The sequence below is a fragment of the Leptosomus discolor genome, chromosome 5 (assembly GCF_034619465.1).
Source record: "Leptosomus discolor isolate bLepDis1 chromosome 5, bLepDis1.hap2, whole genome shotgun sequence".
In the NCBI taxonomy this organism is placed as follows: domain Eukaryota; kingdom Metazoa; phylum Chordata; class Aves; order Leptosomiformes; family Leptosomidae; genus Leptosomus; species Leptosomus discolor.
This window is the reverse complement of record NC_141395.1, coordinates 28,019,250-28,150,944: the sequence shown is the minus strand read 5'-3', so window position 1 is coordinate 28,150,944 and position 131,695 is coordinate 28,019,250. Positions and strand designations below refer to the sequence as shown.

General features: G+C 39.7%; 3 protein-coding genes across 5 annotated transcripts; 1 reads left to right on the top strand and 2 right to left on the bottom strand.

The window, feature by feature from the left end:
* Positions 1-13,866: 13,866 nt before the first annotated feature.
* CYP20A1 (cytochrome P450 family 20 subfamily A member 1) lies at positions 13,867-29,451 on the bottom strand. The gene is made up of 13 exons (XM_086465301.1): positions 29,343-29,451; positions 28,621-28,670; positions 28,367-28,533; positions 23,165-23,310; positions 22,331-22,498; positions 21,561-21,639; positions 19,887-20,002; positions 19,416-19,470; positions 17,909-18,029; positions 16,914-17,025; positions 16,355-16,419; positions 14,388-14,477; positions 13,867-14,221 (listed from the first exon to the last, which is right to left on the bottom strand). The coding sequence occupies exons 1-13, from the start codon at positions 29,412-29,414 to the stop codon at positions 14,071-14,073; spliced, it is 1,392 nt and encodes a 463-aa protein (XP_086321427.1). The 5' UTR covers positions 29,415-29,451; the 3' UTR covers positions 13,867-14,070.
* A 131-nt stretch (positions 29,452-29,582) lies between these two features.
* On the top strand, positions 29,583-36,024 carry LOC104353193 (alpha-aspartyl dipeptidase). Its single transcript, XM_009959708.2, has 8 exons — positions 29,583-29,683; positions 29,766-29,854; positions 31,078-31,152; positions 31,690-31,769; positions 32,396-32,569; positions 33,998-34,057; positions 34,885-34,967; positions 35,512-36,024. Exons 1-8 carry the CDS (start codon positions 29,583-29,585, stop codon positions 35,588-35,590), a joined length of 741 nt encoding a protein of 246 aa, XP_009958010.2. The 3' UTR covers positions 35,591-36,024.
* On the bottom strand, positions 36,013-125,265 carry NBEAL1 (neurobeachin like 1). Of its 3 annotated transcripts, XM_086465298.1 has the most exons (55): positions 125,203-125,265; positions 107,424-107,515; positions 101,888-102,049; positions 100,470-100,551; positions 100,151-100,278; positions 98,033-98,115; positions 95,647-95,732; positions 93,800-94,106; positions 92,709-92,815; positions 89,232-89,318; positions 87,664-87,747; positions 86,013-86,120; positions 85,337-85,935; positions 83,124-83,256; positions 82,386-82,505; positions 80,823-81,126; positions 79,820-79,905; positions 79,341-79,430; positions 76,186-76,354; positions 74,974-75,107; positions 74,403-74,562; positions 74,204-74,306; positions 73,325-73,481; positions 72,594-72,752; positions 72,071-72,230; positions 71,711-71,799; positions 70,172-70,753; positions 69,398-69,573; positions 68,887-69,040; positions 66,610-66,738; positions 65,639-65,944; positions 65,371-65,520; positions 64,284-64,441; positions 63,513-63,637; positions 62,512-62,638; positions 62,062-62,210; positions 61,060-61,193; positions 60,019-60,120; positions 58,703-58,798; positions 58,457-58,581; positions 57,079-57,219; positions 56,860-56,990; positions 55,530-55,639; positions 54,841-54,958; positions 54,060-54,157; positions 53,616-53,732; positions 53,026-53,115; positions 51,374-51,483; positions 50,572-50,744; positions 50,039-50,133; positions 47,972-48,088; positions 47,134-47,295; positions 45,844-45,992; positions 45,018-45,153; positions 36,013-42,456 (listed from the first exon to the last, which is right to left on the bottom strand). In XM_086465298.1, the coding sequence occupies exons 1-55, from the start codon at positions 125,251-125,253 to the stop codon at positions 42,355-42,357; spliced, it is 8,202 nt and encodes a 2,733-aa protein (XP_086321424.1). In that variant the 5' UTR covers positions 125,254-125,265; the 3' UTR covers positions 36,013-42,354. The 3 variants fall into 3 exon arrangements, with proteins under 3 accessions (XP_086321424.1, XP_086321426.1, XP_086321425.1); XM_086465300.1 differs by lacking the exons at positions 89,232-89,318; positions 92,709-92,815; positions 93,800-94,106; ... (5 more) ...; positions 107,424-107,515; positions 125,203-125,265 and having other exon boundaries at positions 85,337-85,917; positions 86,022-86,120; positions 87,664-87,702; XM_086465299.1 differs by lacking the exons at positions 36,013-42,456; positions 89,232-89,318; positions 92,709-92,815; ... (6 more) ...; positions 107,424-107,515; positions 125,203-125,265 and having other exon boundaries at positions 44,880-45,153; positions 85,337-85,917; positions 86,022-86,120; positions 87,664-87,702.
* Between the last annotated feature and the right edge of the window lie 6,430 nt (positions 125,266-131,695).

The window sequence follows — 131,695 nt, the reverse complement described above, 5'->3', positions numbered from 1 at the left end:
GAAATTTCCTCTTAGCTTGCTTAGTTCTCCCATGTGAAGGATGAGTCAGGCAGTGTTCATTACACTGCTTTAAAAACCCTCATGTGCAAAGCATTTTTCTCCCATTTTTAAATGTGGGCTAAAATTCAGACCTTCAGCTACTTGATTGTGTGTTTGAATTTTTCCACAGGCAGTTGAAGTGCCAAGGGTAATTCATATTTTACAGCTGCAGTAGTCTTAATCTGACAAAAAGGCTTAAGAATCACAAAACACCCTGCTAGAGACCCCCACCACAATCTTTGTGGGGAGAAGAGAGGTGGCTGCTCCAGAGCACCCGTACGCTGTTACCCAGCACCCACGCCCCAGCACAGGGCTGTGCTAGCATGGTGTTAGGCTGCCTGCAGCTCTCCACAATGGATACTGGCACTCCCTGCTCTAAAACAAGGACTGAAGAAATGAATCATAGAATCATTAGGTTGGAAAAGACCTCTAAGATCAAGTCCAACTGTCAACTCAAGACCACCATGCTCACTAAACCGAGTGTCATGTCATACAGCCTCGCTCTTGGTGCTCTCTGCCCCCAAAGTTTATAAACCCCGAGTTATACATCTAAAAACACTGATTTTGCTGCTATCCTGGTTGTCAGCCCCCATGCTGATTGTTAATGTGCCTTTCAAGAGAGCTGACCTGAGCCTTTGCTGCAAGAGCTCTGGAAGAAAAGCCAACCAAATCAGCTCACAAAGGGCTGCTGTACAGTGTGGCGCTCCAAGCCTTGCCCCAATACCTCCAAGAATCAGCCCTGGTCACAACTCCACCTCACCCTCGGGCCTGCAGCTGATGAATAACACCTTCACATTTTGGTAATGGGCCCCATGCTCCCTCCACTGTAGCTTCAGCTTGGGCTCTGCTCATGTCACATCTGCTGCTGCTGCGGCTCCAGGGGTTGCTCATGCCCACGCTCCCGGGATGCTTTGCATCTGTGCCAGGCTGGAGGCAGGCTGAGGCTTTCCTTCTTTCTTCCTTCATTTGCTTCTCAGGTGTGAAGTCAAGCTGTCATTTGGCAGCTCCCCAGTAAACCTGCATGATCTTTCTCTTGGCAAAAGGAGAAAGCTGTCAAGATGTAGAGGAAGGTTCTCCAAAGATGATGTTAAGAGTTTTAACTTTAACTTGGATTAGCAGCACCAGACTGCAAGGAGGGAGAACTGTTAATTGTGACATCTTCTCTCTGTGCTTTTGGTTGCCATCAGGGCCTGCTTTCAGTGGAAACCTGCGAGAGCCCATCTGGTCTCAGATCTGCACTCAGCATCTGCAAACCTTCTTACAGGGAGCTCCCACCTGCGGGTCAGGCACAGCTTGGCCTCTCAGTGGCCCTGCCAGCAATTTTTAGGGTGTAAGAAAAAGCATTATGTGAAATATGTGCATACAGCTGTTCACCAGAGTAGCTGGACTAACCTGTGTGCATAATTAGTGCTTGTTATCACAGCATGTTTACATTTTAATAGGGTACTCTTTTGTGGATTTAAATTTAAATATGAAGAGCCCTCCTGTCAAAATAATGGCCATCCTATAATCCCTTGTACACATACTAAAAATAATTAGAAATAGTGTTTAAATTAGACTAACTGAATCCAACTACCACTTCCCTAAATTTATTTACATAAATGACTTTCCATCTGTCAAGTGATGTGCTAAACTAATTTTAAGTTTTTATACTCCCTTAGCCCCAATTACAGCATTACACACTTTAACTTTTCCAACTTTTTTTTAATCCTTTTGTGTAAGATTTTGCCTTAGATCATTATCTTCAAGACTGGGAAGCAAACATGTTTTCCACCTAAACGTGCTGTTCAGTCACTAGAAAAAAGAAAGGCAAGCATCTAGCTGGAGACTCCAAATTAGAGGTTGAGATCCAGAAGCACAGCGAGACCACTATTCTTCCAAGTTCTCTCACATGCATTAGATTTTTACCTCTGCCAGTCACCCAAGGGAGGCCCCTGCTCACAAACACTTGCACAGACACGCTGATCCTTTGGTCATGTGCACTCTTGCAGCTGGATGCTTTGTATACGTGTCCCACATACCACAGTTTGAATTACCAATTCTTAACTGGAGAAAAGTAATAAGGGGGTAGCTCAAAGGCCACCTATTTTTGGCACCACAGTGAGAAATCACAATCAAAAGCCTCTTCCATTTTCTTTGCTATATGGAAAGCATAATTACCGTGTCGGGGTATGTGAGTAAACATCCCGTTTAGACAAATGACCAGGTCAGATCTCTGACAGATCCTGCTGCAGGTTTTCAGTTCACTTGTGTAAATAACTCTGCTCTAGTTTTATGAGGTTCCCATTTCTGAAGCATTTTTCACTTTTTTTTTTTTTCACATTTTGTAAATGGTAAAAACAAAAGCTGAAAATCCCTGTGCTTGCTGCATCACACAGACCTGAGCAGATTTGCAACTTGATAAAGGACAAAGGACTGACACCAAATTTATGGTCTTGTGTACTGACCATATGCATAGGCCCTTGCCCTTCAGCTGGCAGGTAACATTTACTGGAGGAGTGGTGGAAGGAGGGAAAATTGGATGATTGAAGAAAATCGTCTGTAACTGAAGTATGTACCTTCACTCCCTCAAAGAAAGACATAGTCATGCCATCCTGCTTGCTTCACATAGTCTGGATCTGCCCCTGGCTGGGTGGCAGGTCTTTGCCAGTCTCATAATCCAAAGCACCTGAAGCGAACAGCAGTTTATTTAACTCCCACGGCTATTCCAGAATGCCAGGGGTAGCCTCCCAGCACAGAATGCAGCTCATACACATCCAGTGCTACAACAAATGGTGTCAGGATCCCGAGGCGTCTTAAACACTCAACCTCCAGTCCTCACTGTAAACCAGAATGAAAAACCCACACACCCTGCAGCTGCACATTCTTCTCCTGCCTCCTTGGGCATTCAGCAATTTGCTGGGCAATCAAGATTGTAACCACAGATAACCTCTCTGCTCCTGAGAAGCTGCAGCTGGGTAAAGCGCTTGCTGCACAAAGGGTAGAAGTGACCCGTGGGGTAGTTTACATCTTGTGGAAGTGTTTGCCTTAACATTGCTATTTCAGAATTGCCTCAGACAGAGACAGTGCGTGATTGACATCTGATACCTCACAGCACCTCCAGAGAGAGACAGGACACGTTGTGGAGATTCAGACTGTCTGTTCTAGGATGTCTCATTCCAAATACCAAGCTTTTTTCCTAGGAATTCAAGTTTTCTCTTGAACTTTATTTCAACACAGTACTGTGTGAGAAGGACAGTACCAGTACAAGGGGATAAACTCTCCAAGGGAGGAAGAGGTCAAGCTAAATAGGAAAAATAATGATCTCTTTCTAATGTTGCAGACTTTATAAGAAAACATGCAACAAATGGTCTCAAAGAGAAGCCAGCACAAAGCATAGATGCTCATCAGTTTCCCTCCAAGGGTTCAAATGACAAAGCACTTGGGGAAGGGAGAAGAACCACTCTAATTTGTTTTTCTTCCCCACTAGTATTCCTTCTCAAAGATGCCAACCCAGACCAACTGCCAGTCCTATCCCACCCTGTCCTGACCCTTGTGGCATCCCCCAGGTAAGGATACAGCTGCTGAGGAGACAGACCCTAAAGGGTAGGTAGTGGAGTTAATGCTCCACTACAACACATGGGAAAATTCATCCTCTCTCAACTACTGATTTCTGCTCACTACAGACTGGAGCAGATGTTACTGTCCTACTTATGGTTTTTTCACGTTTGCAAGTTTGCTCTTCAGCTGCAACAGTTAGAACCGTTCTCTGAGGTGTTTGTTTCTTCCTATATGTAATTAAAGTTCAGACTTCTAGGTACTTGCATAACTCAGGAACTTGTCCCCTGGAGCTTTTTTAATCCTGTCCTGTTTGTAATCATGCTTTTACCACATAAACCACTTCAAAAAGTTTTTTACGGCCTTGCATATTCTTAGGAGCCACCAAACAAATGTGTGTTGTTCCTGGAATTAGCATAACTCCCATGCATGGGAAGGATAATAAATCACATCTGTGAAGTCATCTTTCCTCCTTCCATCACACATCTGGTCAAGTAATCTGCTTTCATAAGGCTGTGAAGGCAGCTCCTCCTTGCACAGCTTCTGTTCACTATCACAGTCTGCATCTCTCCTTCTCCTAACTGCTCTGTCCTCCTGCTTGGCTAACACACAGGAGCATTTCAGGCCTTTCTCTCACCCACAGCTATTTTTTGACAGTATGGTAACAGCACAAATCTCAACAATGCAGTACTGCCTAACAGGAGATGGAGACTGATGGCTCCCCATCAGTCGCAGCAGCTTCACCCACCTCAGCCTGAATCTGGTTTGACAGCACATTTATGCACAGAAGGCAGCCAGGCCTCCCCGCACTGCCTCCTCTGAGAGGGAGCTTAAAGGACTCATTTATTTCAAAGACAAAGACATCTCTGAATCATGAGTGCGCTTTTAGCAGGAAAGAGTACAGCCTAAGCTGTACCCATCCTGCTACACACTAGGCAAAGTCACAACCTCTGCACCTTGGAATATAAGACAGGACCCAAATGTCACGTGTTAGCACACAAGGTTTGATCTGTCTTATACAGGTACAAGGACTTTTCCCCCATCTTTGTCTCTTTAGGACTGGGCTTTCCAGGGAACGCAATGGAGTGAGGCGTTCACACCCCTGAATTCAAATGGGGCAGGGTAACCTATTTTGCAGGTGCCAGCCTTAGACAACAAACTTCTGGTGGATTGGGGCTGAGCTGGGTGTGCAACTAGGGTGTACAGCAGCTTGTGACATTGTTTTCAAGAGCCTTTATCAGACTACTGCCTCCCCAGCTAGGGAATGGGATTGCTGCAGGAGACATCCCTAGCGTGGGGCCAGAGGTGAGTGGCTGGCAGGTCACAGGTTGGTCACCCTTCACCTAATGGAGTCTGGGGTTGAGCCATTACTGAAGGATAAATGAAGCTGAGCTCTGCTGCTCAAAGTAATCATACAAGCCTGTGCAGGTCCCTGGCCTCACACAGAGATTTATTTGAATCAGGAACACCAAGGCAATTCATCCTCTCTAAACAGCCTCGTTCCCTGTTCTGTGTGCTCACTACCCATGGGGCCCAGCTACGCATTAGTTCCCATCCTTCCCTCTTTGTGCTTTTCTGAAGCATGTATTCGCTAAATATAATTTGACAGCTTACTTTCTCAGGTCCACAGCCTCAACACCCATGCGTTGCTTCTCTGTGTCAGAAGCTCTATTTTACAAGTCAAGCTGCAGCCTCCCTCCCAGCTCATCTTGCATGAAGAATGAGCACATCCTGGTGTCCTCTCCCTTTTCACACCCATCACTGTTGTTGGAAGGGGCTTGCACAGCCACTTGCGGTAGCACATTCCTCAAAAAACTAGCAGCCTCAGAGCTACATAGCCAAGAGTTAACAGTTCTGGTTGTTTTGCAAATGCCAGCTAGCCCTCAGCTCTAATCAGTTTGTCTACTTTGACTAGCTCCAGTTTTGGCTTAATTCTAAGTCCCTCTGAAGCCATCACACATGTATAATTTCATTGCGTAAGGGGGCTCTCACATCAAAGCAGTACCTTAGTACTCTTCAGTACCTTTCTGCCTCACCAACTTCAAAAAGTGCCATATTCCTCCCATGTGCACTCACTGAAATGTCATTGAAATCTGCCTTCTAGTTGTATTACCTGACCTGTTGCACACCAAATCTCAAGGGCCTATTACTCATTCCAGAAAAATTTGGACCTTGTCATTATGTGACAGCTCCAACCAAAGGGCTCATTTAGCCACTTGCTAGCTGTACTCCTTGATTCAGGAATCCAGAGCTCATTAGAGTATTGAGTGTTGTATACATTGCTAGCATAAAGAGGTTATTTCAGGGCACAGACTGGCTATCATCGCTAATATCTAGGAAGAGGAGCAAACGTATACAGCTGGTGTACTTTTGCTCCTCTACTGCCACTCTGATTTCTCAGACTGGTTTTATACAAAAGAAAAAGAAGAACAGAGAAATCCTTATCTTAAAAAAATGGCTGGGAGCTCAGTGAACTCAGCAGCTCTTAGGATAAAATCCCCGCAGTAGCCTTCCCCCTCCCCTGCCTCCTCAGGAACCAGCAGTATTTCTCACAGCTTTCCATTAACTACTTTTATTATCTGAACGTCTGCCCACATGAGTAATTGAGTGAGTCACATCAGCAAAAGACTTGGTGGAGTTTTATGGGGAGGCTGCACTGTAAAATTTTTTTAAATCACAGTTTCATTTACAGAATGAGGATTTTTAGCTGTGGTGACAATTTCAAGACCAGTACTGCAGTAGTGGGAGAAAGAAACACAGAAGTGATAAGGATTTCCAGTTCTTGAGGGTAATTGAGAAAATGTGACTGCTCAGCTCAGTTTACCACACTGGAACAGTACAGCTATAAAATACATAACTGCTAATCCAGGATGTATGTTTGCAGTGGTTTTGCCTTTACTATGTAAAAGTCACCAGCAAGCTTCCTCAAGCACAAAAGAGGTTCACCATGAACTATGGTGTATATACAGCAACAGACCCTACGCTAGTTATCATTGCTGGGATATGAAACCAGAGGCCTGATCCAGGAAACTCCCTACATAATTTCCTTTTCATTGCTTTATGGCAATACTAGACGTACAAAGACATCTAGGCATTTAAATAGTCAAGTAGGTGCTTAATGGAATATTCAAAATCCAAACACCTAAACAGCTCCAAAAATTTGGTTTCTAGTGACTGAAAGTCACAACTAAGATTTAAGTGCAACTGTGCTGGGCCAATATACGAATAGTCGGTGGTATTCAATGCAATTACAGAGCATAAATAATAGTCACAGTCATGCAAAGGTTTGCAGGCCCAGGCCCACGCTTGAGGTTAATTTAGAGCAGTCTGTTAGCAAGCAATCAATTTGTTCCTTCCTTTTAGAAGAACAGTATTGTCAAATCAAGGCACAGGCTCTGGCAAATTTAATATGAATTCTGCACAGCAGAAGGACTAAGTGCTTCAAACACCCTCTCTGTCCCCAAATATCTTGCTCACCAATGAATGTGGAGCAGCTGCAACCATTGGTCCAGTTGGTTTCACATCATATGGGATGGTGTATTCTTGCAGGCATCCCTGTCGGCTCCCATTAACTCATACAGCTCACTCCTCCCAAGGCACCTTTCCCCCATTCAGACTCCTGGAAGAGCTTGCAAAAGCAGGGCAGCCACCAAAAAAAGCTAGGGCATGTTCAGAAACAAGTCGGCCACCCTCTTCTCCCCAAGCAAGACAGCTGCAGGTGGTACCAAGTGCCAGAAGGCAGGGCTTTTTGTCCTGGAAACTGTGTTTGCAGAAGCTTAGAGCTACGTGAGAACACTCATACGTGTCGCAACAAGGCAGCATTCTTCTGCTTCCCTGCGCAGCAGCAATCCAGTTACTACTGCCTAATGCCCTGAACCCCATCATTGTACCAGGCTGACTTACAAGCACCTAAGGATGGAGTAAGAGTCAGCTTGTGATATACTGGGTACTGAAGGCTGCTGAGCAGGGATTGAAGTTGCTGCATTTCTGTTATTTAGGTATCGCAGAGTTCCTGCATCTCCCAGGGTGCAGCTGTAAGGCAAATGCATGGAGCTAGAGCATCAGTGTGCAGCACAAAATACCACAGTGTTCTTAAAGGAGGGGATGGAATAAACACGATACATATCATCAATAACTCACAGCTAACAAGCCTTGCACAAGCAGGTCAGCTGCTTTTCAGTCCAAGAAACTACAAAGCCACAGTACACATTTTCACATTAGTGCTGATGTCAGGGCACAAATATTATTCCCAGAATTAAAAAGAATATATCTGACAACAGTGAATTCCAATGGAGGATCCAACAGTGATACAAAAAGTGCAGGTTTTTTCCAGGCTGCCGGTAGGCTTTATCAATGAAGATGTAGGGAAGTTGACATGGGCAATAAAGTCACCTTAGCTAGATCTGAGGCTTGCTTATTCTGTATCAGGGTCTCAGCCAATATGAAACAATGCTACCAAGTGCCAATTTCCACACTTTCACAATATGAACTTTGCTTTTTCAGACACCCTTATTTGCTTCCCCTCCCTCACCCCGAAAGATAAATGGCCAAATATGATTACTGTTTTACTGTTCCAATAGATTTTTGTTCCTTTCCTGGACTTATGGCCTAGTAAAACTTGGTCAGGGCAAGAGCTTTAATGGGCAAATAGCACCTTCTCTTTTACATATATGACTATTCATTCCCTCCCAGCCTCCTCTCCCCTCCCCAAAGCTTCCAAACACAAAGTATTTGTAGGAATCATTTAGTCTATTGCTGAAACACAGCCCCTCAGCCAGCAGGTACACAGCACTGCTGGAGCATCTCGTTCCATCAGTTAAATCAAAGAACTGAATCCAGCTGATGGCTAGGTCCAGCAAGCTCTCTTTTAGAGAGCACATGCAGGCCCTTCTGCCGTAAAGCTCTGAAAGGGAAGATGATCGCTTTACCCTTGCTGCAGTGTCTGAGTCATTACTGATTTGGAAGCGACTGTTAAAAAAAAAAAAAAAAGCCTTTTTTTGGTGAGACTAGAAAGTTGGCAGCCAAGCAGGCACAGCATTGGATGTCTCACTGCCAGGCTTGTGACAGAGCTGACCTGCCTGGATGCCAGCAGGGAGGTGGGAGCAGAGTGTGCCAGTGCCCGTGAGCTGCTCAGCTCTGCAGAGACGAGAGCAGAGAAGCTTCAGAGGGCCCCAGCACTGATACCCCATATAAAGAACAACTATTTCCTGCCCAGTGGTGTCACTGGAGCATCACTTGCCACCTGCAGTGATGTTTCACTGTCATCGAGGTAACAGAGACACTCACCAGGGACACCTTTCACTTGGTTCCTCTGCCCTTTCAGTTCTGCATCCTCTCCTCTTTAGCCAAGGCAAAAGGCCTCAGCTACTTTATCACCACTACTATCACTTATGTCAATTATAATTAAGATTTTGCTCCAAGTTACACTGGTTTTTATGTGTAATCCTGCAAGATATGTCCTTTTGACTTTGTACTGGTCTAGCATTGATCTGTTGAAACTACTTTTCCCATTAAAGAGATGATCAATTGCTTGCGCCAGAGATGTTGGTGCAGATACAGAACTACGATGATGCTTTTTGCCTCCTGGAAGCAAGGCTTTTCTTTACAGGAGCATTAACATTACAGCAATCACATGTACTTCATTTATCTTGGGTTCAGGCTTCTCTGTAAAAGAAATAGGAATGACCTCAAAAGTAGGGGAAAAAATTCTTTCCACTCCAGCCCTCCCCCAAATCTTTTTTGTGGGAAACACAACTGTGTTTTGAATGCTAAAATTCACACAGATTTAAAAATACTTATCTTCAAGGAATGTTGCCATGGAAACCCTTATCACTCTCCTTCCCCACCCTCCATATGCGAGGAACGTTTTTGTCTTTTTTTTTTTTCCTGCATGTGGTAGTTCCTATTCCCCGTCTGCTACTGCCAAAACCCTGGCATTGAATCCTAAGAGATGTTAAACAGGCCCTTTGTTTAGTTGAAAAATGATTGCTAAAAACCAGTCCTGAGCTCAACTAGACAGAGATGCCAAGATAGGTACATACTCTCAGGCTCCAGAGAAAGATGCCTGGAATATTTTCCAACAATTCCTGCTTTGGACAAGTGGAAAGAAGCAGCAAGAGCTCCCATCATAATTCCAACAGTTCCACTTCCTGGTGGCATAACCCACAAGTGATGAAGATTTTCCTTCTCATTAGAAGCCTTTTTTCCCCTTCCTTGTCACTCTTGATAAAAGGGTAGGGAAGTGGGTGAAGTCCTGTATGCTAAGTGCTTTCATGAAGGTACTGCTCTACCCCATTCCTTTTGCCTCAATGCTACAAGAGGATCCGAGCACAGAAAGGAAGTCAATAAACTAGTCTTCACTCTGCTGATCAGGATATAGCTATAGCCAAGGGAGTCCCTTCTGTAGCTCTAACAGACACCTTGGGAAGGTCGTACATGGCCCTACTGAGAGGTGAGACTCTGCAGATATCTTCTGCTGCCAGTGAGAAACATGTGCACGATACCCAAAAGAGATGGCAACACTCCTTACCTGTGAGTTAAGCAGTACGAAAATGTTCATGAACAAACCATGCAGGTGAGCTATATTGTTTTCCCAGTTTGGGCTGTCAACAGCCCCAGGTTCACATAACTGCACAGCTAATGGGAGAGCTGGCATGAGAACTTCCCAAGGTATTTTAAATCAGCAAACATCCACTCTACCCAACGACCAACATTTACTTTTGCGGCAAGCAGGACAGAAGTTGCCAAGACCATCCTTTCCATTTAATGACGGAAAATAAAACTTACAGCTCTCAACTCTGTGCTGCATGCCACGGCCATTACCAGCAAATCCTTAAACTGCTGGGAACAGAAGGATATTACTAATTTGCAATAATGGCTCTATATGCAGCCCAGGTTGATTAAAATCTAGAGGTAACACCTTCCATGGATATTTTGGAGGTAGTGGGAGACTAGCTCTATAAGCTGTCTGCCCTGCTCAAAGTTAACAACTGTCTCACCAGTTGCCACCAGTACAAAGGGCAAAAGTACAAAGCTTTGTCAGTCAGAAATGGCCATGACAATCAATTAGCGATGTTCTGACTGCTCCTGGTACCTGTGCCGGCTGCCTGCTTCTCAGAGCAGCAGGTTGCATAGGCACAGGGACATATTTAGCCTCTTACCTTCCCTGAGTTTCTAACCCCCTGTAGAAGCTTGTTTTCCAACATGAGTCCAAGGAATGACATGACAGCTTTTCTGTATGCTTTTCAAAACCATCCTGCGGAATCTGTGAAGCAGCTTTCCGGTGTAGAGCAGGAATATGAAGCATAAAAAGCAGTAATTCGCTATACTATAGAAGCAACCTCACCCTCTTGGCTTTGTTCCTAGACTAAGGCATTTTCTTCCACATGTTGCAATGCTTGCCCGCATCCCTGTGTTACAGCCAGAAGGGATATCTGGGCCTCAGATGTGTCCTTTGTGCATGGGTCTGAGCAGCAGGACTGACAACACCCTGTTCTCTATTGACTGGACTCCTGAGACTGGCAATCTGCTACAGTGCAGGTGCTGACTCAGCCTTTTCCCTAGGCTGGCATCTAACAATGCTTTGGCTTTGGCTGCAATCTTGTGACATGTCTAGCATAGACTCCCTACGCCCAGTCATCTTCCCCCTCCCCCAGAACTGGTAGGAAGATAACAGTGCTGAGATTTCAAACCCCGATCAAAATAGATGGAAACTTCATAAGAAAGCTCTGATCCATGAACATTCCCATACAAAAAAAGGGGATTTGCTGCACAAGAAAAGGATCCACAGCTGGGCTGATGACTGTTCACTAAATCTTCATAGTTAGGCTGTTTGAAATGACCAGCATACATAGAGTGAGGAATGGAAACTTACAGACATGAGCAAACAATGTGGCTGTGACCTCAGCATCACCCTGAGCAGTGAATAACAAAGGCCTGAGAGCACCTTACCCCCCACCTTTCCCTCCATGCTCAACACATTTCCTTAACTGATGAGTCAGGGTGGTTTTTTGACAGCAGTTTTGAGCAAACACAAACTAATCATTGGCTTTCTCCAGCACTTTGGGCCACATTCTTCTCTCGTATCAGTCACGGATGCCTGCAGCATGCTTGGTTACTGGCCCGGACTGAGAGCACAGTCTTATGGGATGCAATACCTGTGCAAACTGATGGAAAATTTTTAACAAATTATACGGAATTACTCCCATCTTTTGATTCTAACTGAGGAGGGGCTGTTGCCTGTACAGCTCCAGCAAGGCAGAGAAATGCTGTAACAGAAGCCTGGACAATGACACTTGGGAAGCTTTCTGGTGTCTGAAAGCTTCACTCCTATGACACAGCTATAAGAAAGCAGATCTTCACCACTCAATTATATGACAGTCAGCTATTCCTTGTCCAGTTCCTAGCAGGGACAGTGCTATCCTACTATTTTTTCCAAAGAAAGCAGTAACTTAGCCTCCATTTTGCCGCCTCTGCACACCAGGGATGCTTTAAAGTAAAATCCTTTACCACACTGATTTCTCCAGAAGGTTTAGGAAACATCTGCAACCTTCAAGAAAAACAGGCCTTTCTGCATAAGCAGTGAAGCAAAGCCTAACATGAATTGCCATCTGGGGACATAACCAACCGTCAGTTAAATGGAGGTCAGATTAGGAAGAGCTTGCTTGCAGTTCATTACAAAAATCAATGCAAGAAAGGCAGTAAGCTAAACTGCACAACCCTCCTTTTTCTGCCCAGCAGACAAAAAACAGTAGAACAGCATCTCTGCCTCACCTCTCCCCCAACATAAACTGTACTGGGGGGGATCTAAATCTCTACAGCTCCACCAAAAGCAAAGCTGACACATTAAACCCAAGAGCAGAATTTTCTTTCTTTGGTGCCCACAGAGGCTGGCATCAGATGTTAACCCCATAGGAGCTGACAGGACTGCATTCAAGCTGGGACTCGGCAGCCATACAAGAGCCAAAACATTTTTATAAAAGCAGCAGATTTCATGACCTGGAAGGTGTCAGTGGAAGGAAAAAAGTCTGTAGAAATGGGAATCGCAGCTAGCAGGTATGTGTGCCCTGTTTGCAGAGGCAGCAGAAACTAGCTCTACTGGGAGCCACACATGCCTGGCCCGCTCTGGGTGCACTGGTACCCGTATACAAAAGCAGCTCGGGCATACACAGCTGCAGGCTGAGCAACACCTCACCTATCACCACACAGCTTTTGACTGGGAAAGGGGCTAGGAACTGGCGCTAACAGAGAAGCTAGGTTTATGGGGAAAAGACTTACAAAGACCAGGTAAAGGGTGATCCTATGTAAGAGGATTTAAAAAAAAAAAAAGGGAGAAACGCAACCTGAAAAGGAAGTCAGATGGCAATTACTCCAATGAGAAAACTGGGTAAAAGGTTCCTGCCTCGCAAGCTGTTCAGTGAAGCTCTGAAAAATCTTTCAGGAAATGGTCTACGATGTCCAAAAGAGAAAGAAAGAAGCAGGGAAAAGCATGTGAACATGTGTCATGTGATGCTGCTTTGTCTGGCCCCCATCATGGAGGCGGAAAAAGATTCTTTGAAAGGCTTTTAAGTTATTAAGTACAATATTAATGAAGAGCCCTATAAAATCAGCACTTTCCCTTTCCAGTATTTGCATGACCAGTCTCATGCTGACCCAGTGCTGAATGAATTGCAAGCATCTGTCAATTTCTGATGCTGATTAGGTTAGACACTGCCCTCAGAACTGTCAGGGCTTTCTCAGGGCTTTGTTCTGTGGTTTTATTTCATTTCATTATATTATTACTGATGCTTCTGTTTTCTCAGAGACCAAACCAATTTTATCCCTCTTGGTTTACTAGCATTTCCCAGTCATCCTTTCTCTTGCAACCCTACAGCATGGCAAGATTACACATCAAGAGAACCGGTGATGCAATTCCCACCCCACTTTATTTCTCTGTTTCTCTTTCTCACACACACTCACACTTGCTTCTCACAAGATATATCTGCTCTTCTTGACAGTTATAGCTATAGCTCAAGGGAAGGAAAGACACTTTGAATAAAAATACCTACACAGAGAGAAAGGCTTTGTCCTTGTGTCTCCAAGGTCTTACCTAGCTAGGACCCACAAAGGAGCATTCCATGGGAATGGCACTCTTATCCAGCTCTGGCTGCTGTTGGAAAGGGGCTGGATTAACCAGAGGTCTGGTCTTTGACTAGCTGACACCCAATAGTTCATACGTACACCACTGCAAGGTTTTGTTGCTTCCTTTGCAATGGTTTGGCCAGAGATCCAAAAGCAAATGTAAAAAATACATATAGATTAAATTGACTTTAATATGACTACTGGTTGAGTTAGAAAAAGTACCCAAGAGAGGTATGTGGTTAAGAACGTGGAAGGTAACAAAATCTGGATGTAAAATTCCTTGTCTTGAGTCATTGTGGTGCACACATGATTCTCCCTAAGACCCTTGCTCAGAACTTCACTGTTGGCACTTTTAGCCCCTTCTTTTGCTTGCTCTTAGCTTCTCTTGGACACCGTTATCCAGGCTTCCTCCTTTGGTGAAGTTACCAACTCATATTGGGTCTCCATGACTTGTCCTTTCACTGGGTGGAGATACAGTTTCCTTACCAGGACACTGAGCAGAATTGTAGCCACCATATAGGCAAACCTGAGGGAAAAGGCAGGAGAAAAGAATAAAAATCTTGCCATGACGTAAAACTGCCAAAAGACAACTGCCAGCTTGGACAGACTGTCTCAGCAGCAACAGGAAGAGGCTGAAAACACCTTCTCTCCCTGTCACAGAGACATACAAGGACCTCCTTCCCTATGCTCACCTCAACTCTGGGCACTCCTGGCTTCCTGAAAAACCCAACAAGGAGAGGTTTTTCATGGCCGATTCCTGACTGAATCTCTCTGGGTCAAACCTGTGAAAGACAAAACACACTGAAGTCTTCTGTGCGGGCACGAGATCCTTTCCCCAGACACGTGTACATGCATACACGAGTAAGAACCCGGCAACAAAATACAGAATCTCAGCAATTTGCTCTCTCTAAATCATGCTGGGTAATTTCACACAGATATATGAAGGCAATTGTGTGTCCACTCCATATATGCTCCCAGCTGGCCAGCTGTGTCCCAGTTTGGTCAAAATGCTGATAAACTGAGTTAGTGTGACATGGGGCTGGAACTAATATGCATTACCTCTCAGCAGTGGGTATTTAGCTTGAGTACACAGCTGAGCTGATGCTGCTACCTGCCCTCTATTCTCCTCCAGGGCACACACAATCTGATTTGTGTGTGTGTCTCTCTCCCCCTGTGTCCCTTCCTCTCTCACTTTCAAAAATATTTCCCTTTTTTCCTTGCCCCTCACTCTTCTCTTCAAGCAGCTGGTGTGCATATGTATATGTGCTGGGGGAGGGAAGCTGGTGACTCATTCAATTGAGAAAAGTGCTTTCCAGCATTAGGATGGTGGAGGCTGTGAGAAAACTATTATCCAGGGCTGGCATGAGTTAAAACAAGATTCCCATAATCAACTAACAACAGGGAGACTAATAAAATATCATTGAACTTAAATATATTTTAAAAAAATAAACAGGAAATTTGATGAATGGAAAGCAGTTCTCTCTCACTTCCTGCTAAAGCTTTGTGCTTATATTTCAATCCTTTGGCTCCCTGCCTAAATATCCAAGCTCTGCTTCTACCAAGGTGAAAGGGCATGTGGGTGCTGACCCTCAGTAAAAGCAGCATCAAACTTACACTCCCCCCTGAACTGAAGTGGCAAATTACAGATGTTGTAACAGGAAAGGAAATGCAGCTGCCTAGCAAAAAAACAGGGAGGGCAAACAGCCATGCACAGTGGCTTTGTACAGTAGTTAGGTGAACGGATCACAAAGAACTGATCTCCTATCTCCGTCACAGAAATAAACATCTACCTTAGACTAAAGCTGAACCTCCTTCTCCTTGAAATAAACACACTGTGTTCATAGCAGTCCTCACTGTCCCTCCCATGAGGCCTCAGCAAACCCTTCATAAACACACAATTCCTATCCTAATGGGCGATCCCTGCAGAGACGCTTGTAGATCAGTGCATCAATGCCTGACCCTTTTGTAAGAGCTACACTTGCAGGAGAGGACAAGTGCTATTCTAAAGGCTCTAGTCTTACTCCTAAATCTCAGTTGCCTGTTCTCTCTGTCTAGAACAACTGACCCACATTTTTTCCCCAGCCCAAGTGAAGTCAGATACACGTTAATAGTTGCCACCTGGAGGCCGCAGGGAGCTACAGCAATTTTTTTCTTTAACCTCTAAATACTGGCTTGGATTCAGTTTTGTTTTCACAATGAGAAGTAATGAGGTAGCATTTCCCTTCCCCTCTAAAAAACAAAACTTCAGACTGACATTTCCTCCCTTGCATCATTGTTTCATGACGACAAGCACTGATTCCAAAGCCATTCAAATTGCTGTTTCTCTCTCACAGAAAACCTTAAAAAGAAATTGCCAGCGTTTGCCAGGGAAGCTCTCTGTGTGCACACAAAAAAAGGTTTTATTAAACTCTAACACATACACACAGGCACATGCAGAGTGGAACATACGATGATCATGACTTGAATTGCCCCAAAATCCTGCCCATGGAGACAAACAAACCAAGATCTTCATAAACTGATTTTCTTACAGACTCCCTTTCATCTCCAAAATCTGCTTATGGCACGCCCTGCAGCCAAACAGGCTGTGGTGGAATATCTAAAGAATATTAATTAAAAAAGGAAGAAAATCCGTTGCAATAAAAGTCTTGATTCTACATACTTGTATGGTGATGACCAAGATGAACTATCCTGCAGCATCACACCAAGAGCATAAAGCACAAGTGTCTGCCAAGAGAATTAGAACATGTATGTCAGAGCAGAAAGAAATGCACGATTTTCAAATGCACAATGGTTAGAAAGGGTCTGATCCCATTCCCCTACTCTTGCTGGCACATATGTATGGACTACTTTATTCTTTGCAATGGAAGGTACCACTCTGTGTGATAAATATGGGTGATATGATCAAGCCTGAAATCATGCTTTTTTTATGCACAGGTGACCCCTTAAACCCCTTCAAAAGATGATTCATTCCCGGTGGACCCAGAACTGGAAATAAATCTGCTCAGAAAGAGAACATGAGTTCCCAGAGTCTCTCCCACAGAGGAACTGGAGGGCAAACTTTGAGCTAAACCGTACTTTCAGATGACAGAGCAGCTGCTCAGGTTCAACAGTGTCAGAAGAAATGGTCTTCCTGCCTCACCCCTCTGTGGGAAGAAGAGGAATCAGCAAATTCTCCTCCAAGAAAGGAGAGTGGCCTAGTGCTCCCGGTACTGCCCTACCTCTTTGGGGACAGTATGTTGGTCGACTCTGCCCTCCAGCTCCTGCAGCTGTGCAGCAATAGGGGTAAGCTTTGCTGTTCGCACCGTCTCACACAGGACTTGCCGACAGTATCTGCAACCAGTAAGACTTGGTTAGTTTAACCCTCCCAGAGCAAAGCTTACCCACATCCTTATCGCAGCAAGGAGAGCTGTGTCACCTGCTGCATTTAGAGTCGCAGTGTGCTCCTGGAGGTGTCTCAAGCCAAACTGAGGCACTACTCTTTTTTTTCTGGCAAGGAGTCCCAGAGTCTTTGCAAGAAGCACTAAATTTCGTTATCAGCTTTTAGGGAAGGTTATTGAAATCTCTCTTCACCACACTTTTTTCAGAGTTTAAACCAAACTAACTGTGCTAAAAAGCATAAACACATCAGCCCTTTTCCTGGACCTCTCACCTATACAAGAACCAGCAAGAAACCCACATACTCAATACTCCTTTACTGAAATACTTAATGCTAGCCAAAATACAAAATGCACCCAGTTGCACCAACAGACACATGAAAAATAAAGGCACACTGTTGACCAGTTATCATCCTAGTTCTGTGGCCCTTTGAAAATATTATTCCATGCTTTCTCTCTAAACACGACTAACTTGAATCCAACCATTAAAACGACTCATTACCTCTACTTCTGGAAAACTAGGACAGAAGCCAAACAAGACTGTAAGCAAACTAATTTTGGCCTGGCAGCCAGGGCACCGATTCTGTGTTCTCCTCTGCCAGTGAACCTAAAGGGTTTCCTATAGGCACCCTGAAGAGACCAGCTTGGTCCCCATATCTGGAGGCCTACTCTCTGTGCTACAAGTCATCCTGTAGTTTGATCAGTTCCAGAAAAAAGAAAGGAGTAGCTTTTGCATGCCTTCTGGCCCAGTGTAGCCTGGGCATCAGGCTCCAGCACACAAAGCCCTGTCCCCACCACATGAGATAACCTTCCTCTGCACTTCATTTCATGGGACCCACCTGAGCTGCTCGATTTTCTCATGTGTAATTGGTCCCTTCCCCAGAACGCGGTCCATCTCCTTGTAGAGATTCTGCTGAACATCTTCTGAGGTTGTCAGGAAATAAACTGCCCAGGTACACACTGGGGAAGAAATCAAGACAAGACTGGACCCAGAAAATTCAATCCTTTACAAACCGCATTCCATTTTCTTACTTCCAGTATTTACAACTTTACTTTTCGACCCATAAAAGGGTGATCTCTGTTCACAGCAGGCTATACTGATTCTGTACTCAGTGGCAGAAATAGAGGCTGAACTCCTGTGTAACAAGAGACCCTGCAAGCTAAAATTCTCTTTTCAATGCTATGAAGAGCTTAGGGAGCTGTGCAGGAGACTGAGCCAGTCAGCCTCACAGCTCTGGGGAAGGGACCACACAGCCTAGCAAACCCTGGGGAACCAGGGTTATTAGACCAACTGTGCAAATGAAAGGCTGGTTTGTCCAAAGCATCAGAAAATTTCCTTATTTGGGGGGCTTCCCCAGCACATCTCAGGTGAGAGCTCCAGACAGCCAACAGCTGGGGCTCCTGACAGGGAGCGACAAGAACGGCACAGCTCTCTGCAGCAGGATGGCCAGCACTTGCCTCCCCTACGTCTATTTTCTGAGGTAGTCAAGAGACATCTTCAATAGCGGAGTGAAAAAGAAACCTTGCATAAGAAATAAGTGTGTAGGATGCAGTTTCCCTAAAGCTACAAGGAAATGTTTCTACCACTCCAAACTGCCTATTCATAAGGACTATCTGGAATGCTTGAGGAGTCAAGTCCCTTAAAATGAGTCTTCCTGGAGTACTTGGAGAGGATATTCTCTGGGGAGAGTATTATCATAGTTGCCAAATTTACCTTCCACATTCTTTAACACCCAGCTGCACCTAGGAGGTTATCTCTGGAGTCCCAGCTCCATTGGCTGAGATACAGGGCCTGACAATCATCCTCCTATCATATGAGATTCTACACAGCTCCATTTTGTATTTTTATTTGGGGTCTGTTGGGTTTTTTTTCCATAATCCTTGCACAAACACCAAAGTAGCTCCTTTGAAAGTCTTCCATACATGGAACACACTTATCCTCCAGAAATTCAAAGCAGACAGTCACATTCCAGCACTGCTCATTTCCTTCCCATGTGCCAGAACCCATTCTACAACACGATCTTTGTGGCTTACATCTTTTGGTATTTTTTAATCAAATTTAGCATCAGTTGTCTGGGGTTAGATTGCAAACGAAAAGCAACGGGAAGAAATTCTAAGGTTCACCAAAAGACTGGGAAGGTTGTCAAACACAGCTTAGTTTCAACTCACTAGCTGTGAGGCTGTGCTGACAGTCTGATGTAAAAATTAGCTTCTTTTATACATCTGTAGCTCAGGAGAAAGTGATTAATACAATTTTTTATTAGCCTAGCATAAGTCTCATGTCATCACACAGAGTTTTAGACAGCTGATTGTAAAGATGGAAAGTTACCGACAATCTGTACTTACAGTTAGCAGTGACTATGCATCCTGCCAAGGAGAAAATCATGGTATCTTCCAGAATCTAGGAAATAAAATCTACTTCAGAGAACGAAGTTCGTAAGACTGTAAAGATAAAAAAAGAAGTGGCACATTCTCCACCCAAGCACATGAAATCCCCTTAGTGCAGAGAGCAGGAAATACATCTAGAAGACACAGCAGCACTGAACTCTCTATAGAACTTCCACTGGAGTGGCACGAGACATGCTTAATCCTAACATACTTTTGGTTTATAAAAATAGCAATGAAGCAGTGGCAAGGAAAGCTACCAAAGTCTAATACAATTAAACATTGTAGCAGTGGAAAAAAACAAGAAACCCTGCTTTAGTAAGGAATCTGACCTAAGATGCAAAAACTTAAATTAATCAAAGGCTAGAATGCAATGAGCTGCCCATCTAGCAAAACTCCATTACCGTATAATGACATAACAGCTGCACAGACCTGCTGGTCACTCAAGCTCCCCTGCAGCAAGGTGTCTATAAAGACATGCCTGTTGGATGATCTGCCTCGGCGCTCCTTTGTAACTTTCCTTAAGGTGGACTCCATCTCCATCAGAGCTTTGGAAGCAAAAAGAAATGTTTATTTTAAAACCTGGTCAACCTGAGTGCTGCAGAGTAAATTCATCTTCCCAAGCAGATTTTCACACCAGCTGTCCCTGCTGGGCTTACTTACAGAGGCAGCCTCTGTTACATGTTACTGTCAATTTGGAAGGCAGTATCTCCAATTTAGTTGAAAATGCAGAAACCAAATAAGATAGGTTGCTGATAAAAAGACGCTCTTACAGGTATAACTGAAACATGTATCTATGAGCTGAAATCACATAAGGGGAAGTCAAACAACAGTTAGCGCTGAACCATCAGAGAATGTATTCAATCAGTCCCCATAAAAAAAAAAACATTTGAGCCAGATAATACTAGTTGCATGGCCTGTAAAGTTATAATTACTAAAGTGTTACAGTACCTCCAGCTGCTGGTGTCCCTTTTGCTAGAGGTTCTACAAGCATGGTGTTAAAGAGTTTGCATAGTCAGAGAGAGGAAGGTGGGGTAAAGGTGGGAGGGTTTTGGCATAAAGAGTCCACACATCTGAAGATATTTGGGTGCCTAACTCCTGGTGGCTGTTGTGGGAACTGAGGGGAGTTAGGGACCTAGATGCCATTGGCTGTCTAATTTAAATGACCTAATCAAGAATATCTAGGAAACATGGAGCAGAAGTTGGATCTGAAACTTGATTTACCACGGCCAAATTCATCTCCTTCGTCTTAGAACTACCCTTCCTCCCTCCTCTCCGCATAGGAAAGCCAGCAACACCTAAATACCAAGCCTCACTATCTGGAGTTTGTGAAATTGTGTCCTAACGCATCATCCAACTACAGCTCAGGAACAGTCCTGACCAAGTGCCCATGGGAGAAGCTAATTTTCACAGGGCAGTAGTTGTCCTCAGGTTCTGAAACCCACAGAACCAGCACCATAAAAAAGGAAACACTAGGTTTGGAGGATTTACAAGGAAATACATAGCTCTAGATACAAGCTACTTTTGTTTAACATCCTATCTAGCAATACTAAAGTGTTTAACTATTAACAACAAAAAAAGACAGGACAAATGAAAAACAAAATAACTCAGTGTGAAATACACGAGAAATAAAAGCACTGCCATAACAGACCCGAAAATCACGTTACCTTGTAATAGCACATCAGAGGCTATCATGGGGAAGGTATCCACCAAAGCAGCACCTCTGTACTTGTGTCTTCTAGCCTCTAAGTGACTGTCTGGCAGTTCATTCACCAAATGGTGCATCATAAGGAACAGAACAAGAAGGGAGCAAGCACACCCTGATACTTCCCAGGATCCTCTATCAGTCTCCAGATTGGACAGACCCTAGAACTACACTTGGAACTAAAGTTGTAGTCCTACAATCTTCTTTCACAATGGCAGACTCGTCACTCAACTCCAAAACAATGATCTTACGCAAGAGTAAGGAGGACACATCTGGTAGCTTATGGCACCAACTCTGCAGAAAAGCCAAGACAGCTGGGCAAATAAAGTGCTTCCATACGCTACCTAACTCTAAGTATTAATCAGAGTGGGAGGAAGACTGTGATATTGGGAGGAACCTACCATCTTCGTAGAGCTTCTTCCTAGTCATGTTTTTGTCAAGGGACCCATCCAAGAAACCTTTCCCAATCTCCGACCAGATCTGAAAGAAGGACAGAGAGAAGAGCACCATCACTCACCACAGGCTGACTGCTGGGACTCCTCTATTCTTCTCTATTCAGGAAAATGAAAACACCAAATAAAGTGAAGACTTCCTGTGAATACAGAACTGGTCTCCTCTTTAGGACAGCATGTCCCATTCCAGATATTACATCTATGATAGCTGAAATTGAGTCGAAATGAAACAACTATAATTACAACTGTAGGGGAAAAGGCATGGGAATCTTGAATGGCAGATGGAACTCTTCCCTTCCCACCCTATCACCAGCAGATTTAACATCCCCAGATGTGGACACAGCTTGGGATCTCCTCGGATTTTCCTTTCTCCATAATGTCACAGAGCCTTCAGAAGATCTTTGAAAAGGAGAAGTTCCACCAGCATTCCCAGCAGAGTTTAAATGACAGGTACCAAACACCTCTCAGATGCCATTAGATCTGGGTTCCTGATCCCCACAGATCCTTTAGAAACACCTTAGACTAAGAGACAGCAGGATCAGCAGTAGGATTTTTCTGATAGTTTCAGCTTGGGACAGTTGGGGCAGAGCCCTCAAGCTCTTAAGCTTAATGTTAGCTTAAAGTCTCAGCAGTAGCTTGTACTAAACTGTACACAGACACAAGCTGTGTGCTGTTGGCATGGAAAAATATAATAGATTTCCTGTCTCTGTGACACTTACTGCATCATGGTGCCTGCGGAATCGGATGACTTCCCGGTCATCTTCAAAGCTGCTGCCCATAGCTGTCTGTGTGACAGTCTTCATGGCAAAGCCCAGCATGTGCTGGCAGAGTGGCACGTGTTGTGCCTCAGGGAGGGAGAGCCATTTGGCTAGCAACTCTTCTGACAGCTTGAGAGGGAAGGAACCATTAGTTGGCAGTAATATCAGCAGCTTATTTACCAAACATACCCTGGAGACATTCCCACTGAGCTCCTAAGGCAGACCACACTTTCATGCACACTCTTTCCACAGTTTCCTTCCATTGTTAACTTAAACAGTAACATTTTAGCCTCAAGTCTTCTACCTCTTCCCAAGGTTTTCCCCCAACAAGGCAGCCCTGTCCTCCTCTCTTGTTCCCTCTGTCACAAAAGAATCCTTAAACCCATCAATACTAGTAGCTGCAGACTCAGAAAACATCATATTCTGGCAGCTGGACTGAATCAACAGAATAGTTCTTCACCTGTTTGTCATCCCAATAGTTGGTTCCTGTTCCTTGCTTCTCCCTCCTGTCCTGGGAAATAAATCTAGACTCCAGATGCTCCAGTATCTTTAGCTCCACCCGATATCTTGGCATAAAATAACCACCAAGCTCAGCCCTTTCCCCTAACTCAATGGAGCTAAGAGAAGCCAAATATTCACACCATGCTTCAACGGGCAGAGGCCGTTCGCTGTCTCAGATGCCTGTAGTTTCAGCACTAATCTGAATGCAGCTCCTTCATCCCAGTGATCATTCTCACTAAACTTTCCCCTGTGAGCCACCCAGGGCTTCTCTGCTGTACAAAGGCAGTTACACACCTTCTGGATGAGAACAAAGTTACTTTGCAAAGACTTGGTCACACCATTTTCATACAGCTTTCTCCTCATGTGGCTCTCTCCTGTATCCCCATTCAGGCTGGACTGGTACCTCAAGAGGGACTTCAGCATTGTCTCAAAGGGATCCACTGAAAGCAAATAAAGGAAACACCATTCAAAAGTCAGTCAGTCACACCACACAGGGACGACAAAAACAGCAACCTCTTTAATCAGGTGCTCCTACTTCTGGGCAGTGAGCAAGGCATGGCTCCTTCCCCCAGGAACAGTCTCTTTGGGGTGTCAAGCTTCTCTTGCTCAGTGTGGGCTGGGACCTCATAAGGCCTCTTCTCTGTGGCAGGGTATCATCCCACGATCAACTTCCCCTGCAGAGGTTGCCTGCTGGCTCTGCCAAGTAACTCTTTAGTAATAATGCCCTGGAAGCTTGTTCCCAGCTTGCCAGTTCCCAGCTGGTTGTGCCATTGACTTGGTGACAACAGTGAGTGTGGCGTGCTCCTTCCCCTTCTCCTCCAGTCTGATCAGCAGCCCCTCTAGCACATCCCCCCAGACATCTGGTGCACCCTCCTGCCCTGACCATGGCTATGTACTCAAGACATATCAGCTCACATGAGAGACTTAGCCAGAGGTTGTCTCTGCACTCCTTACCTTGCTTCACAGCCCCAGCAAACCTCATTTGACACCCTACTGCTCCTGCATGATTTCACTTGCATGCACCGAGTTCCCTGCTGATAAGCTCTTCCCAAACCAACATCCGCCTCTCAGTCAGGGCTGCCTCCAGCAGAGAAGCTCTTACAGAAAACAGTACCCCACTAAGCTACAGAATGCTTTCGACTTCTAATCGCCTTACTTCCCATCTTCCTTCCGCACAGACACTTGCAAGAGCGTACAAACTAGACAAAAACACATACCCTCCATCTTCCATATCCATGGCTCACCTCAGTTAGATTTTTAACTCTGAATTTCACCACAAGGGGTGTCTACTTAATAAATTTGCTAAAGTATATTAGGTGTCAGTGCAAAACTGTGCAATAAAGCATGGCATATGCTTCTCCCTTCCTGTAAACTTTTCTGTGGGTCTTGCAGAACTGGCAGAATCTTTATGAACTATTTGGAAGCAGCAATCAGGGAGTTTTCAAGAGGAATATTTTCACTGTTTATCACAGCCTATTATTTCTCCCAGATGGAGAATGAAACCTCTGAGGCATCCGAAAACATCAAGGCTGGGCTAGACATACATGACTCTTCCAGCTATGGGTATATCTAGGATTCCCAGCAGAGATCAGGGCCTCATTATGCCACTGGACAAACATACAAGATACAATTCCCACCTGCAGAGGACTTACTACCTAATGACACAAAAGCAGCTAATAAGGTCAGAGGCATGAATATGGTAAACCTTCCTAAATGCTTTTCTCTCACATTATTTGCCTTCCAATGTTTTTAAATTCTGCATCTCACCCCGTTTCCCATTTTGAATGGCAAGGAGTATGTGCTTGTGTCTTTTGGCACAGCAGATGGTACCTGTGGCTCTCCACGTGGAGCAGGCTGTTATGTGACTCTAGCTGCTACTGACAATTCCTCCTCCAAGGTACTTTGCCACGGAGTGGCTGCTGCTATTCATGCCATGATTCCCTGCTTACTGGCCCTGGCAGAGCTAGGCACAGTACTGGGGTAGCCAGAAAGACACAAAGCTGGTGGTAAAGCCCACACAGCAAATCTGACAAGCAGAGGCATTTGGAGAGGCCAGAGGATGCTTAGCACCAACACCAGGGAAATTGCAAAGTTCTCCTGGTGCACATTAAAGAAAACTGCTTGATCAGCCACAGGCTCCATTTTTTTCCTACCCCGTCCCTAGTGCAAACTGGCAGTCCCATGCCACTGATATATTCACTGTTGTGAACTCAGGACTGCAGAGCCCACGCTGCCCTTTGCTGAGAGCTGGCCCTACCTCGCAGTATGTGGGAAACAGCTATTTCTCCACAGCTACAGAAGGCTAGTGACAAGGCACAAACCGCCTCTTGGAGACAGAGCTCTGTCCTGCCAGCACTTCCATGGACTTCTTCCTTTGTCTTGAAAACACCTCTAGGGTGACATTTTCAGTCCTCATCGTGAAGCATATAAAAATTTAGACTGTTCATGCCAGACTGCATTTGCAAGGTAATCTTCTCTCTCATCCCAAGAACCTCAGGGTGCTGTCCTGGACAACATTGTAAATAAATACGGAGAAAAGATCTAACTGGATAGTCAAGACAGATGGCAAGAGAACTGAACATCAGAGATGGAAAGGACCTCTGAAGCTGCACAGTACAAACACATACAGAACAGAAATGAAGCTGTCCTGCTTAAACAGGCCAGGACCCACAGCCCCATCTCCAGCATTCAAAATGCTTCAGGTTCATTGTCCAAAGCCAAAAGGTGACATCAGTTCATGGGAGTTTTCCAAGTGGGTCTCTGAATGCAGTGCTCCTGGCAACCCTGAACTAGTTCACCCTCTTCACAGGCCTGGACTGCTTCCCCAGTGCCTCTCACACAAATCACCAGGATCAGCAGCAAAGTTTTACTTCCTTTGAATTCTCCTTGCAAATTAATCTCAACCAAGCTTTAAAAGGCCAAAACCACAACAACTTCAAACACTGCTTTAAGCATGAGGAAAAACAGTCTCCTGGCATTGGGAACCTGTTAATAACTATGAATGCAATTAATCCAACTTCCAGGCTGTCATGAGAGATGCACTATCAGCACCTCTCTCTCTTTCTCTCTCCAAGAAGTTTGGCCATAGCTGAGACACACACATGAGACAAGAGAAACCTTTCTATGCTACTTGGAGCCAAATGCTACACCTCACACTTGGAAACCAACAAGTAAGTGTCTACAAAGAGCAGCCCTGGCCTCAGGTACCCCAGCAGACTGAGGAGTCATCACATGGCAAGGGTTTTCAGGTGGGGCTGGAGAGACAGTAGTTGGATATAACCCAGTCCACAGTGGACTGTCTCCTGCCCCGCAGCACTGTGTGCACAGAAGATATATAGGCAAGACTAGGTCTCCCACAGACCTGCAAGCTGCCCAAAGCCAGTTCGTGGCTGAGGGCTACCACAACACCTCTTCCACTCACCAGGAAACGGTACAGAAAGTGTTCTGCTACAGCCACTCAGCTACTATGTGTTGTTTATACCTCAAAGCTCCAGAAAAAACGATGAGTAAGATTCCTCACCTCTAATAAAGTTGGAGCACTTCTGACAACCATCAGTGCTAAAAGGAAAGCACTGACACAACCAACATCGCTGCTTTTTCAGGTCTGAGCTCAGTACAGATCTAAGAACCCTCCTTCTTAAGCCTGCTGGTGCTGCCTTTATGAGGATCTCCGCATAAGCTCTCCCTTCTGCTGGGCTGAACATACTCCCTGGCTCCTCCTGCATGACAGGCTTCCCACTCGTCTGAGAGTACTGGCAGCCTTTCTTTGCACTTCTTTTATTCAAAATCATGCCCAGTACAGAGGTCAGAGCCATACACAGGATTCCAGGCCTGGCTCATGTTCATCTTATGCAATAGCCTAGATGCTTTCCTCTCTCTACAGAAAATACATGACTCAATGTACCCTCTTCATTTTTCCCATAGCCATATCATCCTGCAGGCAATTAATGCAGCCTACTTTTGCTCCTCCCCTTCCAGCTTCTGCTACCCCAGCCCTCAGCAGTACCCACCTCACTCTGCTTCCCTGTCTTAACAAGCGGTCCCAGCATGATACCATCTGAGCAGGCTGCTAACAAAAGTGGGAGTATTTCACCTCCCCAACCCAGCATCTCATTCTCCCAACACAAGCCAGCCTTGCTCCCTCTTTCACTTCTCATATCCCATTACCTCCAGCTTCTGTGATGACCCAAGAGGTGGTGTCCGCGCAAATTCTGAACTGAAACACTGACAGAAACACAGTTCGCTCACTTCCCTTGTCTAGAAGCCTAATTATCAAAGAAGTATGGCATGCATTTCCTATTTATTCCCATCCTTAAAAAGATACATTTAGCCCTTGGCATAGAAGGACGCCAGAATAGTCTGTAGCTGCCTGGGTCACTTCATTTCCCACATTTAAGTGCGGGCACAGTATTTCTTTTTCTCAGTATTTGGGTACTCCCAAATTCAGTACATTTCTGAGAACTTGCCTGCCCAGGGACCTGTCACCACTTCTCTGAGCTTTGAGAAAGTAACTGTCTGCTCAATTTCCCCCAAACACACTTCAGTGCACTCAGATCTTTCAGGGTGGGTCTCCACCTTCTGGAGTGTCATTGCTATCCACTGTGTCTTGCTGATGTTTGTTAACCCCCATTCCTTCCCCAGATTGTCACCATTTTTTTTGAGGCTGTCATGCAACTGTGCAAGAAGCTTACCCATCACGACCCCAGCATAAAGTGATACTAAGATATCTGCCGGTGCCTAAAGACAGCCTACAGGATCAGGTCAGAGGTGTGTAACAAGCACCTCATTCAACCTTATAAGATGAAGAAAACTGGAAAAACAAGAGGTTAAACCCAAACATCAACTGAGTTAACTTTTTGTCTGTGATCACCTTAGGAAGCAAAATACCCACCTAATAGGCTTACACTATAAATTAAAATACCCTCCCAGGACTACGACAGTCAACTTGGCTACCAGCACCACTGATCACTTCCAAGACTGGATAAAGGTTTTCAGCGCAAAATTCTACACACCAAAGAAAAATGAAAGTTAAATAACTTCTTCAGATAATACTTTAAAAACCTCCACACTGAACCACACAAGGGAGCTATCACAAACTAGCACAGCTGTTTTCAGGTTTAATTTAGCAAAGTTCTCCCTCTCAAATTGTATTTTGAGCTGCTTTTAAAATGTATGCCAAGTGGCTATAAGATCTTCACCTTCATGTTTCAAGTGACTAATGAGCATGATGCTTTCCATAAACATTGGCCTGTAGGGAGATGGTAAAAGACACAAGCATACTAATTTCTTGATGGCCACTGGACACCAGCAACTCTTGGTCACCAATATTCAAGTCCAATAACCAGGACCAAAGACATACCTGAACCACCATGTCAGCTGCAAACTAAGTCTCATTTTCCTTCTACTTAGAATGAAAGCCCAGCCTCCTTTGAGATAGGATACCAAGCAAGGCCAGAGGGAACAAACAGATACAAAGACAAAGCAAAGGACACTTACACAACCGGTTGGGGTTAACATGTTGTTTCAGGAGATCAATGGAGCCGAGGCTGACAACAAGACGCCTTCCAAACCAGAAAGAGACCAGTGGGCCATATTTCTCATGAAGGTTCACCAGGAACTCATGCAAACTGCTGCTGGCAATGATATCTGGCAGGTTGCCGTCCCTGAGGAACACAAAGAGGATATCCGGTCATGAACAGCATCCTCTGCCAATACTGAACTTGATCAATGTGGAGATGGAAACCACTTACTTTTCGTCAGTTGGAGCCAGCCCAGGGATACCTGATGCTTGCCTAGATGCCTGGAGAGTAAAAGGAAATGCATCAGCCTCCCTGAACGTAAGATTTTATACAAGCTCCACAGCTTTCCAGCAGGAGAGCTAGATTTTCCACATCAATACTGCTACACTACTAAAAACCACAAAACAAAAGCTGGATAAGCCACGTCTTCAGGCCTCACACCTGCTAAGGCTTATGAAGCCGATCAACTACAAGTGTGTGCCTGCTCCCACTGGCTAAACCGGGATTATTCACCTGGTTAGACGGAAGATCCCTGCGTAAAGATTTAACGGGTCAGGTTTGTAATGTAGACCTTACACCCGGATTTCGGCCTGGGTATCTGCACAGGTGCAGAACCGCACGGTGAGCAGACAGCCTTTCTGTGAGGGATTCACCGCAGCACCTAACCCACGAGGAGGCGCCCGGGCCGGGCTGCCCCGCTGGCTCGGAGGCCCGCCCGGCCCCGCCAGCGCTCCGTGGGCGCCGGCCACGTCCCCAGCGGGCCCCGGGGCACCGCCACGGCGGGCCGAAACCCGGCCCGAGTCCAGCGGACGTAGGAAAGGGCCGGGGCCGCCCGGGGCGCGGCGGCTCGGCCCCACGGCCGCTCGCTCCCTGCCCGCCTGCACCGGAGCCGGACCGGACCGGACCGGGCCGGGCCAGGCCGGACGCCCCCCCCGCGCTGCCGGCAGCATTACCGGGTAGAGGTAGAGCACGGCGCCCACCAGGATGAGCAGGAAAGTGACGGCAAAGATGGCGAAGTCCAGCATGGCCGGACTGGGCCGGGACGCCGGGAGAAGCGGTGGCGGCGGCTCGGCCCCACCCTGCGGCCCGCCGGGGGGGCAGGAAGGGGCGGGCCGGGCCGGGCCGGGCCGGGCCAGGCCAGGGCGGGCGGGGCTGTGCGCACCGCCGGCGGGCAGGGCACGGCCCAGGGCGGCATGGGGGGCCCACGGCGCTTGCTGCTGGTCTCCAACTCCACCCTGCACGGAGGGGGTTACCTGGGCCACTGCCAGCAGCACATCAAGAGCTTCTTCGGGGAGTAAGCGCTGCGCAGGGGCTGCGGGAGCCTGCCCCGGGCCGTTCCCGCGGCTCCAAGCGCTCTCTCCCCTCTCTTCTCCCAGGAAGGTGAAGCGGGTGCTGTTCGTTCCCTACGCCCTGCACGACCGAGATGCCTACGCCCGGACCGCGAGGGAGAAGTTTGAAAGCTTGGGTAAGGCTGGCCCGCCCTGGGCGCCGAGCCCCTCTGGCAGCCCCCGCGGAAACGCCGCCGGTGCCGGCCTTGCTGGGCAGCGCCCGGGCGGGCACTCGCACACCGCTGCCGTAAGAGGGGCCGAGACAGTCAGCGCCTCTGGGCGAGCAGCTCCTCGCCAGTCTGCTTTACTGGGGTCCGAGCGGGGGCAGCGCCGCAGAGAGCGGAGGAGAGGGGTTTGGCTAGCTCTGCTGCACGCCGGCAAGGGACGGTCAGCACCGGCAGTGAGAGCGGCAGGAAGCTGTTCGCTAACTCCTGCCTAGAAGTGGATGTTTTAGAGGCCTCCAGAAGAAATGTTGTTGCAACACTTCTAACCACTTCAGAGAGGAAGTTTTTATTCCTGAAGTACTAAGTGGCATCTTTTCATCCTCCTTAATCACACAGGGGAACAGTTCTTCCCATACCTCTTAAACCTCTGCTTAAGCTGTGCAACTACTGGTGTTAAGTGAAGATCATTACTATAATGCACTTCAACCAGCCAGGTATTTCCAGGGTGAACAGCAACTGAGCTTTGTTTTGAGCAAAGACCTTTCCAGAGCAGCCACAGCAACAGCCCCATGTAATATCTATCACTGTTGAGAATAACTTTGGACCTGTTGCTGCAGTAATAATCAGTACTCACTTCTCTGGGCAGCACACTTTGCTCCTTGTTTTGCAGAAAGACTGCTGCTATCACCTGTCCATGTTCTTCTGACTCTCCTGTCATTTCCTGTACTCAGTGAACCCCAGCAAGGCAAATCTGTCAAAGCCAGACAGTTCAACCATTACCAAAAAAATACTCAGATCAGATATTTGTACTACTAATGCTAGACCAATGATGGCACATCCTGTTCAGAGTCACAGCCAAGCTGAAGACTGACAGCTTTTTCCCATCTTTTATTTTCTAATTAGCTGGAAATGCTCAGTAGGACTTCATGCCTCAGCCTGCACCTGCTAAGTGAAATGCTCTTAGACACTGAGCACATATATCCATAAAGCAAACATTTGCTTTGGTACAGCTGGATGCAGAAGCCCTGCACTAATGTAGGACATATACTCTGTTTTGTGTTGTAGAGTGCTCTGAAGTTTCCCTGGTTGTCTGGCGGGACATTTGTCTTGGGGTGGGGGGAGGGCAGAGTGTGATCGAACATACCACGTTCTTCCTCCAAAGTGAAGTGGCAAAGCTAAATACTTATTCATTTAAGGTTATAGGCTGGACAGCATTCATGAATCTTGTGATCCAGTGGAAGCTGTAAGGAAATCTGAAGCAATATTTATTGGTAAGTTTTACTTCTTGCTCCCTGATAAGGGTTTATACAGGGCACTGGATTAGTCTTGCTCAGATCCGGTGCTGTAGAGGCAACAATGAAAAAGTTGTGTCTAGCAATTATTAGAAACTACAGAAAACAGTACTTTAATTTGGAACAGTAAGACCCGAAATTTAGTGGTGGTGGGAAGCAGGAGAGATTTATTAATGGACCAGCAAGGTTCAAATTATTCATTTGAACAGTACTTCATGTTAACATGATCATCACAGCTGTATCATCACTTTATGAAGTCTAAGCAGCTTCAGGGCTACTGTGCTCAAACTGAACATAGTCCTAATACCATGCTCCTGGGTATTGGAACAGCCAGCATCCGTGTTACAAGAAGGACCCAGGGCATGAGCCTGTGGCCTGCTCAGTGACCATTCTTGTGAAGCTTCTGGTTTTACTGCTGCTCAAAGCAGGATACTACCCTGAATAGAGCATAGAAATCATGAGCCTGCCAAATTTGTAATTAAAACTGGTGGTGAAAACTGGACTCTCTTTCTGCAGGAGGTGGGAACACATTCCGTCTCCTGAAGGCTCTCTATGACAACAGTCTGATACAGGAGATCAGGAAAAGAGTTCTTGAGGTAAACACTACAGGACTCGGGCAGAGTCTGAATGGCAGGATCTCATGCATAAGCTTTTGTTTAGACAAATCCAAGTTGAGTCTACATCTTTGTTTCTAATATACTTCAAATATTGATCCATCTCATGCAACTTGGTGAACTGAAATCTGCCAAGTAAGGCTGTCATTAGTGACTGAAGTCTGAAAAGACTAAGGTCAGCAACCTGTATTTTTAGGGCAGTTTCCTAGATGTGGGACTGTAAGACCTTGGAATGTACAGTGCTGCATAGTACCTTGGAAGTAAGCCCCTCAAGATACCAATGAAGAGCAGCACAGGACTTAATCTTAATACCAAAGTCCAATACATGCACTGGCAACCTTAGAAGTTCTCTCTTGTGATGGGGTCACAGAGTTGTGAGTACAGGACATACAAGAGCTAGTTCGCTGACAACCATGACATAGACAAACTTGCCCACCTCAAAACCCGAATTCTTGTTCTTCTGCTTTTCATCTGTAAAGTTAGCAGTGAGATGAGCTAGAAGGACTACATCTGATCCGATTACCGAATCTCTAAGACTGATGGAAATTGCTATAAAATGCAGTTCCGAGTTGTGATACTGCATACTAATAATTGCTTTTGTCTTTCAGGATGGGATTCCTTACATGGGATCCAGCGCAGGAACTAATGTTGCCACCATCAGCATCAATACTACCAATGACATGCCAATTGTTTATCCACCTTCCCTGCAGGCCCTAGGTTTAGTTCCTTTTAATATTAACCCCCACTACCTGGACCCAGACGTTAAAAGTACTCACATGGGTGTAAGTAAAGCATGCCAAAGCTAACACAGTAACCAGCGTGCAGGTGTAACAACAGTGTGCATTCATGAGGCCTTACAGAGCTATAGAATGCCTAACAGCTGCTCCCTAGAGCAACTGGAAATGACAGCGAGGCAGTAATATTTTACTTTGAGTGGGAAGAGGAGTTGGCAACAGTATTACTGAGGTGGAACAAAGTGTTTTTCGCAAACAGAAGCTTTGCAGTATCTGAAATACTGAAATTGCTTCATACCTGGCATGGAATTGGGGGAGGGGGAGGGGAGAAGGAGGAAAAAAAAAAAATTTAAATGGTAAGATGTAATGCAGTGTGATTCTGGAAAGTCCTGCCATAGTCTGTCTTGCCTGCTGCTTGAGACAACTTACATTAAACATACATTAAGAGGTTTACATATCTAAAGGAACCATCGGAAGAGGGAGATCTTGAGATTGCAGGCAATCTTGTGTAAGAAAATACCTAGGCACTAGTGTCCTTGCAGAGAGCACACCCTGCAATCTCCAGTACTGAGCAAGCACATATACTAGTATAGGTGAAGGAAAACACTTTAACCGTCAAGCACATCTCTACTGTACTGAGGAGCTAATTTCTCAAGGAACAGTTTCTGCTGTGCATCTTTTAACAGCCCAATTACTTTCTTGCTTGTAATCAAAATTTCTTCATGGGTAGAGGAAGTATTAAGGCAATGAAGAGATGGAGGATCAGGGTGTGCTTCTAGAATTTAAATGAAGTTGTAGGTATTCATTTAGTCAGCTTGTCACTAGATAAGCAGGCAGTCTTTTCCCTATAAATAACTTTTGCTATTTCTCCAAGAGAAGACTAGAAGCTCTGTGGTGTACCAAGTCCCTGCTGTGTTCCTGTGTTTCCTTACCAACAAATCCTTCTGGTTTGATTTCTTTAACTACTGTTGCTCAGTTCAGCAGCAAACCCTCAGGAAACATGGCAGAGCTGTTCACAGAAGGAATTTCTTCAATGTAATACCTACTTGAGGACAAATAAGCAGATATTTAATCAGTAGAAATCCATGGTTCACTGCCCTTTTTCATGAAAGTGGCATCTCGGGCATTTGCTTCCACCTCCTGCCTCAGTGCTCTTGTTCTGAGGGTGAGCACATACAGATAGCATTTAAAAACAAAACAAAACCAAACCAAGAGCTGGATGAATTGCTGGAAGTGAGTTTTAAGGCTTTTCAGGGTTGGGATTGTGTGAGTTTTGTTTGATCAACCTGCAGCAATTGCTGCTAGAGATGGAGGGTAAAATATGTATCTATTAAAGTCAATCCTGCTACTCTATTCTGCTTGAGGGGAAGTGCCTGCTTTGTTTAGCGTTATGAAATTGCTCAGTGTTATGGTATTTGGATAGCTCTAAGTCCTACCTTACTGCCTGGGCAGCTAAATCTACACTCATTATTGCAGGAGACAAGAGAGGAAAGAATTCGCCAGTATCATGAAGAACCAAACACCCCTCCAGTTCTGGTGAGTAGTATTCCCAGTCAGGAAGCTTACAGCTGGAGCATGGTAAACATTTAAAATGCATTCGTGCTAGCTTTCTGTGTGGGTTTCCGTGCCTGACAAGCCTTACAGAACTGTGGCATGGAAGGCTAGTTATAGTCTTGTTAAGAGCTTCAACCTTGGATTTTGCTCACTTGCAGAAAATGGGTTAGAACAAATGAAATGCATTCTGCCCATTAGATGCTTGGAGTCCTGTTGCCAAACACTGTATTTTAGGCAGCTCTGATCTTTCCAGTCACTGGCCACAGTCATATGTTGTATGGTGGGAGGTGGTGTGCATGCAGAAGGTAAGATGCCTCCCTTTAATATTTTTGCACATATTCTTAACTTTGCATTTTGTTTTAATGTCCGTAGGTTTCTGAATTTGCTCATTCAGTAGTATGTTCGTAATTACAGTATGTCTGTCTTGGGAAGTGGGACCTCTGGGTTTCCTGTCCCTGTACTTGAGGTTGGAGTATAAATTTTGTGCTCTAACAGACCCAGCTGGCTGTTGCTTGGCCCAAACTGGATCTAGGAATGGTGGTAGCAGAAGCAATTGTGGAAAAAACACACTTTCCTTTTCTCCTTAATGGTTTCTCCTTTAAAAGTGAAAAATAAAATTAACAAGAAAACCAGCTTCTAAAACAAGGTAACTCACCTAATTTTGTCTTGGCATCTTTGTTAGAAATAGGTGAGAGAGAAAGTCTTGTCTGTAGTCATGGAAAGCTGCACTAAGACTGGCCTGCTTGTGACAAGCATTCTAGCCTTTCAAATAGCTTGAAAATAATGTTAAATGTTTCCAACTACATTAGGGCTTGCGGGAAGGTGCGATGCTGCTAGTGGAAGGAGACAAAGCCACCTTGCAAGGAGTGACAGGAGCACGTCTGTTTTTGAGGTAAATGCTTCATTTGAACTGATATCCTCCTTCAGACAGAAATGAAGAGAGACTCTATTAGACTCTGGGCACATGCTGCCTGTCCCCCACATCAGAAGTTACTTAATCCCTTGCTTCCATTTCTCTTTGGGGAAAACATGAGTATTGCTTTATGCTCCAGAGGAGGAAGCAGTAGGACAGCACTGTAAAGGATGTCTGTCTTACCCAGTAAGTGCTATGGCATTATATCCATTGATGCTTATGTTTCTGAACTATAGTTACTGTTCACAGGAGGAGCCCCAAGTAGTCAGCTCTATTACTGAAGGCCGGAGGAATGCCAGTTTGGCCCTCATGCATTGAACTCTAGAGCAAGGGAACTCCTGTCTTTAGTCATATGAACATTACTAAGAAATGTAATATGTATGTTCCCTGATACAGGCAAGGAAGGGAGTCAAAACTCTGCTTGTTATGAGTAAGGATGCCTTGTTCTATCCCTAGTAACAGATGGAAGCACAGTAGTCCTAGCGCCTGTTAAAGCTCACAGCATCGTTTGTCTTGTTTACAGGGGTAAGAAACCAACTGAACATGAGCCTGGAACAGATTTCAGTTTTCTCCTGATTGACAGTAATCTCCAGAATCTGTAGCCTTGCATATTCTTCAGCAAAAATCACTATATGGGAAGAGAATGAGGAGGAAGGAAAGAGATGCTTCTAGTCTCAGGGTGGGTGAGAAGAGGAGAACCTTAGCTTTGTAACGGAAGATAAATACGCATTAGCAGGTTCTTTTCCCCCACCCTAATTCATGTGTCAAACATCTCTCCTTCCCAGGAAAAAGGCAATTTTTTATTGTAATACTTGAGTAAGCATAGCTATTCTTAGTCTGAAAGGGTCTGTACATTCATGTATCCACTTTGATCCCTTCCCCACCAAAAAAAAAGTTACTTTAACACAATTAAGAGAGGACACCGAGTCAGCTGTTCCTGCTGCCTACCTTTACCTGCTAAATGAAAGTTTAGTGTACTCCCACACTATTAGTTTCATTTCTGTGTTATTAATAAAGGGAGAAGTTATGCATTCAATTACTTTTATTTGCTTCAGACTCATGTTAAATATATACAATGCTCATTATGTACAAAAGTGTGCATGTTAAAAATTGTCAGGTTACAAACTTGCAAATCCTAGAAAAGTGCAAAATTTTAAAACATCTTCCACCATGCTGTACAGAAAAAAATTCCATCATTAGCCAATATACACACTCTTAAAACAAACTGATCAAACCAAAATAAGACATACAGTATACTCTTAAAGCACCCAAAAGGGAAAAAGATATTGCACAGAAGACTGACAGCAAGTTCATTAGAGTGCCTGAAGGCTTATTTTTGAAAGTAGGTATTTCCAACACTCCTCAGATCCAACATTTAACTTCTAAAAAAAGGCATTTTTGGCATTTAAAAATCCATTTGTAATCACATAATTGCACAATCTGTAAGAATTATCAGAAGATATGGTTAACTGTCACTGTAAGGCCTTTGCTTCCACTCCCTCATTAGCTTTAGTAAAAATTCATCACGCAAACTGAGTAGCATCACAGCTTCCATTAAAACTCTGACCAAAGGGAGGTAAGTCTTACAAACAGTGTTTCTCTAATCTTATATTAAGCTGCTCCTGCATAGTGAAGGGTTGAATCAGAACACATAAGTTTTCCTTGAATGTTTTTTCCCCTCGTGTCTTTAAGCAACCGCTCACAGCTACTCACTAAAGCAGTACTGTCAGGTGCAAGACTAAGATTATTTTCAAAAGTTACCTCAAGGCAAAAAATATGGCTCCCTCAAGAGGAAAATACTGACTAGACAGGAAGCTAAATAAACAAGTGGCCCCTAAGTTCAGTTATAACTATGATATATACGGCTGGATGTTTTATAGGTCAATCTCAAAACACCTTAGCAGCTTTAAACCATAATCTATACTGACAATCATGCTTCTGGGACAGAAGAAGTGTTACGAAATTGTGTCTGTGCTGAGTATAATCACAGACCTAAGCTCTGGAAATACTTGCCAAATTTCCGAAGTCCAGTAGACAAAAATAGAAAGAACACACAACTGGAGGAACTCTCTCCTGAAGAAAAGAAATTTTATCTGGGACATTTGGGTAAATGGTAACTAAAAGAAAAACACACCAGTTTTCTTCCACAGATGCACAGCAAAAAGGTGAATTAAAACCTACCAAAGGGTACCTTTGATTAAGCAGTACAAGAAGTTCCTCACATATGGGGTGTTCAAGACTGCAGTAAGATGAGTAACACTTAACTCAAACTGTGCAGAGCATGCTATGCTGCCACTCAGAGGCATTTCTGCATTCAGGCATCTGATTATTATAATATGACTATAATAGCAAAGAAGGGGACACCAGTATTTTCCTCCTTTTTTTTTTTTTTCAGCTGCAGTTCAGAAAACCCTTGTATGTGCTAACAAGGGCAATTAGGAATAATGAGGAGGATTTGGCTCCTTGGGATGGAAGGAAAGACATCTTCCAAACACTTCAGTCGAGTCTAACATTGGTATACCATGAACCCACATGTGTACAACTGCACATAAACTATTACTTTCCTCAAAAGGAGACTACTAACAAATGTCATGTTTACAGCTGAAACCGACATAGCTTTTAAACCAAAAAGCATGGAAAGCCCATTCTAGAAAGCAAGGAAGCACACACTTCAATTTCCACCCAGCTAAATATAACCCATGTAGTGCTTTCATCTAACAGTATTTATTAGATCAGACCTTAGGTTCACATTAGGATATGCATTTGTATGTGCTTTTTTTTTTTTTAGTCTTTGAAAGGGAAAAAAAAATATTGCAGAAGGAGGCTGACACCTCCTCTACTCCCCCTCCCTAGCTCTAAAGCTCCCTACCATACCATAATCTGTACAGAGATACACATTTTGAACTAACTACACATACACTGTAAAAGCTTTGTGAAGCATTTGGTTGCTGTGCACATATTTTCTAATGATTTTGTTAACTGAGATTGGGAAAGACTTGCAGAGGAAACAGGGAGCAGGGAGACATGGTCTAGGAAGTGAGGTATACAGCTCCCACTGACTAAGGCAAGAGTTAAAAGACCTACCCTAATTATTGTGCATTAAAAATAAAAATAAATTTATCATTCCTGCGGGACTATCTTAAAGCAGACTTATGTATAACTGTTACTAGTCCCACACAGGATTTTTACAGTGCAGAAAATCAGTTCTTTGCACTTCATTTAAAGGACACAAAAATACAACTTTAAAGAGGATCCTTATAAAACAGCCAATTGACTACACTATTTAAAGCCTGTAAAGACTTTGATAAACCTGTTTTCCAACAATATTTATGATCTAAGGTATAGCAAGGGAAAAAAGCTTGTTTATATCAATGTTGCAGATCAGCAAGACAATTGTAATGTGTGTAGGTGGGTGTTACTGGTTGGGTTTTTTTCTTTTTAAATCAAACAGGCTTCCTTAAACCTAATTTCCACAATGTATATTAACCATCAGAAGCGCAGTTAGTTTAAGATTGGGATTATTGTTTTGTCCTGGTGTTGGTAGGGTACATGGATGATAGAAGATGTGGTTTCTAGATACCCCATGAATAATTATTAGATAACAAGTATATTGACAAAGAATAATTCACGTAAGTCAGATGCTAACTTGAACAGCAAACATTTCACTTTCTGAATGCTCATACAGATACAGTACAAAAACTGCACAGACTGGATGAGATTCTTTACTACAGATAAAGACAACTAAAAATACTATCAGGAATTATAAGTAAATTGTTAAAGAGAAATTTAACAAACATTTTACTTGAAATAAAGGACATATGTCTTCTAGATATCTTCCTTTGGTATGCAAGTTCAAAACTGCTATGGAGAAGTTACTCAGTACTGCTAACTACTTGATCTCATTTATATACAGGTACGAAAAGAGTCAGTTTTTAGTTTCTTTTAGAGACGTATATATATATATTTACGCTCCTACTTACTCACTCAGCTTCAAAAGTAAGCATACCTTAAACTTTGATAAATATCATTAGGGTCGTTCTAACAATTAAAAGTAAGAAGATACCACCAAGATCTTGACAAATGTAGTGTTATGAAACAACTCACTTAAGAATTGTTTATTCTGAATTCCTACTCAGAATTCTCACATCTTACGGCTTTACTTTTTACACTTAAATAAATCTCAGTTCAAAAAACAAAGGAGATTCTTATTTCACCAATACTACATGAAAACCAAAATGTGATCCTAAGTTTTATTGACTTGAGGAAATCAAAGAATTACCAAAGTCAGCTCACTAATTCACAGTGCACTGCATAACAGACTGCAATTCAACCAACCTAAACAGCTAATCAGAAAAATTATTTTCTACTTTTAAAGACTTATTCGTGTAAGTTAAAACCAAAATAAACAATACACCAGCTAATGCTCGCACTTAGGATCTATATCTTTCATTTAAAGCTGGTTTAGATGAAGGCGAAGTGCAGACCTTCAAACCCATGGGGGTCTTTCCAGAGGGCCTCTAGCAAGAACGCTAAGCGTGTGCCAGTGTATACCTCCCATCCTCAAGGGCCAGATAAAAGATCAAAAGGCAACCGATGTTCCATTCTGTATAAAGCATGAAGCGGCTCAGAGCTGACCTGTTCCCCTCCTCATTCTGCTGCTGCTGCTTTGTGCTGAGCACAAACTAGCCTCGAGTTTGAAAGCCTGAGAACTGTCCACATTTAAACCCCTCCTACATATTTGTGAAGAACACCTAATGCTTGTGACGCACTGAAACGATGGTATTCAAATGTCAAAGCTCTTCACCATAAGCTCTTTTATCCCGTTATTGCAACTACATTGTATTTTACTTAAATTGACACAGTGTATCCAGTATTCTTTACCATTAAACTACTCAAATCATTAATTCAACTGTTGTATAAACAAACCTAACCCACAGTAGGATGTTTTCAAACCCTTATGCGAGAACCTCTCTCTGCAAGTGACAAAAGGAAAACTATGCTCTCACCAAACACCTCAAAAGACCTCTCTCCTCAATTTTACCACTTGATTCTGCTAGCCCAAAACATGACAATTTCCTGCCCCCTTCCATACTTATAAAAACCATCAACTTGATGCCCCAAAGAAGTTTTTTTCCACTTCCCGTAACATAGAAAAATCTCACATTCTGAGCTGAAATTCTTCTAAACTATTCTCAAAGAGCTCCCCTGAAATCCCTTCATGAAATCATAATGGACAAACATACTTCACATTCTCATATACACACTTAATACTTCCAGAGTATCCTTAGTATTCTTACTGGATAGGTAATTGATTAAAAATAGTATTTTTCACTTCTCTATAGCTTATTTGAAAATATGGGATGTGGCTTTTTTACATACGTGGAGTCTGAAACAAAACCACACCACTTTACTTTTGGAAATTCAATGCTTTCTTGGCAAGTAACTCAGAAATAATTCATATTTTCTCCTAACTTTCCAGACGATCCAGTCTGTCACAGTGATCAGTTAGAATATTGCAACTATGCATAGACCCACTTGTTCACTAGTCTGATTTATTATTTCATTTACAAAAGTTAAGAAAAAGCAATGCAACTTTCTTCACACAGCACACTAATCAGTCATTAAGAGGGTTTTTTTTTTCCAGTAAAGAAATTGAGGAGGAGAAAATAGTATTAAAGAGACTAACAGAACTTGTAAAGACTAACCTTTTGCAGGGTAAGGAGGTATTACCATTTCTACAAAGTTAATAAATACTGTGCTAAAAGTTATGAAATGAGATTATACATTATGGAGTTCCTCAGGTAGTTCAACAGCTCCCCAGCCACAGGAAATACCTGATAACATTTACAGGAGATACAACACACATTCATTTCCATAAATAAATAAAAATAACAAGAAAAGTGATGGTAGAAGGAAGAAAGGGGTAGCCAAAAGGGAACATATTAGCTAACAATCACTTATAGCTCTGCCTTACTCCCCTTACGCCATGGTATTTTCACCTTTTAATAGACATACATACATGTATATACATATATACATACAAACATACACACATACATACACATGCACACATACCTCTGTACGCTGATCCAAAAATTCATTTTTCCCTCAGCACCAGGCTTTTCTAACAGTATGGGGTTTATAATTTAAATCATTAACATTATAAAAGTGTCAGAACAATAGAAAAAAACACACACCCTTCTATTATCACGTATCACTAAACCAAAAGAAAAATTCAGTAATGGCTTCTCCAAAATACAGCATACAATCCATAACTATTTTGTTAGATACAGCGCACATAAGGATCTGATATTTTCTTTTCCCAGGTCTTAAACACATCTTGGAAATGGATACATTATTTCTTTCCCTGCTTGTTTTCACAGGGAAAAAAAAAAGATATAGGTAACAACTGCTTTGGTGAACACCAAGCCGAGAAACAAACATGTTCTATTTAATTAATTGTGCTGCAATGTTGTTTAAATAGTGTTGCAGTGGAATTTATCTTTTAGGAGTTGCCTTACTAATGAAGCAGATTGATCTTTGACCAATATAGATACTGATTCTTCCTCTGTATTTTTTCAAGATTATTACATATATTATGGGATTTCTTGGTGTGTGTCTTATTCTACTTAACAATATAAATAATTTTCAGCAGCAAGTATTTCCTACCTCCTTCAGCTCCTTCACCACCTTCAACTCCTTTGAAGTTATTCATTTTTGTACTTTAAACAATTTCTGATAATCAAGTAGTGCAACACAGATGTTCCTTGCAGAACAGCCTAAAACTAGAACTACACAAAAGACAGCAATAGCCATATACAGGAACAAATCACAATAAATTGTTCATTGGGCTAAAAAAAAAAATTGAAAACGTCCTAACTTCTGGCTATCCCAATTTTTAATCTGACCACTGCAACTGCCAGAATTTTAATTTACTGTTGGGGAATTACAATGCTGTCAAAGCAAAGCCAAGTATCATCTTTGTGATCAAGGAGCATCTGGCCCTATTCAGCTTTAAATCAAATGCTATTTATCTTAAATTCAATTAGCAAGCTTGGGTTTGGAGGTTTCAGGTTTGTTGTTTGGTTGGGGTTTTTTGTTTTGTTTTGTTTTTCTTTCCTTTTCTTCTGAAACACAGTTTTAGCAGCCATTTAGAGGGATTCTGCTGTGACCAAGTTAACACAGTTAAGGGAAAATATGCAAGAAGCTAACTTGCATGAGTACATATGCTTATTACTGTACCTCTACCATAGGTTCATCTTCAACAGACTTAAGAATCAAGCCCCTGAAAGTTAAGATATACAGTTAAAGTGACCAAAAGATTTAACATGTTTCTGGAATCCGTGAGTGAAGGTAGAAGCAGCAATCACTTGGAATCTTGAGTGTTATATTCAGTCTCTCCTGATGAAATCTGGCTGAGCCGTTTGCTTGATCCCCATAGCTTTCGGGAAAGCTGACCTGAGCGCATCTGTTTAAAAGTAATTCAGAGAAACAAAAGGAGGGGGAAGGGATAAGGTGGATAAATTAAAAAGGAATTCAGACACGGATTCTGGTGAAATGCAGACACTACAATGTACTGCATAAACAAAATTACACCAACAAAAATTATTTGAAAACAAACCAAAAGTTACACTTGGGGATGATTCTTAGGACTGACAAAAAACAACAGACAAAACACTAATCACACTCTTCTCTGATTTTGAACAGTTAAAGGGATATTGCCAAGTAATGCATACTTAACCTACTTCAAACAGCTTAGAAACAGTGTTTAGATTGCTATTTTGATAGGAAGAAAAAAAAAAAAAAAAAAAAGAGGTGGGTGTCAAGCAAAATCGAACCAAATTAGAAGAAAGGATATTTTATTTTAGAGAGTTGAAGCAGAAATTGCTAGAAGTGAAAAGGAAAAGATAACCAAAATACAAGGCAGTGATGGCAGAATGAAGGAAAGAGAGAAAGGTTATCTCCTGGTGTCAAACTTATACAGTCTTCCAAAGATCCTGGGTGAAAAGCTCAACGTAAAATTTAAACCAGAAATAATTCATACTGAATACTCCATAAGTAAAGACAGATAACAAGCAACCAGAGGCCATATTAAATCCAGCACCTGGTAGGTCTGCAATCTGACAACAATTTGTGAGTACAAGGCTTATGACTGGCCAGTAGTGATCAGCCTGGCAGCTGAATAGGTTATGAAATCCCTTGCAGTTTAATAAACAAGACACATGCCTTAATAGCACAAGTTAGAGAACAGTTCCCAGCAGTTAGTACTACAAATGAAGCACACTTAAGAACTGTATCATCACAGCAGCAGTGTTCTAGAAAAGGCACAGTGCTGACAGGGATTAACACTAACAGGTGATAGTCCCCCAGACTTTTGCAACATCCCGAATAGATAAGTAATTGTTAAAAATACAAAAACATTTATTATACTTCACTTCATAATGGATATTGTCAATGCAGAAACACTAAGGGCCAATCTTAATACCAAGCAGCATTTCACTTTACGCACAATAAAGAAGGGCAGTTTCTCCCTTTATCCTAAGGATCAGTACCACCACCGAAAGCCAGAACTACAACACTGTTTTCTGTATAAGGATAAAATTCTAGTAATTAATATATTCCTTCCAAACTACAAATAAATCAATCAACAAATAAATATTCCACATAGACACGCTTTTCAAATATATTGATTGATGCTATTGTAGAAAACTATAAAATCTGGGACATAATGTTATTCCTTATATGTTTGTGTGGGTTTTTTTTAAAAAAGTCTATTTACATGGATGTTAAGTTTGCAGATGATCTGAATTATAAACAGAAAATCCTGAAAAAAGTCACTGGAAAGCCTCTACATTCATAAAAGGAATACAGTCTTTCAAACAACACTTTCTCCATAGTTAAAAAACCAGATGTGATTAAGAACTGAAAAAAGAAAACAAAAAGCCTTCAGTCTAATGATACACAAATTTCACCCTACAAAAGATCTTTTCTATAGAAGAGGAAGCTTAGAAATGACAGTGACTCTAAAAGTGCTGTTACAAATACATGTTTAACCACATCAGAAGCAGCTCTTTGTCAATTCTATAGTAGGAAAAAGCTGTCCAACTGGAAGTCAGCGGAAACTTCCTATCCGCTGCAAGCAAAATCAGAATACCATTGTGTGAAGCCTGTTTCAAATGTTAAACTATGTATCCCCAAGCTAAAACATTTTAAAATACTGGCAAATAAAGTCACTCTGTGTTCACAATTAAAATATAAAATTAAATTAAGACACACTTTGGGCATGTACTAAAGGTCATGCAAAAGTGATAAACACATTTTCAAATACATACACTGCAGCACAACGGAGATCTGGTTATAAAAAGAAGCAGGTTTAAGCTAACTCAAGTACTTTGAAAGTCATGACAAGAAGTACTTAAAGCAAAACCTATGCTTTGCACAAGAAAAATTTGGCATAGGTACTTGACAGATGGATGCTCTGTATTTGATATTGCATATGCAGTACCAACAAGGTTATAATCACCATATGGAGCACAGAGCATACTGGGAACCTACACAAGCGATTCTTTGTGCATTGCTATTAGAGACTCTTAACAGAAAGAAGTAATATTTTTTTCCCCAATGTCAGTCAATGCATATTAAAAGACATCTGACAGAAACCATAAAAAATAAAGTAGCTTGCTCTCTTTCATTTCCAATTTTCTTCTGAAAATTATTTCATCAAGAAGTGGCTGACAACACTATCACATTCAGAAAAGGTTAGCTACTATGACTTTGCTTATTCAGATGTGAGCAATAAAGTCTGGAAGTTAGTCCAGCTGAGCTTCCCATCTGTGATCCCTATATACCTCTGATTCTTAATGAGAAATTTCAGTAGAGCAGTCTCAAAAGTTACTTCTTTCCCACTGAAAACTGAAACTTGCTCTTAAATTTACCCTGCCATAGAGGAGACCTCTTGCTCAACTGGAAAGCAGAAATAAGTGAACTTCCCACTGTTCGGTAGAAAAAGTTCTTGATGGTGGGTTTTACCTCTGCTGGCTTGCCAACACCAACGATAATCAACTTGCCATCCTCCAAGCCAACAAGGATGTGGCTATACTCTTTGGTGACAGAAATGCAATGAATTGGCAGTCGCATGGCTAAGGGAGAGATAGTCAGACTCAGGCTGAAACAAACAAAAACGACATAGAGAAAGCACATCATGTATTTGTTTGCACATACTGCAAAGAGTCACACTGAAGTTGAAATTGCTGTCCACAGGATGCACTATAAAACACAGTTTCTTGAGGATCCAGTTCGCAATTTCAATTATTGTAAACTCCTAAGGAACAATCTAATCCTACCCCACAACAGAGCTGTAATAACAAGAAAAGGCATGGATGGGTAAATCAGTAAATTAAGAAATTTTCACTGAAGAACAGTAACATTAGTCCCACAACTGCCTAAGTGACAAAGATCACTCCCATTCTGAGAAGCAATGGAGCTCTACAGAGCATAGCAGTAAGTGGAGTTTAAAACTCAGTGCAGAACTACATGAGGATTGATCCTCCAGTTGCTGAGCTCCCAGTAACTAATCAGACATGGGGGCAATCACAGCTTGCAGATGTCAGACACAGCTCTTCCTAAATTCTGTCAGTTTTAGGTATATAATTGGGATCGATACCTGGCAAGAAAGGGTTCTGGTACAACCTCTCATTTTTCTTTTCTCCATATCTTTGCTCCACCCAAAAGAGTTTTTTTCAGACAAAAAGCAATGGCTACCACCTACATCACCAAAGTCCACGTTACACAGCCATTTCTCAATAAGCCATTACATTTGCATCTCAGTAATAAATGACTGATGGCAGTACATTACCTGTAGAGATCCCGTATGGAAAGAAACCCTTGCAAGCTGCCCATCACAATATACTCGCCAGTCACACACATATCTGACACTTCCTCCTTCAAAGTCTCAGAACCCAGATATTTTCCATTGACAGAGTAGAGATGTAACGCATTCTTATCCTGAACAGATCAAAAATAAATCTGTCACAGAGGACTGACTGGATTAAGAGTGTATTATTTGTATCTTTAGCTCACTAACAGGAGCTAACTTGGGCAATAACCCACAGATAATATTGCTGACAAGAGTTTCCTTGTTGAACAACACAACAGTACCGAGCCTATATGTAATGTGTATGTATTCCAGGTCCTGTATGGAAATTTCTGAAGTTATTCCATGTTACCTCTTGATGTAACATGGTAATGTCTTACCTGTCCATCTAATCAATTCCAATTTTTCTGTAAACAGACACTAATTTAATGAACAGGTCTCTGGGTTTTTGTTAAAGAAGAAGAAAGGAAGAGAGCACTCTTATCTTCAGCCCTGCTGCCATCCTCCCTCTCCCCATCCCAAACTGAAAAGCATAAGGAAATAGGTATTATTTCCACAGAGCTAGATCCAGAAGCATTTTCTGGACAAGACAATGAATTCTTGACAGATTAAAGATGCAGCTAACATGACCATCTTAAGTTCTTCTAGCCTGACACCACCTTGGTCTCTTCTCTCCCCATCTTCCCAATGCCCCTAGCATGCCTACATCCAATAAATTTGTCTTCCATGAAGTTTCACATGCTCATAGAAATCATAGAAATTGTAACAGCTCTACTCTTATTAAAGCAACTACACAGCTACTCAATAGACAAAATAGACAAAATAGACTCAATAGACAAAATAAGCTACATTATGAACCTTATAGCTACCTCTCCAATCCAAAACTAAGAAACACTGGTGTAGTCACTGGGCATCTTGCACCCAGAAATTACTGCTCCCTTTATAAACCTCTTTCTGTGCATAATGGAACATGTTTCCCCTAGTTTTCCATTTCAAAGCAGCTCTCCCAGCAAGATTCGTTAGTGCATGCTTGGGCATCTTCCTTGCAGGTGTTTGGAGATTTTAATGAAACTTACAGGAGCATAGCATGTCTGTGATTTATCTTTTAATCAAATTTCACTCAAATTGGCTAGCAAAGCAAAAAAACCCAAAACAACCAGACAAAGAATGCTCAAAAAGCCTCTTTACTTTAGGAAATAAGGATAAAGTTAGGTACATTTATGATTAAAGTCTTTAGTGAAAGAAACAGAGGTATTCCATGAACCTAAGTACCTTAAGAGTAGTCTTTCCTTCTACGCTGGTGTGGACAACTATATGGCCTTCCCAGGACACAGCCAGATTGGGAACAGTCAGCAGAAGAGAACTCTCACAAGGTGGTCGCAAAGTCCTCACGTACTGACCTTTCCGAATAGTGCGGACAATAACAGTCCCATCCTGCAGCAATCAAATTTAGGTAAGTTGTCACTCAGCAGGTAAGTCACCGCAATACAGAGAGAGTATTTAAATACAGAGGGACCATTCTGAAAGCACTTAAATCCTTAACTGGAGATCAAGACTCTTGAACATTAAGAACTATAGACAAGGCAGCCTTCCCCTCAAGCCCATGTACTATAGGTATATGAAAAAACAAATGCAAATGGGGCACAAGAGGATGGACAGGCAACAAATCAGCCATTTCATAGGTCACATGCATGAGTATAGGCATTATGTGCAGTACAGAGTCAGAGTTCAGCAGCCTGCCAGTGTAGTACAGTAAGGTAGAGCATGAGTAAGCGCCACAGAACCTTCAAGGTTAAGGAAGCGGGGAAGAAACTATCACAGAACTGTTTCTATGAGAAGCTTAGGATCTCCAAATAAGTCCACAGGCATTAAAGCTCATCTGTGCAGAATAACACAACATCGTAGCTAAGGCCTATGCTGTGTAGAGCAGTTTCAGACAGCCTGATTTAAGCAGGCAGGAAAAAGATGATGCATATCTTCTTGATGCGCAAGGCTGCAGAAGAGAAATCATTAAATAATCGCATTTTTTGGTATTATTCTTAATCAACTTCATACTCTACGGTTTGAGTAGAGAAGAGGCAAAGAAGAGAAAAAGTATGAGGATGCTTACCCTGGATCCCGACACTGCCATGTCCAGTTCAGTGCTGATGCCAACACTGGAAACTTCATCAGTATGCCCATAAAGGATCTGTAATGGCTTAGGTGCCAGGCCTACAGGCACTCCTCCCTGAGAGTAACAAAAAGTGCAATAACACATTCTCTTGCAGCTGAAGGATAAACAAAAAATAAACTTCTGGTACCTTCAGTATCAGTTGTGTGAGATGTATATTTGACACAGGCCAAAACCAAAGGCATAACTCACCCATTCCAATTTCAATTTATTGCCTTTTATGTCAGCAGCCCTATTTACTGAAATCACTAGAACGAATGAACATACAGTTACTATGTGGATATGAAAGACAGAGTTATTTAGCTGACTTGTTCCTATCCCTTCAGATGTCCAGATGTGCAAGGCCCACAGTGAGCAGTGCTAACAGGAGTCGTTCACCCACCCATCTACCCACTCTTTCTTCACCTATGTATCTGGGCTTGTTCAGTTCTCACAGTTTACCCTGGAATTAAGCACTATCTTCACAGCCAAGTTTATAAAAGCTGAAAGCTACTTTGCTTAAAATTGCAGCAACTTCGTTCCATTTTCTAAGGAAACATAACAAAATAATGCTTCTCTGTGACTACCAGTAGTATGACAAGCAAAGGAAATCTAGCAATAATGCTCATTAAAAATAGTCATTTTCCCACATGTCTGCAGGGTGTCAAAATTCAGTACTTTTTTTCCAGCAAGTGTGCTGTTAGCATACACACACTTATTCTCAGACTGGTTCTAAGGTAAGACCTGTGCTCAGAGAGAAGGTACAGTAAATAGTTCTGCAGAGAACTCTTTATTCTCATTTCTGTGATAGAATTTTGACTGCCAACCAAGCCCTGAAAGCCTAAAGCATGCAGGAATGCAGAACAAGTGTCAAAATACAGAGCTGGGAAAGAAAATGACAATGCAGAGCAGACAAATAAAATAGAAGTGACAGTACACAGCCCATTGCTGCCACTTTGTAAAGACCAAGATAAAACTTTCATAAGAAGAATTTATAATACATGCATCATCATTTATATATCCATTAAATAAGAAATACATTAAAAATCTTAAAAAAAGGCAATACTAAATTACGATAAATCTCCAGAAGATGACTTATTTAACTCACACTGAAAAGATAAGCTAAAAAATTTCTGGCATTTATCCTCACTTGAGACAAAAAAATGCTGTAGTAAGCACTAAGATCTCATCTTTTTGACCACACACCATTGGTACAAAGTACTTATTGAAAGAATTATAAAAAGACTCTCACCCTAAAGTCAGTTTCCACAAAAACACACAGTTATGCACCACTGTACCGGTTTAATGTTCTGACTTTAGTACAATGATAAGAACAAGGTGACCTGACCAAATGTACTGTCCATAACATGACAGCTCCCTCCCCTGCAGTTAGTCCTGCTTGTATATCTGTAATGCAGGAATCAGAAATGAACATTTAAAATGCATAACAATGAAAATGGCCTCACATTTTGCATGTAAGTACACACATGCATCACACAACCACCTTCACTGTGTGAAAGCACAAGACCAACATTAAAGAATTCTAAAACGCCAGTGTAAACCCAGGTAACAGACTAGTGTTGTCTTTGCTAACTTCTAGTGTAGTCGTCAGTACCTCCCACAGAGGAGAAACAATTCTAAAATGCAACTACTGGAGGGAAGAGCAGCCTAGAAATGTAAAAAACCTCAACTATAAACATTGTTCTAGTTCTGGTAGTCTCAAGCACTGTCTCTCTTCTTCTGTTCTTCCATCTGTACAATGGGGGATAATATTTGCCTGTCCTGAAAATATTATATGAAAACTTTAAGAGATACTGTACTTCAGCTATATAGTAATTAACATGTATAGTGAATATTTCAAACACAGAAGACAATGAGTAACAAAATTACTAAGCTAATCAATTTTAGTGGACTGTCTTCCCTGCAAGCCTGAAAGAAAGGTAATCAATAAACCATCACAGCAGAACTGAGAAGCACAAAAAAAACCCATTCAGAAACTGCTTCTCAGAGTATGCTTAATTAACCTACCTGCTGAACTATTTGCCATATCATACAGGTAGTATCTCTGGAGCCTGAGATTAAATGAATTCCACAGTAGTCTATTGCCAAGCAGGTTACAATATCTAGATAAAGGAAAGAAAACATGAAGTTATCACATAGATATTTAAAACTAATTTCCCAGAGTGACAATGTGCATGCAGTATGTCAACAACATATCCAGATTTGCAGTCTGCATGAAATGTTCCACTGTGGTAAAGGCTGATGAGACTGTATTAAACAGCATGTGTACCGACCTGACTTAACCAGCTTTGCTAACTAAAAACAGCAGTCAAGACTTATTTTGAAACTATATTAAACCATCACTACAACGACTAAAAAGCCATGCTCAGGTACTTACATATAATCATGGTTCAAGTATTCTTCTGTTCTCACACTGCCATTCCTTTGTGGCTACTTTGCTTCTCCGCCCAAGTGCACTGGCTATAATTCTTTCTAAGACCACCAAACATCAAGGTACAATACGTAAAATCTTTCTTTTAACAATATAAAGAGTTACTAACCCATGTGCCTGATGTGCTGTCCAATCAGTTTGCCTTTTGTAAGAGATGTCACTCTGATGCTATTGTCCCAGTGTCCTCCACTGAAGAGCAGTTTTGCATCATGTGACACTGCAAACAACTTAGAGGTGATCTCCAGCCCTGGTGCAAATGGACCACTCATGTTGCGTTGTGCTCTGTAGGCAAATGATAAGCAGTTACGAGTAACCTTAGTTCAAATGTATGTATTTTGCACTTCCTATATCCTTAAAAATTAGTAAGAAATACCATCTATAGAAAAGGCTGTATCTAAAAAAAATAGGTGAAATTCTGGCCCCCTGATATCCACAGCAAAACTCTCACTGCCATCAGCACGTGCAAGCAAGATTTCACCTTGGATCTTTTCAGCCTTTTATGCAATTTGATTCTGTATGGACAACTCATGTCCCTACTAAGTATGGTAACATTAAAGAAAAAAAGGAATCTTCTAAAAACTAAACAAACAAAACCATCACATACACATGCACTACAGTGTAAGAAAGTATGAAGACTGCCCATCTCAGATTCCAAGGTGAGTTTTTATGATTGGTAATTGCCAAAAAAAAAAATTAGAAGTAGCTCTAAGAATGAAGAACCTTGAAATGACACATAACTCTTTACTATAACAGTATTACAGATTAGAGGGAATATTATTGCACATCAGAAGATGCATTCTTAGGTGAAAACTCAGTCAATGAGAACAGTACAATCCACTGACTCTTGAACAATTACTGTATTTTATTACTGTAGATGCATTCATCTGCACCTCTCATCATAATTTGCTTACTTGGGATTCGTCACTGTGGTATCTCTGATGAACGTAAAATAGTTGGAGATATTTTTATCATAAGGCAGCCAACCATGAGTTCCAATAACGCAGTTCAGACTTGCTGTAACCTAAAAATATTTGATAGAAAAAAAGAATAATCAGTGAAACCCAAAAGCAAATTTTCTGCTTGCCTTTCATGGTAATGGAGCTTGCACAAAATCCAGCATAGGCTTCTTGAGAATTTACCACAAAAAAAAAAAAAAGCACACCTCCCCCTTCCCCCTGCAAATAAAAAAAAAAAATCCAGCTCACATGACTTAATCCACACATGGTACGTATTACCGAGTTAGAATAGTGTATGTTCTAGATAGATGAGAATAGCTCAAGGCGGGGGGGGGGGGGGGGGTGGGCAGGGAGAAGACAAAAAAAAAGCCCAAAACCAAACACAAACAAAAACCCCAGCCAACCAATCCCTCTCAAACATTTCATTACAAATTCAGTCATTTAGCTTAAGCTGTTTCTTCTCTTCTTTGAAACAGTAATCATTAATAGTTAACATATTAACTCAGGAAGTTGGAAAAAAATTGTACTACATTTCTACTTCTGAGAAAGTAAGAAAGGAATCTAAATATTCAAGGTTATTTTCATCAGCTATTTAGAAAAAACACAATGAAAATTTTAGATGTGTCCAAATTCCAAATGACATATTCATTCACCACATTAAGCCAGGACAGTGAGTTTGACCTACAGGATGGGAATCACAGAATGTTAGGGGTTGGAAGGGACCTCAAAAGATCATCTAGTCCAACCCCCCCGCCAGAGCAGGACCACCTAGAGTAGGTCACACAGGAACATGTCCAGGCGGGTTTTGAACGTCTCCAGAGAAGGAGACTCCACCACCTCTCTGGGCAGCCTGTTCCAATGCTCTGACACCCTCACAGCGAAAAAGTTTTTCCTTATGTTGATGTGGAACCTCCTGTGCTCCAGTTTGCACCCGTTGCCCCTTGTCCTGTCACTGGCCATGACCAAGAAGAGCCTGGCTCCATCCTCCTGACACTCGCCCTTTGCATATTCATAAACATTAGCGAGGTCACCCCTCAGGAATATTGGAAAAGAATATTCTTTCATGCCAAACATAGGTATTATTGCATAGGGACCAGCATGCAGACGACACACAGAGACGTAAATACAAAACCACTCTCCTCCTTTCATCATTTAGCCATCTGCCGTAGTACCAACACCCGCGTTAGTGCAAAAGTTAATTTTAGGCCTTTGGAGTGTGTATATGCCACATACAGTATAGTCTAATATACAGGTTGGAAAGTAATGATAAACACAACGATGCCATTAATAACTCAATCCTGTCATTTTAAAGCCGGGCTGCATTGCATTAGGAAATTGATTGCTACCATGGAAGCGGATCGAGTGGGCAACTTACAATGTATCTACAGCTTACACTCATGTCTCATCAGCTCTTAAGTGCCATTCAACAAGTCAGCCTGGCTTCTCTACAGAAGACAAACATTGAACTTATAGTTGACACTAATTATAGGTTAAAGGAAGACATTTGTACAGGAACAGTTAAATGTTTCTCTACAAGCTGTGTGAAAAACAAATGCACCTATTTGACTGTCTGCAGTCTAAGAATAGTATTGACACATGCAACTCACCAAGATCTCTGGGCTTCCCTGAGAAATAAAGGAACGTGACTGATTCCTGGGGACGACGGCTTTGATGATGGGCACACCATCACTGATTCCCTGAGAGAAAGGACATGGTTTTGGTCTGATTATATCCAAGAGCTAAAGGACAAACCTAGAACCTATAAAGAGTAAGACACAAAGCCTCTGGAATCAATGTCAGACCTGTACAGCACTCTAAAGCAGCGGCACACACATATTCAGTTCAGGCAGGTATGCTTTGTTGCAAACACCAGAAATGAAACCCTGGCTCTGTCTTGAATCAGTGAGTTCAGCTACCAAGTTCAGTGAGTCCTCAGACACCACCAGTGATGTTCTTAGCTTCCTCGGTGTGGTAGCTAACTTAACACTCAAACAAGCCCAACACAAGCAGATACAAATTTATGGGATTCAACCTCTATGAAGCTAACTATAAAGACACCTCATTTTATAGACATTGATTTTTAAAATATTTTCTTTAAATAGGAAGCAAGTTTATTTTCTTCCAGGTTGTGACCTTTTGTTTCAAGTACATCAGAAGTTTAGATTAGACTTTAAATAATTTCAAGTAACACATCTACCTCTATGAAGAATGACTTCAGTTCAGTGAGGTGTTGGAAGAGATTCAGAGTAGAGGTATCGCTTTTAGTTAGTCTTTGCACTACCTCTTCTGCTGACAGCCTTTGTGGATGGGGCTCCTAAGAGACAGTATTCGAAGGAATACAAAAAATTAGACAAATTCATCAATTTGATCAAGTCATGTAATATACTCAGAATCTTATTGGCAATCAATGGGAAAACAGACTCTTAATTCCCTCTTAAAGTAAATAAATTCTTTTGAAAATGGTACACTAAATTTCCATCAGCGTGACCCTTACAAATGCTAATGAGGCAAAGAGTTAACATTCCTAAAATTACAAACAGTTATCTTACAAACCATTACCTTTTCATTTTTTCAGAAGTCCTTTGTAACTAACCTGGATTTAACCACAAAGGTCTGATTGAGAGGGAACAAAGAGCATTACCTTTAACAGCTGACAGGGAGTTTGCCCAAAATTGTTTATCATCCCTTCCAAAGCTTTCCTTTCTTTCTCATCCGTTAAAGCGTCCAAATCCACAGCCCCTGGATCATAACCAGAACAATGAAGGGCAGGAAAAAGAACATAATCCAAATTGAGAACTGGTACGGTCAACAAATGTTGCAAAACTTTAATTGTAGCATTATCACCCTTTACCCTAGAAAACCCTCCAAACAACATCTCCATATAAAATACAACCTGAAAATTCCACTCTGGACGTGGAATTTTAAGGGTATCTGCCAAGTGCAAGAACCGCAGGCTTTTGTCTTATCAAATGAATTTAGTATACTTCATGCGTGCAGTAAGTTGCACACAGAAGTCACCCAAAATTCACCTTTGCAATTAACAGACTAACATTTGTCATTTTTTAAGTAACTTGTCTTGACTCCTAAACCACAGGAAACATCTTCTCACAAATGCTTTCAAGCAAGCAAATGAGAAACTAACAAAAACCCCCAAGCACCTTTAGAAACAAAATAAAGCAACTGGAACAGCTCCCCTTTAAAAAAACAACATTATTAACATTTCAGGTTCAACTTCTGATCAAAGCATCAAATATTCTGGTTATTTGATGACAAATTACAAGTTGTGCTGCCATATTTAATCTATAATTCTGTAGCCTTACCATATACTAGTGTATGGCTTGCTCACAAATCAAGCGTTTTCTGTCTAATACTGAAAACCCACAATTCTGATGACAATGTCAAGACAGCATACTGCTTTGTACCTTCGTAAGTACAATAATAGAAAACATTGAGTGCCTCCACCGCAGCTGGTCCCCTCTGCTTGTAGCCAAAAATCAGATCTATCCATTCATGAAGATGAGCAGAAACATACTCAGATTCCTAGAAAGAAAACACACTCTAAGAATAAGAAAAGTACTGCTCCTTTCTTGACCGACTTATTTTCTGTGAAAGAGATTTAATTCCTAAACGAAGAGTATCCACAAACTAGGTATATACCAACATACAGGTCAGAAGCTTAAGAATATCCATGTGTGTTAAGGGTAGTATCTGCCAGGCAAGAAGGAAAAATCAATACAGCGAAGCAGCACATCTACATTATTGAAATGCAACTGTGCGAGGGAAGGTAAGCTGCTAGTTCCCTAGTACCATACAGAATAATCTATAAAAAGAAAAAGACACCTTATCACCTAAACCCACCTATATTTCTGCATTTTGTCTCCTAGCGCAGCAAACTTCCAAATAATTAGTATCTTCAGGCTCTTTCCCTTTTTCTTTCAAGCATTTTATCGACACACGCAGTGCTTCTAACTGAAAGTTCTAATCGTACTTGTAATGTCAAATGCAACCACAACTCTAGCTCGAATGTAGTCCCAGTATTTTACACTTAAGCCACACTGTCAATGTGTGGGTGTACTTTATCATTACTTTACACAGACAAATATCACCTTACCAGAGCCTTCCTGTGTTTATAAATGAAGTCTTCTGGGGAGTGGGCCCATTTCGGGAGAACAACATCATTTACCATCTCTTTGGATATTTGAAGCTGACCTAAATTAAAACCTAGTGAATAATTTGGAGAATTTTAAAAGTTACTACAAAAAAACCCCCAAATATCTGGATTTCTCAGTAAAGATTAAAAAGTGTGCTTTTCTCAGTGCAAGGGAAGGTTACTGAAAAATTCTTAATGTAAATCTCCAATAACCGTACCACTGACACAGGAGGGCAAGTTCTGTTCTGAATGTTTAAAATGTTAAATGATACAGGCTAACAATTGTCCAAAGCACTTAAACGACTTTGAATCTGAAATCCCAACCTTAAAAGTAGCATTAATTATTTGCACACCTACCTGTAAACTTAACCGCATTTGCTTTGTTTTACCAGGATTAAGAGTCTAAAACATTTAAACGAGGTTATTCATAAGAAGCAAGTTACTTGTAGGTTTAAATGACTGTAGAATCAAGGCTTTCAAGAAGTCTTAAATCCCACCAGCTTTCATTAGAACAACTCTAAACACTTAAATGACTTTTGAAAGAGTGACTTGGCTGTTTCCAATTTTTGTAACTTGGAACTCTAGTAGAGTATAAACTAGCAACAGCACAAACACACAAATCCATTTTTAAATTGTCTAATAGGTAGAGAAATAATTCCGTATGCAATAAACGTGAATTAAAAAATGGCTAGGAATCTCAAATCGGAATTCAGGACGGTGTATTTTGAATCAGTATTATATAGGAGTGAAACAGCTTTCCCCTGCCCCTTCTTCTGATGGGTACTGAAACCTTACATAGCTCTAAAATCAGGTGATTTAACACTGCATTGGAAGGTAACAATAACAAGCAAAAAATATGCTGGTTGCCTACTACAAATAAAAGACTTCATGTTTGAAGATGTCCAAACTATATCCAATGAACCCAGTAAAAAGAGTATTAATTAATTGGTATTAACTTTTGCTAACTATTTAATCAGTATTAACTATTGCTAACTTTTTCAAATATCAAAATTAAAATCTCTGATATTTTGTATTAGGTAAACAACACTATTTAATAGCCATCCTTAAGCCCCCAGTGTGAATCTGAAACAACGATCAGGCTGCCGCTTAACACAACTGGTGTCTTCGTTAAACAGTTTGAAGGCAGCATGATGACTACAGTAATTTCTAGAAGCACACTATAAAGCTTAAATAAGAAGTGTTCCACAGCATTCACAAATGGTTGTAAAAATTCTTTTCTGAAGAATACAAGAACAGTTTTCTATGAGAATATTCTGAGTAGTCAGTTTACCATTTTGATTCTCCAGGAACTCTGGGAAGTAGAAGAACTCTGGGATAAGCTCCTTGACATCATTGGGGTTGTCCATAAGCGCCTGCCAGGTAGCAGGAATAGAGTGGAACTGCCTGTCAGCACAGTCAAATCTGTGGATCAGAAAACTCAGGTCAGACTGATGATTTCCTCAGTAAAATAACAAGGAAGAAAAAAGGGGTTTATTTGCTCACAGCATACCTGCCACTCTGAAGCTGGATGTGAAGTGTTGTGAAAGGTTCTACCCGAATGAGGTAGTGCATGACACCAGCAGCATTTGAGTAATGTGTCCCATAGTGAAATTTGTCAATTATCCCAAGGGGATCTTCGAAATTCTCATATCTAAAAAAATAAAATCTTTACAAATACTGAGCACTACAGCTGGTTTACATGTGGATTATACTTATTGGAGGAAAGGATTCAAAAGAAATCATCACAGCAACGTGTAAGAGAAAAATACATTCAGCTCTATTAAACATAAGGATTCCAATTCTGACTTGGAAAGTCCCTAAGCAAAAGACTGCTGAAAGACAGACAGGTACCCAGATGAAGCTTGTGCATACCTGTTCTTATACTTTTCCCTAGGCATTTGCTATCAGCTGTCAGAAACTGGATAAAGGACAAGACAGGCCTGATTTAACATGACTTTATACAACAGAAAAAAAAAAAACCACATCACTAAGCTGAATATTTATTATTGAGTGACAGTTTCCTGCAACATTTTTTAAAAAAAATTTAAAAGAGTGTGCATATGCAACTGTGTCAGGATGCAGAAGAGAGATTCAACACTCATGCCCATTTCCTTTTCTACAGGCAAACTGTCTACAGTACTATGCCAACATCCAGCCAACATCTTCCTCAGCGTCACAAGGCTAGTAAGAGAAGTCATAGTTGAACACACTGCTAGAGAACCAATTTGATTATAGTCAGGATAGAGCCTAATCATTCAAAGAAAATTCTCCATGTTCCAAGTTTTCAGAAAAAAAGTTGGTTTTGGAAGCTGCCCGACAAGTGCAATCTGGTAGGGTAGTGCACACTCACTCTCCGTGCTAGCGAAAAAGGAAGGATTGCTACACTGATGTGTGGGTGTAAGTGCTTGTCATTCCTACCTAAAGAGAAGTTGCTAGAAGTCACTGAGTGGTATTTTTTTTCCAAAGATAATAATCTATGCTTGAAAAGAGAGCAGGAAGCACAGATTTAGGACCAATGCTACCTCTCAGCACAGGCAGCTCAACTCATCAGTATGATTTCACGTTCCTTGTCTTCAAGCAGACATGGGACACAGTATGTCTCTTCAAGCTGCTGGGCCATTAAATTGTTTCTATAGCCTTTCAGTTTTTTATCTTTACATCTGAGAAACAACTGAAAATTTACAACAGTAAGTTTTGTCCTTTCAGTCCTAGCAGTATAAGCTAACTAATCTGAATGTAGCAGGAATAACAACCTTTGCAAATGCATCTGTGATGTTATAAAACTAGCTTTTAAAAATTTCACTGCCACAACTTTAGTTTTAAAATACGTCATTTGCCTGGAGCCTCAGAAAAGATAGAGAAATATAACTGAGTGTTCAAATACATACTTCTCTTTCACAGCCTTAGCATTCTTTTCATTTACCACCCCTATGGGTTTAGACAGATCCCTAAAGACTGCAGGATTATTCAGGTCCAGTTCTTCTGAAGTATAATCTCGTAAAATCCAAGGGAACTAAAAAAAAAAAAAAGAAAAAGAAAGAGTCAAAGATCAAATTGAAATTAAGAATCCATCTTTCAAAATGGAAAACGCACATATCTTTGGCAAAAATTAAAAAATTCATTTTTTTAATTACCACAGGATATTGAGCAAGGTCATTGTAAGTTCGTCCTGCCATTGTGTTCAGCTGAATAAGGTAGTCAAAGTTGGATATTTCTCTATTCACCCATTTCTGAAGGACAAAAAAAAGTTACAATAGTAACCATAACTGACAAAAGTCACTATATCAAAGATACCACTATTGTAAATTAGATGTCTTGTCAGTACTTACCTGCCAGAGGATAGTATTGGCAAGTGAAAGCCACGTGACTGTAAGAATGGCATGAAAGTCCGAATTTAATTTTTCCTAATAAAGTTTATTTTCCCTTTGATTCAGTGACTGTGCTACCTATGTTTCATTGAAATCATGTCCCTGGTTGATGCCAGTACTGTTTTAAATACAGAGCAGCAGACAACTAGCAGCCTCAGAATAAAAAAAAGGAGAGATGAAAGAAACAAAAAGATGGGTAAATGGGTACTGAGAAAAAGGGGAACAGAACTTTGAAATCCATTAAAGTTCTAAAGCCCAAATTTATTTATAAATTATTCTCCCATTGGTTAATGGTACAGAAACAAGTGAACTAATATTGTCCTTGCGCCTTTGCTCCACTATATTTTAAATCAAAGAACAGACAGAGTTGTGTTCAGAAGGGTTCAATATCTGTCTGTAGTGTGATGGAAACATTTCACTACAGACAGTATTTTCCCTTCATAAATATACATGATAGTTTTTGTCATTAAGGAAACAAAGAAAAAACAAAGTATTTCCAATATTTTAAAAGTCCTTTGTAAAGCTTCCTCTCACAGCGAAAATAATAATTGTGGCATAAAGAGATGGAAGATAAAAATACATTTACTATATTAAAAAAAAATTATCCCTGTTTAGGGTTATACAGACATTTTGACATTATCCTTTTACACCACTATTACTAATTCTTTTAAGACCATATTTCCTGCTTAATCTTCACATGGCTTTGTTGAAAGCCCCATCATGAAAAGTAGCAGGGAAAATTATTTGCACATGTACTGAAAGAAGCTCAAAAATGTGCACTCAAGATCACGGACTAAAACCAGAAGCAAGTCTGCTACATTTTCCATTCTTGTTGGAACACTGGTCATAATCACATCAACAGAGCCTGGTTCTATCCATACATCACTGACTGTAAACACAAAACATGGTAATTCTAAAAATACCCATGTGAAAGCACAGGGGTCAGAGTGAGGGTACAGAAGTTGGCAGTTGCCATCTAAACACTAGGGAAAACAAAAGTAAAATCAGTAGTCCAGGATCTTCCAGGACTCTTTCAAGAAGCATAGGAATGCTCTAGACTATTAAATGCTTAAGTCTCATACCTGCATCAAACCTGAAGCTTTAAAAAGTTCCTGCGGAGATCTGGTCCCAGAAATATTTGGAGAACGCAGTGACAATATTCGACTATATACTTTGTTTCGTACCTGTTAGAAAACAACATTAACAAAAAAATTATTCTGGAGATTGAAGCTGAGAAGTAAACAACATCCCCAACATTTTTAAATGCTTCTATCTCTTGCTGCATAGAACGTTTGGATACAGACGAACATGACGTCCTTCAGTCACAGGATATAAAGACAACATGCTATGAAGTTTGTTTGGTTTTGTGGGGGGTTTTTTTGTGTGTAGATGTTACACAGAAAATCATTATTGCCACAGAAGTCTTCTAGGAAATACTGCTGCTGTTCAAATAAAGTTACATCAATGTTTTCCCTACAAAACTATTGCAAAGATTTATTTACTTAAAAAAAATACAAAACAAACAAAAAACCCCCCCGACACAACATTTTATAGGAACTATTCATAAACGGACCTACTAGTATGTAACTCACCCCAAGTTCTGATATTTATTTTAGTCCCACATAGAAAGGATCACTGACATTATCCGGGGCAGGGGGTGGGGAAGTTCACTAATCCTAAACCATGGAATATAGAAATAGCAGTGATTTCCAGTCCTGTGGTAAAATATAAAGTCTCCTTTGCTTTGTAATTAATTTGCTCAGAATACTTAAAAAGACGTGTGGACTTCAAGATATTTAGATTACTACTGATACAATTTTAGTTGAATAAAATTATTTATTTTATTCAATTTTTTTTGAATTGCCCCCTGTGGGGCAGGGGGAGAGAGGAAAAAGAAGAATCTTTGTTCATCGATCTTTTCACAATTATTCAGTTTCTAGATGCCAGGCTGAGGTTTTACAGACTGCAGTCTAGTTTCCCATAACAGCTATACCTAGCAAACCTTTTGCTATTAGTGTTACAGTATTATGAAAGACACCAGACTCAAATTTTACATGACAAGTGAACTTAAACTTGACAGTTGTGCTAATTATACAAATCAAGGAAATTTGGGAAACCCGTACCTCCTTATTGAAGTTAAGGAAATAGTTGGTTTGATCTGTAAGGAAGATCTCCAAAGCTGACCTCCTCAGGTTGTACCGACGCAAATGTATCTCTCGAATTTGAGAAAGCTGCCATTTGAAATCAAAACCTACCCCTAGGAAAAGTACTTTGATTAGTGACTTGGAATATATCAAAAACTTTTCATATCAACATAATGCAGCATCATTTCCAATCACTTAGAGTTATTCTTAGAAAAGGCAAATTTTATATGGGGCACGATGAACCATTTTGCTAGGAAAATATTATTAACCTCAGCTATTGTTTTGCTGAAAGAGGCAGCAGGAAATATCTGATGGAGTGTAGAATTTGGTTTTGTTTTCTGATCAAGGAGACATTACAAATGTATTCTGTTGACAAAAAATATGAACCAAACCCTTTTGCTTTCTTAAATAGGCTCAAATAGAAGCTTTTGTTTGTTTAGAATTCCCAAAAGGCCAACTTCTTGATATACTGGTTTTGAAAATTTTACCACTATTGGTCAAACATTTCTGTTCTCTGTTTTCATACTTAACTGTGCATATTCTACAAAAGTTCACTAAATTAATATACCTGGTTAACATTTACATACTCCTATTTATTAATCATTACTTGCTACTACATTTTAATCAATGTATGAGTGAAACATTATTTGTCAGGGAGAACAGGGAGGTGCCATTTAAGCAGCAAATTAGGGGTAACAACATTTTTTTAGTCAGAAAACTTCTTTTTTTTATATATAGTTAATTTTAAGAAATAGTAAGAATAGTGAATCCATTTAACAGCTCAGCAAGTACAGTTCCAGATTCTTGATTCTGAAGGGATCAGCCAGCCACTGACCACCAAGTACAATATTAAATTTAAGTACAGATCTGCAGCTTGTCTATTCACAATTAGGTACTTACTCTCAAATAAAATCAAACTTGGCTTACTAAAAACAGAATGCTGAACTGCACTGAAAAGAAAGAGATACTGATCATGCTCACCTTCCTCTTTTTCAATGCTACCATCAAAGAAATAGATGTGCTGGGTAGTGATTTCCAGCCTGCCAGGTATCACATCAATTACTGTAATGAGTTCACAGTCTTCAGACAATATTAGCTTTTCTTTCTGACTTTGCTCGTCCTTCTCATCCCTACAAAAATACCACTAAGTGTTACAGGGTTGGGTAGATTATACTGTTGCTTAGGTACTCAGTAAAGCGTACAGGTTAGGAAAGAATCAAATTTGAATCGCATTAAAAGTACAACATAAATGATAATATGAAGCTACTTCCATCAGCAGTCTTGGATATTTCAGACTAGACTACCAAACACCATTTCATAGCATTGCTCTTCAGGCTTAAAATTTCAGTCTCGGACACAATGGACTTGACCTCCCTTGAAGTATAAAAACAAGAGGCTGCAACAAATTTCAACTGTTCTTGCTGTACTTACAAATTAGAACCGGCTGCTGTGTCTTCTTCCGGTAGTTCAAGAACATCATCTTCCAAGTCACTCACTTTCACCTGCTTCACCACCTCCAGAAGCAGAGACTCACTAGAGGGTTGTGTCTGGTGCACACCTATCATAAACACACTTTTCAGTTCAGAAATTTTTTTGCTACAACACTTTTGGAAAGCTAAACTACTGAGTGTATCTTCTACTGTTGAACGTGGGGTTTAACTGAGTAAGAAGCAACCAGACTTCTTAAATACTTTAGGGGCAAGCAGAACACTAAAAATACTCCCTAAACTACATGGAAATACGTCAGATCATAACAGTATAAATGGAAGACATAAACACGTTAGAAAATTTTAAACTGAATTCTGATGTGGACATTTCCAATAGAATATTTTGCAGTGGTCTGCCAGACGCTGTTAAAGCGTGCCAATTTCGTGGAAATACACTGCATTTGTTTTTTGTTGACTTGGGTTTCTAAAGCATTATTTTTTGGTTTGAGTCTTGATATCCAATGCACCTACTTAAAGAACAGTTTACACCACCAACTCAGCTGTTTGGCACACTTCTGAAACAGAGCACTTGGTTATCTACACATCTTAATCATAAGCTCTAAAAGGTTTTAAAAAGATACTGCCTGCTTACTCTGACCTCATTGTTTCCTTTTCTTGAAAAAAAAAAACAATCTTATTCAAGAAAGCTATGTGACTGCTTATTTTAAGACAAAGGAGTTCTTTAACTGGTTTGGGTTTTTTTTTTTTTGGCAACAAAATTACACATTTGAATGAACCAGGGGTAATGAATTCTATTTAGTAGGTAGATGCTATTTCAGGTTGAAACACCACTATTGTGTTACATATCTTACCATACAGAAAATAAAGAAAAATCAAGATTTAAGTGTCTACCATACATTGAATCATAAATACAAAGAGTAAAGTGTGTATCTTTCTTCAGTAAAGACTGAAGAATCCCAAGTGAAATGGCAAATACAACTTTACCTAAATTATCTCTCAGGTCACTAGCATCCTGATGAGAGTTGAAGTTGTAATTTTGCACTAGTTTAAGTCTCATACGTGAAAAGTTTTCCACATTTGAAAGCTTCCAGTGAATAGGATGTTGTTTCCTAGTAAAACAAAGAGTATTCACAAAAACAGTTAAAAGAAGGTAAAGAATGGATTACAAAAGAGTATTTAGGAAAATACTGGTCAGCCAGTTGTACGCTGCAAAACGTAAAAGCAATAAACTGCATCTTAGTTTTATATTTCACACTGCAGCTCTGATCGTCCTAAAGCACTTTCTACACAGTATTTATTTTCTACTGAAACACATCAAATTGTTTACACCCTTTCAGTTAATGAAAACTTAAAAAATATCTTTAGCCAGAACCTCCCCAGAAGAGGCAAAATGTAGTCTCAAAATGTAGTCTTTTAAATTGACATCAGCTTCATACCTAAAAATTCAAAGTCTTTACTAACAAGACTATTCTCTCTTGTCCAACAGAACCACTGATCCATAGGATCTCTCAAAAAGCTTTTGCAATCACTTCATTGAGAACCAATTTTTATTTGTTACTTGCAAGAAAATCCAGGTAACCAGCTCAGCATTACACTTCAAACTTTGCATTTTGATAATTAAGTGCAGAAAACATTATAAAAGATGCACTCAACATTAACTTCACATCTCAAGAATGGCTATCAGAGTCAATTTGACAAGGTTCTAACCATGTGAAACTAAGTCACGTACAGTTCAATTTAAGACTTCACTCTTACATTTCAGACCAAGGACCACGTTCAGAGAACAAGTAAAGCTGGGCGGCTCTCCACTGTCTCAGAGTAGCTGTGTGTTGACTATTAAGTTGCTTCAGCACACTGTTGTACCGCAGATTTTCCTGTCGAGCCTTTCTGCTGAACGGTTCCACAAAATGCTCCTGAAAGAACATTAAAAAAAAAATGTAGCACTGAAATAACTCTGACCTTTGAAAATACAGTTTTGTGGCTTGCAAGAATTCTCATAAATTAAGAAGGAAAAAGATAATAAAAAAAAGAGTTTAGTACTAAAAACTTCTGAAAGTTTAAGGTAATGCTTACAAGAGAAATTCTAGAAAGCTTAATACTGGAAGAAATGGTGACAAACTTTGACTTAAAGATGTGAAGAAAGCATTACCAATGCTGAATCCATATGAAAGTAATTTTTCATCATTAGTCAGTATAGGAAATCTTATCATAGGAAGGATTTTTCTTTAAATACTTGAATTCTAGAATGTGAATCAATATATTCTTCTTTTAGCTACCTAAACAAAAAAGACTTACTACAAGGATCCTTATTAAGATGACAAAGGGAAACAAGAGAAATGTAACTTAGCTATGATTGCTTTAATTACCAGTTTAACTCTAATGCTTAAACTGAGACTGGACCTTATACAGAAAGGTCAGTTCAGAAACAATTTTTCTGCATATTACATAGGAACTGTTCACTTTTTTAAATGTTTTTACTGTATTGAAGTAAGGCTAAAAAAAAAATACATCACACTGACTCACCTCATAATGGAGAAAAGGTTTTAATAATTCAAAACATAAATCAGAGTAAAAGAAGATGCAGCTTACAGCTGAGCATAATTCTAGGTTGCTGTACTGTGAGAAAGGCCTACTGTCCCGAAATAACACTGCTTACAGGTAAGAATCTTCAATAGAAATAACAGAATTAAAAAGTATACCCTACGAGTGTATAGAGTCACACTGCCCATAAAATCTTAAAACAACCTGCTTGCAATAACTTGAATTGTATCACTCTGGAATTCAGTCTTTTAGACAGCAACTCCTGAGACAGTTCTTCTAAGAGAAACTCGCACTCGCTCACCTGAAATTTAAGCTTACTTTCCCCTCTCTCTCGGTCTCGCTTGTGCATGTTCACCATAAATGCTTCATAACAGTCTTTCCAATAAAGTGCCATCTGCTCGTGATCATGTCTGAAGGAATTCTCTTCATATTGCTTCATATTTGGAATAATCTGGTTCCACCAAAACAAAACAAGAAGCACAATGTGATTTCTGAATGAGTTCCTCTGCTTTCATGGCTAAAGAGAGGAGGAAAAAAAAAAAAAATCACAAAAAGATTCTACTACTTACATATTTGTCAATATAAACTTGCCACTCATCAGAACTGCAGTATTCTTGAAAGTCCTCAAAGAAAGATGGGCTGCCATTGGTAGGAGGCAATGAAGGGAGATGCAGATTCATGAACAGAAGTTCATATATCTTGGATACCAATGTCCGAACAAGGGGAATCAAAAATGAGTAAGTTTCTGTCTTCTCTTCAATTGATCTACTCAAGATGCCTTCCAACTTCCCCAAGAGGTAGCATGCTTCAGGCTGACTCTCAATTACTTTGGTCTGAAGGAGGGTATTTAGTTTGGCTGCTGCCATAGCACAGACCTACACAGACAAACAACAAAAAATGAATGAAATTCTGAAACCAGTAATTCTGAGCACCTATCTTTTTAGCACAGTAGTATGTACATATTCTGGCTGCATCCCAGGCAGCCTGAAGGCACACATGCATCAAATATGGGCACTGATCACTTATTCAACCTGTGATGACCAAACCTGAGTCAACAGCAACCCCAAAGTCACAAAGCTGCATTAAGACAATCACAACCCAAAACTAAGAATCCTGGCTTTACTGAAGGGCTCATATTCCAGGCACAGCTCTGCTAACTTTGTTCCAAATGTCAGTTCGGCAGAACTGTCCAGGTTCACGTGCACTTAATGTATGTAAAACTGAAACACTAACAAATGTATTTTACAGTAGAAACAAAAAGTCAAGATCAGAATCACTACCTTACTGCCACTAGTGCCTACATAGTCCCATCTTCAAACAGCTTGCCCTCTACCTCTTTCTCATGCTCAGGAAGCGCACATTGACAGGACTGTAGAGTAAATTTGCAAATGGTGAGAGCCAATAAAACACCTTCCCTATAGAAGAATGAAGGACTACCATCGGTCTGCTCACTGGTGTGAGAAGCTCCCCCACAAACCACAACAGTTACATCAAACATGCACTTAAAACACAGTACCACTGGCAGGAATTTCCAACAAACCTGTAAGTTATCCTGTGCAATGAATCCAAGGAGCAACTGGACTTGCACCTGTGAAAGCCTGACTGCTTCCAGGCCAGTAGAGTACCAGACCGACAAGCTATCCATAAGAGTCACTAGTTCTTCCAAGAGCTATTGTACAAACAGAAGATTTGTATGAAATAAAATTAAGAACAGCTACTCCAGCTGGAGACACAATAATTTCATAGAGCTGAAGAAGAGGCTGTGTTCACACTTTTAACCTACCCAAACCCAGAAAATTATCCCAGAACACTGAAGTTAAACCAGTAATTTGAAACAATTCCTGACTACAAAAAAATCTACCTAGCCTGTACGTTAACTCAAGTATCTTCCCAGAATAAAGCCAAAACCACCATACAGTATACATGCTTATGTTTTTCCTATAATTTAGCTCCAATAAAAGCTACTTCCTTAGAAAAGTTAAAGACTTCACGAGCAGGATTACTACAATTGAAAAGACACTATTATTAATAGCACACATACGAAACTTGCAATTTCCGGGTTCAGTATATAGAGGATTTTATTTCTTTTGCTTTATATTTTATAAGATTTGAGTGCAATGCCAGTATAATTTACCAGCAATATGCACAGTGTCCTGAGATGGTAAACAAGGCTTCTTTCATGAATATCTGATTCAGTGAAGTGCTTGAAACTTCGTAATAACAATTAATGTCTTTTAAAAAATTCAGAAAAAAAAAAAATTCAGAGGCACTCCTTTCTGTCAGTATTTCAATACTAGAAGTGATACAAACCTTGTGAAAGGTAGGTATTCACAAAGCAAATGGCACATTTCACTATTCAGACATGTTTGCTTAAAACTAATATATCTTGATACATTCCCTAATAAATTACTCAAATGTAAAAATCATTCTGTTGTTAAGCCTCAGAATCACATGAATGCTTTTGTGGCAGACTGAAAGCTTAGAATATGACAGTGCTTTAAATTCTCCCCAGGCACAGTGAAAGACAGTTTATGAAAGTACTATTATTTTCAATTCACAGTTGGTAACAAGCACAACTGTCATTGCTCCGAAGTTCAGATCTCATTTTTAATTAAATTTCACAAAACTAGATCACAACAGAAGGCAAAGCTTTTACCAAGAAGAGACTTTTAAAAAATAAACAATTAAAAGCTTTAAGATTAAGCTTATAAGCAGGCATTTTAGAAAACAGCTTAGGAATTACTGTGTTGATGACTTAATGTTACACTTCTTTTTCCCCCTCAAAAAAGTAGCCTTAAAAAATCCTGACTTTTTTAAGGATTTATTGTGAAATAATGATGGTTTCCATATAACAACTCCTTTAGCCCTGAAAAACGGAAAAGCAATGACAATGCAGACAATGAAAGACGACCACAGCCAGAAATTACATAAACATTGAGGCAAATTATGGGCATCTACAACATGTATGTCAAGAAGGCAGGAGAAACAGCCAGATGACAGAAAGCTTCTTTACCTTACTACTTCCTGTGTTTGTTAGTCATTTTCTTCCTCAGATATATAAAATTGAGCTATTTGTATATATTTCTTTTTAGCGGGGCCTGTTGGCCATGGGACAAGGGGTAATGGTTTTAAACTAAAAAAAGGGTAGATTTAGACTAGATAAGGAAGAAATCTTTTACAAGAAGGGTGGTGAAACATGGAACAGGCTGCCCAGAGGTGGCAGAAGCCCCATCCCTGGAAACATTCAAGGTTAGGTTGGACAGGGCTCTGAGCAACTTGATTTAGTGGAAGGTGTCCCCGCTCACTGCAGGAGGGGCTGGATTAGATGGCCTTTAAAGGTCCCTTCCAACCCAAACTATTCTATGATATGCAAAAAATTACGTTGGAACTCCAGTATAGGTCAAAGCCCAGAAGTGACATTTCTCAGCTGTCAACTGAGAGCAGTGTTTTGGCTGGTCTTTTACTCAGGACACACACAATGAGTCATACATGCTAATAAACAGTGCAAAATCTGACATTTTTTCATTAGCTCTTACATTTTCTAAATATTTCTTCAGTCTGAAGAGACACGGATTTTCAATAAAGAGTACTATTACAGGCCTATTTATTTTGCAAAATTAACTATATTCCCTGTAGTAAGTATTTGCACGTTTTTATTCATTAAGGGGTAATCTAATCCATTCCACTGTGAACCGTTACTCTGTAATATCTATAGTTTAAAAACACATGTCTAGAAGGGATGACCATATCCAAGCTGACAACTTTTTCATTAGTATTTCAACCTATATACAATACTTCCATTATGCAGACACTGTACCTTTTCTGTCCATAAATTTGAATTAACTAGTCCTTCTGTCTGCAGGAAATCTTGTACAATTAGCAAGAGCTTGAAGGCATTTTCAGCATGTGTAGGGAGTGCTTTTGAATCTCTGTTATCAGTGACTGACCATTCTAACATCTTCTCCAGCAAGCTGCATGGAAAACAAAATCCCAAAGTAATTATTACATGTTCTAAGTGTAAGTGGCTTTAAAAAAAATCCAATTAAGTATTTAATTGAATCTCTTAGTCTGCAGTCTTCTCAATAGGCCAATAAGTTAAGAGATTTAGAGAAGCTCATGAAACCAGCGATACAGTTTCAAAACCTTATGGCCACATGACACTACAGACAGGTAGTAGAGTATACTTCTGACAGTATGTGAAGAGAGAGCAAAGGAAAGTACATCTTGTTGGGAAACACCCACCCCTTCCCAGCTTCACTAATGCCCCTTACTTTTTCTGGTTTTCCTCAAAAGGGATGAAAGAACCCATTCTTGAATGCTACACTCACTTGAGTTTTATTTCATCAGAAGGTCGCAGCAACTCATTAGATATCCCCAGTTTGGTCAGTGCAGAAAACACCTGTCCTCTCTCAATCCAAGCATCATCATCAGATTTTTCAATGCCTTTCCACATTATACACAGTAGGATGTCTGTAAGCAACTGTATGAGTTCATTATCACCCCCCTACAAAAAAGAAATATTTACAGCGCTTCTCATCTAGAATACCTTCAAAACGTTTCTTGTTCATCACAATCCCTATGCTTGCATGTTTCAACATTTTTGAAAACTCTGCAGTCTAAAGTGCAATTGCTAAATACACAAAAATGCAAATATAAGAGACTGCAGCTTGCTTGTATGTTGTAATACATACTGACTTGACTTCTGTATTGTTATTTCAACCTGACCTTTAGCCACCCTTGATTTTTTCAGAGCAAGTCTTCTTCACATCTCTTCTGTTATATAAAGGATGTAGAAATATAGAATCTGAGAAAGAGGAGGGGGAGTGTGTAGTTTTTTCTTTGTTTGTTCATGCTGGGGTTTTTTTTGTTTGTTCTGTTTTCCAACATCAAAGCTATTCCAACTAGACAACCAGAACAGACAACACATTACAACAGGAAGTACCCCTACTCACTCTAAAAGAGCTATGTTGTTTGCTCTTCTGTTGGAAGATGGGGGCAGGGGAAAAAGTACAATAATTATACGTCAGGGAGATGATTAAAAACATCAAAAAGGAATTGCAGACATTTGAAAAAACTAACCACACAGGGAGTGAATTACTTACTCCTTGGTTTTCAAATAAAGATAGATCAGCAGTGAAGCTCACATCATTTGTAACACCCAGCTCTTTGTCAGGCTGCCCAGAAAATGGTTTTGTGTTCTCTATAGGTGACGGTGTGCTGGGCTGGCTATCTGTCATCTGATTCACAATGTCAGTCAATTCATAAGAGTCAACACTGGACAGATCTAAACTCAAATGTGAAGGATTATTGTGCCACAATTCTTCTTGGTCCTCCGACCTAAAAGACATCTCTGCTGTGGATGCATCTTCCAGTGGCATAACAGAGAAATGATCAGAGACATCCAGGGGTTTGTTGTCTTCTAAACTCCATTGATCAAACAGACCATTAACAGATGTAAAGCTGCCAGGTTTGTCTCCTTCTGTCTTATCAGGTTGACGTTTCTGAAGCTCTTCAGCAGGAGGCTTTTTTCCCTCTTCCCTTGAGGAATCAGTCCTGTTCTCTTTAAAGCCAACCTGGACCTCTGAGTTTTCTTTCAGGAATAGTCTAACCAAAGTGTCCTGCCAGCCCAGCTGCTGAGAAATCTGTTGTGCTGCATCCAATTGAGAATGCAAAAGGTGCAAAACCTAAGGATAAAAGAAGATATCCCATATCTACATATTAATTTAAGCTTTGAACTGCATTCATGCTAGCTTTTCAACTAGACATTTTATGATCTTACAACTTTTTTTATCAGAACCTCATAGAAGAGCCACTATCATTTAATTACAAGTAAACAAGCCACAAATTTTTTCTCATTAGAAATATATATTTGAGAAAAAAAGAAAAGGTCTCGGGAGTAGGGGAGAAGCTATCAAAGCATATTGGTAAATCCTCATATTTCAGCCACTCTTCTGCAACAATTCCTGCAAAAGCCAGTTATCACAACAAGTAATTTTATTCAGCCACTAGACTACCAAAAAAGAAAAACTAGAATAGAAAATACGCTTGATTAGGAACTATTAAACAGACAAAATTAAGCAAGCTGCAGTAGTAGTAGCTTACTGAAAGTGTACATTATCGTTTCACTTTTTTCACTTTGAGAAACCTTAAAAGACAATACAGTGCCTCACTGCTACATTCAGTATTATTAAATCCAGTGATACAAGCCAGAGAGAAAGTTTAGGAAAAAGCCACTGCTTCTTCCTTATCTCTTCCCTGCATCCTCAACCAGTCTTTTGAACCACACTATGTTCTATCAAAATAACATATTAAGAACACAAACAAAACTTTGATCATGGTCTCAACCATCCTTTGAGAAAACTCAGTAATTCAAGGAGTCTATCTCTAACCTGTAGAAAATACAAGCTGTTTGAGAATCATGACAGAGGCTTTGCTTTTTTGTTTTGGTTTTTAAAAGGACTTGAATAGACAAAATTCAACATTAAGTAACAGATTGGCTTCATTTGTAACATAAGCCATTGCTAAACAATGCAGCTGCAACAAATACCACCACTGTGTCTCAAATGAATAATTAAGATATCACACTGTACAGCTTATGGGCTTTAAAATACAGCATTCCAGTTTTAAAGACGACAACTAACCTTTCTACAGATAACCACTCTCACATTTATATCTGATCTATGAGCCAGATGCACTACAGCTATGAGATCTTTATAATTCACAGCAGGATCTGTAGGGGAGAAAGAAAAAACAACACAAACGGTATCATGCAAGAGAATGTAACAGCTAAATATTAAAAATTGCCTTGGAGTTCACCTCTGCACCCAGGGGTAGTAAGGGAACAAACTTCAGGGAACTAAGAAAACGTTAGCTGTGACTAATGGGAACTTTGAACAGAACAGCTCTTAAGGTAACAACTCTGGTCTTCCTGAACAAAACAAGTGTGTTTACCTCTGAGCAGCAGGAGTTTACTAATGGTAGACACAACACTTGCCAATTACCTGCATACAGAACTTGGTTAAGAAGGTTTTTAATAAGAGAAACTGTAACTGGCGATTCATTCAGAAGGAGCCCCAGGCCAGAGTATCCCACTTCTCTGAGTCTCATACGGTGCTTACTACGTTCATAAACTTTAGTACATTTCAGCATCTCTTCCACAATCTGCAAGAAAAAGTATACACAAATGCAAAATAAACACAAGGTAGCATCCAGACCTCTTAAACTTAATTGTGTATGACATAACATGCTGGTCCACTGTTTTTGAAGTTTACGCTGTGAGGTAACCCAGACAACAGGACTTTTTTTTTTTTTTTTTTTAAGATCCCAATACTTCACAACAACGCTAATTCCATTGTGACTACGGCAGTAAACAATAACATCTAGCTAACAGAACAGAGCAAAAAAAAATTAAAACTTGGATGACTACTATCTTTGCAATTGCATTCATTTCTGCAGTGAGATCACTGAAAAATACAAATTTATGTTCAGTTGATTACTTTAAGAACATATAATACAATTGATTACCTTGAACACAAGTTCTCTAAGCCTGTCAGAGTATCTCTGATGCAATAAGAGAGCGTAAAGAATATCAGCATTCCCTGGTTCAAAAAGCAATAAAAAAAGCTGGTCTGGGGTTGGGCTGGAATGGAGCAGGCTGAAGAGAACATCCAGAATTCCACAAAGCTACAAAATTAAGACAACTAAATTAATCCACAGTTCATTCATACTTCATGCTCTGTTTAGGGAAGGTTTTCTTGGCTTCTAAATGGTACCCTTTGCTTGTTATAAAATAGACATTTTGCCTGCTCAGTATTACCACATTTAAAATTTTTTTGATACATTTTTTTTCTATATATAGAACATCTTATCAAACTAATTAGGGCTACAAAGCAAGTTCAAGTTCTGCTGATGTCTACGAACTAGAAACTGCATCATTTCATCTTCTCATCAGCTGAAGTCCAGTTCATTTGGTTTTGTAAACTAAGAGAACTTTTCTTGGGGCAGTATTACACATCATGTGCTTTCGGCCCTCTTTGGGAAAAAAAAAAAAACCAAAAAACATGGCAAAAACATGGCCACCTGCAGAGCACTTTGTCAAGTTTCCAGAACCATGCATCAAGTAACACTTTGCTTGTAGTCTTTTTCTTTTCTGTTCCCCCCTCTTTTAAGCACAGAAGACACAAGATTCCTAAGCAGCAAGAAGCAAACCCAAAATACGTACAGTTTAAACTATTAATTTATGCCATATTGGATACCTGCTCCTCTTCACTAGTGGCAGCTATGTATCCTACGATGCTCTGTATTTCTTCATGTGTTCCACCTTTGCTCAGGAAGTACTTGATCAGTCCATAGAGGGATGTCCGTATTGTTCTCAGGTCATCAGGAGCCAAATCACTGTCTTTACAGCCACTCCTATACACCAGCACACAGGAAAAGCAACCTAAGGAAGTTCTTCATGACTCATTAACAGCAATTTGACTGTGCTAGTTTTGTATTTTTTCATCTACCAAGATATCATTGCACACACTATCAATTTTTACTGAAGTAAGGCAACTGAATAGTAACAAGCAATAGTAGATCAGACTTGCCAAATCTATAAAAGCCCTGAAACATAGATGTGTACTGATTCGGATACAGGTCAGGATTTCAGGTTCCCTCCTCCCATCCTCTAAAGGACAGAGCAAGGTCACTAGCCAATCTTCCTCAATGACATAACTATATTCATAAGCAGACTTAAATCAACAAGACTAAAAGCTAAAATTTTTAATTTCTAAAAAAAGTCCCACTTTAAATTCTACAAGGATATAAAAGAACTTAAAATGATAAACACCCTGTCTTTTCATAATGGTAATTTGTATTGTTGGTAAGTTATCCTTCAATTTTGTAATTTTAATGACTTTTCCCAGCATTTCCAGTATCATTGACATAAATTTTATATAATCCTATCACAAAAATTAAAGTCAAAGTAGGAAGTCAAATGTAAAAAAAAAAATTAATGCAATTTTGAAAATTAAATCAGCCACCAAAAATCAACCTGCTGTTTTATTTATTAATTTTCTCACGAGCATGAGGGGGAAAAAAACAATAGCCATATACGTTAAATGAGAAGAAGTTTGAAGAGGTAAAACTCATACCCATAATAAATCCTGAGTGTGTCTAGAAGAAACTGCACACCATATTTCTTTCTGAAGAGTCTTCTGCTGTCTTTGATGATTGTAGAAAGATACTGTATATGCCCTACAATATAAAGTTTTCTATTAGAACCTAGATAAAGATTTATGTCAAGTGAAGAGTATCGTGTCTTTGCGCAGCTGCCCAAGTCCAAGAGCTCACCAATTCTGAAGGGGAAGTCTCCACTGTTCCAGATACTGAAGTCAAAAAGTAAGTGTTGATACATCTGTTGCAAAAGCTGCACGTTCTTTTCTACTGATACTTGTTCTATCAACAACTGTACAGCCATCAGTACATTGACATCCATAAAGATGCTTGGCACCTTTCAAAATAACAACAGGTGTTAGCACTCAAAATATTGAATAACCTAATAGACTTAATTTTTCTTAAAATGAAATTTTGAGATTCTTTTATCTTCTACAGCAATGTCTGCTTCCATTAAAGCAATGTAAGAAACACAAAACCAGTCTAGTTTGAATAATCATACACCACAGTACCTATAACAAAAAAGGCAGAACATGAAAAAAAAAAAAAGACAAAACACCACGTTTCACTTTGCAGACCAAGACTAACTCCTCACACCTTTTTGTCTTCAGAAACATGAGAAAGAAAAGCATATACTACAGAGACCTTTGATGACCCTTGCATCCTGGCCAAACTAAGAATGTTTCAAAGTAATCAGGACCTCATCCATAACATTCATTACTAAAGGTTGTTTCTCAAACTTGTTCACCTTTTGTAACAAGGCTCCAAGGGTGGCAACTCCATGGGAGTGAATGAGATTTTCTTGATTCACATGGTGTCTCTGAATGAAGTGTTTTATCATCAAGATGAAAGTGGCAACAACGTTCTTCTCCAGGCGTGCTTCTGCAAAACAGAACAACAGTAGCAAAAGCCTCATGCTTTAGCGTTGGACCACTGCATAAAAGTGGAGCGGAAAAAGTGAAATCAAGTGTTCATATTCCTCACTGTTTCCTGAGCTTCTCAACTCCTTTTCTGTTTGCTCCCTAGCTGTAGGCTGCCTTTAGATTTTTCCAGTGCAGAGTCATAGTCATTCCATGCCTCTCCAGAACAAAGTGACTTCAGTCCTGACTTCAGTTGCATCACCCATCTGGCTGTAGGTTACAAACTTCTCTTCCAGTTACAGTGGTTTACATATGCTGCATTTATTCTCCCTCTGTATTGGCAAACTGACACTTTCTAGCCATGATACACAAGAAATTAGAGACAAAGAAAAAAAGATATCTATATATCTATATATAGATATATATTTTTTATTTTACTCCACCATTTCATATTTGAAACAAAAAATGCTGTTTTCCCTTCTGATGCCTGATTTCCCAGCAGTTTCTGTTGAGATCAAAGCTCAGTCTCAGTATTAGCATGGGTTTTAAAAATCTATTCTTAAAGCTTCCTTTCCATTTTTTTTTCCCCTTATTTTAATACTAAAAATCTGTCCCTGTGTGGAAGGGGTAGGCGTCTGAACATTTTCCTAAGAAAATAAAAGTTCAGCTAAAGGCTAAACAGTACTGCTCGGATGCTGCAAAGTTTACATGTGTCTGTCTGACCCAGCACTTCAAGTTGTAGGAAAGCTCCTCCTATTGATATTAGTAAGCTTCGCATTGAACAATTTCTCAAAATAATCAGAAACAACTTTTCAGAACAGAAACTTAAAAACTGCATACTTTTACACTAATGCATTAGCAAATCACATAAAGAAGAATAATGCTATTAAACACTGCTATATTTGAAACATGTTATTAAGTTAATTTTACATAATGCTGAATCCCTGGTACCCAGTCTCCACATCAGACATCTAGCAATAGAAAAAGCCTCTCAGCTTTTCCAGGTACTCTGGAAAAGCCAGCACATCATAAAATGACTTCAAAGGAAGACTTTTAAAATCAAGCTTAAAAATTATTTCAGTTCAACTGTACTTTCCTACCTGATGCCTTTGTGGATGACAATACCACCCAGTCTCCCTCTACAGGAGTAACCAGTTCTGGAGGTAGAGCTTCCCCTTCAGACTTCTCAGACATCTGTCCACCAAGAAAACTGATCTGCTCCAGCAATGGAAACAACACATTTATTCCACCAATACAGTTGATCATATCCTAAATCAAGATAAAAAGGAGGAAAAACATCACCATAAATAAAATCCCCTAAACTATGTAATTTACTCCAAGAACAAGGAATGTTACGTACTCACAAATTAATCGGTGTTTCACATGGCACTTTGAAACTAGTTTAAAACACTGTGTTTAACAATGGAGCTGCCAGAGTTTTAGACACTGCAATTACATACATACGTTCCTGTCAGACCTTGTTTGGAAAGTGCATTTTTACATTTCCTTCCCCCTCTCCCCCCACATAAACACAGGATCGTGAAGGATGCAAATCTTAGAATCTTCTGCTAAATATACTTGAAAAACAGGAAAAACATATTTTTTTGATTTCTAAGTTACTTGCAGCAAGCATAAGGAAAGATTATACACATCTGTGCTCTAATCACATTCCTGAAAGATTTCAATTTCAGGCAGTTAAAAAGCAACAAAATTTGATATTTTTTCTTAGAGTAAATTTAGACATACTTCAATTTTAAGCCTATTTCTAAAAATTCAGGTCTCCTAAGGTCCCTTTTTTCCCCTCTCCTCACAAGCAGGGACAGCATGAGACTTCAAACAATGCTTCTTCCGGTAAGGTATAACATATATTCAAATCACAAGATTTCTAGGACGCGATTTACAATGCCACTTAGAAAATCAAGGTCTCCACAAGCTAGCCAGCAACATCTATCCATTGACCAGATTAGTCCAATGAAACCTATTGTGTAGTAAAATTTTAACAGCTAAAAGAACCCAGCAACCTGTAAGCCAGTCTATCAACATGGGATATCACTCTCCCTTTGCAGTCAGAAATGCTGGGAACGAGTGGAGAAAAATCACACTTTTCTTCTCCATCGTTTTCTACTTTTTCAGTTCTTACTCTGCTCCATGTGTCTTTATGATGCCCCCTTTCCAGACCACATTTATTAAGGTGAATTTAACAAAATTGAACATTTAAATCTGCAAAATTTATCTCGTGGATGAAGATTTCTATGTTTGTTGAGCAAAACAACAGGCACCACGAACCTGTAGCTTTTGGAAACAGAAGCCAACTTAAAGTTGAAAAGTAGAATTTGTCTGAACCACCAGACAGCAGTAACTGTCGTGGCTTCTAGGCTGTACTTGCCTCTTCATGAGCTTGGAATCAGCTCTTACGGTTTTTTCCTCACTCTAGTCCTCAAGAGGGTGCTAAACCCCATCATCTTTGTTAATGAATGAGTCTCTTAAAACTTGTACCCACAATATGCTTTCCCATTAAGCCAGAGACACAAACACTCCTCACCCACCCCTCTTCCCACTACTGGGTGAAGAGAACAAATCGCAGTGTTTTCAAACTATTCGTACCATAGCAAAATTAACTAGCAAGTGTCTGAATGTTCTTAACATTAACCTCCTCAAGTCCGCATATGCACAATGTAGCTTCAATTTAATATTTCCTCATTAATTAGTTTGCTAGTATAGTTCATTGTTCACTGTTCTTAAACCAAAGCAGCTCCTATTTCTTTGTTCATATATTTTTCCTCAAGACAAAAAAAAAAACCCAACGTTTTCTACACTCAGACTTTGGATTTTATTTTTTTGCAAAGCTAAGAGCCCTTAATCAAAGATTCTCCCTAGAAAATAGAATTGGATGTATTCCATCTAAATTTAAAACAAATAAACCCTTATTTATTCTGGACCAAACTCTGACACAGCAAATAACGATTTCCTCATGCACAGAGCTAAGCCTGACTTTGATTTTTTGATATTAATATGTGTTAGCAATCAGGGAACAAATAAGCAGACAGGTACACAAAGGTATTTATCAAGCCGGCGCGCATTTCATGGTTTCCTCTTCCTTTCCGCAAACTAGCAAGTAGAAGACCATTTGCTACTTTACACAGAAGAAATCTAATGGACATGTAAATTGCCTAAATGGTATAGTCTGTTTGTAAAGCACTGAGGAAGTCTAGATCACTAATACTAAATCTCATCAGCAGTGATGAGCTCACAAAATTGTGAGTTTTAAGTCTATCGTATCAAGTCAGATCTGAACTGTCAGTGGCATGAGAGTAAGAAATCAACTGATTAACCAGAAGGGCGTAAGGACCCTATGTGTTAGTTAAAAAACAAAACAAAACCCAAAAACCAACAAAAAATCCAAAATATAGTACAATTTCACTCTAAAGGAATGTTTGAGCAGGAGACTAGAAACAGGTTTAGCCAGAAAATGTAAATTTTAAGCTCCAATACTAATACAGCAGTAATGCTGTGATTACAACTGCTAGCAAAAGTTAAACAAAGATGATTTGCATAGCCTGTACAAATCAGATATCCCAATGTATCCAACAACAAGGAAAAAATATTGGACAATTAGTGTATAGCAGAGGCAGAGTAAGATATAACACTTAGTGAATATTTGGTGTTCTCTCTGAAGTGATGCTTTTGGACTATGAGATCATCTAGTCCTGTCAACTCCAAATCAAAAGTAAAGATAACTAGATTAACTTATCTCTTTTTAAAAAATGCTATAATCTTGTAATATTTTAACTTTACACCTTGTTTTCTGCTGGTTAGTCTGCAATATAATAATATTTTTTTATAGGACTGACACCGCAAAAGTCACAAGTGTTAACTTAACCCTACTAATCTTAATCTAATTCAGAGTTCAAGACTGCAAAAAAACCATGACAGAATCCCCTAGAGATGATAAAATGATAAAATGCTTTCAATACACCACAGGGATTGAACATGTTATGAAGAGCAGTCAGCTACCACAAAATATCTTAATGCATTACCTATGACATTAAGAGCAGTCACCTTCTAAATTCTCAATAAAAGTAATGTAATACTACTCCAGCTACAGCATTAACCCATTAATTCTCATTAGAAAAACATGTATCTGCTAAATCTCATTTGCATTATGGTAACAACTTTTGCCATTTCAATAGTTAGGTGAACGTATACAGTCACTGTCATATTTACATCAGGTTCTGCTTCTTCAGTATGCATTTACCTTAATGTCCCAGTTCACTACTTTGTTTCCAGTCAGTCTTCCATGTAGAAGATTTGCAGACAGATCAAGACAAATTTGGTTTCTGCAGGCCTGTTAAACAAATGAAGAGACTACAATATCATTTAGGAAACAAGTTATAGATCCTTGAACACGTAAGATTTCTGAATGATGCATATTATGTTTCAGGAAATTAGTACCATTGTGTTTAATTTAAAGTATTTAAACAATTTGGAACCCCTGGAACATCATATATGTTATCTTAGATTTGACATCCACAAATATACAATGTAATTCTGTCCTTTCGCCAAACAGGAACAAAACCAGCTATCTTTGCACAAGACTACAGTTTAAGAAAGCTCTCACTGCTCCTTATCTTCCCATAATAACCACAGTGTAAATATAGCTTGCTCATCTGTTCAATATATTCTGAAATTCCTGCACATCATGTAATCAAAGAGAAATTATATATTGTTTCATACCTTTGGTGTATAATGAAGCAGCACCTTACTGGGGAGATCTGCTACTTCAGCCTCTTGAGACTTCCACGGAGTTAAACAGTTTGGACCTATTAAAAAAAGTGGGTATATAAATATAAAATATATATATATAAAAAAATTATATAGTATATATACAGAGTCCACTGGCTATTAATGTTGACCTTCACAAATTTTATACGACTATTCTTTGCTGTAACGACAAATAGGACACTGATCAGTACCTATTTGAGACATGCTTTGAAGTAGCCTCTACGACCTAAATCATTCCTTCTATAGGGTCTGCTTAAAAAGAAACACAGTCTTGATAAAAGGCTGATACAAAGAAAGGGTTTTTTTAATAGTTAAACAGATCTGAAGTTTCTGTCTTTACAAGTACCTATCTCATATTTGTCATCAAGTGTAGAAGTCCAGAAAATTAGTAGTCTTCAAGATAGTTTTGTTCAGTAATACAGAATATTTCCTTTAAATGATGGAAGTGTTTTTATGCTAATCAACAACCTCAAATCATTATGGAACTTAACACCTGAACTGTAGACCTAGCTTATCAGAATTTTGTTTTTTAAATGACCCCTTAATTTTTAATTGATTCTTGTGGAAAAATACACAAGCATAAGTTACCTTCAAGTGGCTTATCAAAACAAAGGCAATACTTTAGCATCTCAACTGTAAACTCACATGTAGGCAAACAGTAGCAAAAATTATGAACTTAGAACTGACAATACTACCTAACATTTTCTTTTTGGCAGGTCTGTACGTATGATAAATAGATAAGCTCATGCAAACATAATTATTTTAAATAAAACTTCATTAAATATTTATTCCATTTTAAGCTTATTTGTTATAAGGCACTCTCACTTAGGCCAGCTCTGCACTTCTTCTGGATTGTAACATCTTCATTATGTGCCTGTGTAGAGCAAATCTCAATGGGGTCTTGTCCATAACTCATCCCTTTCATTCCACTAAAACCAGCACAATCACCACTTACCTGCTAAATATAATGCTTTCACCTGAGCAGGCTGCAGTGCTTCATGAAAGATGATAACTGATCCAAGTTGGCCCTCCAAAGACGTTGGACATCCCCATTCACTGTCCTGAGTCCCTGCTGAGATCATCTTGGTGATGAGCTCTGGTTTTCCAAGCACCCCACCCCAACTCCCTGTAGAGAGAATGCCCCCAAGTGATGTCCGATGGGGCATAATAGGGGAGGAAAAAGGTGGATCTGGTATCTGAGATGGAGGAGGAGTTGTTGTTCTTTGACCAGCTGAACCAATGCAGCAAGAAGTAAAAGACTGGAGAGTCACGCATGGAAGAAAGAAAAATAAAACACATACCATAAATTTAACCTCCTTTTTTCGCAGTTTACAAAGTAAATCTGAACACCATCTCTGACAAAACTGAACTAAATTAAGCCAAAACCAACACGTAGTGGCGTGCACCAGAAAAGAAGCAATCCAGTACCGGTGGCCAAAAAAGAGCATATATTTTCCACAGTGGCAGAGTGTGGCCTTTCTCCAATTAAGAGCAATTTGATCACCTCAGCTGTAGTATGACCTCTGGCAGGAGCAGAGCCAGGAAGGATGGTGCTCCAGATACCCTGGTAAACACTCCTCTTCTGGGTTATATTCCAAAATACTAGCCCATCATAACTGCTACTGTACATTCCTTGTATCAGTTACTCCACCCAAATAAATGCTCTCACAGGAAGCCTACTTGCCCTGCTTTTAGCTACCTCAATGTTTATAGTGCTTATTCTATAGACGGGCCAAAATTCAGAGTTTTATTTTGCAATAGAAATTACATTTACTCTATTTTTTTAAGTGTTACACTGATTTTACTATGACTATGTCCAATTTAAGTGTTTGCTCAACATGTTTAACAAATATCAAATTAGGACTTACAAGAGGGAATAATGTTCAGTGTTGTAGTCCAGTTTAAAATGGATTTGTTCCACAAAAAGAAAGGACAATGCTTATAAAGAAAACTAAATATGACATATACTCATTTTGATGGCTAGTGTGTTTTTGTTTTGTTTTGTTTTTAAAAAAATAAATGTATACACATTCAAAATGGTTAGATTAACTGCATGTGAACTGCTTACCCAGCTAACAAAGCAGGTATAACATTAGTATATTAAGGGAACTCACAGAAAATAAAAGTAAAAAAAGTTACTGCTGAAAACAACAGGGAGTATTCCTCATTGAGCACTGTTACACCAATCCTGCTGGCAGAGCTGTGATTTATTATGATTTACTGATAAATTAAGTCAGTATGCTCTGGTAATTATTTTGAGGAAAACCCCACAACCTAATCAAAGTAATCTGTTTTGCTTTGTTTTTAAACTGAGATGACTAAACAAGCACTAATTAATGCTTAGTTATACTCCAAATTGATACTCTGGACACTGTCCAAAGTTGGACAGAAGCTTACTAGCAATAAGCTAAGCTATCTTAAACTCTTACACTATTTCCAAATTAAAAAAGCCAACTGTGTTGTCATTTTTCTATAAGAGCTCAACACAACAGGAGTATGACTCAGAAGGTGAACTTACTTCGTTCATGGCAGGGAATCGAAGTGGGGCAGAGACCTTCTGCTGTCCATTGACATAGATGTACACAAGGCTCTGACCAAAGGGCCTCTTTCCAGGCATGTGAACAATAGTTACGTTGTGCTGGTTAACCAATATAAAATGATTAAGTCATTATTAAAAAGCAGTGAAGTGACTGTATGGAAACATTTAACTTCATCTCTAGTAATCTGGTGAGGAAACAATTTAAGAAAATAAATCTGAAAGCATCAACAAGAAGATAAAACCACCTATCAGCTGCTTTCACTTTAAAGTAGTTTACACATAAACAGGTTTTTGAAACAAAAAAGACACAGTTCTTTCATGATAATGCACATCAGTCCTTAAGTATAGGAATAGAAAAGAGCAAGCCAGAAGCACAGTAGCACATTTTGTTCATTCATATAGCACCACAGCCACCTATGCTTGTTATAATACAAAAAAATCTGCATGTTAAAAAAAAATAAATCTCTAAGCACAACGCTGTAACCAGCTTATCAATAACAAATGTCTAATAACATAGGCATAATCTAGCTCAGTCAACCATTAATCTACATGGAAAATGATTGCATTATTTGAGATTAGGTCCGTTCTTATGCAATGAATTATTTAAACATGATAAAACAGACCATTTGTACAACCACCAAAAAAAACCCTTTAACTTCTGAGTTAAGTACTATCAGTACTATCCTAAACAAAGTGGGTTTTAGTATCAAATCTTACCCAGAGAGAGTCAAAAAAACAATGGTCAGGCAGCATCACTGTTGCATATTCCCTCTTCGTGCAAACCGCAACCACCAGCACCCCAGAATATGTTATAAATGCTTCAAAACCCATACCACTTCCTGTAAAAAAGCTACAGAAAAAGACAACAAAACACAAAATCAAGGACTTCATCAAAACTATTGGAAATCACCTAACAGTACATTCATTAAGGAGAGAACCAACTTAAGACGTTTGTTGCTGGTCTAATATTTACTATTTGACTGGTTGCTACTGTTGTTCCAAAAAAATCAAGCCTTAAGGAAGGGACCCCAAGACACAGGACATGCAGGCCAAAGGTGATCTGCAAAGCTCTCAAAGCAGCTTGTAGCCATCCATCTTTTACAGGAAAACAACCTTGGTCCCAACAATTAATGCTTCAGTTTGACCTACACAGTACAAGCTGGTTCTGTTACAAAGTCTTGCGTGTTGCAGTCTCTGGAAGCTACAATATTCTAACAAAGAGGAGACTGGTCTGCAACCTGTGCTGTTTTCTATCAATTAAATTGTGTCCGTCAGCCCCTGGTAAAGCTGCCAATATTGCATGCAGATTAGTGAATTACTGTTACAGTTAGTAGATAAGTTTTCTCCATTTCCCTTGTCTCACAATGCAGCGTTGTATACACAGATTTTATTTATTTTCAAGGCCAAAACAGGACATAGAATAACTCTTCTAGAAAATGCAGAAAGTAGAATCTTTAATATTATAGACAAATCTGCATTAAAACTGTTTGATGAGTCAATAAATGTCATCCATGATTTTTTTTATCCATGATTATCTATCCAGCAAGAACCTTATCTTAATGCAAAATGTAAATGTAGTCATTCTTATATATCTTATTGCATTCATGTAATGAAGAAAATTAGCTATAAGCAGCTATCTATAAGCAAGCCCTGCAAGCAGAGGTTTGCCTTGGAAACTCTCCATTTTTTTAAGCACTTGAATAGAAAAACTTATATATGAATTGTGAACTGCTATCAAAACCTGCTACACACCCTTAGGCACCATTATTTCAAGTGGATGTATTAAAATACTGTACTGTCAAATATCTACATCTATCAATATAAAACAAATACAGAGAGCACAAATATTATAGGCAACATCAATAAATGTAAGCTGTCTTACAATTAAACACTATAAAATGGCAGCTAGATAATTTTATGATTTTAATTCAGTTGTGCACTTAACATTTCAAGCCGAAACTGGAATTCTAAACATTTCCTTTTTTGTGTTAATTTCAATACACTACTGTTTTAGCTTCCTAGAACTACTGTCTTCAAAATTGTACGTGAGATGATAGAAAACCAGTCAGTTCTCAGTATAATATCATCACATTGAAATCCAATTGCAGCTTTTTCACTTTGTAGTGCAATTCCACACCACTGTTCTAGAACTACAGTTCACTTAAGACCTTTAGCGGGACACACCAACAAACTCTGGAAACAGTGTTGTGGCAGTTCATCAGGTGGCACCCCTCATCAGGGCTGTGCTATCCAAATACACAGGGCAGTCAGAGAAATCCAAGGGGTCTCCACTTGCCACCATGGTTATTAACAAGCAGAAGTAACACTCTAAGACACAAGAGTTTGGAAAATACTAATTCTGTCATGACTACAACTGTATTCTTCAACATTTCCCATGAAACTGCAGTGCAGCCAAATGGACGGAAGGGAGTAAGAGATTCTTCAACTAACACTCCCCCATTCTCCATCTTGTTTGCTGCTGAATGTTAGTACCCAGAAAGTTAAATTATACCAAGAACTATCCATGTCAACGTCTACTATTTAAGCAAATAAGGTGTCCTTTTCATTGTACTCTCATATAGAACACAGATTTCATTCCCTTTACAGGAAACAGTGAGAAGGTTGTTCTGTTTTGGGGTGGGGTTTTCGGGAGCGTGGGGTTTTTTAATGTTGTTTTGTTTGTTCAAGCTATAAACCTTAACGCAATTTGGAGTTATGGATATTGAAAATGTAGACAAGAAAGCATTATCATGCTCGTTTCTGTAACACAGCCTGGCTCTGATAGATGAAACTGCTCCCTTTCACAAACTAGGCACTATATATAGCATTCTATGAAGACAAGCAGAAGCAGCGCATGTCACAGGGTACCATAGGCCACAGGGAACAGATGACCTAGATTGGTGCTGTTGAAGTAGTTATAGTAACTATACCTATAGAGTTGCTTCCTCTTGCCACTTTTGCTAGTTGTGCTAGGGTCCACCTGGTCCTGGTCAAGGCAGAGCCAAGCGTTGAAAGAAAATGCAGAGCCCGGCCACTTATGAATTGAAGGAACAGCAATTCCGGCCATGCTGTGGTACAGGTTGAAATATTGCAAGGCACTAGCCATGCCCTGCTTCCGGGCCATTGCTAGAATGGCTCGCATCACTGGAACAACGTAAGGGTGAGCTCGTTTTGGTTCCTCAGTCCTCAGGAGCCGTATTAGTTGAAGCAGTTCTTCTGAGCCCACTGACTGGCTCCCCAAAGAGCCCAGAAGGGCAACCAGATTCTCTGCACAAGTACAATGGAGCACGGAGTGGGAATTTAGCGTCTCAATGATACGGATGACCATGTTCGCATTGACACACGTGGCACGACTCTGTCTGTTAATACAGCAGATTCGCCTCAACCAATTTGAGATGAAAATCTGCAGGTCATGTGATTCTAGTTCTGGAAGCCACTGGATAAGCAGCAATAAGGGCTGGACATTACTAATGCCTAGTATCCCAACAGCCATGTGGTCACCTTCAACAGCCTGAAAAACAGCAGAGAACTCAGACATGAAATACCATAAAATAGGGCTAAAAGTACTTTTGAAAAGATGCAAGCATTGTAGCATTCAAAGCAAGCACATCTCACCATGTTCATGAGTTCTTCCAGCAATTCCCGTGAGGGTTGACCCAGCGATTTTAGTACCTCATATATGTGTGCATAACCAATCCTCTCCTTGAACACCTCCTGAGGATAAAAATCCCAGTCTCACTAACAAATAAAATGGACAAAAATTGCTCATCTGCTGCAACAGGTTCTAATTTAACACAGTATTAGATATAAAATAATTAGAATGCAAGAATAATGTTTTACAGGCTAGAAATCTCTTTTTGATAATATGTCCATTGTGCTATCTCTAGCATGTTGCAGATGAGAAGGCTTTCACTGCAACATGCGGATAGACAAATAAAAGATCAAAGTTATATTGCAATAATTGCCTACACAAGAATATAATTGCTTTTGTATAACCAAATGTTAATTGTATCACAAAATACTAACAGCTCCATTTTTTAATGCAAACTACAGCATGAAATGAAGCAATTACATTGAGAATTAGAAGCATTCAGATAATAATTTTTGTGTGAAATATTTTCCTAGACCAGCCTGATTAAAAATCACCCATCCTAAACACTTCAAAAATTAGAAAAGTATTCCAAGGAAGTCTTCCTGGAAACTAATTGGTTTTACATGCAGGAAAAAGAAAAAAAAATCATCAAGCAGCAAAATCCAAACTGTAGCACCCTTTTATGGCTTCGTTAGTAAACAGCCAAACATCACATGGAATGGATACTCTTCTCCCAGCTGTATTCTGCACTGAAATTAAGACTTCCCCCCACCCCCCACCCCCAAAGGATGAATCTGTCAGCAGAAGCAGGATGATTGCTTAGGTAAACATGGAAAGAAAAAATATGTATGCTGCAGTAGAAGTACAATTCAAAACTTTACTGACCCTTTGAGTATCACAGGCAGTCCCTACCTCCAACATACAACTCTTCCCAGGCTTTCCAGAGTTAGTGGAGAAATAAGCACTCTAGAGTAATGTCCTGGAGGAGCATAACTGCATAAATGACCCTGTCATTTCTCTCTCAGATTGTACTTGCAAGTAGCAGCCAAATCAGATGACTCCCACTCTTCCTTTAGCCTTCACTGTGCAGCCACATCCCTTTCCCCATGCCAAAACCAGGGAATCATTCAACCACAGGGTGAATCTAATGGACTCAGCAATCTAAGAATAAATACACTATTTTTCTGTGGGCTTAGCTTCCAGTCAGAGTTACAACCTATCCATTTATCAAACCTCAAGAATAACTATAAAGCAAGGGCAGGGGAACAGCAAGATCACCATTTGGACAACAATACCATCCTGCATTAGTTTAAAGCAATGATGAAACTACAACACAAACTCCTGCCTGAAATTCCTGCAAATACCCACTAATTCTAGCCCACATATTCATGGGACAAGTAATGACATACTTCCTTTACCAAGGTTCCAACTGCCATTAACACTCCGATCTTCCAGTTTTGATTGAAAGGTGGCTCAGTGTCCAGTCATTAAACACATATAAAGGGATAAGGGATGTTAATCAGCTATTCCTATCTGGCAGGAATGCATGACCTCAAACTGCTTGTCTTTATTAGCATGATTCATCAAGATATTGTGATAAAAACACTAACTGGAAACAAGCTTAAGCAACCTACTGCAAACAGACCTCTACACATATACAGTTACCTTAGCAGCTGGAGACTTGTGCATTACTGCTGTGAGGGCTTGAATGGTTGATACTGCCAAGCGGTCTAGGTGTCCCTGAAACACCTGAAAGTAGCAGGTACCAAAGTTATATACAAATGCACAATGACAGTTCAACTCCAAAAATCTATAATGTGCCCTCCTGCCAGGAAGGAAACCAAGAGTTTGCAAACATGCTTCAAAAATCATCTCCCCACCAGTCAAGATTCCATAATCCCACAGCCTACAAAGAATTATGTAACAGTAGACAACTAGTCACATACTTCAAGAGGAGGGAAGCATTCACAACACACATTGCACTTCAAATATTCTGATAGACAAACAGGTTTTCCTCATGCGGCTAATGGACAACCTCAAGAGGGAGGGAGGAAAACAAATTAGGAAACCTCTTGCAGTGTGTGTGTGTGTGTGTATGTGTATGTGTGTGTGAGTGTGTATGTGCGCGCATGTGTGTGTGTGTGTGCGTGCTGCTGGACAATCGGGCACCTGCAGTTCATAGACCCAAGTCCCTACATGCCAACGCAACACACACACACACACATTATAAGAGAAGTCACAATGGCACAGCAAGGTGGCTGCCTCACCCACAGCCTCATTGCATTGATCAACATCTCTTTTTCCCATTTCTGTCACCTTTTTGGCTTTTTTTTTCCTATAATTCTTGTTTATATTGATATTTCTATAGTGGTTTTAAGGACAAAAATGTTGGAGCGCTATTTCGCATCCATCAGTAAACCTAATTAGCGAAACTGTGCAAAGAAACATACTCTGTTTCGTCATCTTTGAAGTATTATATGCATATCAGACATATTTTGAAAATGAAACATCAAGAATCAGAAAGCTGTTAGATGTGAAGAAACACACGTGGTTAGTGTCTCCCTGAGTTTCTAAAAAAGCCAAAGCTATTAGTTAGAATCACAGTTTGTAGATTACCATACCTTGTATTTAGCATATCTTTAAATTTTTAATCAGAACAAATCATTCTGCTACAAAATTAATACAACAGCAATTTGCATTTGAAGCTTTCGACAATATTTTGGGAAAAGTAAAGCAACAGGCTATTCCTACCTCCCTGATTCAGCCTGTCCATTGTTTTGTGAACATCTGTTCTTGATGACAAGCAAAGAATCAGGACATCAAATACAATCATTGAGATTCACAAACAAGGCCCCAGAATCCAAAACACCACAGTGCTGAGACAAAGAAGCAAAAGAGGAAAGGGAGGGGGGAAAAAAAATCACCACCAAGTTGATCAGATTTATTTGGATTCCATTCATGTACTTCACCTTTTCCTTAAAAGAAGCATAACTGAGGCTCAATCTATTGCAAATATCTGCAATTTGAAGCAGATGAATAAAACTGAGGTTGAACTCAACCTGTTAGTCAGAAAAATTATTTTCCAGAGATAGGATATACTGATGTGTGCAGCAACACAAGTTCATCTTGCTGCAGAAGGCTTAAAGAGGATGGTTAAGGTGAAGCACAGGAATCAATTTTCCTGTGATTGTGTCTTGACTTCAACTGAAGCAAAATACAGGTTAAGTAGGTACCTGGTCCTTATTCATTTCTGTCAGTAATTTGTTGGCAAGGTCTTTCTCACTCTTGTCTGCCACTTTATTGTTAGCATTTAAAAACAGCTGTTAGAAACAGAGACAAGAATAATGGAAATAATTGCATTAAACAGTTACCTGCAGCCAAACCTCAGGAGGCTGCTTTGGATTTGGAGAAGGAAAAAAAAAAGTTCTCACAGCAGTGAGACATAATCCTCCATTAATATTGTTAATTCTTACAATATTGAAGATTACATTGTATTTTTGCTAATTAGTAACCGCTTTTTTTCCCCCCAGAATTATATGAAAATATGTAATTGCTGAGACAAGGAAACAGGTCTATCTGGAATTTATACTGGTCACTGGCTTAGCAACTGTAATTTCATTTACAATATGCAACATGACAGCAGGTTCTCAAAAATTAACTTGAAAGACAACAGTGGGGTATTAGGAAAGAAATGGATACAGATGTTTCACCATTTTCCACTTATGTTTCAACCTAGGCAGAGGCTGAAGATACCTAGACAGAATATTTTCATCTTCAAACAGCAGCAACAGCAGAATTTCTGGGGCACATAGTCTTTAGGACAGGAAGAAGGGTAAAATATCTCTGCCATCACCCTAAGAATCAGACAGATTATAAATAGCTTTAAATCAAGCATACACCTATACTGCATCTTCAGCCAAGAAACTGCTCTGTATATAGCAGCTAGATTCCTAGTCAGCTCCTGAATTTGTAAGTTTAAAGCTCCCCCAAATATCTTCATAATTGATTACAGTTGCTTTGTGTGCAAAGTTTAGCTGTAACCTAATCAGGACTAAAATTTGGTGTTAAAAAAATCCCTGATCAAAATTTTTTAAAAGTACCTTAAAAAAAACCCAAACAAACAAAAAAAACCCAACACTTTCCTTTAGAGGGTAAAAACTAAGCATTTGTCTTGTTTATTCCTCATACATGTTGTTTCATTTTCTGCTAGCTAGTCTCTCTGCAGAGAACACCTTGAGATCAACTTCCATACATTAGGGCAAACACAAGGACAACACTCAAGATCCTACTTTGACTTACGTAGGTGTGAAAGCACATAGTTAGAAACACAAGTCATTTAGAAAGGTACATCATGGTCAAGAGCACTTAACACTGCAGAATAACCATAATATGCCTTGGAGGGTTATAACATTAACAAGTGGAAATATGAACATTAAACGGAAGCAAATGCAGGCGTGCAAAAAAACCACCAAATTTTTCATATGGGTTACGTCAATTCTGATAATACAAGTAAAATGGAAAAATATATTTTTATTACAATGTCCACATGGTTTTACATCTTTTATTTAAAGCTGTTCAGAATTTTTTTTTTTTTTTTTTTTAAAGCAGGCATACTGGTAGAGGTCATTATGCTTTGCTCAGTCTGACCTCCAAGAGCCTTTAATAGCAGGACTGACAAAGCAGCTTGTTAAGACTCTCAGTATAGAATAAGCACCTCTTGATACCTCTAAAGTACAGTCCCTCTTCTCAGATGTCACAGGCAAAAAGCAACATTCAGATCATCAAAACTTAACTAAGCAGTTTTGAAAAGCTTTTGTGTAGATCTCTAACTCTAGAGCACAGTTAAGGGAAGACAGTTTGCCCATAACCCTTAAAACGAGCAAATACAAAAAAAAAAAATTAAATTTTAGAAGATTGTTGAACTGCAAATGACTCTGAAATATGACTAGAAGTCTGGCCTTGAATACTCCAAGTTCTTTGGGATCTCTACAGCAGAAATAGTGGTATGGATTTTCTTTACCCCTCCTTTCCATGGAAATTTCTTCAACTTCAAATTTGCTGAAGATTCAATAGCTTCCTGAGTTTCAGATGTGTGTATCGACTCTCCTGCTATCTGTGGAGCGGCAGGACACACTTTACACAGCTTGCTGGTGAACCCAATAGCAAGATTTTCATATGTAAAGAAAAAAGATCTAGAAATAGGGTCTCCACCCCCAGCTAGTAAGGAAAAATCCTAATTCCACAACCAAATTCACCTTTGATACTTGGCTTTGAAAAAGAATGGAGATACAGTATATTGGAAAATACAAATACACACCACCTTCCCAGCCTCCACCCTCTCCCCACTTCTCATCTTTGGGGGTATTTTGGCTGTGAAAGGTTAAAAAAATCCACTATGTAGCAAACTGGCAGCATTGATATCAAATCAATCACAGTAATATGTGAGACTATCACAGGGAAAAAACTCTAAAAGAGCGTATCTTATGCATATAGGCAAAACAAAAATAAAAGGAGCAAACTGCAAAAATAGAGTAGCTGTTCCTGCTTTCTTAAATTCCATTACTTGTTTATATGAAAGCAGGAACATAGCTAGAGTCTCCATGAACAGGTAAACATCGCACACTGCTTGATGATTTAAGAAGAAACTAAAAAAGAAATTTCTTATAGGGTACAAGGTTAGTACAAAAATAGGCACAGATTCCCAAACAGACGAGGAGAATGGAAAGGTCAAACAATGTATTTTCAGGACATAAAAAACTACAAACACTATTCAAAACACTTCAAGTCAGCTGGCATTCTGCCACCTATTATAACTGCAGTTAAGACATAATCCAAACATACTTATTTTTAATATATCACTGCACTGAAATATGTTCTAATCCAAAATCTAAACGGATTTGAATTAAACTGCATATTGTAGCTAGCATAAAATTATCTAGCATTAGAAGAGCTCAGAATAGCTATGCCACCAACATATCACAAAAAGCGAAATAAAATATTCCACAGTTACATCATATCTATGTTCTTCTGCACAGGGAAAAATGAAATCTACAAAGCAATCAGTGCAAGTTTTCCTCTCAATCCCAGATGGTCATAACACAGCATCTATGTAAACACTAAATCCTATGTAGAAGGAGAAGAACAATCAAAGAACATTTGTAACATCTTGAGCTCATGTTTTATGTCAGCTACACAAGACTCAAGTATTTTGAAACACTTAAAGGCACACCAGCAAGTTTTTTTTTAAAATGGAAAAATATGCCTCTGAAATTAGAAATCAGACCTCCATCTGGCAGCAGTTCTAAGCTACTTCCTAGCAATCCAGCGGCAAAATATTAAAAACAAACAAACAAAAAAACCAAAGAAACCCCAAAAAGGATTGATTCCAGTATCAACTTTAACAGATTTTTCAATGCTGAGCAGGTTCTGTACAGGTATTTTGCTCAGGACTCAAAATAAGCATTCATTGCTTTAACCACAAGACAAGAAACACTTCTACTTCATTAGGAATAAAAAAAAGATTTTAGAGCAACCTGCATTTTCAGATCTTTCATGGCATTAGCAGCTCTAACCAACCCAAAGTTTTACTTCCAGTGTGTAGACACCATAAAATTGCATCTAATTCAGAAAGCAGATATAAAGGTCATTAATATACCTGCAACATTACAAGACAGGTTTTGTTAAAAATATGCTGATAAGGGAAAATTTACCTTGCAGTTCTGCAACAGTCGAATGAGATGCTCAAAGCAGTTACTGTTAAGGAAAATTGCCTGCAGAACAGGCCTATCTGTGCAGTCTAACATGGCTGTGATGGTATCTATAAAATTAAAACAGAACTGGCATCAAAGACAAAACACTTTGCAAATCCATCAAGCATTTTTGCTGCACATTACATAATAAACATGGGGAAAAAAGCTTATACAACAAAGTATGTGCTGTGATTTCTTTGATCAACAATGATGTGCATTTTAAGCACAGAGCACTAGGCCTAAAGCTAAACATTTTGATGCTACAAAATTCATCACGTAACCTACTATAGCTGGACAAAAATTTAGCTACTGAATATCTTTGATTGCTTTGGGGCTCTGTTTATAATCATTGCCATTTGTGAGTACATAAGCAGCATGCCTTTTATTTAAAGCACACAAACACTTGCTTCCTCATCAAGCAATTACTCTGCATTCTACAGCAGCCTTAGACTGTAAACATTCTCCACTGCCTCACTACTATTGCTGTTTCTTGGAAGTTTGGGAGAAAAAACACTTTCATTTTTATTTCCCATTCTGAACACCACAGTAGAAAAAAACCCCTCCAAATCCTGAATTATTATCCAACAACTTAAACCCAACAGTTTCAGACCATCACATTTGGCTAGTGTTTACAACAATGCCATTTGAAAAGCGAACTATCACAAACCAGCCACCACACGGGTATTTTATTATAGACCCATCTTATTCTGCAATTAAGGTGTTGATTAGTATCAGCTATTACCTAGCAAAAGTTTGGGATTTTTTTCAATGGAGACTGGCAGTCCATGAACCTTGACACTCCGGTTAAACGGTAGCAACCCAATATGGCTTCTTCTGTGGTTTGTTTGTTCTGTTTTAAAGTGGATGATTAAAGAAGACTACTACATCTAAAGTAATGTCAATGAAGAAATGTTTGAAATTTTTAAATTGCTTAGCTAAGTGAACATTTTTTGGTAGAACATTCAGTTACATTACTATTGTGGTTCAATCATTACTTGCTTCTGAGTTATCATCAAGAGATATTTAAAGGAACTGCACAACTGGATACTCACTCAGCATTTGGATCTGCAGTGCTATGAACCTGCTCTCCCACTGCCTGCATCGCCTTGGATTAGGTAAAGCTGAATGGTCTGAATTAAGCAACTTGAAATAGTTCTCCAATATTGTACTTGTCTCCACTTGCCGCTGGTCAGAACTGCTGGTTAGAAGGATATGGACAACTTCTGTCAGGCACTTCAGAGTCAGCTCTGCCTTCCTGCTCACTTCCTCAGGGTTCCTGTCATCCCAGTTGTCACAGTCTGCTAAAACACGCATCAAGACTTCCATGGTGGCAGGAGATACTGCTTGTAGAGCATTCCTCTGGAATTCATGGGGGGGAAAAAGTGATTAAGGAAAAAATAATAATATCTAACTGACTAACTAAATAAAATCAAACCTTTTCAAACCAGCAGTTTCTATCTGAGTTATATGAATTATGCAACATGCATTATTATGTCTGTTAATGCCCTATAATTGTTAAATAAACATAAAACATTTTACTTGGATTCTATTGATGGCTACAGATGAAATCCATCCCATCTCATTCACCTAACTAGGCTTTCTTTTTCAAAGAGAACACTTACAGGGGAAAGGAAATGTGATTTAAATGCATGTTATAAAATTCTTACGTTAGCCTTAATAAACTGCTAATTCTAGGTAAAACTTTCCTTGAATTTTCATTTTAGATCATGAGATTCATGATACTTAAAAATTTTTGAAAATAACATAATAATTGGCAAACATTTGTCCATGCCCTGAGTGCACTTCCCTAACCTCTCTTCCTGCGGGCCTGACTGCACAGGCTCAGGGCTACCTTAGGCCTGGGACAGCAGCACGGCCTCATAGAGAGGTTTAAGAAGCCTCAACAGGGACTCCCTGTCTTCTCTAGGGAGCTGCATTCAAGCTGCAGCTCTCAACGTTTTACCTGCAGCCGTGCCCATGCCTGGCCATGTACTATCTTGAACGTGACGCACAGACGTGACTGCCCGGCTTGACCTTAGACCTGCCTCATCACTGTGGATGGGCCTGGCAACCACTGGAGTCTTGCCTTACCCTAGTTATCATCACTAGACTAAATCCCCAGCCTGATGTGCTGACCAGACTTCCTGGCTTGATCTCGGGCTTCATCACTACAGACTTGTCTAGTAATCTGGGCTGGCTGATGCTGGTTACTACCACCAGACCTGCTCTGATCACCTTGTTCAGGTATAGTGAGACTGCACCTTTTGCCAGTAGGTCAGCTGTCTCTGCCTGCTTGGTCATCATGCTCAGTCTCAGCTTGCCAGTGCCTTGCTTTGCTGCTCCCTGACAACATTTAGAAAAGCTCTCTCTTCTGGATCCTCAGAAGTAATGTTTTCTTGTGACCAGACTATGTAGCACATTACAGAAGTCAGCCAAGAGAACGGATGTTGGCTTTGCTGATGATGAACACCATCTTTTCTTCACATTCTTTCAAAAATTTTAACCAGCTTCCAAGCTATAAAGGCCTTCCTTTCAACATTGGGAAGTAAGCTAGATTAATTTCATGTGTTGATACAAAACTTACATGTTTGCGGGTGAAAACTCATTATCTAGTTACCTGCATTTTTTCCTTTATTATATTAAAATACTACAGTAAGCTCATATGAACACATAGTTATTGTAGTCAGCAAATTTCTACTGTTATTTGAAAGCAGGACCTAGCTTTTAGCATTTAGGTACTATCGCACAGAATGAACGCCAAACCTCGTAAGACAAACAAACAATTCATAGTCAATAATAAATTACTCTCATTTCTGGGTTATTGGGTATTTATAAGCCTTAAACAATGAACAGGCATTTGGAGGTTTCAGCAGCTGAAAAGAGTTTAAAACATCCTTACCTGACCACCAGCCACAATAGCTCCAAAGAGATGTAGCAGGCAACACTTTAGGCTTTCCTTGAGATGTTCACTTTCCTGAAAGCATTCTGATTGGAGTAAATAAAAAGGAGAAGGATTCCCTACTTCGGTCATATAAATTATGCAAAGTTTTTCCTCTCAAAAAAACCCCACAAAAAAACTCTCAACAAACAAAATAAAGAGAAAAAGCTCCTCTACTCCCTGTCATCACGCAGTTTAAAAAAATTTCAACGCTATAATCTCCACTTTCTTTTACATAAACCAGTCCTAAACACATCAATTCCAGCATTACCGAAGTAACACAACAAGGCTACATTTATTAGGAATTCACAGGGCCAGACCCTCAGCTTGCGTAAAACTTTTCATGCAAGCTGACAGAATACAGACATACAACTGTTGATCTGATCCATAAGGTAAAATGAGCCCATTTTGTCCATACTAATGAGAATAGAGACATGCGAACAAACAAGCAGTTAGCAAGTGTGACAAAGGCTAGGCTTTCTGTGCCAAAATTGCTCTAATGCCACATACAGCACAGGTAGCTCAGAAAAGCAGCCCTTTGCTCCCTTTAAGTCAAACTTCCCAGGGAAGCCTGTGCAGGTCTGTAACCTTTCTAGCAGCAGTCTCTGTAAAGACAATTATCCTGCAGCCCTTCTTATATCTGATATAAATTAGTTATAAACAGCCTCAGGAACATTTTTTAGCAATAGATAACACCTAGATATTGTTGCTATAGCAATAATACTAGACTCAAGGTAGCTGCAACGAACTACAAAGGATTATTTTATTTGGAATTAACCACCGTAAAACGTCCAATAAATTAATGAGATAGAACTGATATTGACTTGGGTTTGTAAAAACTGAGATTTTAAACAAACAATAGAAACTGAAAGTGCAAGAATTTTATGTTCATTAAAATATAATATAACCTTTAAGACAACTACCAATTATTGGCAAGTAAGATTTCTGACTATATACTGAATGTATAAGCCCGTTTTAAAGGAAAATTGCACAGCTGTTTTTTAAATCTAGTCTTCAAAGAAAACAAAGCTTAGCTGATAACACTGTTAGTCTGCTAGTCCCACGACTCCCTTGACTTATTGCCTCTGTATCTTTTGGAGATCCTCAGACAAATTCAAAAGAGCAATACCTAGCAGATTGTGAATAAATCATTAGGCTGGGTAGACCAAAAAAGGCTCACATTAGTGCTGCCATGGCAGAATGTTTAAATCGCATGCTCAGCCATTTCTTGTTCTGTCTTTCCTGCCAGCTGGCCAACCAGCAGATGAGTATCTGCCAGCTAATTAGTACACTTGTAGCTCAGTCACATAAAACATTTAAGGGATTTAGGAAGAACCCAAGTGCAAGGTGCTGAATGGGGAGGAGAGAACCTGCAGACGATATTCCTCAACAGTAGCCTTCAGAGTGGGTTTCCAGCGCTCTGGCACAAAGATATGGCATTCTACTGGCATCAGCTTTACAGTCCTTTTGGCAATTAGCCTATTTTACGTACACAGAGAGGGACTCAAAGGAACAGGAGGAGTATGTCATCTAAATCTAGAGAAACCAAAATCAAAAATGCTACCACTCTAGGAATGCAACCTTCCTTTTTATTTTCAATTAAAGCTGAGTTAACAGATAGCTGCAAAAATGGCTGATTTCACTCACATCCCCACCCCTCCAGCATATTCCTCGTGCTTCAATTCTGTTGGCACTAGCACTGTGATGTGCTATACTGGCAAACTAGCTGGACATCCCACCTTCCCAAGATTTAAGTACAGAACACGGCCACATAAGTTCTGCTTTTCCACACAGCCCATCTGTAGTGGTAAGCAAACACGAACTCCAAAGTAGCCATCATGATATTTAATGACTTAGCCAGAGACATAACAGAGCAGTTTTCCAAACTGCAGTCCAAAGAGCATTTGCTAGTTGGATGGCACAGTTTCCTTCTTTCTAGCTGTTAAATCATATTAAAAGACAAAAATGCATGAACACTTTACTAAGATTATTTTTCCATGTGAGTTACCATTACAGTTGCTAAAGGGATCTTAATGTGCAATCACTGTACGTACCCTAAGAAATGGGAAAGTTGGAAATTCACAGGACCAACCCTATTAAACCATATAAGGCACTGAAAGAAAGTCTGAAAGAACTCAGGCTTTCCAAGGTGAGTAAGAATGGCAGGATGGTGATGCTCAGAGCAAAAAACAAGTAAAGCAAACAATGCAACCCACTTCATTCAGCCTCAGGAAGCAAGCAAGGGGCTTTTACATTTATCGGCATTCTTAGGGGAAAGCAACTTGGAATTGCTATGTTCGCTCCTCGAAAGACAACTATTTTTAAACATGCTGTTGATAATACTTACGGTAAAAGAAAGGGACAAACTCAACAGTGAGAGAAGCTGGTTTATACTTCTGTCTGCTCTTTTCAACTGTACTAAGGAAACGTCTGCAATTACATTTAAAAAGATACACCAAAGAAATTAGATATGATACCTTTGTTTATAACTTATTAATTTATGACTTCATAATAGAAAGCACTGCCAAAAATCAGGAGTTATCTTTTGCCTACAGGATCCAAAAACCCCAGTTAAATAGTATTTCATCCTGAAAAAACAAATCACAGCTAATCCTGTATTTACTGTTCTGCTCCTAGAACACCTTAACTTTTTACAATATGGTTCAGTTTACAAAAACAAAGAAAAAAAGCCAGCAATCTGTCATTTAGTCCTCGCTTATTTTAACTAAGCCACCAGCTAGACTGCCAAATGTATTAACTATGCAATCTGAAATGGGCACAAAACATTATTATGTGTTCATTATGGGGTGACACCATCGAATTAAAGGGATATAATTCTACTGATACACTTCCAAACTTCTTTTCAAACATGCAACAGATCTATACCATGATCTTCAATAACTTCTTTTGCCCTAGTTCAACCAGGTCTGCCTACTCCATTCCTTTTGGCTTCCTTGTTCCAGCAGTTTAGAAAAACAGGCCAGTATTTTAAAGGAGAAAGCAATGGAAGGACCTTCACGTTGATCAGTTACAACCAAACATGTCTTAGTATAGCCTCAAATTAAATTTTAACTTCTAGACTGCCAGTAAATATACTATAATTTTAAAAAGGTATTTAAATCATATCCAGTTTTAGAAAGCGTAACACTTTTCTGTGATGTGATTATATTGATTCATTGCCAAATTCTGCACCTACATAAGCTGTAAATTCACTGATTTTGAGTACTTGTACTCCAGCTAAGATACCATGAGATGTGCTGGCGTTACGTACACTAAATGTGAAAACAGCTTAGCAGTACACTGGCAGGCCATATGGGAGAACCGGTGGCAATTCATGCCCCGTCCTAAAAAAGGGTAATTCTCATGTTGCACAAAAATACCCAAAGTTGTGATCTTCACATGCTCCTTAAAATTTTGTGCACAATGATTCAAACTTTTATGGAAACAAAAGGTTGTATTTGCAATAACAGCCTCATGAAACCTGCAGTGCATGCAGTATTACAGCACACTGCAAGTTTCAAGCTATAAAGAAACCCCAGCAACCAAGGGACACCACTCCCATGGTCCTCACTCTGTTTGCATGGAGTCAGACAAGTGACTTGCTGCACAAATGCAAGTCAGATCAAGCACAAATGCTACACAGAATGTATTCTGTGAGATTGGACCTGAGGTTTTACAAGACTAGGTAACATGAGATATGATGTCTCTGTGTCTTTAGTTATTTGCATGCACAGGTCTAATATTTGATGCATGTCAAAATGGTCCTCATGGAAATAAAATTGAGGATCTACAGGAAAAGCAGCTCTAAATGATAGCAGCAAAGAGCAAACAACAACTTCAGCCCTTGTACACACAGCAGAAAAACATGTTAACTATACAAAACTATGTACATTTAACATTACTGTAATTAATTTGGGGCTAATAAGAGAACTGTACATGAAAAAGACTTCACAGAAATTTATAAGAGGTCTCTGAAGAGCCAGTTACAGCAGATAAAGTGAATCACCAGCAGTTTCAATGAACAAGGCCTGCACCTAGAATGACAAAAATTAAGCATCTCAGAAAGCCTATTTCCTGACTTTCTACACTTCTCACCTTTCAAAAAGCCTCACAACTCAGCTTTCCACAACTTTGGCAGCAATGAAGTTCAGTTTCAAGCATGTCTGCTTCATGATATTAGTTTCAGTTAAAAAAAAACACAACAACAAACAAAACAAACCTTCTTTCATTAATGCTATTCTAAAGAGTGCATCCTCAGGGAAAAAACCCTGGAACACAGTATCAAGTGCTCAAGGCTACCAATTCTAACAATTGTAAAATGCAACAGCAGAAGAATATACATGTAGCTACTTTATATTTTAGTTTGACATCAGGCAGCAGTAGTTCTGTTAGAAATTTTACATATTGTTTATCTAAAGTTATCATAAACCACAGTATTTATAATCCTGTCCTAGTCCACACATACCCTGCAATTCGCTGCCTCCAGTTTCGATATGGATCGTAGAGACTTTCACAAAAAGCCAATGCATGTCTCACAAATTCTTCTATGGGCGTCTGATCTGCCACTTCTTTTTCTTTTGTTTTGCTTTTTAACTGAGGAAAAAAGCAAGGCTGTGGTCAGAAGATTTCTAGAAGTCGAAAATTAATCTTGATCTCCTCCAGAACAGTTCTGAGCCCACAAATTGTTCCCCACACAACACTATAATTGAAAAAGCAGATCACACAAGCAGGAGCAGGAAGTATCGGATGGCAAAAAAAACAGATGAGAATTGTTAACCACATACCTGTTGAATGTATAACGTAGTCATGGTGATAACATGGTTAATGTATGAACACATCCCAATCTCCTCCACATTAGCCAAATTTCTATGAAGACAACATAAAAACCACAGAAATGTACACAGTGTACCATTTGAGGCTAGTTCAAACAATGTTTGTTTTAGCATCGGGTCTATAATCATACAAAAGTATAACAGCATTTCAAAAACAGTCTCCAAAAGACTGCATGTACTCAAATGTTTATTTGTGTCTCGATTACAAAGATCACAAGTTTTCTTCTAACAGGAAGGAAAAGAAAGGCCCGAGTCACTCTGCTGTAGGCCAATTCTATCTGGAATTTGGGGTTTCAAAGGTTAAGCAGATTCCCAGGACACTCTAAATAGAAAGCTCAGAAATGGCATCTGATAAAGACAGTAACTTCTACTTCTCCCACATTACTAAAGCGATCTAAAACTTCAGTAAACATACTACCTAGAAGCATTTATTCACCTTAAATTCTCCTAAGGAAAACAAACACCTAATAAATTATTTTAGAAAACAAATCAACAGCAACAAAGAAATAGCATGCACGTGTTAGTTCTCAGTCTTGAGGACAAGACACAAAGATCAGATATTGAAGTGATGATGTAAGGAGAACTTTTCAGCAATTAAATAAGACTGACAACAGTTCATAATTCAGAAGCACATTACCACCATCTACTCAGCTTATATTTAATATTCCAAGACACTTAAACACTGCCTTTGTATTGTTTCAGGAGTAATGAGAGCCAAAGCACCCCCAGAAAGTGCTTCAAATACTCCTCAGAAAAGAAGATTTCCTATTATATTTTATTCCCTTCCTCTGTGGTTGCAGTTTACAATAGAAGACTGAAGAAATAGTGAGGAATAGATACCTAAAAACAGTTTATTCACCTGCTTCAACAGAATTACAAAACAAGGCATAAGTTTCAGAAGGAAGTCAGATGCATTAATAGTGTACTAAGTCAGTTTCCTAAGCCGTTTATGGAATTATAAGCATGTTAAGAATGCGAAACAGTTCTTCCTGTACAATTCTCTCTCGAGTTATTTTATATCCAACACTTGCTAGAGTGCAGCTTTTCTTTTAAAAGTATTTCTTACACCAGGTACACCATATCTTGAATTCCCATAGATACATCTTATGTAACTCAAGGAATTTAGTGTCTAATGCCCTTCTCCATTTCTCATGGCAAACATTATTGCTAAGATGACTGCATTGCTCCCCTCTCTCTCTTTTATTCCCTCTTCCTTTACCTTGAAGATTGTGCGAAGTGGCAATTCTCCACTTCTACTGGAGAGTGTTAAATGACATCGTATGTGCCATTAAAAATCTATATTTATAGGCTGCATCAAAATTTCTTAAACAAAACAATAGCCTTGCTGAGGAAACAATCAGAACAAATACCTGCAAAGGATGATAAAGAATTTCACAAGTAAAAGTGACAGAGCCTGCTGCTGCTCCTCTAGTCCATCGGACATTTTCTGGACACACTGTAGCAGCTGGAGCCTGAGGACCTGAAGAATGTTATCAGGAAGCAGTGATATTCCTGGAGGAACGTCATCCACCCTAAAGAGAAAAACCACACACAAAATTGTTAATCATGCAAATCACATGTTACCAATCAATTTCAATGTGCTCAGGTAGTGTTCCAATAAACCTCTATAAGAAAGGTTACTGAAATGATGGCTCAAACACTTTCTAATGACCTTCATTTTCCCAAGCAATGAACTGCATTGAAAGAAAAGCACTAAAAAAATTCATTAAGTGGATTCCTAAACGCTCCTCCATGTCTTCATTGCCACAGAGAAATTGCATGATCTTCACCAGGTAAACGGGTGGCCTGGGAAATCCCTAAATAAGAAAAGGAATGGTCACAATGGAATGAAACACGAAAACTAAACTCAAGGGGAACATTTTCAACTTTCTACAGAAGATTAAAACTGTCCAAATAAATGAGACGCCAATTATTAAACAGTTATTGAAGCCCAGTTGGTATTCATGCACAGTGCATCTCATATCTTTCTTACATTAATTACAAAAGGCCATACAAAATAAGATTAAATTAGAAAAAAGAAAGCTGTTCACAATAACATTAAAAGAAGGAAGACCTGAAAGTCAGGGTCTGAATGTGCAGGAGAGAGAACTCTCAAAAATCCATCTGACTCTTGGCATGCTTATTTTGCATGAAAAGCTGACCCATCCTTATTAGTTTCTGGATATTATTAACCCAGCAAATAGCTGGGGTTTTTTTGGCTATCTAATTATTTTTAGGAGACAAAAACACTGTTGTGTTGGTGTTAAATGTAACAACTCTACCAAGGCCACACATGGCGCTTAAGAACATTAGGTACTCTTGCCTACTGTTTTTGCTAAACTGAAACATTTTTACAAATACACCAGTGAGAAGCAAAAAGAAGAAAAAAGAAAATCACAAATAAAATCAGTAGCTAAGCCAATGCTTCAGGAACAGCCATACAAATACCCATTTCAACAACAGTATAGAAATAGAGATGTGTTAGAACATTCTCTGGGATGAAGACTGCTTATCCACTGTCGCAGATGCTAAATAGAGTTCGCTTTTGGCATCAGCTGTTTACCCTGACACATGCTCTATGAATTCTACACAGGAAAAGACAGACACATGCAAAAGCCCTACAGCTTACAAAAGCCTTCAACGCGGCCAAAGTCAGTGGGAAAAGTCACAACAAACGAAAAATTCAGCTAGCTCAAAAACTCGCTGGTATGACCCTTGCATACATACATCTGTGTAAGAATAAGCATAGATGTGTGGAGAAATGCAATGACTGACATTAAACACTGCAATACCGATTATTTGAGGGCAGTGGGGAACAATACATTGTTTAGCTTCTAAAGTTGAAAAGGTAGCCTATATAGAAGTGAAAAACTGAGATCCAATTTAGTAAAAAAACTAGACAGGTGTAAGTGACAGCACATCCCAGAAAACAAGTGTTACCTATACATACAAAGGGGACCAAATACTCTTCATTCCCTTGCCTGTTCACAGAGCTGTGCAATTTGCTTTTCAGATCCAGGGATTCAGAATCTCAAGGGATTCAGAAAGTTTTAACACAAATTTTATAGGGCCTAGGCTCTAAACTGATAAAGGCACTAATCACAAAACTGAGAGCAACTGCTTTTTTCCAACACAACTGCCAATAAAGAAATCTTAATTTCTGTGACAGCAGCTTCACCCCTCAAGATGCCAGCAGATCCACACCCTCTGGGGACTATAAGCATGGCTCCTCACAATCTGATAATTCACCATCTCTGTATTAGGAAGACCATAATTTTTGACACCTGAAATCATATACCGAAAAGTCATTTCCCTAAGACGTCCAACAAGGCATTTTCAGTAAGATCATAAAATGCTTTACAAGATTGCAAACAGCATACCCTTCACGCCTCATGTCCCAAAGAATGTTTTCTCTGCAGTAGCTGCCTGTCTGTGCTATTGCACAATCTATGAGGATTTACTGCCTTACGCAAGACTGGCACAAGAAATACTAACTGGGATTACTCAAACTGAACATACTATAAAGTATATAAACAAATATTTATAAATAATCAAGCTTCTTTTTAACCCAGAGCACATTATTACTGTGTCACCACAGAAATCTAAAAGTTAAATTTCTGGACATGTAGTACCAATTTTTCCCAACAAGGCTAGCTGTGTAAACTAAGTATTCCAAAAGGACAAAAAAAAAAAAAAAGGTCAAAAATCATATCTTAACTGATGTTCCTGTTTGACTGCTGGTACCTTACCTCAAAAATATGAGAAAGACCTTGACACGTTTGGGTTCTTTTTATTTATAATCTCCTTGCATTACACTAATACTGTTACGCAGCAATATAAACTGCCATCTCAGGTGTTTGAAAGGAAGTTAAATTAGTCTCTAAATTATATTCGTCTATTACAGCTCAAACTCACACGCTGGGACTTTCAACCTCTCCTCCAGCAGTGGTAAGCACTCCGGAACAAAGTGCTGTAGAAAGTCAGGCTTTACTTTTCAACAACCATGAAACCATGTAATCAGCATTCCTATCATGATTCCTGCATCATTTTTGAGTGGGTTTGAAGTCAGTAAGTTAAAAGAGTACGGTTTCTACGGTACTTTGCACGAGCTTTCTTTAAGCTCCTTTTGCTTGAGATCACATACCAAAAGCAGAGAGAGAGCATGGCAACACTCTGGAGGCCTTTGTTGTTTCTAAAAGTATTAAACCAAATGACAATTGCCATCCCTCAATAAGAGGGAAAAAACATCCCACCAGCCGGTAAAGGTTTTATCCTTTTCATGGTAAATACATATGAGATGAATAAATGTTTTTAGGGAAAGAACTGACAGGTGCACTAATCTTTTGTGCCAAGAGCCATCAGCATAGCTATTTTCACCTTTTCAATAAAATCACCTCACCTTTTCAGTAAAATCATTGAAACCATTAATGAACCATTTTACTTAAAAATATAGGGTAGATGCTCAAAGATGGAGGTAGAACTGAAGCTGTGTAAGCCTGTAAGCTGCATAACTGTATAAGCTCTACTTATACAGTCAAATCATACCACTGGAAACACTCATCCTCTATATTTAGAGACTTTCTAATTCTGTACTATGTAGCATCTTACAGATTTCCAAAGCAGATTTCAGGGAATTTTATATTTTAATTTATAGAAGAAATACTCTTATCAGTTAAATCAGCAAGTGACAGCACCAATTAAGAGTCCATCTTTCAGGAAAAAAAAAAGAAACATTAATAGTTTCATTACATTTTTAAGTGGCATTTTCTTGGATGCTAGAAAAAACACATGTTTTTACATTGACACAAAACTTCATGCCTTCCAAAAAGTTAGTTTTGTCCAGCAATCTGTACAAGCTTTTGTCTCCCTACACAGTTTCTCATTATCTCCTGGCATTTGCCATTCAGTACACAAGGTCTTTCAGGAACATAGCTGTAAATCACACCAGGATTTATATAAGGGGGAAAAAAAAAAAAACAAAACTATTAATCCACTCAGTTTCTCATTTTAGCTACCATCATATATTATTTCCAAGACCAAATTTAATAAGCAGCTCCGGTAAAAAAAATTTGAGTCCACAGGGTGCTATGGCCCCAAGAGAAGAGTCACTGGAAATCAGCATTTGGTGGTTCCACACTGACCTACTTGCTCTTTTTTGTGGGCTCAATAATAACAGTTTCACAATGTACACGCCTGCAACATAAATTGACAAACCCCAGAAAGATGCCACTTCTCACATGCCTCATTATCTCACAAATGCAAATAACAGCAGAAACTGCAATTCTTTGTTAATTCTAGTATCCGCTCTCAAACGATGTAATTTTTAATCCAGTCATCAAAGCACAGGAATGATCTGCCTTCATCCTGATGTCGTTTTGATACATTTTCTCTACATCTGTTACACAAATGAGTATAAATCCATATGGGCCTATTCTTCCAGGCTAAATCACTAATCCTGTCATTAACATCAGAAAAATACACTATTTTTATGCTCACTAAACCATCATTCAGCACAATGAAGATGCTGCTATTGTTCTGCACAACTAAGCTTCACGTTTGTTTATCTTTTGTTATGTTGCCATAAAGAAAAACAACCAAAAACTGAGAACTCATGAACACACATAAGCCAAAGCACACTTTAAAAACCCAAAGTACTCAGATACTCCTCTGTTCTACTGTTCGGATTTAATATTAAATAGCATGTTAAAGATAACCTGTGACAAAAGATAAACTTTTTCCTTAACTAAACACAGAAAGATGCATTTTTGACACTGCAAAGAAAACAGATCTTCTGAAAGAACACAGAACTAATTTGAAGGTCTTGGTTATTGGTAATTGCACTATATATTTTGCATTCATATAGGCATTATGAGGAAAATTTGAATACAAAGAGCCAAGAAGCCCAGTTTTTATCCACTGAGATCCAGTTGCAGCATTCTTCGTTTCCTTCTAACAGTAGAGGCTATCACTAACACTTCAAACAGGATCTGATCCAAAGCCCATTAAAGAATTTCCATTGATTTCAACAGGGCTTGGACTGCAGCCATCATGCAGGGAGAGCCATTCTTTGCATTCAAACACCAGTAATGGTATCAGCTGTAATACTGCTGCCAGTTCTTGATTTCGGAATCCTGTAACATTTGTTTTTTCTTAAAAACCTTAGTTCATACAAGCATCTCAAAAGCAAGAGAAAACATCCAGTGCCTAAGTTTCTATTTCTCATTTGCAAAGTTCATCTTCAAAATACAATCCTTAGAACATAGCAGACAAATTCAAAATACTAAATATGGAACTCCGAAATCAGACTTCAATATCACTTCATGATTATGTCTGAGAACTTGTGATCAGCAACACGAGTGAAGTCAGCAATACTCTTGCCTTGAACTGAAGTCTTCATGGATGCAAACAAAGAAATCAATTTAAGTCTATCATTTGCACATATGTGAATTTTCAAAGGTTTTCAGCTAAAATAACCAAATCTTTCATTAAGCATTTCACCTCATCCTAAAGCAAACCCTGAAATAAAATTACAAAACTGTTTAACTACATCTTGCTTCTCTTCAGTCACTGCTGACACAGATACCAAACAATAATACTGACTAATTGTATGTCATATGCAACATATAGTGAATACTCATTCAAAAAAATGCACAAGGAATAATGATTATATTTCTAGGAGCAAGAACAAGTGAATACTCATGCCATCTCCTGATATAATGTAAATTCCAGTATTTGCCTATTTTCATCATTCCCAATCCAACTTAACCTTCAAAAGAATAGGAGTGCCAACTAAAAACTAAAAAATTTTTCTTCTGTTTAAAGGCAGTATTGCTGTTGAACAAGACTGGGCTCTGAGACAGATCTGTTTGAGGTATCAAAGATGAACAGGTCTGTAATTCTACATACCTAGTTGGCAGCTTCTCGAAGTCCACATCCAGAAACTGTTCATAGCTAGAAACAAAATTATCCAACCAGAGCTTCAGGTAATCTGGATCTTTCTGCAAAAAGAAGAGAACATTAGGCAATATTGCACTCAAGGTCATCCGACAACAACTCTGTAGTACTAACTTGAACAGAAAGGTATTCTTTAATGCATCTCAGCCGGGATAAAGGAGGGAATATGCAGACTTTTAGAACTAAAAAAAAAACCAACCCAACCACCAAACAATCTGTGTCCTTTGAAATTCTCAGCCATGTTGTGCTGCTGTGACATTCTTGCTCTATCCATTAGTTCCTGTGTTTCCACTTCCTGATACCAATGCCAACCAAAGCACTTTAGCTTCTCCCACCACCAAGAATCTTTACTTATTATCCAGAGTAATACATACCAGCTTTACAAAATTACTAGTATATTCGAGTCTTGACAGCATAAACAGTACACAACACTCTTTATGGCTTATAAAATTAAATAAGTAATCCAACAACAAATGTAATCACAATTTGCTTTTTGCTTCATTCACTAATCAATTTGGCAGCTAGCAGCAGATTACTGCCAGATGAAGTGTTCCCAGAGACAATGCAGAGTCTGTGACTTATATACTAGATATCTATAAAACACACGGGAATTTAAATTTAACCTTCCTAGTTGTTCTTGGTAGAGCACACAGGCTCTGTTCATGACCAGCAGTTCCTCAGGGCTGGGTACTGTGCCAGCAGGAAGGACAGATACTAGACCGCCACAAACCACAACAGGAAATTTTTTTTTCAAAATATGCCATTTGAGATAGTCTCACTTTAGAAGTCAAGCTGCTTAGTTTTCAAAAGCAAGCTCCAGCCAACAGCTAACATATTCCTCCATGAGGACTGCACTGTCACATCCATTAATACATATCCATGCAGTCCTACATTCTATGTTACAAAGCTTTCAAAATAACTAAAATATTTGCATAAAGTATTAGATATTTAATTATTTCTAATTCTACTCCATAATTTATAAAATTTTGCAAAAATTTTAAACTTTTTTGTTCATCCCATTTTCCCTTTTGCTTGTTGCCTTTATACTACCATAGATGTTCTCAAATAACAGATTATTTCCCTGCAGTGTTAAGACCAAGGAATACTCTGTGAATAACTCTTAACACACACAATATTCTGAGGCAACATCAACGTAAAAGAGTCAGCAAGAAAGACTGACACACAAAGCCCTGTCAATGCAAAATACCTATCTACAAAAGTGTCTCCCCCAGGGGAGGAAAAAACCCACCAAACCAACCAACTAAAAAAAAAAAATCCCAAAAAACCCCACAACCACCCAACAAACAAAACCAACCAAAAAACCAAACCCTCAGAATAAAGTAAAAATGGAAATCCAGAAACTGAAGTGATGCAAAACTCTTCTCAGAGCAGCTTTTCACAGCAAGTACAGGACTTATAAAGCATGGGAATCCCCTTCTCATTCTAGACTTTACTCTCCCTCATACCCTCAAAGACTCCTCTAACTCAGGCAAGAAGCATCACCCAAACACAATTTACTTCACTATCACTATTAATTATATACTAAATGTGTTCAGATACTGTCACAACAGGTGCCAAATAGAACCCTCAGCTACATACTTACCTTGTCTGATTATTTGCTTCCACTGCCTTTACTGCATTTTCTTGTTCATTTTTCCAAATTGTCTTATTTCCCCTTCTTTCACTTCATTCTTAATCTCTCCCTCATAATAATTCTTTTCCTCATCTCTGCTTTTATTCCCCTTTCAATGGTTTTCTTTTTTAAGTAATCATTCCCTTTGCCAAAAAAGTATTATGTCCTGTAAGTGTAACATAGCCTTGTCCTCACGTTTAAAATGACCACTATGTTGTCTTCAACACACATCTACTAATTGTCCTCAAGGTGAAACTGCAACACACAAAATGAAGGAAACTGTTGAGATAAAGAATAAATGCAAGGTTTCCAAGCTACTGGTCTAAGATGCAGAGAATGACAGATTATTTCAACCAGGTGAGTACAGAACACACATCTGTCAAGTTCAGAGATCAAACACCTTAAAAATCGAACCAAAAGATGTGCAAGAAGTAAGACTTGCTAATATCGTAAAAAGAATGGGCTAGAAGTAGCAGGAGATGCTATCTTCAGACATTATGGCTTTTAAAAAATGTTTGCATATTTAAAGCTTTAACTTTCGTGTAATTCACAGCAAGTTATTTTAGCCACATGCAAGCTATTTCACAGGATCACAAAGACGAGGAAAAGCAGGGTACGATTTTAGCAACTACAATATCGCTCAGGCTACAAAGGACAAAGCAATAGCATCTGTGGTGAAGTAACCACAGAAACTTTGCAATATGCATGTGTCCATGCCTCTAATGATAATGTCCATGCATGTGTCAAAAGTGAACCTATTTGACTTTCTTCCTGTTTTTTCATAGCACGAGCAAGTTCTCCTTGAAATATAACATGAATTACTAAATTGATTCTATTTGTATTCCAAAATTTAAACTGTCTGTTGACACAGCTGAGCCTCATCACTAGTTGTTGACAGTAAACTTTTGTAAGAAAACTCGAGTTTTTCTCGGTCATGTACCATGAAGGAAGCTGTGCAAATAATGTCATTATCTGACTTAAAATTGCTTTGACAGAAAGTTATGGATGAGAGAAGGGGAGGACAAAAGACAAAATTAGATTAAATGCCTACTTGCTCCTTTTTAATGATGTAGCATAAATCAGCTTCAAGCTTAATCATAAATTAAACCTCTTTATCCTCAAATTATAATGCCTTTGCAAGGCTATCAGCGCAGACTAGCAGTAAGAGAGAACGTTGGCAGACAAAATACACATGAAAAGAGAATTACATAGATGACAAGAGTAGGCCATAGATGTTATAAAAGGCCAAAAGTTTTTGCTTACCTATAGTGCACATACTGCTCAATTCACTTTGCCACTAAAACTCCTCCCTATTCTGGTAAAAACCAAGAACTGCAGTACTGTTTGATCATTGCCTGCAGAACACTATTCAACTCAACCCCCTTTACCTCAGTCCCCTGCCAGCCAACTAATTGTATGTTATTCCAAGTTATTAAAATAATCAGTTTTGATATCAAAACACCAGGTAACACTACTGGTATGTGCCAGCAGAAAATAGCTTATACAACAGTTGGCTCATTCTGAGTCAAATCTAAATTTCCATCCAGGCAGTAGAACTAACTCAACACCACTTGGGGAAAAAATTTTTTAAAAAATCATCAAGGCAAAAAAGTAACAAGATCACTTAGCAACATAAGAAACACTAAGAAATACATCTCCATTATAAATCACCTATAGAAGCATCCCACCTTTCCAGAAATGAACAAAAATGAAGACTTACGAACTAGGAGAACATTATTCCAGGAAAAAGTGAACCAATATTTAACAGTTTTGCTACAATTGAAGACATGTAAGTTATTTCAAAGATGTTATAAGTTAAAAACAGCTTTCAAACTTTGAATCTGGCCCAGGTTTTCCTTTTTCTTTATTAGCTGCAATCAGCTCAGACCCCATGCACCAGCCACCTGTTGAAAGCTGCAAGAAATCTAAATTTTACTGAAGCAGTTTTAAGAAAGGAAACCTACAACGGTAAATGTTACCCACGACAAAGTACACCAAAATGTCCAATTCTAAAACATAGCTAAATACATTCCTTCTGAAGACCAGCCTATACATTTCAAATGCATCTTATATTTTCCCAAACCAGAAGCACGATGATTTAGGAGAAAAACTCTTTTCTCATGGGCTTAAAACTCTAATTTCATAACAGACAGTAGTAATGGGTGCCAGCTGCTTCCTGTGCACTATGTACACTGCAATTATCCTACCCAGCATCTTTATCTTGAACTGAACTTCTTTTTTTTGGGAGGTCAGCTGCTGCCATTTAGTCTGAAGTTCTAATTCAGTGGATTTTAAAATTTATTTCTGTCAAATTCTCTTCCCACTCAACTTTTCAACTATCCCCTATTTTCTCATGACAGTAGTGGTAAACCACATTAACAGCAGAACACAAATTGACCTAATTTTATCATGAATACATTTGTGTTCTTCAATGCCAGATCGACTTTCCAAGCCAGTACACACTGCAATCTGACAAACATCTGTGTTACCATGCGGGAGAAGACTGCATCCCATGGGTATGACAATACTTCAGATTGTGTTGCTACAGAGAGCAAATAATCATGAAACTGCAACCCTGACTCCAACCGATTCACTATAACTTGTTAGGTACTCCATTATATCTGTAGTCCTCCTAAGGAAGCAGTGTAACTTAGCAGCCAGACCATAATAAAGCATCTTAAATACTCAAAAGCCTTATTACCAGTAAAAGCAGTAAAACCTACGGAATATATTCTCTTATTCCCCACTTTCATAATCACCTTTTTGTTGTCATTCTGCAGACAGGTAGCTGGAGGCTGTATGTCAGACAACAGCTGCAAATTGTTTTCCATGGTGCTGGCTGAAGATGCACCATGCTCTTAAAGCACAGCTTACAAAGCAACGTATGTTTTGATAACACACCGCAAGAACAAACTGTGATAAACCAATTTTAGATTGGTATTCTTTCCCAGCCTCATCATACACACTCTGTAGACACTCCCTATGAGATTGGCAAGAAATGCAGAAGGAAATTTTTGATTTGTACAATAGCAGTAAAAGCTGAAAGAATCTGTATGTGGTAATAAACCACCTTTCACCAGCTACAACTTTCCAAGCAGCAGAAGATAAGAAAATGTTGATTTTTGAAACCTTGCAGCTTTGAGACACAGGACGACTAAGCATTTCATTTATTTACCTGAAACTTGCCTAGCTTTTGTACAAGACAAATTTCTGTATCTTATTTGAATATGAATTCATATATAGAAACTGCATGCCTTAAAACTTCTGGAAGATAATTACTCCACGACTTGAAATTCCAAGAAGCTAAAATCCAACTTAAGTTAGCCATTTCTCTTCATAGCGATAAACTGAAACAGAGTTTTAACAATGCTGTCTCAAGGGTGTCGTTGTAAGTATCTGAGCAAACCTTAAAAAAAAAAAAAAAGTAGTAAAAAGTCCTTTAGTTGAGAGCCACAAGTCTGCATAGCCTAAACTAGGGCTTCTGAGCTCAACGTACTGTAATGAAAGCCTGTGAAACTGCTATAGCAACAGTCATTCACCTGCAGTAATGAAAAAAACAAGTATTTTAAGCCTATTAAATAAGATGTAGCTCAGAGCACCCGAAAGTGAAAATAGTTCCTTATTCCTTCCCTTCCTTGGATACTTCTGGTTTTCTTTAAATAAATTTAAAAAAACCCACAAATCAAACCACCACCAAAACACACCCCACACCACAAAAAAAAAAAACCAAAAAAAAAAACCCAAAAAAACCCAAAACCAAACAAAAAACCCCAAAACACCAAAAAAAACCCAGGAAAACACCACCCTTTAGGCCTCCATTTTCATAAGATCTTCTTGGCACAACAACAGTTGTCACAGCTCTTTATGCTTTAAAAACAAAGACCGCCAGGCCTGAGCAATAACAGGTACCCGGAAAAAAAAAAACAACCAAAAAACACCCCCACACAAACCCAAACCAAAATCCACACCACATCAAAAAACCCCTACAAAATATCCAGAAGAAGGTTTTTTTTACCTTTACCAACACAGTTAGTACAATGCTAGAAGAAAAAAATGTTGCTAAATAAACCCAGTCTACTAGTCTACAGTATGCACAGGAATGCTGTCGCTAAACATTGCCAAACAATTAGCAAGTTTCCCGTGAAGTCTAATATTTTAACAGTTGCAATACATCTATACACACACAAACTCCAGCAAGGCCATCCTTAGAGTTTGCAGACGTGGGAACCAAGCTCTCAATGCTACCACCAACTTCAGGGTTTAACAACACTGAAGCAAAGCCAAAAGCAGAGATGAGGTCTAGGCTAATGCCCTTCTGGCAGATGTGATGTTCTACAAGGCAATGAAGTGAAACGAAACTATAACCAAAATCTACACTAACTTGGGACAGACTCTTGTCTTTAATACACTAAACTACCCAAAGATTACAGTATCTTTCTCTACTCTTTATGAAGACTGATGAAACGAATGACAAAGATATGCTCTAATCCAGTCTTTTCTTTTTTTCATTAAGTAGTTTGCCTATGCAAAAAGGTCAACAAGAATTTTTTGCACCAGTAATAACGTTTTTTAAATTCATAACAAGCCAGGTAGTACTGAACTCTTAGAGCTTACTCTAAATTAAATGAAAACATGTTACACAAAACTGGCATTGAAGTTGTCCCACTGGAAGTCTTTAGGCCAGCACCTGTGGAATACAGGCACATTTACCCAAGGTTTCAAATCGACACTACATATTTATATAAGTGTTGCTTTTAGATTTAACAGTACCTTCCACTTCTACCAAGACTTCAAGCAAACAGCCACAACTGGAAAGGCAAAGCTCAGTACAATTTTTATAGCTTCGTTCAGGAAGTATTAGTTGCTCAAAACAGAAGCTGGATCCACCCGAGGCTATTTGCAGTGCCACATTCCAGGCTCTAAAGGCAAAAATTCCCTGCACGGCAGTTCAGAGTCCGACTGTCAAACAAGCCCAACCTGTTTGACAAGACAGTTGTTTGAAGTTGGTAAATTTAACATGCAGTCATCAAATACCCAGCCTGGTCTGATCCCTGTGAGTGGCGGTCAGTCAACCTTCAAAGTGGATTTTGGCTTAGAAGCACTACCATAAAATCTCACTGGCCCACAAAAAGTAAGGCTGGGTGATTACACGTGAAATACTGCGTTTAGATCACTGGTGAGTTTAACAGTCTTAAAACTAACTGAAGTAGTCTGCATAATGCAGATTTGTAGAACATTTCTCAACATTGTTTGAAATAAACTATTCATTGGGGGATTAGAAGGTTTGTTTTAAGGGAGCTTTTTCCTCTTCATGTTTTCAGACATAAAGGCAACATTTTCAGCACAAGAACTCCTAGCAGCTTTTACTCCGAAATACGTCAACATGCTTATGCTTTTTGTGAACCTCCCAAGTCTGTAAAATCCCAAAATCTCAAAAGCTTCATTATAGCAGCAAAACTAGTTAGAATTAATAAAAGACTTCACGACAAACTGTTTTAAAATGGCTAAATTCCCTTGCTAAATTCAACTAATCAATTCTAATTATCAACGGAATCACCTCCGGGCGCTGCTTTTAATTTTAATCACAACACTAATTTTTGAGTCAGTTGTTGATCCAAAAGAATAAAGGTTCCTGGCAAGTAATTATAAATCTCCTTTTTCAAAATTCATACAACATTCTGTTCCATTTCTGGAACTAAAAGAAAAAGGGATGTGTGTGTTTTGTTTTATAAATGGGAGTTGCAGTGAATCATGATAGAAACAACTATTTTGGGACAAGTTAAAAAATTCTATTTAGCATAGAGACTTAACCAAAATAAACGATCAATCATGACAAAATTGAGTTCACAAACATTAAAAGTCAAAGTTAATATATTTCTTCCTTTTTCAAAAGAAGAAAGATAAATATATATTCTTCCACTAATGCCTTAAAGAAAAATACAATTATCCGAGAGCTGTTATTTGACCGTCTTTCTACTTCAGATCCCCAACAAAACTGGAAAACAAAATGAAAGAGTTTTCTTACTAAAATGGAAGCCTCTATTTGTGTTTCTCTTTCTCTTTTTTTTTTTTTTTTTTATGTTGACATTTTGGAACAACCATACAATCACAGCCTTGTAGTTTGGAACTGGCATGTGACTGATGCCATCCATGGGATGAATCTAGTAATCTGAATCAGATTTGAATGTCTCCACATTTGATAGAAAGTCCCACTAGGCAAGCTCCATGTACAAGCTGGCATACAGTATTTCAGCCTTCTGGAGTCCATTTACCAGGAATTTACTGTACTGTGACATATTACATTCTATTAACATTCACTTTTCCCATGAAAGTTAACATAATGAACCAACAGTAGTAAAAGCTGGAAGCTGTATTTTAAGCCTGAGAGAACAAAACTACTCCTAAATGCATCCTAAATAACTCAAAGGCAACCAAAAATAACATGATGTCAAGAGTCTACAGTGTCAAGATAAGCCTAAATGTAACGAAAATTCATTATGAATAAATTAAACTATAGCTTCGGAAAGGTTTAGAGTTTAAGGCTTGATTGCTTTGAAACTCGAAGTTATGCCGTCATTTTACATCAGAAAAAGGCTGAGTTTCAGGAACAACACACACAAAGCCAGCTTTTGTCCCATCGAGTTTCTAACTTTCAGTGTGATGCACGAGACAACAAAAGTTTAACGCAGATGGAAAGGAAGCAGGATGGTACTACAACAGTAAAAACATCAGCCTATTATTTCACCGTATCAACAGCTAAATCAAGTCTTTCAGCAGAAAAAGGCTGAGAACCTATGTACAGCTTATCAAAAAGTCTGTTTGAAAAAGGCTGAGAACTTATGCACAGCTTATCAAAAAGTCTATTTGTTTGTGTCATGTGAATACACCAGATTTAACTAAAGCAAATTTTTTATTTCTTAAGCTATGGACTTAACGCTTTGGTTTTGTCTTCTCAGCCTCACCAGGTCTTACATTAACATTGTACTGCAGCAACATTATACACTGAAGGTATAAAAAAACCCTCAAATCCACTTTTAAGAAGCACCCTTAAAAAAAAAAAAAAAAAAAAGACTCAAACTAGGGCATAGCAGAATTTGCGTTAGTTGTGCAACGGCTGTTTGGCGCCCATTGCACTTCTGCTGGTACAGTTTTTAAATGATTAGCACAGGGAAACAATAAGGTCAGATTTCTGCAAATAACACCCTTGTTCTCCATACCTTGCTTTATTCCCAAGTGCTTTACCCATCCGGTATAGTGAATGATGCAGGGTCCTGTGGACAAAAAACTGTATGCAGTCATACCCGAGCCACTGTACTCATCGCCATTTTTGAGACTTCTGGTATTTTAGGTTATTATACACAACAAGTATTAAAGGACCATTCTTCTCATCACAGTATTTTCTCTCCCAAATTTGCCCTTGAAATTGTATGAGCACTACAAATCTAACCAAAATTGTTATTTAAAAAAAAAAAAAAAATCAGGAACATCAAGAATAAAATATTTTCCCTCCTTGCTTCTCAGGACATGCTAAACCATTTAGCCTAGAGTTCCCACGAAGCTTCAGTCATTTATCAAGAAAATCATTCATTCCAGCTAGTCCTAAATTCAGCAAAAGCACAGGTAACTGAATACCAAGTTTTATATAATTGAATGCATTAGCCAAACATTTATTGACAGAGTTGGTAAGGCAACTTACAAGCAGCCTGCCTCTATTACAGCCACTTTCTACAAAACTTACGAGGATTACATCGCTGGAAACTCTGGGCTGATGCCCCACACATATCATCAGTTAACATTTCCAATCACCCTTCCACAGAAGCCAAGCATTTACTCTTTTTGCATGATGCTTTTAGAATAAGAACTTTCAATAAGTTTTAAAACTTTCTTCAGTTCCTAAATTCTCCTTCCACATTCCAAGTGAAAACTGTGAGTAAACCATATGAAGGTAAAATGTTTTCCTAAAATTACTAATATTAAAAGAATAACCTTACTATCTTATTAAAGGAGTCAAACTCAAAGTGCTTCATTTTCACTTGGCTTTTTATAGATGTTTCTGGCATTAACGCTAAATTCTTGCCAATCTAAGTGCTACCTTTTCAACCTCTGCCTTCACTTCCTCACCAGTTTTCAAATGTCTTATGGGATACTCCTAGACATTCTTAGGCAGATTCTGGAGAATTATAATTGACAATAAAAAGAGTACCAATTCTCCCTACGTTAATAATTAAAAGCAAACTAATTCACTCTTTTCACTCAGACTTCAGGAATATGTTTTCAAAGATTTGTCTTCATCCCTATCCCCCCCCCCTCTTCTGCCTGAAAGCCAGAATTACTAGGACTGGTTATTTAAATGAAAGTGTATTTTCTATGTCAAATTGCTATCTATCAGACAATTAAAGGTTTAGCATCTGCTTTGATTTTATGCTCTCTTTTTGCTATGTAAGAGTAGTATTTAACCACGAATTTATTTTGAGGTTTTGTTTGTGCCTCCCTCAAACGTCCTTTAGATAAAGCATTCAAAAGCCTTTAAAGCCTTTGGAATTTAACCTCTTAAATATCCTCACTGTTTTAAAATATGCTCTGCTTTTAGATATTAGTATAATTAGCCATTCTTACCGTTAAATTTAACTCCTACTTTTACACAGTCATAGTTAGTGGTATTACTCAATGGTCAAACAACTATTTAATGCCACCTATTCCTACTGCTTACTATAGGTACCTGCAATCCTCAATCATAAATCAGACGAACAGATTACCATAAATAGTTTAAATATCAGAGAAAGCATCACCACACACAAATATTTTATCAGCACAGAAATCTAACACCTAATGTTTACATTTGCAGATGCATGGAAGGGCCCTTAGTGAGATGTCAGACTTAAAACAGCATTTATGATGAGAATAATCAAGTATATTTTCCATTTCTTGGTGTTTCCTGTTGTGTCTCCCATCCTCCTCTACTGCAGCCTCCCATTTACTAGAAGATAAATTGGAAAAGTTATCTGAACAAATGATTTTAAAAAAAAAAATAAGATGCTTATCTGTACTGTTGAGACATGCATGTTTTGGTGGGGTTTTTCCTTCTTATATGTATTTCTTTCAGCAATTAAAGCAGCTCTTCTCTCTTCTGTGGCAGCTGTTTTACCTTTCTGAAGCCTGTAAATATTTTAACAGTATCTGCTGACAACATTTGGATTCAGGCACTAAGCTACAATGCTGTTCAATGAGTAGCTGGCAAGCCTTTCTCCCACTTCCGTATAACAGCACAAACATACTGCGTATTTGTGTTGATTCTGTAATATTCTTTTTATCAGGACATATGCTATCCCCGGATCTGAACGAGATGACCAAGTTAAAAGTGCCATAACTCAGATACCGCACAACAGCCCAGTGTGTTAAATTCACTCTTATATTAGTACTCAACACAGAGAACCAGAAACCTGTGTTTCTAGTTTTGTGATAAGTCATTCCATTTAAGAGACATCTGATTCTTTCATTTCAGTAAAAGCCTGATCTGAAATACATTTGTTGGCATGTTTAGAACCGGATGTTTCTCATTCATTCTGTAAAGCACTAATCCACAAACCTGTGGACATGTAGGAATTTTAACCTTGTGCTAGACACCAGTATCTTACAGTAAAAGCATGGACAAACCTCAGACACTTCTTTATCTAAAAGCAGCGGCGACATATATGGATTGTCACATATATTATACAATGATAACAAACAGGAATAATTTCCCCATAGCTTGCAAAATGTTACATTTTTCTTACATCTCTCTGTTTAGATTTACCTGCTGTCTCATTTCAACCTGAAGCCTGCGTTCTCGGTGGCAGAGTCCCTGTTCTGTGCCTGAACAACTATCAGCACAAGGTCACTCTGGTCCACAATTAAGGAACATAACAGCTACTATAAATTAAGAGACTAACATCTCATATATACACATCACTTATTTACATGAAAAATTCTATATTTGTAAATACCAGAATTATGTTAGCTCTTGGACTGAGACATCTCTTTAAATAGCAGAAAGCAAACTCAGAATTGAAGACCAACTGTTCTTGTTTATCTATATCCATTCTTAGTTCAGCACATCACAAATACAGACAGGACAAAGATATTTTCACCAACACATGGCCACAAGTGACTTGTGATGTGCTCTTTTACAAGTTATGCTCTCAGAATACAGAGATTTATTTAAAACAATCTGCAGAAGAGATATTTTACTCACTAGTTTTAGCAGAGGCATGAATTTACATGACAGTGACTTCTGAAAAACTACTTTTACTGAACATTTGGTTTCTTCAAACATTCACCTAGCTGTAAGATGAATACTTCTTTATCTAATACAACAAAGGCAATATATAATGATGTGATATGAATCACTGACAAATCAGTAACTGCACAAGAAGGAAGACAAATGCAAGCCAAGTCAGGATGAGATCACTTGGGATGCAAAGGTCAGTGTTTCACAATGGGTTTACAGTTTAATGTCAAAGATTATATTCTTGTTGAATCACATGTAACTCACCACAACGAAGCATAACTTTGCTAAAACCCTATTTTTTTGAGAAACACAACTACAACATCATTTAGGTGAATAAATTCAGTTTGACCATACTGCTTTATGCAGCCCTATGACAATCATGTCTAAAAGCTGAACTGATCATAAACTTTATTTACAAATACCCTCCAATTTCATACAGGGTCAGAGGTTAAAAACCTCTTACAATCAAAACCTCACATTATTTAATATAAACTGATGAACCATCCCCTGTTATTTCATAATACTCTTCCAGAAGTTACACATGTGCTATCATTTGCTCAACATCACATTAAATTCCCGTCTTTTGATGCAGGTACGTTCTTGCTCCAAGGCAACTTTTTTGACTACCAAGATCACCCTCTTTTTATGTTAGTTTTGGCCCAACACAAGGTGGCTGATGCTAACAGAATTCCCCCCAGGGAACGCATCCTTGGAAGGATCCAAAGGCACATAAATTTATTCTCACAATTCAAGAACAATTTTACTTCAATTCTATATAGTATGTAGGATTAAGATACAGGAAAAAGAATGAATGGAAATTATTTTCTTTCACAGACTCTTCTCACTTACAGCACAGAGTACATGTCAATTTAAATGACCTCTTTAGTCCTTGTAATGCAAATGAAAGTTTAACTCAAGTCAATTAAATGCACATGTTTATATGGTAAAGCTTCAACTTCTAAGTATTTGCATTGCAACGGTCTTCCTGATCATGGAAGCAGCCATGTAATTACCAGAAAGCTAGCACTCCTAGCACACCACAGTTTGTAGCACTTCACTCATCACAGCGGTCAGTAAGGACCCTAGATGAGGAAAAAAATAACTCAAAGTAACAGGACTTTAACCACTTTAGGACATTTTTAGGACAATGCATACAGTTAATGTTTTTTTCTGTCCAGCTTTTGATTTAGTACTAGAAAACGCTCACCTATAAAAAAGTACCAAATCTCTTCCTATGCTACAATATTAAACAAGAAGATATTTATAATATGTAGATATCCCTCACCATGCCAGAGAAAAAACTACAATATATTTATCTCAATACAATCGGATTCTGTAAAAATAAGAAATGCAGCACAAAATAAGAAAGCACATTTAAGACGACAACAGCTTATATGTAAGTCTGCTGCTCTTAACACAGCAAGGGATGCGATTGTCTCAGCTATCTGCATTAGAAAAGACCAGAATTTTACGATTAGCTTTACAACTGCTAACACAGAGTCCCTACTGTATCAATCACACTGATTGAACATTCCCTCTTTGAAATGTGAGGCACAGGCTAGAAGCTGGCTGAAGAAGAGACTCATAGCTTTCCCTTCAAACTATTATATCACCTGCAAGGTAAAGCAGTGTTTAAATGAAATTGGGGCTTCAGTGAAGATGAGAGCATAAGAAAAAGCTCAGAACCAATGTAATACAATGAAAACTGAGGATTTTCTGAGGTGTGTATGGCAGCTAAAGGCCTGCATTTATGCCTTTGAAACCCCTCCTAGGCAACTTGGGATTTTTTTTTTTTTTTTTGATAGAGGAGAAAAATCTCTTTCCATATAACAGGGTATCCAGTCACTTTCTAAGTAAAATCAAAAATATCAGAAGTCCTGACATGCTTTATGTCTAAGAGCCTGAAATACCTATCAGAACAACTGGAGGAAATGAAATGCACACAGTTAAAACCTTACAGGTAAGACAGAGGTTGAATCTCTTTAATTTGAATCTGCAGTAACAGTTACTTCAGAGGATTATAAAACAGAAATTAATTTTTTATACTGATACATAACTAACATCTAAGAAAAAGCTGATCAACTAATACTACAATAGTAGTATTATTACAGCCATGCTGGTCTAAGGCTACAAGGCAAAACCGGCAGAGGCTACCTCAGTCACATGAGCACGAGAAGGTCACAGACACTCATGAAAACATGTCCTTTTCCCAGCTCTCCTCCTGCTGTACACTTAAGTTAGAAAAGCATTTTCAGGTATCTGCTGCATATGCACTTATATAAGAAGTGTTTCATGCTCCTGTGTAGGTTATTGAAGGCTTTGAACTGACAATCAATATGCTTGATATTACCATTGTGTACTCAGCCTACTGGTGAAAATTTTTCCTAGAGATTTCTACAGGAAGGACCTATGTTACCTGTTCTATACATAATTTAATTATCTTAAAATGCATACATTCCTACATTTGGATGAGAGGACAGCAGCGTACATCCATATCAACATTCAAGTGAATAACAGCATTGTACATTAACAGAGAATTGAACAGAGAAAAAAAACCAAACATTTGAAACTGAAAATCATCAAAAAACAAGCCAGCAAGCTGCATCCTTAACAATGCTTTCTGTGCAGAAAGTTCGACATCCTCATTTTAAAAAACAAACAAACAAACCCAACCAACAAAAAAACCTGAACACAGGAACAGCTCAGACTATTAACAATACAATGCTGTGATACAGCCCTGGTGACTCAAATCTAAACTTCACTAAATTTAATAAATTTTTAAACTGCTTCCATGCAACATCAGGAGCATTACAAATCATGTGTGGCTACTACTTTCATTGGGCATCTTAAACAGTAACCTGCAGTTTTGTAGCTATTGCCTAAGAGGACAGCTTTTATGGGAACAGAAGCAGAAAAATTTATTCCAAAACCAAAGTCCAACCTTAGAAACTGCCAGATGAAAAACAACTGAATGAAAAGCAACTAAAAATGAACTTTGGCAGCTAAACATTATCTTAAAAGAAAAAAAAGAGAAAGAAGCCACCCTATACATGGTGTCATCCAAAGACCACTTCTGCAGAGATCCTGGTTATATGCTGCTGTCTGCCCAAATCTTCCATTGCTAAACCACACAAGAGGCAATGAAAATAGAGAAATACCTTCCTAACGTTACTTTGCACAAATGTAATTGTTCAACCGACACTTGACGCTGCCAGAGATGTCAAGTGATCACAAAGAACAAGAGTCATGACCCAGGATAGATGGTAAAATGGTAACACAGCATTATCCATCACTTTAAAGCCGTGAAAAGCCTTGCTGCTGTAGCACAGGGTGCTATATTTAACATACTGTCACGAAGGACCTGATTATCTAAAAAAGGCAAGACAAACAAGGCAACTTACTAACAACAATCTGAAGCATCACACAAAAAAGGAGTTAGGATTTGACTTTCTTTAGCACAAGGCTGGAAAAGCTAAAGTAAATACTTGGGATTTGTGGCACAACAAATTCCCATCTTACTCAACTTTGACTCTCCAGCAGTTTTTGTAGTTTGGAGAAACTGCCTACCTCTCCTTCCCAGGATGTCAGCCACAACAAAGTCAAGACAGTGCAACATACAGGATATGATACCACACTTCACTGGGCAGTCTGAGATCTAGAGAGACTTCTCCCTAAACCACTACCCCTTGTCATTGGTGATTATTTATTGCTACACCTTCCCATTGTGCTACATGCTCCAAGGAGAACAAAGTACAGCATACAGATGTTTTCAACACATGACTGAACAATCTAATTTATATTAAGGCTTCACAGCATTTTATATCCTAAGACCTAGCTTCTTCAGCTGCTCTTAACTTTACCAAAGCTAATCTAAGACGAAACACTGTTAGGCTGAATGCCTGCCTCAAGCAAGTTGAGAGAGAGCGAGAGAGAAGGAAAAACCGGATTTGTGTCCAGTACAGTTTGAAAAAGCAAAGACTCCTTTTTCGGCGTCACTCTAGTTGCCTTCAAATTTTGAAGACAAACTATTTTATTTAAAAAAAAAAAATAAATTTCCTACTTAAGAACAAGTCCTTATAACATCTGAATCCACCTAATTGTGCCCTTAATATATGGGTCTGGAAGAAAAAAGGACAAAAATAGTCACCAACAGCTCATGGAGTCTGAGTATACAAAATTTTTTTTTTAATAGCCCATCCTCCACCACCCAAGAACTGACTAGACTGCATACACATCATTCCCATAAAGAAACTGAACATTCTGTAAGTGATCTAAAGCACACATTTTAACTAGCACTCCTTTACTTAAGCAAACTTCCTGCTAGCACACAGACAACATGGAGATGGAAAGCATACAATCTCAACGAAAGGTTTAAGGAAATGCAAGAAGGTACAAGACAGACAAAAGAATTGTATAAAGAACTAGAGAGGAAAGAGACAAAGACAGGCTGGGCAAAGAAATTCAGAGCTTGGCTCATCTCAGCAGCCCTGCGTCTCCCAAAGCTAAGGAAAGCCTGGATTCTTGGAGTCTGTTCCAAGTGTCTTTGTTCTTCTCACATCAATGAACTCACTGGCAAAACAACCATCTCCTTCAGTGCTAGTCCATTTCCTACTGCCACTGGCACTACTACATTAGTTTAAAAGGCAAAGGTCTATGCAAATATGTTTCGACCCAACAGATCACCCACGCGGGTAGCAGTGAGAAGTCATACCATGCTGTTAGGTTTGCACTAGTTTTATTTTTAACTACAGAGAGCATTAGAGTTGTGAAAGCACACACACAAAAATTAAGAAAAGCTACAGTTAAGACCCATTTGTGCAACCTTCATCCACTGCTTTGTGCACTTGCGTTAAGATGGTCTGTACTTAAAAATCTCACATTCTATGCTCTTGAGATGGGCCTTCTCTAGAAATGAACTGGGAAGAAAAAAAAGAATGTTTGTTCTACCCTTAATGTGCTACTGGTTTGAAAAGTTGAAGAAACTGTGATAGATGCAAAGCATGAGCCTGCAAAGAGAAAAGATAGGAAAAAAACGGGGAATAAGGCCACCAAAACCTATCCTCACCACTGCCATTGAGTTCCTATATGATGACAGGCCAGTCCTTTCCTCTGCCTTTACAGTTATATTTTTGGACATTCCTTATTTTAGATAGGTATTTAGATTATTTGCATTCCAATTTGTGTGTACATACTCAGCATGCCCAGCAGCAATTAGGACCTGTGCTTTAAACATATGAATTGCTTTACACTGTAAAATGCAAATAGAGACAGGACAGTATTTTAATAACATTCCCGCCAGGTGAAGGAAATTCATTATTATTAACAGAGTACTTAGATGTTATGGTGATAACCAGCAAAAAAAAAAGACTCAGAAGTAACTTAATAACTTTGGGAAGGCTTTTGCTAATATAGTTTACATGAAACTGGAGCTGCACAGAGAACAGTAAGTATAAAGCTAAATACTAGACATCAGTGAATTAAATTAATACAATACATCTTAATGCCATGGTCCTACAAAACAAAGAATTATGTGAACATATGCATTCACATAATTTAAAGATATAGCTACAATAACTGCTGAGCCACGAACACTGTCCACTTCACACCTCACACATAAAAAAGCCCAACTTGAACAGCAAATCCTGAGGTTTTAAATAGTCTAGTAAGTGCAGTTCTACCCTTACAGAAGCTAGACAAGTCTATGCACCTTCTAAGAAAAAAAAAATGTGTTAAAAGATGTTACAGAGAAATTTTAAATACCTGACATCCAAACAAAAGAGGAGAAATACTCACAAACGAACACCCCCCCACCCCACCCTCAAAATATTTACCTTACTGCAGTAAAGCATCCAAAGCTCATATAGCCTCTCCCGGGATGCCATTCCTTCCCTTCCTCTTTGCGTCGATACCAGCTACTTTTGTTCAAGATCCTACCATGCTCAGTTTCCAGGTGGTCTTTCTACAGTTTCTGCTTTATTATTACAGTTGTAGCATAACCCGAGAAGAAGTCAAAGATGCAAGTAGCCGGGTCTCAGTCCCTCCTTTTCGGGTAAACAACGCAGCACAACACAAGCAACTGCAGACAAGTGTCAGGCATGTCCGTTCTTCGCCGGCGCTGCTTCGGTTTTAATCTCTGAAAGTGAAAACACACCCTTCAGGCCTTTGGTGGAGGAAGGAAAAAACAAATCCGTACTTAAAGCCCACAGACGACCTCGGGAATTACGCGGCGGCAGGTCGCATTGCTTCCGTCTCTGACATTATTACCGCTCAGACGGAGGAGTCTGGTTTCTAATCTTCGTGGCGCTTTCTCTTTTTTGCAGGGAGCCAGCGCGGGGAAGCAGGAGGGCTGCTGAAGGGGGGACGCCGGAGCCCTGAGAACGCGAGGAAAGGCGGCGGCGGTGACACGGCTCACCCTCCGGCCGGGAGACGACGGCCGCGCCACCGCGCCGGGGCCGCGGCCCGGCAGTGACAGCTGCCGCCGCCGCCCCACTCCCCCCACCCCTGGGCTCCACAGCCGGCCCGGAGCCCGGCGGGCCCAGGCAGCGGCGTCTCCCGCAGATTAGCGGCTGCCCAGGCAGTGACGCCGGCCACAGCCTTTCCCGTCCCCCGCGGGGCGCGGGAGAACCCCTGCGCTGCCCCGCCGCCCGCTCCCGGGCGAAAGCAGCTGCCCTGCGCCGCCACCCACCGCACCCTCGGCGTCCCTCAGCTCCCCCCGCGCCGCCGCGGCCTCTCCCCGCAGCCTACCCGGGCCACAGCGGGCGGCAGCCAAGCGGCGGAGGGGGGCGGGCCTCGCCACATCGCCTGCCCCGCCCGCATTCCGGCACACGCCCCGGGCCGCCGCCGAGGGGCGGGGAGGCCGCGGGCGCCATCTTGGCGGCGGGCAGGGGCTGTACGTACCCTGCAGGCGGCGGGCCTGCGGCCGCTGCTGAGATCCCAGAGCGCCTCACCTGAGGAGCAGGCGGTCCCTGTCAGACGGCGCGCCCGTCTGTCGCACGAGGGGTCTGGTTTTCCGTAAAAGGATCGGCGTTCCCAATCTTTGTGGGACCCAGCATCTTGGGAAACCTCTGTGCTGCTTTACAAGTGATAAAGGTTATCGAGCACCTACGTGTGTTTTACGTATGCTCCAGAGAGGCCTCCCTGCATAGCCTGAAGAACGTGGAGCAACACATACACAGAATCTGCTACCACTCTAAAGCCGCCCATACCTCGTATGCAGAGCTTGCATAGGGCTAAAACGTTCCTACATAAGTTAGGTTTCTAAGGGAGAAACGTGAAGAGACATTCCTTAGCTCACTGGTATGGCTTTTCCAAGCATACTGGCAGAGCACTCCAGCAAAGGACATTCCTCCTGCTTGTTCAATAATAACACCATCCTTTTAGCGTGACTCACAGGGCACTCCCCCAAGAACAGGCTTCCCTCCGTGTTGGAAAGTGGGGCTGGAAAGTAATGTGTCAGTCTCCAAAGCAGGGAGAAGATTTAAGGAGACCTGGGCCCAGTTTGCCAGGAAAATCAGTCCTGCAACCTCCGGCTGCAGCCCTGGTCCTTCTGCTGCTGGGTCATCTCCTCACCTGGTAACTCTCGTACAGCTTCATGTGATGGAGAGTTCATTGCCATTCGTTGCACAGTTGGTTCCTTTGCAGGGAATTTCCACACCACTGCAATGGTTTCATGTGAGGTTTGGAAATCCTTTACAAATTAATTGACTGTGAAATATCATTACATTGTCTGCTGTATAAAAAGTTGCTAGGGATGGTAAGTATCACCAAGAGCCCAGAGACAGTCTGAGACCAGTCCCTGCAACATGCCTTTGCATATTTGTCTTACTTTTAGAAGATCAGTGAAGTTTCCCTGGAGAAATTTAAGGGCTAATCTGTGCTCAGCACTGTATCGTGCGGATCAGCAGTGCAGGAGTGGGAGAAGTATATTTTACTGCAATATCTAAACATAGCTCCTAGCACGGATGGAGGGACACTGACAAAAATGTGTCTGTAAAATTATTTTTAGTTTTGTGATACATGTGCTCTGGTACTTGCTGCTAGCCACAATAGTCTCCTGCCTTGAGGTTGTGACATAATTTTTTCCATCAAGAGAAAAACAAGAGCTGAGTCCAGATCTGCTGTGCTTAAATCACCCTGGACCCCTCTCTGTGAGCAGCCTCCAGGAACAGAAGAGATTCTACCTCCTCCCTGAGGGACTTGCCTCAGGGCTGGAGTTACTGCTAGGAGCTCCTCCCTGACAGCAACCTGTATCACCTTTGAAGCAAGTGCAGAACATTGCTATTTATCCCTTCCACAGTAACATGGGAAAAGGAAGCTCTTTGAGTTATACATTTTTATAGCATCTTCTTACAGCCTTTTTGAGACTAAAACAGCCTATATCAAACTTTTCTTACAACTTGCTCCCTTTGAAGAAATCAGGCCCAAGCAAAGCCATGTACAAACCCTAACCCTCCCTTGAGTTACTGCTCTGCTTTCTTGCTTTACTGACTTTTGCAAGTCACAGCAATAGCTGCTCCCACATACAGAAGTCCCACAACAAGCTCTAGTGAAGCAACAAAAAAACCCATCCACTGACAGAAATGGGAGGCTCCTCCCGTGTTAAGTGCTGCCACCCGCGTAATTAGGATGCTCGCAGACTATAAAGCAGCCATTTTCCACCCTGCTGGAGTTGTAGTGATATGGTTGTCCTAGTAGGCCTAGGCAGTTACTGCTGCTTGCGTAGGCAAGTCTTGCCTTATACAGGTACCCTAAAGGGGAAGTACAGAATTTGTGTTTTGCAGCAGGATATTCTATTCCAGTGGCATAGAGGGTGAGTGGTCTTCTGGTCTAACTCTCTAGAGGTTTCCCTACATCAGGTAGCTTACTGTAAAGTTGTTAAGATGGCTTTGTGCATGTCTGCATCACTAGGTATGAGTCAAGTTTAAGCCTCCCTGTCAGTACAGACAGATGTGCAAATATGAGTAGTAATGAGAGAGGCCAGTGCCAAAAGGTAGGCTACAGCTTTGTCCCCACAGGTGTTGTATAACTCTAGGTGAACTTATATTTTGGGATACCTACCTTCATAAAGACTCATCTAAGGATATGGAAGTCAAAGAATGGAGGAACACAGAAAAGGAAGCATAACTAGCTATGTATGGGTACTTTAAGCTGTGTTTATGGATTGGTCCAGCTATGGAAGCTAATTACTAGACTTTTCATCACCATCTCTTCCATAATTATGTCCCAGTTGTTTAATGGACCTTACATAGCCAGGTAGGCAGTATTGATTTGTAGTTCATTGTCCCTTAGCGGCTGTCTTGTGGTAACTGTCTGTTTACAATAGTGGTTGTTTCTCATACTTCGTTTGTTACTTATGGTTTTGTACTTTAACTCTCTTCAGTAGCTGTATATCAGTAACTTAGTCATCTTACTATATCCTGAACTTGTCAGTCAGCAAGTTCAGGTAACAGAATGGGTAGAGAAGGTTGTGGATGGAGAGAAGGCATGAATTTGAGGTTAAGGAAAGATTCAACAAAGGAATGGGCTGCATTGGATTGCAGTTTTGAGTCCAGGGACCTATGAAGTGGCAGGAAAAGCCATACGCCTTACATGCTTTTCTTAAGCTGTACTTATTTGCTGTAGAAGCAAATGAAAAAGACGAAAGTCTGTATCTGACTTTCAGATATTCTCAAACCTGTTGTTTGGCTCTAAGGCTTCAACGAAGATTATGCCCCAGGCCAGCAAAAATCATGCTGATTTAGGTCTATGGCTAAGCTTTTTATCTGAGGTTTTGCTTGATGTCTTAGGGCTAATGCTTTGTTTCCTAACAATGAAGACCTGAAATATGCTTAAAAATGAACCTGCCTCTCACCTCTTCCATTGTCCTTTACAAACAGACCCTTGCACAGAAGCAAGGAGTAATATTTACATTCTAAATAAGCAAGTGCCCTTGGCAGCTGGGTGTAAAACTGCCACTATCAAAATACTTTTTGCTGTATCTAACAAAATAGCACTTTGCGGGTGCTAGTTTCCAGGCATTCAAGCCAAATTAACCTGAGATTGCATTTGGTGTGGTTACAGGAAAGGAACAAACTGGCCCTTGCAAGATGTCAATACCTCTGAGATGATGTTTTGCTGAGGGTAATACAGGATCAGCTTGCCTTGAGTTTCTCTGGCTATGACTGCACAAAATGAGTGTGCAATTGTTCTATTAGGTAGGCCAGCAAACTTAATCAGAGTTTAATCTTCCTTCTGCCACCATATTCACGTTGTACCACAGGTAGTTCAGGGCTTGTTAATTGTTTGCAAAATTTGAAAATGGGAAGGAATTTCTTTGCCCTTTGACACATAAGCTGGTATCTAGGGATTTTAGTTGCCTTCTTTCAAACTGGCTACACCTAAAGCTGGGAGGTGATGGTCTGGCTAATAGTATTAAGTCCCTCTGTCCGCCTGCTGCTCTGTTTTCACATATGCAGGGTTAAACCATTCACCAGTCTTAAATTCAAGAAGGAATTTATCCCATGGTAGCCTTGGACCATGGTGTATGTTTTTGTCCTTCTCATCCTTTCAGCTTGTTTCCCCAGGGGGGCTTCAGTACTTCAGTATAATGAATCCCCTGCTGTAAAAGGCCCAGGCAGTGACTTGATCTCTTCTGCTCCTTTTCTGTAGCATAGGCTCCCTTGCCTTAAGTTTGCAGCTGTACTAAGAATGTTCTTGTGTAAGGTACATCTTAAAGGCTCTTCCACACTAAATATATAGTATGTGTTTATATGCTTTGGTCTGCCTAGGTTCTTACAAGCTCTAACAGCTAGTAAAGATTCATGAATGGGTGTTCAGGCTTAGAACTACTCCTCTCCTCTGCTGTCATTTAGGTAAGCTATGCTAGAGCTAGAATGTGTAGACTCATGCTCCAGCTGACTTTATTTTGCAGATGTTTGAAGATTGTAAAAGTGCTCTCCTTCCTCCACCAAAGCTGACTTTTCACTCAAAGTAAACCATCCCTTCCTGTCCACCATCTTATTGCCAGTGATCAGTGGACTTACCATACTTGCACTTCAAATCATTCTCCTTTAGTTAAGAAGTTGTTTAATTATTTCATTATGTTGGAGTGCTCAGCAGATCTGCATCTGCAGCATGGCTCCTGAAAGCAATCGGTGCGTCAGGAAAAAAACCCAAACATGGCAACACCCAAGGTTTAAGGGTGTGCCGGTGTTGGTAGTCTATGGCAATCTGTCTGAACATCTCTCTCAGCTGACAGCATGAGGTTGTCCTGAGAACGCAGCTTGGAGCCTGACTCCTCTTGGTTTGGTGAAGGGTGCAAATGAAGGCAAATGGGCTTAGGAAAGTTTCAGCTGCTGCTAGAGGTGGTATTCTTGCAAAATGTTAGCACCATGGCCTCCCAGAAGTTAGATGTTGGCTGCATCACAGTGCGTGCTTCTGAGTGGGATGTGAAACCAAGGCTGTGTTCTTCCCTGTGCCCTTGTGAATCCTCCAGGGACTCTGATAGCCTGAATCCTGACACGGAAAGAGTATAGAGACCTGAATGGTGGCTAGTGTTGTAAAACTTGGAAGCAGAGTTTTAAAGATCCTGCAGTGTTGTGTAAAACAGCGTGCTGTTAAAGCATGTGTGAGACTTTTGGGGGCCCACCTGCACACTGAACGGATTGTAGACCATTAACATAATGAGTCCCTCTTCTGGTTTCTAACCCCAGACCCTAGGGAAAGTTGCCGCTTCTCTGTGCTACGGAGGGTCAACATGAGTTCGTGTCTACAAACAGTGTGAGGTCCTGGCTAAACAAAAGAGCACAGTGTAGGCCTTGAGCTGGAAATAGAAGCAATGCAATCCTTTGCAGAACTCTGGACTTAATGTCAAATGGCAGCAGGAACTATTGGGCACTAGGACTGGGTTTTTTTCATCATGAAGTGAATAAGGAACTGAAAGATTTGATATCTGTACTATTACAAGTAGTCATTGGTCGAAATAATTCTTATTGATAAAGATGGTAAATACTGCAAATGCTTTGCTCTGCCTTAAGTCATCTAGTGTCACAGCTGCAGGTTTGGTACGCAGTACCTCCATAATGATACTGTGGCTATGAACTTGCCAGTATATTCACAGGAGAACTACTTCTGAGAAGAATGTGGCTTTTATGGGGCCGTGTAAGAGGTAAGGTACGCCCTGTAATAAATTCAAGCACAGAGTTGGTCCCATGGTCTCAGTTACAGGTAGTTTTTTGGATTTTCATTATCATAAATGAAGAATGTATTTAATTTTTCTCCTTTAAGGTCTCAATATTTTTTCTTTGAAGATGTTATTTTTAAATTGATCTGAGACTGCAGATAAAA

Excerpts from the sequence above, each read along its gene's own strand:
- CYP20A1 (XM_086465301.1), bottom strand. The coding sequence starts at position 29,414 with ATGCTGGACTTCGCCATCTTTGCCGTCACTTTCCTGCTCATCCTGGTG. Across the intron at positions 23,311-28,366 it reads TGTTAACCCCAACCGGTTGT|TGGATCCCTTTGAGACAATG; the intron begins GTAAGTGTCCTT and ends ATTTGCTTTCAG. Across the intron at positions 17,026-17,908 it reads GAGAAAATCGAGCAGCTCAG|ATACTGTCGGCAAGTCCTGT; the intron begins GTGGGTCCCATG and ends TACTGGTTGCAG.
- LOC104353193 (XM_009959708.2), top strand. The coding sequence starts at position 29,583 with ATGGGGGGCCCACGGCGCTTGCTGCTGGTCTCCAACTCCACCCTGCAC. Across the intron at positions 31,153-31,689 it reads ATCTGAAGCAATATTTATTG|GAGGTGGGAACACATTCCGT; the intron begins GTAAGTTTTACT and ends CTCTTTCTGCAG. Across the intron at positions 34,968-35,511 it reads GGAGCACGTCTGTTTTTGAG|GGGTAAGAAACCAACTGAAC; the intron begins GTAAATGCTTCA and ends TCTTGTTTACAG.
- NBEAL1 (XM_086465298.1), bottom strand. The coding sequence starts at position 125,253 with ATGGCATCCCGGGAGAGGCTATATGAGCTTTGGATGCTTTACTGCAGT. Across the intron at positions 86,121-87,663 it reads ACAAGTCTCCAGCTGCTAAG|GAGGTGTTCAAGGAGAGGAT; the intron begins GTAACTGTATAT and ends TTTTATCCTCAG. Across the intron at positions 47,296-47,971 it reads TGGCAGTGTCGGGATCCAGG|GATGGGACTGTTATTGTCCG; the intron begins GTAAGCATCCTC and ends TGATTGCTGCAG.